Source organism: Leopardus geoffroyi, chromosome C3, assembly GCF_018350155.1.
Source record: "Leopardus geoffroyi isolate Oge1 chromosome C3, O.geoffroyi_Oge1_pat1.0, whole genome shotgun sequence".
In the NCBI taxonomy this organism is placed as follows: domain Eukaryota; kingdom Metazoa; phylum Chordata; class Mammalia; order Carnivora; family Felidae; genus Leopardus; species Leopardus geoffroyi.
Window position 1 is genome coordinate 104,784,920 of NC_059338.1, and position 119,683 is coordinate 104,904,602.

The window sequence follows — 119,683 nt, forward strand, 5'->3', positions numbered from 1 at the left end:
AAACCATCAACAAAGTAGGGATAGAGGCAACATGTATCTCAACATCATAAAGGCCATATATGAAAGACCCACAGCTAATATAATCCTCACTGTGGAAAAACTGAGAGTTTTCCTTTACAGGCAGAAACAAGACAGCCGTGTCCACTCTTACCACTGTTATTTAACACAGTACTGGAAGTCCTAGCCTCAACATTCACACAACAAAGAGAAATAAAAGGCATCCAAATCAGCAAGGAAGAAGTCAAACTTTCACTATTTGCATGATACTCTATGTAGAAAACTTGAAAGACCCTACTAAAAAATTGCTAGTACTTACACACAAATTCAGTAAAGTCACAGGATACAAAAATCAATGTACAGTAATCTGTTGCATTTCTACACATCAATAATGAAGCAGCATAAAGAGAAATCAAGGAGTTAATCCCATTTACAACTGTACCAACAACCATAAGATAATTGGAATAAACCTAACCAAAGAGGCAAAAGATCTGTACTCTGAAAGCTATAAAACCCTGATGAAAGAAATTGAAGATGACACACAAAAATGGAAAAACATCCCATTCTCATGGATTGGAAGAAAATGTCTATATTACCCAAAGCAATCTACACATTTAATGTAATCCCTGTCAAAATACCAACAGCATTTTTCACAGAACTAGACCAAACAATCCAAAAATTTGTTTGGAACCATAAAAGACCCCAAATAGCCAAAGCAATCTGGTATCACAATTCCAGACTTCAAGTTATATTACAAAACTGTAGTGATCAAGACAGTATGGTACTGGCATAAAAACAGACACAGAAATCAATGGAACAAAATAGAAAACCCAGCAATGAAACCACAACTATATGGTCAACTAATCTTCAACAAAGCAGGAAAGACTATCTAATGGAGAAAAGACAGTCTCTTCAACAAATGGTGTTGGGCAAATGGGACAGCAACATGCAAAAGAATGAAACTGGACGACTTTCTTACACTACACACAAAAACAAATTCAAAATGGATGAAAAGACCTAATGTGAGATAGGAAACCATCAAAATCCTAGAGGAGAAAACAGGCAGCAACCTCTCCGATATCAGCCACAGCAACTTCTTACTAGATATGTCTCCAGAGGCAAGGGAAACAAAAGCAAGATAAAAAGCTTCTGCAGGGGCACCTGGGTGGCTCAGTGGATTAAGCATCCGACTTCGACTCAGGTCATGATCTCATGGTTCATGAGTTCTAGCCCCACGTTGGGCTTTGTGCTGACAGCTTGGAGCCTGGAGTCTGCTTTGGATTCTGTGTCTCCCTCTCTCTCTGACCCTCCCACATTCATGTTTTCTCTCTCTCTCTCTCTCTCTCTCTCTCAAAAAATAAATAAATAAATAAACATTTAAGAAAAATTTAAGGGCCGCCTGGGTGGCTCAATCGGTTAAGCATCCGACTTCGGCTCAGGTCATGATCTCACAGTTCGTGGTTCAAGCCCTGCATCGGGCTCTGTGCTGACTGCTCTGGGCCTGGAGCCTGCTTCAGGTTCTGTGTCTCCTTCTCTCTCTGCCCCTCCCCTGTTCATGCTCTGTCTCTCTCTGTCTCAAAAATAAATAAAAACATTAAAAAAGATTTTTTAATAAAAAAAATTTAAAAAGAAAAATTTTAAAGAAAAATTTCTGCACAGCAAAGGAAACAATCAACAAAATGAAAGGACAGCCTTCAAAATGGGAGAAGATATTTGCAAATGACATATCTGATAAAGGGTTAGTATCCAAAATCTATGAAGAACTTATCACACCAATACCCAAAAAAACAAATAATCCAGTTAAGAAATGCACAGAAGACATGAATAGACATTTTTCCAAAGAAGACATACAGATGGCTAACAGACACATGAAAAGATGCACAACATCACTCATCATCAGGGGAATACAAATCAAAACTACAATGAGATACCACCTCACACCAGTCAGAATGGCTAAAATTAACATAGGAAATGACAGGTATTGATGAGGATATGGATAAAGGGGAACCCTCTTACACTGTAAACTGGTGCAGCTACTGTGGAAAATAGTATGGAGTTTCCTCAAAAAGTTAAGAATAGAGCTACCTGGGGCGCCTGGGGCTCAGTCAGTTAAGCATCCGACTCGAGAGCCCACATCAGTCTGTGCTGACAGTGCAGAGCCTGCTTGTGATCCTCTCTCTCTCTCTCTGCCCCTCCCCTGCTCCCTCTCTCTCAAGAAATAAACACTAAAAAAATAAAAAATAAAAAAAAAATAGAACTAACCTACAATCTAGCAATTGCATTACTAGGTATTTACCCAAAGGATACAAAAATACTGATTCAAAGAGACATATGCACCAAAATGTTTTTAACAGCATTATCTATAATAGCTAAATTACATAAAGAGCCCAAATGTTTATCAACTGATGAATGGATAAGGAATTGGTATATATACACTGTGGGTTGTTCTAGTTCTGTGAAAAATGCTGTTGCTATTTTGACAGGGATTGCCTTAAATGTGTAGATTGCTTTGGGTAATACAGACATTTTAACAGTGGAATATTACTCAGCCATAAGAAAGAATGAAATCTTGCCATTTGCAGTGGCATGGCTGGAACTAGAGTATATTATCCTAAGCAAAATAAGTCAGTCAGAGAAAGACAAATACCAAATGATTTCAGTCATATGTGGAATTTAAGAAACAAAACAGATGAACATGAGGGAAAAAAGAGACAGGAGCAAACCATAAAACAGACTCTTAACTACAGAGAACAGACTGAAGGTTGCTGGAGAGGAGGCGGTCGGGAGATGAATTAAATAGGTGCTAGGTATTGAGGAGGGCACTAGTTGTGATGAGCACTGAGTTAAAATTTACAAATCACTGAACTCTGCTCCTGAAACTATTATTACTCTGTATGTTAATTAACTGGAATTTAAACAAAAACTTGAAAGAAAAAAAAAAAAAAGAAGGCCATTTGGAGGCCATTGCTGTGATCTGAGTGAGGTTTGATGGGGCTAGATTAGGGTGATGACAGTGGGGATGAAGAGGACAGGGTAGATTCCAAGATAATTAGGAGGTATATAGGACTTGATGACTGATGGAAAGACAGAAAGGAACCAAGGACATCCAGAGGTAGATGTCTAGTCTCTGGGTAATTATCATATTAATCAATAGAGCAATGCTAGCATCTTGTAGGGCAGGTAGAAGGCGCTGAGGAGTGGGATATAGGATGATGGTATGGCAGCTGGAAAACAGGCATTGATGCCTAGGATGACAGTAGGAGGAAAAATGTTGGTGGGTATGGTCAGTCTTCAAGCTGGGGAGGGTGGTTCCTGAAGCCTCTTTGGCACTTTCAAAAATAATTTCTTTTTTTACTAATTTGCTTTAGCTGTCTGGTGCTTAGTTACGGCTGAAGAGAGAATTTGAGAAAACATTTTAAAATGGAGAACAGTTACTAGTCAATTCACATATTAACATCCCAGTGATATTTTATCAACTCAAATCAATCTTAAGTCATCACTGCTAACATTAGCTCTCGTCCACTAGAAAGGCAGTCCCTAACCTGCCTGAAATTGTCTTATGAAAGCTTAATTGTAAGGACTCTTGTCTTATGAAAGCTTAATTGTATAGGACTCTTGCAATATAATTTCTAGTATAACAAGTTACAAATTGTGAATAAGTTCCCAAACTAGCTCATAAGAATTTATTTGAAGCCTTAATAGAGCTAGAATAAGACTCTCTATAAATCATGTTGAAGAGATTCATCACATTTATCCAACAAACTCAACTGAGTACCTATGATCTGATAGACTCTGTTTATGTGTTGAGAAATCAAGCAATAAACAACAGCAAGTCCCTTGCAGTCCAGTTGGAAATAAGAGGCTGAGAGTCAGAAGTAGTGACAAGAAGAGGCAGCAATTCATATGCAAGATACTCAGATCAATAGATTGTACAGGGTTTACTATTCTTTGTAGGGCTTCCACTCACCTTTTTTTTTTTTTTTAAGGAAAAATAATTCTCAGAAAATCAAGGTTTACTTACAAAAAGCTAATCATTTAGACTCTTTTCTCATACAACTACCGAAAGGTAATTTCCTAATGAATTAGTTGGCCAAGAGCTATATACTTGTTCTTGAAAACAGACAGAAACTGACTATTGCTAGCTTCAGCAGAAATATAATTTGTTGGAAAGGTATAGGATAGATCACAGATTGTATATGAAGGCTGGAGTCCAAGGCCAGAAATTCGATAGTAGCCAGGAAGGTTAGGGAACTGGAAACAGGCCAACGTCCCACTGCAGGAATGGTCTGTTTGGGATGTATTGATGGATACAACTGCCACTGCTGCTTTCCATTGCTGCTGGATGCACCTCCATGTGTCAGTTCGGAACTGTGCCTACATAATGGTTTCACTTACCCCAGATTCAAAGCACTGGGCAGAAGCATCTAATTGGCTTTGCCCGTAAGGGAATAGGGAGAGGGAGCGTCTGGCTCCATCACTTCCAAGAATCACACAGTGCAGATTCCATCAAAGTAGATACTGGGCAACCACAAAAAGGACAAATGTCCATTGCATACTGCTTATGATAATTTACTAAAGTGTTACTTTAATGAAGGGGTAGAATTTCAGCCAAGAATTTCAGACATGTTTGTAAGGGCAGCAAAGAAACTCTGCTCAAGGGTAACCTCCAATGGCTGATTCAAATTACAGACTCCATCTACGTCCATCCTTGACTTTGATTTTTAGATCTTTAAGCAAGCATCTTGCTCTTTGGCTCGGGTGTGTCCTTGTCTCATTAGAAACCCTCAGCCCTGTGGAGGTGTGCATATGACAACTTTAATAGACCCATTTTCCATATGAAATGACTGAGTCTAAACAGGTAAGTGTTTGGCATATAGTCACACAGTATAGGCATGATTGGTTATTATATAATATAGATTTGGAGTAAATAATTTCTTCCACCTTATTTACTCCAATTTAAGCAAAACATGATTAGTAAAAATTATTTTAAAATATGTATTTCCTCTAGGAAATAGTTCACATTTTTTCCTCATAAAATGAATGATAGTGATTTGAAAATCCCCGATGGATGAATAGGAAATTTTGTTACAATAAAGATTGAGTTCATTAATTATAAATCAGAAAGGATAATGCTATTCAAAGGTTCCCATTTCACCTGGAAAGAATCTAATTAACAAGATTGCTTTTTATAATTTAATTTTCTGACCTATTTCCTTATTGCATTGCACCTGGACCCAAATACATTTGTTCTAGTTACTTGTTATATTTGAGCTTGAAGTTTTTATATTTGGGATTCTATGTACTGTGATAACACATGTAAGTCCAAATGAATTTTTAAATTAAATTACAAATATTGAGAACAATAGCTTTGTGGAGCATGTATTACCATCATACCAAAGTCAATATTTGGGTTTATATTCCCTACCAATTCTAATTGGTTAAGGGAATTTTCTCACAAATCTAATGTTGTGATGTTTTGATTAAGGAAGCTTTGGGGAAATAAGTTTCTTCATGAGGAAGTTCAAGGTGTTAAAGCCAATAAAAAGCTTCATAAAGCATGCGAAGCAAGGCTTCCTGAACGTGTTAGCAGGACAACAACACCTCTGTACATAGCCTCTATTTTATCCCTGCTAAGGTGATAAAATTCCCTTTGAGGTAATTACAAAGTCTGCAAAGTTTGTGTTCTTCTCGGGTGCAAGGCATGCTGGGATCTCAGCAGCAAGACAGAAGCTCAGGCTCTGCAAAATGGGGGCCGCAGTTGCTGGTCATGGCTGTGGTTTCGTGAGCCTGGCAGAATTCCGGGGCTCATCACTGGCTAGTCAGGGCATGGAGGGAAGGTTTCTGAGTGTGGAAGTTTAAAAGCCAAAGAACTTACCAAATTCCATTATCTCAGTAAGCAGGGCATGGGCTAGCAGGATCCAGCATGGGGAAGCCAATTTGGTAGGAGATAGTTAGGGTTCCATGGCACTACTCACCACAGAGGACTCAGGGTGGAGACACATGGAGAAAGGATGACAATTAAGATCTACATCCAGATCCAAGGAAACACTGAGGGTCTAGGGATCCTAATGAAGTTCCAAGCCCCCTTTATACTTCCCACTTCAGGAGAACAGAGGCAAGACTGAGCCTGGGAGGGTATTTGGGGTGATCATCAGGAGACCTGCTGTTGAGCAGCTAGGAAAACAGAGGAGTCAAAGTGAGTTAAGGTTGAAATCAGCCTCCTCTTTCTGTGCGTTTTATCAACTCAGAGCGACCTATCCCCTACTTCAGATTCCCAAGTCCCTGTTTTCTTCACTTCCTTGCCCATATCAAAATGCTGAGAGAATACTGCTATTTATTTTGATGATTAATTGAAATGTACTGAACAATTAGTGGCTTAGTACCCACAGCTCATTTTGAAAACTCCCACCTCTAGCTCACGCTATACAAGTAGTCAAGAGCAGACCTGTTAACCTGGGCCTCCAAGTGCCTCTGACACAAAGGACTCCGCCCTCAAACAGCTGATCCCAAATAAGGGGTTTTTCTCTCTGGGAAATGGAAATTGAAAGACACAGAGGTAAGTAGCCAAATGAGAAAGCACTGGAACTGAAAAGTCATGTCCAGTCAGGCTGGGGCAGTTGTTTGGGGACAGAAAAAGCTGACGTTATAGAAGAAGAAAAATTATGAGCAAGGAAAAGAAGCCAGTGGGTAGAGAACCCACAGAGCAGATACAGAAGGAGTCTCATTTCCTTGTGATCTTCCAATGCCCAGCTCCAGAGCCCTGAACATCTGGCTCAGAGGTACTGGGGTTCTTGTCCCTGGGTTTCTGAGACTCTTCCCCATATATTTCTTTAACCGCCCTGAGGAAAATGTTCCTTGCAACAAAATGATCCCCAATCTACAACAAAGCTATACTGTGTTTAAATCAATGTATTAACCCAACCAATCATTACATATTAATCTTTGTGTTTAGTTGCAGTAAAGAGAGATTTTATTTAGTGGGGGCAGGAGAGAGGGAATCACAAAATCATTCAGGACTATCTTTAAAGCTGGCCCTAAAATATATATATAATTTCCTCCTTTGGTTGGGTGAACTTGGGAGTAAAGATGAGAGGAGATGTCTTCCCTTTTTGCTGGTGTCATCTTTTCTTCTGCTCCTTCGCGCTTACATAGGCACATGCGTGTGCACTTGCTGGCAGCTTATTTTGTTGCTGGTGGCTGATCTTGTCATGGGCCTGTCCACCCAGATCTCTAGCACACCCTGCTCTGCCTCAGTGCCTCCAATTCTCACACCAACCTTCATCTTTTTTCTTTTGTTTTTGTTTTTGTTTTGAGAGAAAGAGAGCACACAAGTGGGGAAGAGGGGCAGAGGGAGAGAGAGAATCTTTTCTTTTAATAACTTTTTTTAACATTTACTTTTGACAGAGACAGAGAGAGATAGAGCACAAGTGAGGGAGGAAAGAAAGAGGAAATCAGCCATCGACTCCAAAGCAGGCTCCAGGCTCCGAGCTATCAGCACAGAGCCCAATGCAGGGCTCGAACCCACGAACTGTGAGATCATGACCTGAGCCGAAATCAAGAGTCAGATGCTCAACCGACTGAGCCACTCAGGCACCCCATCAACTTTCATCTTTCCTAACAGTCACTCTTTCTGTCATGTGCCCTAGACTCCTAAAAATGTTTTTTGTTCTTTCTGAACCATTCATCCTTAGTACCTAATAAAACTTCTATAATTCTTTTATCTCTCTGGAGAATAGAAGCCCAAACTTTATGTATTATTTGTCCTAGGGTAATCAAGTTCTGATAATATAGCATTCCTGCAACAGTTTCTTTCATTAATAGTGACATATCTGAATGAGGGATCACAGATTTATTTTGAAAACAGCCCTGCTATATTTCTGCTCACCCATGCAATATACCAGAACTAGCTGGCATTTGATAAACATCATTCACCTCCGGAGGGCTTCTTCCTTTCCCAACAGGAAGATAGGGTTTTCCGCATGGCTGCTGCTATGGTGTCCTGCTAAGGCATCACAATGGATTGCGATTACTTGTTTTCATGTCTAACTCCTCGGAGACTGAGATCCTTGCAGAAGCTTTTACAGATTGAGTGCAGAGTACAGAGACTAAATATGGAAAATAATAGGGCCTATAAAGGTTCTATTATAATAGAACCTTTGGGGTTCTTAAGAGAATGAAATCAGCTTAAATTAAGCACATGTAAAGCATTTGCAGTATTATGAGTGTTCAATAAACATGAGCAGCCATTGTTATTATTACTATTATTAATAATAAAATTTGCTTCCTTATACCCAGGTTTCTGTCTGGGTATCTTTGTGGGTGATGTACCATTCAGAAATAGGTAATGTACAGGAGATGAAATCTGGGAGTTGGAGCAAAATAATGAGTTCATTTTTGGACATTACCTTCACTGCCTGTGAAGAAACCAGGCATACAGCTGACTTAAGACACACACCCATAGCTGGGACTCAAACGTCAACTAAATGAAAAAAAGTTCATTCAATAAATCATTCATTCATTCACTCATCCATTCAATCAGTGAAAGGGTTCTTGTACCTGACTTAACCCTAGCTATTTAATAACTTTGAAGAAAGGGATCTAAACAAACTTAATGTTTACTTTAAAATGTATGCCCCATTGGGGCACCTGAGTGGCTCAGTCAACTAAACATTGACTTCAGCTCAGGTCATGATCTTGCGGTTTATGAATTTGAGTTCCGTGTCGGGCTCTGTGCTGACAGCTCAGAGCCTGGAGCCTGCTTCCGATTCTGTGTCTCCCTCTCTCTCTGCCCCTCCCCTGTTCACACTCTGTTTCTCTCTCTCTCAAAAATAAGTAAACATTAAAATAAATAAATAAATAAATAAATAATAAAATGTATGCACCATTGGCACTATTATGTGTCATAATACTAAACACCTGGAAAACACTGATCCATTATGTTTTAAAACTTCCTTCACTATGGGGCACCTGGGTGGTTCAGTTGGTTGTGTTTGACTTTGGCTCAGGTCATGATCTCACTGTTTGAGGGTTCAAGCCCCACATCGGGCTCTGTGTTGGCAGCTCAGAGCCTAGAGCCTGCTTCAGATTCTATGTCTCCCTCTCTCTCTGCCTCTCCCCCATTCGCACTCTGTCTCTGTCAAAATTAAATAAATATTAAAAAAAAAATTTTTTTTAACTTCTTTCACCAAATAATCAAATGCTTATTTAGTTCCTTCTATTCTGGGGCCTTAAGGCCCTGTATAAATCACCAATGTTCACTGGATTGCAACTAATTTTGGATTCACTGCTCAAACATCCAAGCTAACCATGAATGTCCTCTAAAGACTTAAGGTGCCTGATTTCCTTTTTTCCTATGACACAGTCCTTAAGTCTCTCTAGTATTGAGATGTCATACCAACTTCTAAAAAATCTCCCTAATCTATTCGGGAATCGTAAAAATATAAAAGATAATGAAGGTGGAGGAGATGGAGGAAGAAGGAATGAAAGACGAAAACAAAGGGCGGAGGGACAAAGGAAGGAAGGGAGGTAGGAAGGAAAGAAGGAAGACAGGACAGAAAGACTGTTCTACATCCACATCACTAAATGGGTAGCAAGTAGGGGGAAATCACTTGCTCTTTCCCTTCCTTTTTTCTTTAAAAAAATTATTTTCATTTTAATTCTACTATAGTTAACATACAGTGTTATATTAGTTTCAGGTGTATTCTCCTTTTTTTTTTTTTTTTTAAGATTTTTATTTTAAAGTAATCTCTAGGGGCGCCTGGGTGGCTCAGTCGGTTGAATGGCGGACTTTGGCTCAGGTCATGACCTGGCGGTCCATGAGTTCGAGCCCTGCGTCGGGCTCTGTGCTGATAGCTGGGAGCCTGGAGCCTGCTTCTGTTTCTGTGTCTCCCTCTCTCTCTGCCTCTCCCCCTTCGTGCTCTGTCTCTCTCTGCCTTTCAAAAATGAATAAATGTTAAAAAAAAATTTTAAAAAATAAAGTAATCTCTACACCCAACATGGGGCTCGAACTCACAACCCTGAGATTAAGAGTCTCATGCTATACCAACTGACCCAGCCGGGCACCCCCTTCCTCTTTTTTTAAAATAAGATGATGAATGGGGATTATAAAAAAAAAAAAAAAAAAATAGGTTGAATAACAATCTGCTTTCTCTGGTTCCATCAAAGATAAGGGCTGTAGCAGTGACCAAATGGCAAGACTTAATTACAAGGTATTTGATGCAACTTTTCTTTCCTGAAGGTTACTATCAATCTTTTGTATTCACTAGCATTTCTCTAACTCCTTAACCAACTCATTCACATCACCTCCATCCATGTTTCATTCCTCAGGGTTTACCCTAACAACTCATTTCTTAAAACATATCTTTGCGTTTTATTTGAAAAAATTTTGACTGAAAAAGTTACATTTCAAAGTGATCAAAATCATGTTCCCATGTCCAGATTAATAAAAAGCTTGAATTACAAGTTAATCGCTCATGTCTTTATCCAGTCAGGTTCTGTTGACTGCAATTCACTGAGACATCACTATGGAAACCACAGTAGTACCAGTGACTCAGCAGGTGTTACTTCCTCTCAAGTCAGTAGTACCCAATGCCCTGACAAGATGCCAGGCAAACACCATAATCTGGCTGTTTCATTTTTTACATGGTATATACATTGACGTTCCCTGGGCTAAGGTGCAAATCAGACTTCAGATCAGCCAAAACATGAGCAGGAAAAACAGCGAGAGAAAGATCAGTCAAATGATGGAAGAGAAAGAAAAACAGAAGTAAACTTGCATTCTACTCAACTTTGTAAATCAGCGAATGCTGGCCTAAGTGACTGGAACTGATTACTCAGAGGAGGCTGCAAGGGACGGATGTCCTTTCCTGTTAGCCTCGTTCTTATTGCCTATAAGTGTAAGACGTTGCTAGATAATGAAACAGTTTTCCTAACCTGTTTTCTTTCTTTTCTTAATGAAGTATAAACTGCTTAAAATTTACAGTTTTGCATTTTGTTTTTAAAAAAAGGAGGATTTCTGTTATTATTTCTGTATCAGCTTGGCTAAATTTGACCAAAGCAAGATTTCCCAACAATGGCACTATTAACATTTTGTACCAGATCATTCTTCATGGTGGGGTGCTGCCCTCTGCACTGTAGGACATTTAGCAGCAGCCCTCCCTGGCTTCTACCCACTAGATGCCAGTAACAACCTTTTCCCCACTGGGTATAATAATTTTTTAAAAAAGCCTCCAGACATTGTCAAATGCCCCCAAAGGGACAAAACTGGCCCCAGTTGAGACCACAGGGCTAAAAGTAAAAAAGCCCTGCTCTGAGGTAATTGGGAGCTCAGAATCCAGACTCTTCTTAAACATTTTTAAGGAAAAAAAAAAAAAAGTGTTTTTAATTAAACTCTTAAACTTCAATTCTAGAGCATTAAGATTCATTTGAGAAGTGGTTCCCGTGCCTGAATATTTGCAACCTGTGCCAAGTGTTTGGGTTTTTTTTAAATACTATTTTTTTAAAAAGCCTAGATGACATGATATTACTAGAAACTCCACCAAAAAACTATTAAAATAAATTCAGTAAAGCTGCAGGATACAAAATCAACATTAAAAAATCTGTTATGTTTCCATATACTAATAATGAACTTTCAGAAAGAGAAATTAAGAAAACAATCTCATTTACAATTAAATCAAAAAGAATAAAGTACCTAGGAATAAATTTAACCATGGAAGTGAAAGACCTGTACATTGAAAGCTATAAAACATTGATGAAAGAAACTGAAGATGACACAAATGAATGGAAAGATACGCTATGCCCATGGATTGGAAGTACAAATATTGTTAAAATGTCCATACTGCTCAGAGCAATCTATAGATTCATTGCAATCTCCATCAACCTCCAAAGGCATTTTTCACAAAACTAGAACAAATAATTCTCAAATTTGTATGGAATCAGAAAAAACTCTAAATAGCCAAAGTAATCTTTAGAAAGAAGGACAAAGCCAGAGGCATCATGGTTCCTGATTTTCAACTATATTACAGAGCTATAGTAATTAAAACAGTGTGGCATTGGCATAAAAGCAGACACATAGATGAATGAAACAGAAGAGAGAACTCAGAAATAACCCACACTTATGGAGTCAAGTAGTGATGACAAAAGAACCCAGAAAATACAACAGAGAAAGAACCGTCTCTTCAATAAATGGTGTTGGGAAAACTGGACACACACATGCAAAAAACTGAAAATAAACCACTATCTTAAATCATACCCAATGATTAACTAAAAATGGGTTAAAGACTTGAATGTAAGACCTGAAACCATAAAACTCCTGGAAGAAAAACAGGCAGTAAACTCATTGACATTGGTCTTGGTAATGACTTTTTGGATCTGACACCAAAAGTAAAAACAAACAAGTGGGACTACACCAAAGGACTACACTGCAAAGGCAACCATCAACAAAACAAAAAAGCAACCTACCAAATGGGAGAAAATATTAGCAAATCATATATCTGATAAGGGGTTAATATCCAAAATATATAAAGAACCCATGCAACTCAATAGCAAAAAAAAACAAATATTCCAATTAAAAAATGGGCAGAGGATCTGAATACACATTTTTCCAAAGAAGACAAAGATGGCCAACAGGTGTGTGAACAGGCACTCAAATCACTAATCATTAGAGAAATGCAAATAAAAACCACAATGAGGGGCACCTGGGTGGCTCAGTTGGTTGAGCATCCGACTTTGGCTCAGGTCATGGTCTTGCAGTTTGTGAGTTCAGGCTCCACGTCGGGCTCTGTGCTGACGGCTCAGAGCCCGGAGCCTGCTTCACATTCTGTCTCCCCTTCTCTCTGTCCCTCCCATGCTCATGCTCTGTCTCTCTCTGTTTCTCAATAATAAATAAACGTTAAAAAAAAAATTAAAAAAAAACCACAATGAGATATCACTACACACCTTTTAGCATGGCTATTTTTATTACTATTTTTTAATGTTTATTTATTTATTTTGAGAGAGAAAGTCAGAGAGTATAAGTGGGGGAAGGGCAGAAAGAAGGAGAAAGAGAATCCCAAGCAGGCTCTACACTGTCAGTGCAGAGCCTGACGTGAGGCTCAATCTCAAGAACCATGAGATATGACCTAAGCCGAAATCAAGAGTTGAACACTTAACCAACTGAGCCACCAAGGCACCCCAAGAAAGGTTATTACTTAAAAAAACAAACAAACAAACAACAACAACAACAACAAAACCAGAAAGAAAACAAGTGCTGGCAAGCATGTGGAGTAAAGGGAACCCTTGTACACCTTTGGTGGGTATTTAAATTGGCAAGGCCATTATGGAAAACTGTATGGAGGTTCCTTAAAAGATTAAAAATAGAACTACCGTATGATCCGGCAATCCCACTTCTGGATATATGTTTAAAAGCATTAAAATCAGGATCTCAAAGAGATATCTGCACTCTCTTGCTCACTGCAGCATTATTCACAATAGCCAAGACATGAAGGCAACTTTACTGTCTATCGACAGATAAAAGGATTAAAAAAAAAACCCACATACACACACAATGAAGGAAATCTTGCCATCTGTGACAAAATGGATGCGCTTTGAGGGCATGTGTGCCAATCTCAGCTTATCAATAACCAATGTTGTAGCTAAGCCAGCCCGTGTGGTTCTTATTATGATTGCAAGATGCCCTCAGCAATAACCATAAGGAAACTTTGAAAGAAACAAGGTTAATTACTTATAGGACCATGTGTGGCTACACAGAGAAATTTTACAGAGAAAAAGAGAGAAGGCATATATGGGCCTAGGGTTCTGCTTTTTAATAGGGTCAAGGATGAAGGCCTAGGGTTCAGGCTCACTCTTTATTGGTGAATTTAAAGCAGAAGAGAGGAAATTTAAAGTGTGGAAAGAGAAAAAAACAAGTGGCCCAAGTAGTCAATTCTCAAAATCAACCAAGATCTCTAAAATAAAGACGACTGATAGGGGAGGGGTGTTATGGCCTCTTTATCAAGTCCTATGGTGGGCAAGGGCTTTATTCACGATAACCACCTTTGAAGTAGATGCCCCAGAAATCAAAGCTGGCACTTGCATTACAAAAAGTAAAGCCAAAGGTCAGGGCTTTGGAGCGCCTGGGTGGCTCAGTCAGTTAAACATCTGACTCTTGACTTCAGCTGAGGTCATAATCTCAGGGTTCCTGGGCTCCAGCCTAGCATTGGGCTATGCAGCCCGAAGACTGCTTGGGATTCTCTCTCTCTCTCTGCTCTTCCTCCACTCATGTGCATGCTCTCTTTCTCTCTCTCAAAATAAATAAATAAACATTAAAAAAACAAAACCCAAAGATCAGGGCTTATACTACAGGGAATTATACTAAGTGAAATAAGTCAGACAGAAAAAGACAAATATCATATGATCTCACTTATATGTAGAATCTAAAATAAAACAAAAACAGGGGTGCCTGGGTACCTCAGTCAGTTAAGCACCCGACTTCGGTTCGGGTCATGATCTCACAGCTTGTGGGTTCGAGCCCCATGTCGGGCTCTGTGCTGACAGATGGAGCCTGCTTTGGATTCTGTCTCTGCCCCTTCCCTGCTCACACTCTGTCTCTCGCTCTCTCAAAAATAAATAAACATTTAAAAAAATAATAAAAAAAATAAAACAAAAACAAGCAAAAAACTAAACTCATAGACACAGACAACAGATTGTTGGTTGCCAGAGGCAGGGTTGGGGGAGTGGCAGGTAAGCGATATGGGTGAAGGAGGTCAAAAGGTAGAAATTTCCAGTTATAAAGTAATAAGTCCTGTGGATGTAATGTACAACATGGTTACTATAGTTAATAATATTGTGCTGTGTGTTTTAAAGCTGCTAAAAGACTAGATCTTAAAACTTCTCATTACAAGAAAAAAGATTGTAATTATGTATGACGATCATTTCACAGTATACACAAATATTGAACCATATGTTGTACATCTGAAACTGTTACATGTCAATTATATGTCAAAAAAAGTTTTAACCTATACATTCATTTCATCAACATCTTTATCTGAGTTGATAACTCAGTGGCCATAAGTGATAATGAGCTCTGTGATCTTTCACCTTCCATCACTCCCCTCTGTATTCCCTCCAAGTAAAAATGGAAAAAGATAGGGGCGCCTGGGTGGCGCAGTCGGTTAAGCGTCCGACTTCAGCCAGGTCACGATCTTGCGGTCCGTGAGTTCGAGCCCCGCGTCAGGCTTTGGGCTGATGGCTCGGAGCCTGGAGCCTGTTTCTGATTCTGTGTCTCCCTCTCTCTCTGCCCCTCCCCCGTTCATGCTCTGTCTCTCTCTGTCCCAAAAATAAATAAACGTTGAAAAAAAAAAATTAAAAAAAAAAAAAATGGAAAAAGATAAGGGTGAATATCTAAACTTTCTTTTTTTTTTTTAATTTTTTTTTTTAACATTTATTTATTTTTGAGACAGAGAGAGACAGAGCATGAACAGGGGAGGGGCAGAGAGAGAGGGAGACACAGAATCTGAAACGGGCTCCAGGCTCTGAGCTGTCAGCACAGATCCTGACACAGGGCTCGAACTCACGGACTGTGAGATCATGACCTGAGCCGAAGTCAGACGCTTAACCGACTGAGCCACCCAGGCACCCCTGAATATCTAAACTTTCAAAAGTGGTCAGATGGTTTGTGGATAGGCCAGAACCATGAAATGGTATCTTTTTCACCATTGAAAACTCTTGTTCCCCTTCAATAAGTAGAAAAATCTGTGTTCTTTTTGTGTTTTATAAAATTGAAGAAGAAACATATCACAGTTAAAAAGAAATCAAGCAACAGGAAAAACTGAGGCTTTGTTTCTTAATAGCATGATTTGATATATGTGCACTCACCCCCATTCCTTTTTTTGAAACTTTTTTTTTAGTTTATTTATTTATTTTGAGAGAGAGAGTGAGCGGGTGTGAGCAGGGGAGAGGCAGAGAGAGGGGGAGAGAGAGAATCCCAAGATCCAGGGCTCAAACTCACAAACTGCAAGATCATGAACTGAGCAGAAACCAAGAGTTGAACCCTTAACTGATTGGGCCACCCACGGTCCCCTTTCCCCATGCCTTAAGAATCATGGTTGGGACCTGCTTGGTTATACTAATTACTTTTCAATGAAACAATAAAATCAGAAAGGGATTTTATATTATCTATTTGCCCTAACTTTAAATATTTGACTGTATTTTTGTGTATGCACATAAATTCATTATTTGAATCAATTATTTCAATTAACTGATTCAAACTGAGGTGTGGTATGAATGACAAAAATAGCTTGCATATTTTCGTAAAGGTGAACTTAAGCAGTTATGTCATAAAGTTCCATGGCATGAATTTAATCATTTTTTTATTTTATCAAATAAATTTTTTGATGTCAAACCATCAAAAATTGAGTTACATGTTTTTATTCATGCACATGAACAATACGCTTTTTAATATTTCAGGACAAAATATGTTTTAAAGAGGCACTTGTAAATACAGACATTCTGCATTCTCAGGCATATGGAGGACAAAGGAATTAGGAGAAAAGTGTTAAGTCATGAAAATATGTAACTAAAATCATCAGCAAACATTCTACCAAGAACCCAAGTCTGGGTCTTATTTCATGTCAACAAACATTTAATGAGCACCCACTATGCGTCAAGTGCTAAATGTTGAGCTTGGCTTCTTTCTCTGCCATGGTCACTTCCAATTCTGTGACAGTTCATATCACTTAAGACCAATATTTAAATAGCACTTTGCAACGAATTGCACTTTCACTCACATTAAGTTCAAGGTAAGTAAAAAATTACTGTGTACTTATTAAATGGTCTGAGACTTCCTCTGCAGAAATATCAACAGATACTAAATAAGAATGACAATGGGTATGAGAGCCGGTAGCTGGGGCTGCCACGGAACTGGGCCACTCAGGTCTCCTTCAAGAGGACTAGCAGTGGGGAACGTGGTTGACCAAGAAGCCAGCTGCAGCCCCAGATCCACCTCAAGGCTAGGCTTTCCTCAGCTGTTCCCAGCCAAGACTGAGCACATAGAGGGTCTTAGTCCTGGCCCATTCCCGAGGGATTAAGGAATGCTTTAATAGGCAACTTTGGCTCAAGGACTCCCCAGGGGCTCCGCTAAAGCTTTCTTAGAACTGCACTGCCCCCGCCGGGGGCTCTCCTGTCACAGGTGTCAAGCGTAGAGTCCAAGACAGAAGGTTCTCCCTGTGTACTTCTGCTCCTGCCTTCTAACCTTCACAGATACTTCCTTCCAATAAATCTTTGGCTTGTCTAACCCTGTCTTGGCATCTGTTTGTCAGAGAACCTGAACGGAACCTGGTAGTAGGAGGGGTGCTAGAAAATAAGAGGTCAGATGGAGTTTGGAGACAGGCTCACTCACTGCCTGGCTGATAAAATGGCCCAACTGAGTGGCTCAACTGCTGAAGATCTCAGTGTGAAGACCTAGGAAAATGTCCAGATGGGAAGAACTACCCTTGCAGGTATGACAATACCAGCATTTTTGTTTAAGTTTATTTATTTATTTGGGGGGCGGGGGGAGAGACAGAGAGAGAGAGAGAATGAACAGGGGAGGGGCAGACAGAGAGAGAGAGAATCCCAAGTAGGCTCTGAGCTGACAGCTGACAGAACAGAGCCCAACTTGGGGCTCGATCCCTCGAACCGTGACATCATGACCTGAGCCAAAATTAAGAGCCGGACACTCAACCGACTGAGCCACCCAGGCACCCCGATAATTCAAGCATTTGAAAGTGACGAGGGCACAACATCTCCAAGGACAACAGAGTTGTTACTTATTAAAGTGGTACTGGTGCCCGGCCAAAGAATAATGAGAAACTGAGAGCCATTAGTTAAAGGCTAAATGTGAGAACCAGAGTCTGGACTCTGCTAGTTTACAAAGCAGCCCTTACCTCCTGCAGTGAAGGTGTGGACAAAGCTGGGGAGCAGACATAGGACTTGACAGTGGGAGTCGCAGAGCTCCTGAGACATTTAAATCCTCAGCCAATGCAGGTCTGTTTTGCTAAAGAAAGGGCTCTGGTAGGGAAAACACAGAACACTGAAACATGAGGTGGGAGAACTCCAAGGATATTCCGATGATTTGGGCAATGCAAACCTCCCTGAACCCCTAGAGCTTGGAGAGGTGGTCCAGCCCTTCCCTGTAAGAGCTAGCACTTCTCCTGTATGGGATGATACCACAGAGGCATCTTCCCCGCAAGGCAACGGTACGGAGCACTCCCTGTCTACACTCTGGACTGCTAGGCCAATAACTGGAGTTAAATTCCAGCACTTCTTGGTTAGGGCTATGTTGAGCCTGACAAGAAAAGAAATAGATTACACACCAAAGGAGCCGCAAGAACTAGCATCTACTGGCGGGAGCCAAGGGAGTATTGCTGGGATTGAATTTCAAGGGGGCGGGAGTTTAATACTGAAAGAGGATGAATCATTCCTTTTGCCATGGGATTTAGCACCTTGGCCAGGACCCTAGGGAAAGGGGGACACTCACTGTTAGGATGGCTCCTAGAAGCCTGGAGAAAGTGCTGGCCAATGTTGAGCCAAGTGGAAACACTGTGCTGCCCTGGTAGCCTGTGGAGGAAGAAATAAAGAGCTGAGGGAAGTTGGCATGATGGATGGATATATTATGTAAGGCCAGAGACAACCGGATTATGTTCATGGGAAAGCCTAAAAGACATACCAGGTGTGGACACACAAAGTCCCCAGGAATGTGCTGGTGAGAGGAACACTAACATCACCAAATAGTTCAGTGCTGGTTCTCCTCTGCTGCCCAGAGCTGATGGTAGGAAGAGTCATCAGGGCAGTGAGCTCATTAAAATCCATCACGATCATGTCGTTGCCCCCCAAACACACCAGTAAGAGAGGTCAAGTGGTGGTGCTTAACCATTAAAAACTAGGAGGCAGTAATGACAAGCAAGGGTAGAGGGGCAGCCAAATAGCCTTAATCTGTAGGGAGGTTGGGAAATCATTAAAGTATGGTGTCCTTGAGGCAAACAGATGGATATTCATTAATGGTACTCTTTGACATCTACAGCCAGAAGAAGGCAAGAATGGAGGAGACTGAGTGTCATCACACACAAAAAGGTCCAATCTCTTGCTCAGTTACCAGACTTGAGCTGGAACCGCTGATCCGAAGAGGTAGCTGGGTCCCTAAGGGGAGGGACCTTGCAAAACCACAAGTATATGCTATAATGGTTTCTCAAAAGGACCTACAGTCATTTAGTTATTGTAACTGTGCACTGGAGAAAGGGGAATACCACGATATTGCAAGGATTATTGGACCCAGGGTCTAACATTTTATTCTCAAAGACCTGAGGGTCATCATGACCCTGTTAGAATGACAAGTTCTGGGGAATCTTATAAATGGAAAAGTCTAACTTATAGTAGGTCTACTGAGTCCATGGACTTATCCAGTTGTCATTTCCTCAGTTCACCAGTGTATAATTAGAAATGATATAGTTGGCGGGGGGGGGGGGGGGAGTGGGCAACTGTGTGGCTCAGTCAGTTAAGTATCTGACTTTGGCTCAGGTCATGGTCTTGCAGTTCGTGAGTTTGAGCCCTGTGTCTGGCTCTGCACTGACAGCATGGAGCCTGCTTGGGATTCTCTCTCTCCTTCTCTTCCTGCCCCTCCCCAACTTGCACTATCTCTGCCTATCTCAAAAAAACGTTAAAAAAATGATATACCTGTAGTTGGAATAACTACCCTATTGGGTCCTTGACCATAGGATAAGAGCTGTGAAAAGAAAAACAAGTAAAAAGAGCCTTAAATGCCACCTCATCCCCCCAACCAAGACAGTATATCGAAAGCAGTATTTATTACACTGGGGGTGGGTGGACAGGCAAGGAGCAGGTATGGTCTCTTCATATCTCCATTTAATTTGCCAGTCTGACCTCTGCACAAACCAGATGGGTTGTGGGGAACACTGTAATGTGCACCACTGCAATCAGTCAAAAATTGTAGTGCTGATCCCAGTTGTTGTGCTGGTCATAATACTGTGGCTAGAGTAGATTTGTTGGTAGGCCACAGTTACACGGTATGCAGCTGTCGATTTGGCAAATGTGTTTTCTATTCCAGTTAGAAAAAAACGATCAAAGTTCACACTCACATGGAATGAGCAATATTCACTTAATTTTGTCCTAGGGTTTTTAACTGTCCTGTGCTCTCTCATGGTCCAACAAGATCGAGGCTGACTGGACATCCCACAGAGCATTTATACATTGCATTGATGACTTCCTGCTGACCGGACAGGACAAGCAGGAGATGGCTGACATGCTAGAAGTGTTGGTAAGATACATGTGGTCAGAAGGACGAGAAATTAATCCTATCAAGGTTCAGCACCTGCCGCGTTAGTGACCTTTTAGGGGTCCAGTGATCAGGGGCGTGCCACCGTTTCTCTTCCAAAATGTAACTGCTGCATTGAAAGGAAGTACCGTGCCTAGTAGATACATCTGAGTTCTGCAGGCAACACATTTCACACCTAGGAATACTTACTGCTTTGGCTCATCTGCTGGGTAACACAGAAGGCTACAGGTCTAGGCTATGGTACAGGCAGCCCTGAAGTACAGGATCGGAAGCATCACTGGTGTAAAAAGATGTAGTGTGAAGTGTATGGTAAGCCCCAGTGGGAGAATCAGAAGACCTTAGGATTCCAGAGCAAGGCCATGCTATTCGCAGTGCAAAATTATGCATTTTGGGAAGTAGCTCCTGGCACGTTTATTGAGCTCTGACACAGGATGCTTGACGATGAACACCAAATACACCATTTGTTCACAACTGCCCATTTTTGAGCTGAATTTAGTCAGAACCACCAAAACATAAAATTATATGAAGTCAGAGGCAGTCCATCAAAAGACTAGAACGCTACATCTGAGAGGACCAAGCAGGACCACAGGGCACAAGGAAGCCATATGAGCAGGTAGCATAGACCTCCATCCGTATCACCCGCCACAGTTGCATCAGGGTCATGCCCCCCATTTGTACCGACAGCCATGGGGGTTAAACCAGCTGAAGGAGGTGGATAATGAGGTTGGCTTGGCTCAGTATGTGGGCACAAGGCACAAATGGACCATGGCTACGCTAAAGGCACATGAAGGGATGGCCTTGAAAAACAGATGGGTAGATCTACAATGGGTAGATCTATAAGCAATGTACCTGGTTATCATTTTATGCAGAAGTGGCCTTAGGTGAGATTCCTGGGCAGTGGTCAATGACTGGTCAGGGTGTGGAAGGAAGAGGGCCAGGAGATCTGATAAGGAGGTCTGGAGTAAAGGTATGTATGGATGAACAAGAGGGAGTCAAGAGTAGATATTTTGTATAACCCATTAATGCCCATCAAAAAAATCCACAATGGAAGAGGCTCTGAACCACCAAGTAGACAAAATAACTCTGTTAGTTGGTATTAGCCAGCCTGGAAGAGGCACAAGGGGCATATGGATGGAATGACTTGTGGCAGAGATAGAGGCTCTGAATGAGCTCAACAGATGAATTCCCACTCACCAAAGCTGATCTAGCTATTGTGTCTCCAACTGTCCAAACTGTGCCAGAGACCAGTATTGTGCTGATATGGCACTATTTATTCCTTGAGAATAACAACCAACCATTGGGTGTCAACAAGACTACAGTGGATCCCTTTGATCCTAGAAGGGCCACCAAGTCATCTTCACAGAGACACCTATGCCGGCATCCCCAGATATCAGTCATAAAGCGTCAGTCAGCACCACAATCTGAGCATTAACAGAATGCCTAATTCACAGGCATGAGTCCCACTCACACGGTATTCATCCAGGAAATCTACTTCAAAGCAAAGCAGGTAAAAGACTGGGCCCAACCAAAGGACCCCACTGGTCAAGTAACACACACAGTAGAGAAATATGCAGTCTCGGGGCGCCTGGGTGGCTCAGTCAGTTGAGTGTCTGACTTCGGCTAAGGTCATGATCTCAGTTTGTGAGATCAAGCCCCGCATCGGGCTCTGTGCTGACAGCTCAGCCTGGAGCCTGCTTCGGATTCTGTCTCCCTCTCTCTCTGACCCTCCCTGTCCCGTGCTCTCTCTCAATAATAAATAAACATTAAAAAAAATTTTTTTTAATGCAATCTCATAGATCAGTGGAATGGCCTACTAATGACATAATGTAAGCACCAGCTCAGATACAATATAGTTGGAGTACCACCTTCTGAATGCAGTAAACCCATCAAATCACAAATCTTTACATGTATCTGAGGACCAAGGGAGAAAAGGAACAGCTCCATCATTCCTAGTGACCTAGTGCTTACCATTCCTAAAACTCTGGCTCTGCAGGGTTAGAAGAACTGCTTATCAAAGGGGTACACACTCTTGCTACAGAACACAGCAAAACTCCCACTGAACTCTTAAGTTATGACTATCATCAAAGTATTCTGGACTTCCATCCAGCAGGCTAGAAGAGTGGTCAGCCTGCTGGAAGAAATAATTGGCTTTGACCAGAGGCAGCTGGGGGGAGATAGAAGAAATATATGCAGAACGCAGGCAACCCCTTTGGTGCCTGCTGGTATTCCCTTGATTCACAGCAGCTGTTAATGGATATGTGCAGCAACCCCAGTCTGAGAAGGATACGATTACCAAAGGTTCAGGCTCCTCAGGAATAAAGGTTTACGTCACACTATTAGATTAGCCACCAAAACTTGCTAAGGTGATATTGCTGTGAATGAGGACATTTTAAAACAGATGACAGAAGACGGAGAAGATGAATACTAGTCATGGCTCTTCAGAGGCAGGGGTTACTCACCATTCAACAAGACTCCTTCTTCTAAAAGAGGTGCATGGAAATCACAGAGGAGTTCCTCCCCAAACCTGTAAGAACTGGGTCTGTGTGGCACAAGTGGTGCAACAATAGAAATGCTCTGCTCACAGCTCCTTCAAGAGCCGGCTGCAGGAAGTATGGCTGCCACCACTGCATTTGCTGTTAAGGTCATGCTTCCCCACGGCCACTCCCTGCCACTGACTGAGCACAGTGAGGGTACTAGTGCTGGCCCATTCTTGAATACAGGACTCCTCTGACAAGCAACTTTGGTTCCAGGACCACCCATTCAGCCTGGCGTGACCTTTCTTAGAGCCACACGGCAGCCTGAGGCTCCTCCCACCCAGGCCTCCTTTCTTCCTCCTCCTGTCACAGGTGTCAAGCCTACAGTCCAGACACAAGGCTCTCCCTGTGTACTGCTCCCTCCTTTTTATCCTTTACAGACAGTCCCTGCCCATAAATCTCTTGCACATCTCATTCCATTTAGGCATCTGCTTCTTGAACTACTTCAAACTAACCACGGCTCGTGTTTTTGCATCAGTATTTGCATATTTCTTTGAAACTAACACCTGAACTAATAGCAGTGTAGGTGCACAAGATAACTTGGTTCATCTGAAAATCAAGTCATTAAGGCCTACAACAGATCATACGGATTAAAAGGTAGATAGTTGATCTCTTCTCAGCTTTAAGAAAAATACAGTAAAATATTCAAGATACCCAAGAAAGCATAAAAAATAGAATGAGCACACAACTTAAGAGATGACGTCAGTAAAAGGGCTGAAGTCCCCTGTGTATCTCACCCTGACTGTGTCCTCCTCCCACGCTCAGATATTGATCTTTATCATCCCCGTGCATTTACATTTTCACTACAAATGTATGCATTTTTTTTTTTTTTTTTAAGCTTATTTTGAGAGGCAGAGAGAGCAGGAGCGGGAGAAGGGCAGAGAGAGAGGGAGAGAGAAAGAATCCCCAGCAGGCTCTGTGCTGTCAGCACAGAGCCCAATGTGGGGTTCAAAGTCACCAACTGTGAGATCAGGACCTGAGCCAAAACCAACAGTCGTACACTTAACCGACTAAGCCACCCAGGCCCCCCCATATATATGCATTCCTGAACGTGTATTTTTGTGTTTTTATTTTTTAAATTTTTTTCTCATTTTAGAGAGCAAGAAAGAGCGAGCATGAGGAGGGGGAGGCAGAGGGACAGAGAAAGAATCCCAAGCAGGCTCCATGCTCAGCATGGAGCCAGACATGGGGCTTGCTCTCACGACTGTGAGATCATGACCTGGACCAAAATCAAGAGCCAGACACTCAACCAAATGAGCCACCCAAGTGTCCCTATTTTTGTGTATTTAAAATAAATCTCTACTTAAAATTTCCTAAAATTGAGGTGATATATATTCATAATAGAGTTTATTAAACTACAATTTTTAAAAAAACAACATATGGCACAAAGAACTATTTATGATTTAGTAAGACTGAAGAGAAATCATTTAGCAGAAGTGGATCAAAGTTATAATGCTGAGATAAAGGATGTTTTATTATCTTGACCATAAACTGTAATTATTATTTAAAAAGTTATATAAATTCAAGCTGATCATCTTTAAGGTCTCAAAAAGCCAAATACAAATAAAACACAGAAAATTAATTGAACTGAAAAAAGTTCTGACATAATTCTTCCCCATGTTATGTGTAATCATAGGAAGAATCATTGCACTAATTATCCAAAGTAATACTAAAGGTAACCAAAGAGATGTCTGGTTTTGAATGTAAATTCAAACATAGAGTATATCTATAATAATAGGTCAAAGTGAAAGTATACCCGCATTTTCTAAAAGGAATAAGTTAGTTTGCAAATAATGTATTCTTCAATGACATAAGAAAGAAGATCAAGAATAAAATGTTGGACAGTCTTATCAACCAGGCCACCTTTCAGGACAGTTTTTACTTCCTCTACACATGTAACTGAACTGTTATTATTCTAGAGCCAGTATTTTTATTTACATTTGCAAATCAAAGTGTAACAAATCATCATGTATCAGGATCGGTAGGAATACCAAGTGTTATTTCACAACTGCCACTATGTGTTTCTTCTTCTCCGACACAATCGATACAGATCCAGGCTTGCTATGTTTGAGACGATTCACTTCCCTAGAAATAAACAAAATATACATATATAAGCAAGCTTATGAGAAATCACCTTAACCAAAAAAAACTGTCTCAGAAAAATCAGCCTTTCCTTTCACTAAAAAAATCCCTGTTGAAAAAAAATGTTTTCACAATCAGACTGGGTAAAAAGTACCTAGATATCAACTTCTGTTAACTTATTTAATTGCTTCTCTTATTATATAACAGTGTCCTTTATATAATTCTACGACGAAACTGGCAGTGGGAGCTCTGCTTTAGATCCACAATTCTATGATGAAGCATATCAGAAAATTTTTATTTAAGAAATGGGTGCTATGAGTTCTCTGCATTCTTTAACTTGGAAAATATATAATACCTCTTAATTACAGCTTCATTAGAAATCATTTTTAAAACATGATTTACAAGTGTCTCTAGTATGAGCAGAAATGCTTTCTTATTTTGATGGGATTCAGTTTTACTGGTTGCCCTTTCAACATAATTTCAAAACTAGGTAATGAAAATTCTCTGATAATCATTGCTTCTTCCTTCTACCAGGAAAAAGAAAAAAAAAATAAAAGCTCAGGGAAGTGTTCAAAAACATCTCTAATGCATAACATCAACTATTCCCTCGAAAGGCAGGGTTTGGTTTATTTTCGGTGAGACGAGAGGGGGAAGTTAGAAAAGGGTACTGAAATAGAATCAAATGCCCCAAATCATACTTTCGTCGACGAGCTTCTTTCATGATGCGCTGTTCCTGAATCTGACTGTAGATGGATTTTGGTAGATGTCGGTGACGAGCAATGCGTTTTATATGAGGATGATGTTGAAATTTCTCTTTCAATTTCTGGTTATAATCTTTGGCTGCTTTTTCTCGTGACGTAAGCTGCAAAAATGTATTTTGATAATTTAATGAATGCCGTGTTGTTTTTCTTCAAATAACAAAGCTAGGAAGCACCCTTTCCTACAAAAATTAAACTTCTAGGACATGCAACCGAAATTGCCAATGTAATTCTACCCTTTACGAGGTTAGGTTAGAAATATCATCTCTGCTAACACTGAATTTCCTTTTAGGCAGTATGTACAATGTAGACAGATGCCACCAAGTGACAACATCAGTGCTGAGGAAGTAGGGCTGTGTGGACCACTGAATTGGACCTTCTCTAGACATAAATAACATAGAAAAAGCACCTAAGTTAATACCTCAACATTTTGGGGGGGTGAAAATAACTTCTGAACACAGGAAAAAAAAGCATTCAATTCTATAATAATAAGGCTTCATTTAACAATGTTAAGGATGATATGATTTAAAGGAACTTACAATGAATTGAAAACTAGGCATAGTATAATACTTGCCAATCATTAAACCTAAAATAAAATTGTCTTTAAGAGCCGTTTATCATATCGTGATTTTCCTATTGGAGCTAAGGAGAAAATAACTCACGCTTAACCTTTCCTTTTTAAACTCAGTATTTGTTGCTGATATAAACACTCTGAATGTTTCTAATATTAAACATGAAACATTTAGAAAAACATCAAAAACAAAACAAAAGCCAACCATAACCCCATAACCCAGAGACAGCTAGCCAATGATAATATTTGTTATTGCTTCTTTCAATCTTTTTTTTTTATAGTCTGAAGCTTTCTGTATTTTTTTGAAGTTAGCATTTCACTGTCTTTGATATTAAAAGACCTCACAGGGACTTGAAGCATTTGATGCGCCTGATTACTATTCCTTTAACAGAATAGGCATTCTCAGTTCTAACCTTCTAGTCTCTACACCTTCTCTCCTTATCTCAAGGAAAAAACAAAGAATCAAGAAGGCTCAAATATTACCAAACATTTGAATTAACAAAGGTCTCTGAGGTGCCTGTAACATGAAAAAAGTAAATCTCAATGCAGCCTTGTCTGTTTTGTTGCTAACATTTCTTTTTATCACAACGATGCCAGTTTGATCAAAATAAAGTACTTCAAATAAATTCTCTTTACAATATAATCATACCCACTAAATTAGAAACTAGCTTTACGACAATGAAAGAAAATGGGATCTCTTACCACACCCAACTTTTCAGAAGCATTAGCTTTCCACAGACGAATGTTCATTTCATCAGATCCACACATAATATATTTGCTGTCAGAAGTCCATTTTACACAGATAACATGTTGCATTCTCTTTGTGTGATAGACTTCCCTACAGAAGAGGAATTAAGGTAAAGTTAGGATTTTGATACAGAGTTTCTTTAACCACTGCCCATCAAGTATCTGGGTAGCATTTTTGAGTCTGAAGAGAAGATAAAAGGGAAATTCAAATTAATTTTTATGTACCTTTATTGAACTAATATAACAAGGTTCTATGCTAAGTGCTAAGGAGTTAGAAAAAAAATTCTTGTCCTCAGAGAAATTACAATCCAGTAAGAAAAATAAATATAAACTAAGCAAAACTAGATGCCCAGAAAAGTTCACAAAATTACTGAAGACTGATAACACAAGTAAAATATGTTGAGCTACAGTTTTTTAAAAATAAGAAATCAGGGGCGCCTGCATGGCTCAGTTGGTTAAGCGTCCGACTTCACCTCAGGTCATGATCTCGCGGTTGGGGAGTTCAAGCCCCGCATCAGGCTCTGTGCTGACAGCTCAGAGCCTGGAGCCTGCTTCAGATTCTGTGTCTCCCTCTCTCTCTGGCCCTCCCCCTCCCGAGCTCTGTCTGTCTGTCTCTGTCTCTGTCTCTGTCTCTCTCTCTCTCTCTCTCTCTCTCTCAAAAACAAACATTAAAAAAAAAATTTTTTTTTAATAAGAAATCAATGATCTCCCTCCTTCCAAATCAATGCGGGTAAACAATCACTTTTTCCCCTCATTTTACTGGAAAATAAAATAAACGCAATGGCATTCCTTATAAGAGCACATCCTTATATGCTGAGCCTAATGTCTGATTTCTGTTTTGGTTAAATTGTTTAAAAAGCTCACTTAAATGAAGTAAGAGTGGATGATTTCCATGTGTGAACAGAAAGGGAGGGTTACAGAAGTGTCTGATGAGTTAAGAATCATTTAGTAAATGGAGATGTAAAATATCATACCTATCTGGAAAGGCTGTGAAACACGCTAAGTGAATTCACAGAAGACACTATATTGGGAAGTGTTGAGAGAGCATTAAAAAACAAGTAAAAGACAAGGTCAGGAAATAGAGGCTTTTGGAGAAATGAATTTTCCACATCTGGGTTAGATGATTCAAAACGCAGACGAGTTAGAAAGGAAACAAACTCAGCATACTCTGCACAGAAAAAGAATACTCATACATGATGACCAGACTAAACAGAATCCAGATTTATAAAAAATATCTGAAATACATTCAACAAAACTAGTTTTTTACACTGTTTCTAACGGAAATGTTTTAAGCACTTGAGTGAACATATACAGAAACCCTAAGAAATCTATTTCTGAAAGGGGAAGGACGGTTAGAAAGAATATCCTATGAAAATGAAAACTAGAGGAGATAGACTTTTTCTTCTCCTTCCAATGCTCTGCTTTTATAAGATTCAGTTCTCATAATCTCACCTATTTAAGAGGCTCCTTTTTTCATTAGCAATATAATGAATTCAAACGATAGAAAATTCAATCAGGCTTCAGTAACCATTAAAAATAATCTCTTCCTGTATTAGACCAGTCAAATCTAGTGATTAATTACTTAACCAAAATAGATCCTCTTTAATGGTAAACTATGTAGAGTTTTTCTAGATTTGTTTATGCATGTTTACGAAGCTCACTAAATGTGATACTGTTAGGAGATAAATACATTTTAAAAACTTATATTCTTTAGTATACAGTCAAATTATGCCATGTGAGGGGTGCCTGGGTGGCTCAGTCAGTTAAGCATCCAACTTCAGCTCAGGTCATTATCTCACAGTTTGTGAGTTTAAGCACCGCATGCTGATAAATGCAGAGCCTGGAGCCTGCTTCAAGTTCTGCGTCTCCCTCTCTCTCTCTCTCTCTCTCTCAAAAAAAAAAAAAAAAAAAAAAAAAAAAAAAATTAATCCATGTGAATGCCAGTCATTTACTTGTTTGCTTAGTAAATATTGAATGAAATCCCAACAGAAGCCTAATTTTAGGTCAGCTGGGTGGCTCAGTCAGTTAAGCATCCGACTCTCGGTTTGGGCCCAGGTTATGATCTCACAGTTCATGAGATCAAGCCCCAAGTCCCGTGTTGGGCTCTGTGCCAAGGGCACGGAGCCTGTTTGGGATTCTCTCTCTCCCTCTCTCTCTGCCCCTCCCCTACTTGCTCTCTCTCTCAAAATAAGTAAAATAAACTTTGGGGGGGGGGGGGAGCCTGATTTCAAATACTGACTTACCTGTAGCTTTTAATAATCTATTAAAAGTTTACTTTAAAAATACACTTTAACCATCTTAAGGTCTTTCAAAGAAAAACATTTTAAAAATAAAGATTCTTCAAAGCACTAGCTATGTTATTTGAGGGTTTGTAATGAACCAGATAGAGCAGACCGCAGAATTAACTCAAACTAGCGTTTAAGGAGATGAAGGCAAAGGTCAGAGGAAAATACCACTTACATCTAAATCCAACAAGTAGCATATACCACCACTGTGATTACAAAAATCTCCAAACAACATCAGTAGACAGACAATTCCCTGGAAATGGGGCATAACTCCTTACTCCATACAAGTCTGGAATTACTTGAGCTTTTTAGATAGACCTACATTTGGCTGGCCACAGTGGCTTTGCAATAATTCAGCTTGAACTCAGCTGCAAGGACCTTGAGATCATAGGTGTCTAAACATCCTCAATGCTCTTTGTCTTTCTTGTTTGTTCTTTTCCCATTCTTTGTGCCTGTTTATTCATCATGTTAGAAAAGTATTGTCCTACCACCTTTGGAGGTTCTGATGCAAAGAAAATAATGGAAGGCCACATTCCCTTGCTTCTTGGTATCTTCTAGGGATGTAAGAATAGAAACTATCGGACCTGTCTTGGGCCTGACTGAATAATCCCAACAAACCATTCATGACAGTCTGCAGAATATCAAGTTGTAAACGAGGCAACAGCCATACGGAAACCAACACCAGGAGTTCTACAGTGGAGAGGATGGAGTGAAGATCAAAATCATCACAACACTCTAGTCGATATGCTTTTGATTCAGACATCTTTTTTTAATTTTTTTTTTTTATTTTAAAAGAGAGAGAGAGAGAGAGAGAGAGAGAGAGAGAGCAGGCAAACAGGGGAGAGGGGCAGAGGTGGGGAGAGAGAATCCTAAGCAGGCTCCACACCTCAGTGCTGAGCCCGGCGCCGGGCTCCACGATCCTGGGGGATCATGACCTAAGCCAAAATCGAGAATCTGACACTCAACCGACTGAGCCACCCAGGCACCCCCAAGCACCTTTTTAATCAGATACACAATGATGATGACAATGATATGCTGGTAATCAATGATACCAAAAGGGTCAGGAATCAGTATGGACCCCACAAATTACAGGGTAGAAAGATGCAACTATCGCAAGTAAAAACACCAAAGAGTTAAACAAAGCAGGCTGGCTATCACCGAAAAAGGTGTGGATGAGTTGCTGGACTGTCAGGAGGCGCCATCTGAAAGATCTTTTGTTTCTGAAACAAGGCTGGGACTAAAGTGAAGCAGCTGCAGTACAGATGCAGGGCTGGCACCTGCACACCCCTAACAACCAGTACCTCCGTGAATTCTGCACCGAGGCACCTCACTCAGATGCGTCCTAGTGCTGACCCTGCTGGAACAGAACAACGGTGAATCAGGAGAAGGACACAACATGCCTCTGAAAATGAACGTCATTCTTTCAAAAGACTCCAAAAGCTTCAGCACTGTAGAAGCTAGGCTAGTTATCAGCGGAAGTAGTGATCAAAATTCTCATCACTGCACTAAAATGGTGAGACTTCTCCAGACTGTGTCATTACAACACCAAAGTGAATAATCTCTAGATTTTTTTTTAAGTGAAGGAAGGATCCCCGAACAACTCTGCTACCATCAATCCTTATGAAGCTGGGGAAACTGCTCTACCAGCTCCACGCTGCTGTCCTCTGGCACAAATCATCAGCTCCCACCCTCATTACACACGTTCTGTCTTCTTTCCTCTCCCAGATTCCATCACTCCTCTCCTTTCCTTTCCTACCTCCAATCACTCTGTCATCTTTCAGCAAGTCCATCTCCTCCCTACTGAGCTTGAATTCCACTAAGCAAGAGTAGGACACTCAATCAAGTATACGTATAGATGTCTATGTATGCATGTGCTGTATATATATATATTTATATGCTATTTTAGAGAGAACGTTCACTTGGATTAATTTTAAATCTCAGTATCAATATTATTATCGTATCAAAATGCAGTCATATCTTCACATGTGAGCAACACCACTATACTACTTTATCATTTTTTTACAACTTTATTTTAGAGAGCATGCATGTGTGTGTGAGTGGGGGAGGGGGGTGAGAGAGAAAGAGAGAGAGACGGAGGGAGGGAGGGAGAGGGATAGAATCCCAAGCAGGCTCCGTGCAGTCATTGTGCAGCCTGACGCGGGGCTCGATTCCATGAACCATGGGAACATGACCTAAGCCAAGATCAAGAGCAGGACACTGACTCAGCTACCTAGGTGCATCTTAATTATCATTGAAAACAAAAAAATCTTTAAGTAATCTCTATGCCCAACATGAGGCTCAAACTCATGACCCTGAGATCATGAGTTGCATGGAGCCAGCTAGGCTCCCTAATTACCATTTTTTATGGGGAAATTTCCTCCAGCTTAATTGGGTTTTGCTTTGCATACGCTTCCCCAACACATATAAAGCATTACCAAAGAACAAGAATATGCATGAAAGTGCTTTGTAAACCACAGCACACTACACAAGAGGCTATTATCTTACACAGGAAATTAAGTTTTCTATTCCATGAAAGAAATTGCCCAGTAGGCTTTTTGCCCATAGATGACACAGTGCAAGCTGGTATCCCAAGTCACAATACCTGGGTTGAATTCTACCCTATACACATAACCAAATAACCTTTCAAAAAAGATAAAGGACTGATGATGAAGACAAGAAAAAAATCAAACAAATGGTTTATTGGTAGTCACATACCTGCTTCTACTTTTGTCCACAGGGAAGATTCGAATAGATTTATCAAAACTAGCAGACACAAACTCTTTCCCAGTCGGAGAATAATCCACATCAAGCACCGCAGATACATGATCCATATGTACCATTACAGGAGTGTCCAGTGCACGCATATCGAAAGTATATAAGCTATAAAAGAATTTTTAAATTATTTCATACAAGTGTCTATAAAGAAGCATATGTGGTACTAAGGAAACTAAGACCATTAGCCAAATTATGCACATCTAAATATGCAGCCTCTTTACAAGGAAGCTAAGGGATTGGGAAAAATACTACCAGTTTTTCTTATTCCTTAAGATTACACTTAAACACCTTTATCTTCATAAACATAAATCTCATTGTAGAAAATGTGAAACTTTCAAAAAAGTACAGAGTACAAAACCTACCTTTAATTCTACCGCCCAGAGAATATCAGTGCCATGTAATTACGTCTAAGCTTTTCACCATGCTAATATTTAAACACATACTTTTAACAAAATTGATAATATTGTATAAAGCTCTGTAGTCTCATATTTCATGTAGCATATTATAAGCACTTATGGTCACATATTATTTAAATAAGTTAAAAGAACATAATTATTTAAAAATTTATTTAAATACATTTGCTTATAATTTGTTAATAAAAAATTTCCAACTTTCAATTTTAAATAATATTTCAATGAAATACCAGTATTTGAATTTTTGAAATTCAATCTTTGAGTGGAACAGACTTAGTTAAATCTGGACAAATTCCTTTAAGTAAATTACTAAATCCAAAAGCAAGAGCACTTTTAAGATTTTTAAGTTGACAAAACATTTCCAATAAAGTTCCACTTTTATTAGTGATATGTAAGAGTGACCATGGCTTTTCCAAAGGGCATACTAAAATTAGAAAACTATATGCACGGTTGGTTAAAAAAAAAAAAAAAATCATGATTTTCAAGATTTAAACACCATTAATCAATAGCTAAAAGAATAATGCTTCAAATGAGCCAACATGCACAACGGACAATAATAACAGAGCATTACTGTAGTCAAGTTCAAATATCAAAACACTTCAAGATGCTAACATTACTGAGCAAAAGTATGAGGAGAAACAGGATATCTACATAATTTCAAAGTATCTCCCCAAAGATAAATGTGAATTACAAAAGGAAAAACATAGTAACTTTACAATGCAGAAACTTGGCAGATACCACCCTAAGTGATCAAGATCAACACCACCGGTAATTAGAGTGACATCATGTACCCCAAAGCGATGAACCAAGAAGGACACATCAGTTTTGTGGTATTCTTGCAAAACATGCAAAATCTCAATCTAAATAATGAGAAAACATCAGTAAGCCCAAATTAAGGACAGTCTACAAGATAATTGACAAGTAAATCCTTTTCAAAAGTACTAAGGTCATAAAAGATTGGGGGGATTGAGAACAGTCACAAACTGAGCAAAGGAGACATGACAATCAAATGCAGTGTGGGATCCTGAACTGGATCCTAGAATGGACAAAGAATATTAATGGAATGACTAGTGATGGAATAAAGTCTGTAGTTTATAGTATTGTACCAGTATTAATTTCTTGGTTTTCCTAATTCCGTTATGGTTACATAAGATGTTAACATTAAGGGAAGCTGGCTACCACATACCATTTTTGCAACTTTTAAATAAGCCCAATATTACATCAAAATGTTTAAAAAATTGATGTAACACTTCAAAAAGAATATTTTTTTAACACAATTGTTGCGAGAAGTCACTCATGCTACTGACAAAATATCCCCAATAACATAAAATTCTCAAGAGACAAGTCATTGTTCTTTTTTAAATCTCTCAACCATAGTGCCAGGTGGCTCAGTCGGTTTAATGTCCTACTCTTTGAGTTCAGCTCAGGTCATGATCTCACAGGTCTAGCTGTGCATTGGGCTCCACGCTGTCAGCCTCGAAGCCTACTTGGGATATTCTCTCTCTCCCTCTCTCTCTCTCCCCCTCTCTCTCAAAATAAATAAACTTTAAATACCCCAACATACCACAGGATTGTCAGCCAATGTCATACTGATCTCTGAGGTTACATTTCTGAGTTGACAACTGCTTTGTTTATTTTCCTTCTCTAGAGCAGTGGTTGTCAACCAGCTTTGCTTTGTTTCAGCATATTCTGTTTTTTTAGTAAATTCTGTTTTAATCTCTACCCAAGAAAAATGTTAAGAACTTATTCAAAATCTAAGCAAATGAATCCAGTTGGATAGACAATGTTTACATACACAAAGTTTGGTGTTATAGGATTCTTTAGGGATCATCTATTTCAACTCTATTATCTTATAGATGATGAGACTATGGCACAAGTTAGTTTACGTGCCTACTCCAAATTTCTACAGCAGTTACTGGTTGGGTCTAGACTTCAACTTGCATTTCGAATTCAGAATTATTAGACTATTTAGCAGGCAATAAAAGAAAGAAAATATAAAAAATATATACTATGGCAAGATCACTTTCAAGTAAGAGCAATTATAGTAGTCAAACAGTCACCCCTTATAAGCGATGCGCTCTTTGTTTCAGGTGCCATATGAAATTCTTTCCAAGGCAAGAATGGAGAAAGTCCAGGGGTCTGTAAAAAAGGTATCTTGCCAAAATAGCTAATTAGAACAAACTTCAGAAACCTTAATAAGGCTGGTCAGCAAAATATTATATTATTTCTTTTAACTGGAATAAGGCCATTTAATTTCAAAACGTTGATAAAGGCTAAAAGAGCTTCAATTAATTTGGTTTGATATTCCTTGCTAATGAGAATTCAAATGAGTTTGAGTACAGAAAACCATAATAGATGTTTTTAGTTGGTACCACTAAAACATCGTGTAATAAATCCTATTTCTGAGCTAATTTATGTTTTCACAAATAATAATAGTGGAAAGAACAAAGAACTTAAATACAGAAGATCTAAAGTTCAATCCAATGAGAAACTTCCAACTTCTCAAAAAAACATGTGTTAAGAATCTACCACAAGCATTACACTACAACACACGCTTTGGATTTAAAGAAAGAAAGAAAGAAAGAAAGAAAGAAAGAAAGAAAGAAAGAAAGAAAGAAAGAAAGAAAGAAAGAAAGAAAGAAAGAAAGAAAGAAAGAAAGAAAGAAAGAAAGAAAGAAAGAAAGAAAGAAAGAAAGAAAGAAAGAAAGAAAGAAAAGACAAGACAAGACACTTTTTCCTCCCTAAGATTAAACTCCCAGCTTTAACATCCTCATCTCTAAAAAGGGGATAACATACACGTCCTACCTCCCTTACAGGGATACTGAAAAGAAAACATAAGACAGCCAATGTGAAATGCCTTGACGAGTTTTAAGGCGATACATAGGGATCATAAAATTCCATCTAGGTCAAAAATGTAAGGCTAAGTCACCTTTACGTGGAGTCATAGAATAACATATCTGTAAATGTTAGGGTAAAAATTGAAACTGTATTTTTCCTTTTGTCTTGCTGAAGTAATAGTGACGCTGATAACATGACTATATGAGCATCAGCTTTGTGAAGAGCTACAGACTTTGTAGGTAAATGTTTTTTTTAATGTTTATTTTGAGAGAAAGAGAGAAACAGAAAGAGGGAGGAAGAGCAGGGGAGGGACAGAGAGAGAGAGACAGACAGACAGACACACAGACAAAGAGAGAATCCGAAGTAGGCTCTATGCTGTCATCTCAGAGCTTGATGTGGGGCTGGATCCCACAAACCATGACCTGAGCTGAAACCAAGAGTCAAACGCTTATTAACCAACGGAGTCACCCAAGTACCCCTGTAGGCAAATATTTTTAGTTTCTATTAAAACATGTATGGTTCAGTCATTATTTGCATGGTGTAAAGCAGAAAGCAGCCAATTTTTTCTAGAAAGGATCAGATTATACATATTTTCAACTTTGTGAGCCACGTGGCTGCTTCTGCAACCACTCACCTAAGGCACTATGGTACAAAAGGACCCATATTCAATACACAAATGAACACAGCTATATTCCAATAAAAGTATTTACGATAACAGGCAGCAGACAGGATTTGGTCTTCAGATCAGCTTTCTGTTCCTGGTCTGTATCATTTTGAAAACTGAATTTTTTTTTCTAACAAGTTCTTCTCCAATTTGGGAAATATATATACTTTTGAGCGAAACAAATGACCATTTTCTACCTTGTATATCAAGAACTACTACCTACGAAAACATATTTCATTAGTATGATTTATCCAATTGAGCCATTTCTGATAGAAATAATAAAGTTATAAAAAGAAGAAAACTTACTTGTAATCTTCATTTGCTGCAGTAAAAATGAAAGCTTCCATAGGGTTCCAACAAATTGTGTTTGTTCTCATATCTAAGATGACCTGGAAGGGAAGAATACAGTAACCCATTACCATGAAATCAATTCCCTCTCAAATGGATAAATCTCCCACTTCATTTCTTTTCCTTCTTTTTCACTGATTTAAGCACATATTTAGCAAACACCCATCATGTGCACAGTACTGAGCTCCATGCAATAGGAAAGGAAATCAATCAATAATTGTTTCCTGAGTACACAGAGTAGTAGATACTGAAAAATATAAAACTACTTAATGGTCCCTCAACCTCAAATAACTTATTATTGAGTTTAGTCAGGAAAAGGAGATATACATAAGAAATACTAAAATATTAACAAAGAAACCGTAAATGATCAAGTATCAAATTGGGGGCAAAATTAATGACTTTAGGGTTTAAGAGAAGAAGAAAGGTTTCAAAAGAGAAGCACGATTTGAGCTGACCTGTGAAGGAACAGTATATTAGTGTTTCTCAACAAGAACACTGCTAGCATTCTGAGCAGGATGATTGTGTGTTGTGTGTAACTGTCCACTGTAAACGTTTAGCCTCTCAGGCACCTGTCCACTAAATGCCAGTCTCTATAATGCCTCTCCCACATTTTTAAAAAGACACCCCTGGTTGAGATCTAGTACATCTAGGAGAGGAAAAAATAGAAGAAACAATGATAGTCTAGTATACAGAACAAAGAATAAAAAATAGCATCTCTGCATCCATCAAGGTGACCTGCCTATGACAACCCCTATTTAAATGTTCTCTTACTGACTGAAACAAACAAATAAATAGAATGCAAATAGGGACCAGATTTGGAAGGCCTTGAAAACCAGGCTATAGTTCTTTTCTTCAACCTAAAGTTATGGAACGCCATTAAAAAACAGAGAATGAAGGGCAGAGGAGGCAGAAACTACTACTTATCACACTAGATTTCATCTTAGCATTCTGCTAAATGTTTAAAATACCATGTCTTATTTTCACCAATGTGCTGGAAAGTAATTATTAATATCATCATTTTATAGGAGAAACAAAGATTAAGTTACCTGCTCAAGGTCTAAAGGTCTCAAAGTTCACGAGATGTGCCCACTAGATCATCATGAAGGAGTGAAATGATTAAAGTGGTAATTTGGAAAGATGATCATATTTATGCAGCTGAAACTTTAAGGAATGTACTCTACTTCTAATATTTTGGAATTTATTACATGTTGTGAAAATGGCTTAGGAACAACAAAAATATTAAAAGCATTTCTTTTCCATGTAGATTATCACAATGGCCTCATGGCACATGAATGGTGTCTAGGCCCTTCTGTACCCTCAGATTTGGAGCACCTGAAATCAACTTTATACTTACTTACAATGGCACTCTTCTCTTTACTGACAATACATTTCTCTGTCGATAGTCAGCTTAAGGTTGTATTAGCTTTGATATCTGAGTCCTAGAATGACTGCTGGGAAATCTGCCACCTTGGACAAGATATTATTTATCTAAATAAAACAGCATGTAATTAAACAAATAAAGCTGGTTATGTGAGTCAGTTGCAAAATGTTCTGGAACAGAATACTATACGTATCATATGATAATCATGCTGTGTGAAGTAATGGGATGCAACACTTAAAAAGTTTGAACTCAGTGGGGCACCTGAGTGGCTGAATCGGTTAAGCATCCAACTCAGGTCATGATCTCGCAGTTTGTGAGTTTGAGACCAGCATCAGGCTCTGTGCTGACAGATCAGAGCCTGGAGCCTGCTTCGGATTCTGTGCCTCCCTCTCTCTGCCTCTCCCCCACTCACGCTCTGTCTCTGTCTCTCAAAAATGAATGAACACTAAAAAAAATTTTTTTTAAAAAGAACTTTGAACTCCGTTAAGTCTGAATTAGATACCTAAAACTTCCTGGCATTAAGGAAGATACAAAGATAACTAGGATACAATACCTAGTGAAAATGTAAGGGTCTCTAAAAAGGAACAGGTGCCTGAGAGAATGCCATTATGATCACTATGGCTTCTAAAAACATATGAAAAAAAATTTAATTAAGAAAAAAACATTCGTTCCATATTTTTTGTTACTCACTCCATAGAAGAACACATTAACAACTGTAAAAGCAGAAAAGAAACTGAAACCCACCTTTTTCAGGGGAGTAGCTTGCCTCATGTCATATAGTACTATATTCCTGTCAGAAGCACAACTTCCCAAGAGAAATGTCTGAAAAATAAGTACAACCATCTCCAGTTAAAAGCCAAGCTTGGCAGCAAACCATGTCCATTCAATGAACAAATGATTCAATTACCCTTAATGTTTAAGATACAAATTTATAACATTAAAGTCCATTTTAAGAGAGTACAATGAATCACTCAATCTCAGCAACCTTAGTTAAGTATCTTCTTTTTATTTATTTTATTTTTGAGAAAGAGAGAGTGTGAGTTGGGGGAGAGGGGAAGACAGAGAGGGAGACATGGAATCCGAAGCAGGCTCCAGGCTCTGAGCTATCAGTACAGAGCCCAAAGCGGGACTCAAACTCATGAATCATGTGATCATGACCTTAGCCGAAGTTGGTTGCTTAACCGACTTGAGCCACCCAGGCACCCCAAGTCAAGTATTTTCACTGCTAAATGCCCGTGTGTATATTTTACAAGGTAGTGATGGAGTGTACAGATAAATCTGTGTTCTTTTTACAACTGAACAGATTTTATTCATCCATTCTTCAACTTAGACCTATTTCCTATTTTTCAGTATTATCAATAACACTTCAGATAACATTTTCACAAACGCAATTCTTTTTATAAGGTTAAAATTTCAGTAGTGGATTACTGAATCAAAAAGTATTGGGGTGCCTGGGTGGCTCAGTCGGTTGAGTGTCCGACTGGCTCAGGTCATGATCTCACAGTTCGTGAGTTTGAGCCCTACGTCGGGCTCTGTGCTGACTGCTCAGAGCTTGGAGCCTGCTTCTGATTCCGTCTCCGTCTTTCTCTGCTCCTCCCCCACTCACACTCCCTCTCTCAAAAATAAATAAACCTTAAAAAAAAAAAAATTAAAAAAAAAAAAGTATGAACAGGGGTGCCTGGGTGGCTCAGTTGGTTAAGCATCCGACTCTTGATCTTGGGTCAGTTCATGATATCAAGGTTTCTGAGTCTGAGCCTTGCATCAGGCTCTGTACTGACAGTGTGGAGAATTCCTGGGTTTCTCTCTCTCTTCCTCTCTCACTGCCCCTCCCCCACTTGCTTACCTGTTCTGTCTCTCTCAAAAAATAAATAAATATAGGGCACCTGGGTGGTTCAGTGGGTTAAATGTCCTACTTCAACTCAGGTCATGATCTTCCGGTTTGGAGTTTGATCCCCACACTGGGCTCTCTGCTGTCAGTGCAGAGCCTGCTTTGGATTCTCTACCCACCCCTCTCTCTCTGCCCCTCCCCTGCTCATTTTCTCTCTCTCTCAAAAATAAAATAAAATATAAATAAATAAATACACCTAAAAATTTTTTTAAACAAAAGCATGAAGAATTTTATGGCTTTTGATGTTTAGGACTAATTGTTTTCCAAAGAGCTGTATCAATATACACTGCAGTGTGGAAATATGTCCATTTCACTGCAACTGGAAGCATTAAGTAGTGGCATTCAGAAGTTCATTTCTGTATGGCAATATTTCCTAATTATATAAATTAGTGCTTTTCAGTAAACATTTCCTCGTGTTCATTAACTTTGTATAAACTAGGCCTATTCTTTGTCCAATTGTTTCAAGATGTTTCAAACATTTATTTATAAGTCAGTCATAGTAGTATTGAAGGTGCTGATATAACTGACCCTTGGCATTATATGAAATCAAGCCCCCCACCTACCAGCAGGGCCTGAGTCCCACCAGGCCTCCTTACTCATGGTTCCTGACATAACTCTTGGCTTCTGCCTATCACTTCCTACTATAAGTGTAGGAGGAACAAGAAGAGTTATTTACTGCACAGTTGCATGACCAGCTAACTCCTACTCTGTGTGTGTACACAGCTCAAATAAAACATCATAAAGCTAATGCTACAACCATGAACTCAGTCCTTTCCAAAACCTTCCTTTTTAAATCACTTCCTCAGAGATTTTCCCCTAGTTAGTGACTCCTTTCAACTTTTCTTGGTTTCTCAAGAAACCAAGGTCTGACTAGGTTCCATTTCTAAAAGTTTATGAGACCTTAATCTGAGCAAAGCAAAAAATTCTACCTAGACTGAAAGTCAACTTTTACACTATAAAATGTGGTAATACTCAGCATAAAATTTTTGGCTTTATCAAAATGCTAGGCTTCAATATTTTAACAGGAAATTAATTATTAATGATTAGAGGAGACAAATATACTCCATTTGTTTACAGCCACATCCCCTTCCCATTAAGTTTAGTATAGGATGAGAGACAAGCATACCATTTGTTTCTACCACTAAGTCAGTTCATAAGGGTAATTTAAAGAAAAAATAAATAAAACCACATGGCTGAACAAATATAGTTGTTATACAGGCAAGTTTGAAAAACATGGTCACTATGTCATCACTAATAACTAATTATGATTTTGGAATTAATCATCAGCTCTTCTGACACAGGTGTTCACCAAAATAGACAAGCAAGATACTGTTTATCCCTCGCAGAAGTAGATATCAATATCTCTGTTCTGTTTATTTTTTAATAGTAGTAACATCATCTTAAATTTGGGTAGCATCTTTAAAAAATATTCACACTTTTATCACGTTTTACCGTCATGACAAACCTATAATGTATGCTGAAAGACCTAACTAATCTCATTTTAAAAATAAAGAAACAAATAGAGAGAAGGAGTGTGACTTGTATAAGGTCAACGCCAAGGTACACCAGCACCAAATACATTTCCAGTTTAGCTCCACACCAAGTAGGACACAAAATGTTCCTACAAATGGCTTGTGTTTGTTGCCACCTTCTTCTGTCTATTGTCACCTTGGTCTGGCTCTGCAAAGCTGACTTGCACTTCAGGCCATATCACACTTCTACAACCAAAAGACGATGGAGTGAAAAACATATAGTACTGATAAATACTCTGGACTAACGATCAGCAAACGTTTTCTGTGAAGGACCAGACAGCAAATACTTTAGACCTCACGGGTCATTCTGCTGTCATAGCAGAAAGGCAGCTACAAGCAATATGTAAACAAAAGGGTATGGCTGTGTTCTACTAAAACTTGACTTATAAAAACAGACAGTGGGCTCACGAACCATAGTTTGCCAACCCCTGCTCTAGACCTGTAGACTCTCTCAGAAGTGTGCAGAAAGGTATATGCTCAGGGCAGGAAGGGTGTCCTCTGACTGTATGACTTCTCAGCAGCACCACAAGGCCAAACTCTCATCAAACTACAGCATCTCACGTTCCAATACTTCATACAAACAATTTTATACCCTGCTACTTTGACTTAACCTTTCTTCCACTTTACCAGCTCGGGTGTCTGAGAGTATAATACTTACATATCAGGTTATTTATTCTTTAATACCATCTAACATACCATCTAACCTGATAATTTCCTACTAACTTCTAAGATTAGCTATACACGAAGCAATTTCCTTTTTTTTCTGCGGGGGAAAAGGCATCTTTACTGAGTCTTCTGGACAATGAGTTTACCTATTGTTACGTATTCAGAAATAGCTCATGGAAAGGTCTGAAGTCCAAAGGCTAGATTAATCTAGGCTTTAGGGCAGCCTCCTTTCCTAAATTCAGACCTGAATAACCAATAAGTAGTGGTTAATCTCCAACTCTTTCCTTAGACCTGGAAGGACTTAGGAATCATCATATTAGACTTCTGAGCAAAGAAAAATGAACTATCATCATGCAGGATAGTAATCATTACTATAAATCATTAGTGCCCTCGTCACTTACAAGAGAAGACAATGCTAAATGCCTCTTCTGACCTTGAAGAGAATTAAGAAATGAACATTTTCCCAAAGGTACAATGATGTAATCTGTGGAACATGAGTTCTGAAGGCATGAGTAAAACTGAAGTTTCACCAGAACTTGCTTATGAGCACATGCACACACCCTCCTGTAACGGAGTATAACACTGGTGTAACAGTGTATAAAGTGGGCAAACACGTCAAGATCTGACCAAGGGTATCAGAAGTCAGGTACAATCTGGAGAACTAACCAAATGCCAGAAGCCCATTAAGATTTAAAAAAAAAAAAATTCTTATAACACACACTCAAAAGTTTCCTAAATAGAGCTGAAATTATTAAATAAGGAAAGAGTAAGCAGAACATATTTCAAAAAGAAGCATTACCTCAATTGGGTTAAATTTAACACTACTTATACTGTCGAATCCCCAGGTCATTGAACATATAGGACTTGTTCTTTGTTCATCCCAAATGTCTACTTGCTGTCCACATGTGGCAAAAACAGCTTCCTTCCAGTGATGATCAATCCCTGTATATACTGTCTTTAAAAGCAAAGATGTTGTTATAAATGGATCTATCATTAACATTTCAAATCTACATAATATTTTAAATAATACTCTCATTTTTTTTTTTTTTAAGAAAAAGTCCCTATTTACAAAGAAACTTCTTTGAAGCCTTTCCTTAAAGGAGGAAACAGTACCATAAAAGGTGAGGATTCTTATCACACCTTCTGGAAAAAACATTAACGGGGATGTATTTAAATTTAAATACTTATCACTGAAGTAATCCTTACATCATCATTGGGTATTTGAAGAACCTTGGAACCAATTAATGAAATGCAAAGGTAAGGTCTAAAACACTTAGTTCCACATTTAACACATGAAGTACTGATTCCCAGGCAGAAAAACAGAAACCAACAACTGGATTAAAATTTAGGAGGAGGAATAAAGCTGGCAAGGGTGGATGCTAATATTGTTAAAATCAATAAAATGTCATAAATTTTGATATCCACTTAAAAGATCTATTCAGGGCCAGATTAAAATTTGTCTTTGTACTATGTGGTAAAAAAAATGTTTGCAAAGCAAATAAGAGGGAAATATTTAGCCAATACTTTAAGCTTTTAAGAACTCTTAGCAGTATCTGCAGGCTTCCAATTGTTATTCATGAAGGCAAGTCTGACAAACTTTTCCATAGTAAGATTTAATCCCCACTACCACAAATATAGAGGTTAAGATGAAATATTTCAAAAATATTTGGAACTCCTGGAGAAAAGACATTTTACAAGAGGGAAACCAATTTTGTTTTAGGAATTACTGATTTGCCAATTATTTCCATCGTATACTCATGTCCCACCTCTATGTGCCTTTAAAAACACTTAATCTGAAAAGCAGAACTTAAATATATACCAACATGATACTCAAATGGCAAACTGATTTTTAAAATGCATATATTTCAAGATTAAATCGAACTTTAGAAGTTTGCTTAGTATCAAAATGTAAACATTATAAAACACAGGTAGGCCATATGATCTGAATTACACTTAAGCTATAACTAAACCATATCGCCTGATTTGCAGAATAACGTAAGAAATATCAATGAGATTTATACGAAAAGCATCATAATACCTCTTCACTGCCTAAGGGGTTCTTTCCAGTAAGACACTCTGAGTTTTGTGTAAGATCTATAATATAAATCAGAGAGAATCTGAAGCATTATTTTTCGTATAGATTTTCTCCCATGGACTTGCCACAGAAAATGTTTCACTGCATCCTTTAGCTAAACACAGAAACTGAACCCAATACAATGAATACCAAAGAACCATTCAAATTCTTCAGCTGCAAAGGACCTTAAACTGCATTAAATATTGCTTAAAAAAGGTCAATTATTGCAGGCTCAAGTCTCATTTACATCTTTTTTTTTACATTAAAATTCTGAAATAATTTTAGTAAAAGAGAAGGATTTTAATAAGCAAATATAAGTCAATTTTTTTTTTTTTGTACCTTTCCTAATATTGTATGCAACGGTTCCTCCTCTTCTCCATAGCCTGGTCCATCCATTTTCCACTGCTTCACAGTTTTGTCATCACCAACCTAGAAACATTTATTATTAAGATGATAATGGACAACTGTTATAAACTGTAAACATGCTAACATATACATCAAATGATAAACATCTCTATTTTAAAAATACACATCCCATATACTTCCAGTATTGTATTTACTGATACGTTAATATCCCAAAATGTTACAGTAAAGATTTGTGACAAATACATACAGTACATAAAATTAAAATAAGACAGTGTGAGTAGAGCAAAAGGAAAGCATGAACAAGGGTCATAAGTTTGGCAAAAAAAAAAAAAAAGCATACTGTAAAAAAGATGACATTTCAAATTAGGAAGAAAAATGAATTATAATAAAATGGTATTTTGATATCATGTTACTCATTAAAAAGTTACGTGACATAAACAAAAGGTACGTGACATAAACATAAAATTCCAGGGGTGCCTGGGTAGCTCAGTTCATTAAGTTTCTGATTCATGGTTTCCGTTCAGGTCATGATCTCACGGTTCATGAGTTCGACCCTGCATCAGGTTCTGTGCTGACAGCGCTTGGGATTCTCTCTCTCCCTCTCTCTCTGCCCCTCCCCTGCTTGTTCACACTCACGAGCGTGCGTGTGCGCTCTCTCTCTCTAAAACCATTTTTAAAAAAGTTTTAAAAAGCCTTGAAGAAATAAAAATAAAATTCCACATAATTTTAAATGTAAAAAATTAAATACAAAATATAAAGATACTAAACAGAAGTCATTTTTTTTAACCTTGGCATGGGTAAAGCACTTCTTTGCATGACATAAGATTCCACAAACCATCAACTCACTGGTTTTCAAGCCATGAAATGCAGACCTCTGAAGGAGCTTGAGAATTTTTCAGGGGTCCACAAGGTCAAAACTATTTTCATGATATTGTAAAGACATCATTTGCCTTTTCACTGAACTGACAGTTACGCAGATGGTGAAAAAGCCATGAGGAGTAGGACATTGGTGTCTTAGCCCAATCACAGCAAGGTAACAATGGTAACTTAGACTTGGGTATGTGGTAGATATATTCAAGATATTAAGTAAAAACTAAGCTGCAAAACAGAATGCACAATATAACTTAATTTGGGATTAAAAACATAAAATAATCATACGTAGGGTATAAACAATTGTATATATACACCAAACCACTAGTTTTCCCGAAAAGCAGAAATACAGGATATGTTAACTTTCTCATTTTTTACGTTTATGTTATATGCGATCTACATCTACTTCTTAAATAAAAATATTAACAAAAATACGTATTTATGTACGAGAGAGTATAAATTTAGCTCTTTCCTTACAGCAAATTCAAAAGGGAAACCCTTCCTGCAAAACAATTCATAGTGCCCATGATATCAGAATAGAAGGGTAATTAGGAGAGAAGTTTGGGTACTAAGGTCAAATAGGAATTTCTTTTGTTGAGGATGCTAACAGAATCCTTAACATCCTTATAATAGAAAAAAGTATTTAATAAGGCAGTATCTTATTTAGCAACCTGAATCTGAGCTACTGGCATCAGACCAAAACCTTAATTCTGGAAAGCCAATTCTACCGCGAGCTAGTAAGATGTAATTTAGGCACCGAGGTCTTGGCTAATCTGGCTTGACCCAATGGAATATTAGTATTTATGGAAGACAAGATAAACTGTTATTGAGAATTCCCACTCTAAAAACTGTTTCTTTCAACCAAGCTTCTCACAGCGTCCACAAGCTCAAGACCGAACTTCCTTGTAATTGACTAAGCTACTCTATACAATCTATTGAGTACAAGTCTTAGCAAATCAATCCTGAGAAAGGTTTAATAACATTTTGTAGAAATGAGGAGCCAAACAATATGTGCCTGGCCAGAATATCTTATCTCAAGGCTGAGTAAGCTAAAGAAAGACCTATTGGTGCTACAAATTGGGGTATAGTAGATATTATGAAATTTAGGTAGTAAAGATTTACCTTTTGCAACATTGTAGATTAAACATTTTTTGAAACACTAAGTGCTAAAATTCTGCCAGCAAGCAGTTTTCACAGGTCTTATCCCTAAGCAAGCGTTACTTTAAGATATCTGAAGAAAGGGAGTAAATAATGAATATGAAACGTCTTTCACTCTTTACTCATTTTAGGCACTCAAAAAAAAAAACACAAAAAAAAACCCAGCCAGTAAATCCTCTGGGATATTAAACTAATCGATATATTCAGAAGAATAACTAACTGGATACTAGCTGTGGTCAGTTTGCTCCAACTTCCCATGCAATTCCTTCTACAACATATGGTATACAGGGTCATAAAGCTTGTGTAAAGCCCTTTAGTGAAAAGCACCTGAACTTCCTGCGAAGTAGCTTATTTTGGTTTTTGACAGCAAGTAAGTTTCTCCCTACACCAAAACCAAAACTTTTAACGTTAACACCTATTCTTAATGCTGCTACATAGAACACCACAAAGTCCACTTCTTCTTTCACACAACACTTTCAAATATTTAAAGCTTTCCCAGAAGTCATCCCTTCCCTTCACTACTCCTTTCCATCTGGCCCTGGCACCCAGCATGCTACTCAAGATTTACAGGGCTGGTTAGTGTGTATGTATACATCAAGTGCCATACATATACATATACACATGTCAGAACTTCTGAAAGCATAGACACCAAATTGCCGACAGTGTGAAAACTGAAAGATTAGAATTACAGGACCTTTAACTTTCTATTTTTTATAGGTTCATGTTTCTAAAATATTTCTTTGTCTTCGTCCTCATCATTCTTTGTAGTAGTTCACACAACCAACGACCCTTTCCTCCTGGGACATTAAGCTCATTTCCAGGCTCTTCTAGCTTTCTGGCTACTCCCAGAGTTCTCCCACTTTCTAGAGGCAGGCTTTCCCCAAGGTTATTTCTCTGACATTTCTGTATGTCTGTATTTTCCCTGCCACTTTTCCCTAATAATACCATTCCATGGCCTCAATCATTATTCCTTTTTGATGAGACCAAGTTTAGTTCTGACTTCCCTCCTGAACTCCAGACCTTTATCTAGAAGGGTCTGACAGACCTCTTCACTCAAATAGGCCATTGCAGTCCAGTTCATCCATCATACCATATCCTTCCCATTCCCACTCTCCTCCTCTAAAGTTTCTGACACTCCTGACTTCTCCATTTCTGGGAGGAAGAGCAATCTTCCTAAGCACCCCTCAGTTGTCAAGTCTGTCAAACCTCCAAAATGTTTCTAAACCTAACAACTACTTTCTATGATTTTCCCTCCCCAGCACGGATTCCTTATTGCTTACTCAAATTATTAAGACAGCCTGTAAACTGATCACTTACTGCTGTCAAATTAATTATCTCAAAGCACAGCTTAGATTCTGTCATTCCTATTATAAAACTTTCAGTGAAATTGAGCAGATATTTGTAGGCCAATGTTTATAGTATCATTATTCATAAAAGCCAAAAGGTGGAGACAACCTAAATGTCCACTGATAGATGGATAAACAAAATGTGGTATATATGTATAATAGAATGTTATTCCATCTTAAAAAAGAAAGAAATTCTGATACCTGCTACAACATGGATGAAGACATTATGGTAAGTGAAATAAGCCAGACACAAAAGGGCAGCTATTATTTAATTCCACTTATGTGAGGTACTTAGAATAGTCATAGAGACAGAAAGTATGATAGTGGTTACCAAAGGCTGGAGGCAGAGGGGAATAAGGAGTTATTGCTTCATAAGTACAGAGTTTCAGTTTCGGGAAGATGAAAAAGTGGTGACGGTTGCTTAATAATGTGAATGTACTTAATGCCACTGAAATGTACACTTAAAAATGGTTAGAATATAAACTGTACCTCATGTGTATCTTAACCACACGCACAAATCCTTCAATAATTTACTATCTGACAAAATAGAAATTACTGATTCCCAACCCTAAAAATCTTCCAGAGAAAACCAAACTATATTTTTAGCCTCACCTTACATTAATCCCACTTCTCAATGTTCTGTGGAATGTTAGTTAAATAACATGTTGAATAATCATTTATTAAAAAAATAAAAAACTTTGGAGAAGACTGGAGTATACATAAAGAAAAGAGGACTTTTCAAAGTTTTAAAATTTATTTTGGGTTGTGAAACTTGAAATGCGTCATGGAATAAAGGAACTCAGGAAACATTAAATCAGTCTTACACGTGTTGAAAAGAGTTAATGACTTAATTGCATCATACTTACAGTAAAGAAAGAAGTCCCACAAAAGCGAGTACATATTCCTCGTACAAAACCCTCATGGGCTTGTATCGTACGGATACATTTTCGTTTAGTCAAGTTCCAAATTCTAACCTATGATAGAGCATACCAGGAAATTTCCGTGAACTATAAACATAAAATGTTCAGGCAGAGGCATACTACATTCCAAGAAAAATAAATTCAACACTGAAAAAGCTATGACTCACTCCACCAGACTGCTAAAAACAAAATCCTCCAGTTTAAAATACTGCAGTGCATATGGATAAGTATATCAACAAGCAGAAAATTCAATCTGTTAAGTAGTCTTGTTGATTCTAATTTAAAGTGTTTCAAAGCTTTCTCTTCTTGCCAAAGTGGAAATAAGTGTTGAATCATTAATAACATCCTCTGTGAGGGGAAAAAAAAAAAAAAAAAAACCCTCACAAAACATTTACTACTGTAAACATGCTTTATTGTTTACTGTCAAACTGAGCATTCAGCTGCTACATTTCTAATTTCTGAGGTTTAGATGAGAAACCACTGTAGTAATTCAAACACAATTCATTCTTGAGAATTAACAGAAAATAGGACAAAAAAATGAAATCGAACCAATTAAAATCCACCATAACACGAAACTGAAGAACATCTGTAACATAGCTATTTTTAATTTAAAATACCAGTGTTTGAAATGACACTTGCCTCTCCATCACATGCCCCAGAAAGGACAGTAGCCAGGCTCTTTGGGTGCTTTGCCAAGCAATTGACTCCATCTCGGTGACCATCCAGGGAAGCAAGGAATGGTTTTGCAAATACCCGTTCCAATTTGGTAGCATTTAAAGCTCTTACATACTCTCGCGGGACTTCAAAAGGATGTAAGGTAGGATCATAGTTTCTTGGAACTGAAATAAAAATGACTCCTCTTAATAAAACCGTTCACTTTTAATATTTCCTATGGCCTTCCTCAGGTAATCATTCAATTTGCTATCCAATAAGCCTTTGTTAGGAACACTGTTCTATACCTAGCACTGTGAAAAATACAAAAATAGATGACCTTTCACTCAGAAACCTTTCAGTAAAAAACTACGGGAAAAACATGGAAGGCATACATCTTGCAGAATAATTAGACCCTATAGATACCCTCAGCTTTTCCTTTTACGAGTCTTACTACATTCTTTAACTGCGTTGTAAACCTTTCATGGACAGGGATTCCACCACATTCCTCACTTTACTCCTTAGGTGTTGCACAGTGCCTGGCACAAAACAAACGCATGATAAATGTTTGCCCAACTGAGCTCTACGTTCCTTTTGAGGCAGGAAACACAACTCATCTCCAGTGCTAATCACTCTGATAGGCACACAGTGTTATGATTATGATTGTAGTTACTATTTACTGAACACTTCCCACATGTGTTTACTTACTTAAAAAACAGTTTACAATGTACAAGGCATCGTTCCAAATACTGTATATTAACTCACTTAATATCCAGACCCTATGGGTTAAGTCCTATTACTATTTCTTATTTTACTGATGGGGAAATTGAGGCATAGAGAAGTAACTTGCCTATGAAATGATGAAGCCAGGATTCAAACCAAAGCAGGCTGATTTCAGAATTGGTGTTCTTAACTATTATGCTATGCTGCCAAACAGGTTGTCTCAGTTAATAACTGTGCTTAGGAAATAATTCTAAGCCCGCATGTCTAAAAAACGCTTAATGTTTAAAAGTAAGTGCATCTTTGGGACACCTGGGTGGCTCAGTGGGTTAAGCGTCCGGCTTTGGCTCAGGTCATGATCTCGCAGTTTGTGAGTTCGAGTCCCGCGTCGGGCTCTGCGCTGACAGCTCAGAGCCTGGAGCCTGCTTCAGATTCTGTGCCTCCCTCTCTCTCTGCCCCTCCCATGCTCATGCTCTGTCTCTCAATAATAAACATTAAAAAAATAATAAAAAATAAAAAAAGTAAATGCATCTTCTTACCCCACAACTTCACCTTGTCATTTTTTTCTGACTCCCTGTTAATGGTACTATATTTAACATTCAGTCAAAATTTACAAGGAAATAACACCTAAATAAGAATGAAAGAATAAAAAAAGGTAACAAACGTCTTCCTTGATTTATGTTTCACAAAGCTCCAATACTTCTATTTTTCCATTTTGCTATTAAAACTTCCATCAGAAACTATAAAGAAATAGGAAGATACTATAGAAAGTAAGACCCTTAATAACATCAGATGACTAAAAATCTCCTCATGTGGAGAGTCTATGACCAGCCAATCACTTACTCATTCCTCCATTTATAAACTTACAAAGCAACCACTATGTGCCAGGTGCTGTCTAGGCACAGTGGGTATAGAAACAAATCGGATTCTTCCCTTCTATGCAAACTCAGTGTGATGAAAAAGATAACCAAAATAATCATCATGAGACAATGTGATACGTACACACTCTGATGTCAGCACGAAAATATGTGATAAAAAGGACAGAAGAAGGGTGCTTTAAATGGAAGGGGCGACCACGGGAGATAAATACGGAAAGACTGTTGTTCAGAGAAAGGAGCTAGTGTAGACTGAGAAAGCGTGTGTGCCACAGGAAGCCTGAAAGAGAAATGTCGGAAATGCACTCAGATCTGCAAGAGTAAATGTAAGCTACTCGCAAGAAAAGTAGTGACTAGTGAAAGGAAGATGGAACCAGACGTTCAAGGAATAGGGATGATGTCTTGTCCAGGTGACATAACCTAATTTGCATGTTAGAAATATTACTACCTTGATACTTAACCCATAAACATCTTGTGAGAAGAGACCACATATTCCCCTCTCAGCATTATTCATGTATATGTTGGATAATCTCTACTATTCAATCAAAATAACAAAGTATCGTCCCAGCCTCATCTTCTATGGTTTATCCCCCTTACTCAAACTGATGACACGGCCCTTCTCATATGCTTTATCTTTATTCCCGCCTGAAGGCCTTTGCACCTGGTATTCTCTTTACACATGGTTGGTCCCTTGTCATTTAGATACGATCCGCTATAATTCAGAATGTTAATGGGGGAACAGACCAGTAAATAAGATCAATAAAGAAGCCTTATTAATTTCATTTTAGCCATTCACGCATCAAACTTCTTCACAAGCATTAAGAAAACTTGATGGCTTTAAGTTTCACCTTTGTCTCTTCCACATTTAGAAGGATGTAATTTTGACGAAAGAGATTTAAAGAAGCCTATCAAACCCTTGAATCTACAAGTTTGGCTTTCAAGTTCCACTTCTCAACAACTGGAGCCAGAAACATCGGAGCAGCCGCTGGAAGGGGGAAGGCGGAAGTATTCCAGACATAACCAACTTTCCCACGTACCACGAGAAAAAGTTCTTCAAAAAGAGCCTTGAGGAGAAATTATCTGCTACCCAGTCCCGCAACGGCCTTATCTGCACTAAGTTTGCCTTGGCAAAAGGGAACAGGAAAAGGAAGAGACTGGAGCGTCAGTCTTCACCCAGCTTTACTCGGTGGAAGCCGAGTCCAGACTGAAGGCTGGTGACTCCCTAACTTGTCTCACCTCTTTGTAAGTCCAGCTTGGTTTCGCGGACATAGTTGTCCGGGTTCCGGCTCAGCATCTTCACCTTCATTTTGGCTGCTAGGTGTGCCCGACTCCGAGCCTTTCCTCCAAGTTTGGGTTACCCCCGCCTCCTCCGGCACATGCTACTTCCGCTTCTTCTAGACTACTTCCTGTCATGTGACTTCCACGGAGGGGAAGCCAGCCCCCTCCGCAGCACCCTGCGGCGCGCCGTAGTTTTGCTGACAAAGGTTGGTCCGAGGCGGTTTCTCTGCCGTACTCTCGCGTCCGCGTCCCTCGGCCAGAAACGGCAGCGGATGGGGGCGGGGCGGGGACTTGGCGGAGGACGGCGCCCCGCCTCCTTCGCTCTCTCCGCTGGCGTGACGTGCTGCCCTGCCCCTCTCACGCTAACTCTGCGTTGGGGTCTCTCCGTTTAGTTACCACGTACTTGCGCCCGTCCCGGAAGTGGGCTGGCCTCCCCCTGAGGTTTCTGCTCTTAAGGGGCGACCGTCGCCAAGGTGGCGGTCACTGCATCCCGGCCCACCTCCGCGGCCCTGGGCGTGGTGTCAGCGAGCCCTGGGACTATGACGGGTCAGGGCCAGTCGGGATCAGGGTCGTCGGTGTGGAGCACGATATTCCGCCACGTCCGGTACGAGAATCTGGTGGCGGGCGTGAGCGGCGGGGTTCTGTCCAACCTCGCGCTGCACCCGCTCGACCTCGTGAAGATCCGCTTCGCCGGTAAGAGGCCACTCAGACCCCGGGCTCCTTATCCTTGCTGGTATCCCGAACTGGGTGATAAAAGCGCAAAAGGAAGCCTTGCTCCCCCCTGCCTCCTTCATACTACCAAGCGAGCGTTAAAGAAAATGCTGTTCTGGCTCACCTGGAACTAGGTTTGAGGAAGGGGAGCGTGGGAAAGGGATCGGGCCGCCGTCGTCCCGCTCCCGGAATCTAAGGGATGGAGAGCAGGGGTAGAAAAGCCTGAGACAAGTTCATATTGGGTACGATACGGGACTCAACGCCTGACTTGTAAAATAAGAAAAAGATTGTCACGTTTTACGGCTTAGACCTCACACGTGCAAATCATTCACCCTTGGAGGTACTTTGAAATCTCAAGGTAGCCACGTGTTTGGCAGTTGCGGAACCGTTGCTTAGAGTAGGGCGTAATCTTCAGCAGGTGCTTAGGAATAGGTTTGGGATAGGATTCTCTTGAAGGTTTTTGGTGTTTTATAGTGTGGTACAAGATCCTATGAAGGAATAGCTAGCTCGAATCCAAATACTGTGTTTTAAATTTACGTTTCTTGAATTAAGTGCATTGAGTTAAGTGAATCTGAGTTTTTGCAAAGTACTTTAGAAGTTAAACTCAACAGTAAATTCTGGAGGAGATAGTTTCAGAGAAGGTCTTGATAACTACTGGGAAACTGTTTTCTGACGTTTGGTTTTCTTACTGCTGCAAGTTCTGCCTTGAGAATTAGGTCTGCAGAAGTGGTTCATCTTCAAGAGTCAGAACAATAATACGTATTGTTCTCTTAATATTTGTCAACCGCTGTATGGAATACAAAGTACTTAAAGTTCTTGTCCTCAGGGAACTTACAGTGTAAATTATAGGCTTGAGTCTTAGTCACATAAAAGATAATTCTAGACAACATGAAATCAAGAGCAAAATGGAATAAATCCAAATATGAGTAGACTGTCAAGAAAATTATAGATTGCTGATGGCCATCTGTATGGGTCTCATTAGATCTTGAGGTTCCACGTAGAAAGACTGATAATTTGATAGCTGGAAAGAAGACAAGCCATTCTATAAAGGAGAGTCAGTGAAAATTATGGAGTATACTCCCTAGAAGAAAACCCAGAAAGGCATGTAACTTCCATGGAGTTTGTGAAGTGTGCACAAATAAAAATTATAACAAGTAACATTCATTGAGCATTTACTAAGAGCAAGGCAATGAACTTAAAGTTTTTAGTAAATTCTCTGATTTACTATTCTGAACAACCCTGTGAATTTATTATCCTTGTTATACAAATGAAAATAATAGAAGTTGACTAACTTGCTGAAGTCACAAGTTTATAATGGTAGCTGTGGGATTTGAGCCCAGGCAGTCTAATTCTAGAACCCTTTGACTCTTAACCATTCATCATTCTACCTCTAAGAATTCCAAGTATACAGTGGCTTGAACATGAAGAGAAGAATTTTGGACATGGCTGTAGGCTTGTATGACTCGGTGTCTCTAGGGTTTTGTCTAGGAGAAGAGGTGACAGTTGAAATGATCATGGAGGAATAGTGTTGGCTTGGTGAGTTTAAGATTGTGCTGTGAAGAAGATTGTGCATGAAGAAAGGGGATTCATGGTGTCTGAAAAGATCGGTAACCTTCCCATTTCAAGGAAAGTCTTAGGAGACCAGTGTGGCCAAGATTGACAGGTAAGATAATTGAGATTAGATGGGAAGACAAAATTAAAGATCTAGGAGTCAAAGGACTTTGTCATACATAAAGTGTGAAGTGGTGATAGAAAAGGAAAATTTAGGAAGATGAATCAAAATAGTTGATTTGCCTATGTATATATAGTATTGCAAGACCCAGTGGCTTAAACTAATACTTACTGAATGTTTGCTAGGCATGATTTTTTTTTTTTTTCAACGTTTATTTATTTTTGGGACAGAGAGAGACAGAGCATGAACGGGGGAGGGGCAGAGAGAGAGGGAGACACAGAATCGGAAACAGGCTCCAGGCTCTGAGCCATCAGCCCAGAGCCTGACGTGGGGCTCGAACTCCCGGACCGCGAGATCGTGACCTGGCTGAAGTCGGACGCTTAACCGACTGCGCCACCCAGGCGCCCCATGCTAGGCATGATTTTAATGGCTTTATATTTATTAACCCATTGTAATTTTTAGAGTTAGGTTCTGTTATTTTTCCCATTTTGTGGATGAGCTAACTCAGCCACAGAGGAATCAAGTAACTGACTCAGGGTCACAATGTTAAGTGTTGCAGTGGAAGGGGGCTGCAAAGGAAATTTGGTGGCCCAAGAAAAAAGAGAAGAAAATCAGGAGAGTGTGGTGTAAGAGTAGCCGACAAAAGTATGTTTAGGAGGTAGACCGTCGTAGGTGCTACTAAATGGTTGGTGAGAAAGAGAGGACTCCCAAAGTGCTCTTTGGGGTCTTTGGGGCACTTGCAGTAGTGGGGTGGAGACCCAAATCAGATTTCAGTGGATTGGGAGGGACACAGTTCAGACTGTAACAGGTTCTTGCCCTACTTTCCAGATAAATTTCCTACCATCCCTTCTCTCCACCAGCTGTATACTGTAGCTATACCAAGTCCCTAATGTTCTCCCAAACGGTGCCAGGCACTGTGGTGCTTCCTTGGATTTACACCAGCTCTTGAGCTTGTCTAGAGATAAACCTTTCTCTCCTTTCCCCAAAGACAAGTTTCTCATCAATCTTCAAGGCTCTATGCTAACGTCTTCTCTCTCATTTTCCCTGTCACTCGACTGCATGTCCCCAGTTCCTTCTGTACAGAACATTTATCAGTGTTTCTTCTGTAATCCTGTAGCACTTCATTTACCATAGTGCTCATAACTTTGCCGTGTTGTTGCTGCTCTGTTTTGTCTTGAAGACTGTATCTGACCTCAGGGTCAGGATTTGTGTCCTACTTAAGTTTATATTGCCCCTTTGCCTGGCAATATAAGAAGTCAATAAATAGTTTTTTTTTTTTTTTAATAAAATAATATGCGTACAAATGAATGTTTTTCATGTTTAAAGATTTGTCCCTAACTAGGGTAGATGAGATTATAGTATCGGGGTAAGTATAAGGTACAGAATAGTGTTGCCTATTACTGAGACTAAAAAGTCTTACAAATTAAGTGACTTGTCAAAATAATGAAGAAATCAGTGGTTCATACCTATGAAAAGGCAAAGATGGTTTTTTTATGGTTTTGTTTTTTACCTCAAGAGAGAAATTATGTTGTGACTTTATTATTTACAGGAAATGGAAAGGTACTTAGGAAAAAAATTACCAGAAGACTAAAAGAAGTGAAATTCAAGGGAAGCATCAGAAAGATTATGAAATACACAGCCAAACATTTCCTGAGAGCTAGTCCCTCTGTTACTTGCTTTTAAATTTGTATAAACTTCCCAACAACCTGTGAGTTAGGGGATATTTATCCCCATTTATTTATTTTTATTTATTTTTTTTTTTTTTTAATGAGGATGCTATAACTCAGAAAGATTAAAATCGTGTAGCTAATTAGGGAAGTTAGATCTCAAACCCAGGTCTCCTGACAAAGCCTCATGTACTTTAATCTCATTTCATGGTGTAACATTATCAGGTTAATGATGAAAGAAATTGGCTTTTCTCCCTTTCCCTGGTAATGGCAAACAGTGATTCTCAGCCAGACTCCATTATGCACAATGAAGTAGCAGCAAAGGGGACAGTGAACTGGACATACTTTTACATGGCTAGAGGACTGTTATTTGTATAAGCTTTCTAGAGGGCGGTTTCAGTATGTATGTATAACCTTTGACCCATATTAATGCCCATTCTAATAGTTAATTCTAAGGATATAGCAGTTTGTATGAAATGTTATACAGCATATTCACTAGAGACCTCTTAATAGTAAAAAAGTGAGAACAACTTTCAGGTCAACTAGGGGAATGATTAACCAAATGATAGGGTATCTATGAGAGGGAAAACCATCATATCATTTTTAAAAATCTTTTGGAGGTCTATTTAATAACAGGAACTCTCACAATATACTCTTGAGTGAAGAAAAAAGCAGTATGCAAAACTATATATAGTAAAATACCAGTTTTATAAAAATATTATATTATCTAGATTATAAATTTGACTTTCTCTTTCATTTCCATTTCCATGTAGGAAACAGAAGACACATTCAAAATAAGATAATTCTGGGGCATGGGGGTGCTTGAAATGACTATTTACAAAGATATGAGATTATAGCAGAACCACTGGGAATACTGCAATATTCTGGAGCTAGAAAGAGCTTGGGCTGTTGCCACCTGAAGGGCCAAAGGTCAAAGGGAGAAAGTCATTGAGAGAGGGCCACCTTGAGAGGAGCCGTGACTGTCAGTAGAGAAGTTCAGTCCAGGGGTGCCTGGGTGGCTCAGTTGGTTATGCGTCTTGAATTTGACTCTTGATTTTGTCTTAGGTCATGATCTCACAGTTCGGGAGGTCGAGCCCCTCATGGGGCTCTGCGCTGAGAATGCAGAGCCTGCTTGGGATTCTCTCCCTCCCCCTCTCTCTAAATAAATAAATAAACGTTAAAAAGAGTTTTCTTCTGAATTTACCTCCTTAATATGACTGTGTGATGTCTATGTTTATATGTGATTCGGGGCTAGAACTTTCCTCTCACCTAATTTTGTGCCTTTACTGCAGTGAGTGATGGATTGGAACTGAGACCAAAATATAAAGGAATTGTGCATTGCTTGACTACCATTTGGAAACTTGATGGACTACGGGGACTTTACCAAGGAGTAACCCCAAATGTGTGGGGTGCAGGTTTATCCTGGGGACTCTACTTTTTCTTGTGAGTAGATCTGGGAGATTTTACAGTATTAAAAAGAAACTTTGTTTTTAGTGATTTTACATTTCAGTTGATGAAGCAAGATGAGTCCTTTAATCAGTTCCTTTGAATGGGAAGGGTCAGAAAGAGCACAATGTTTATTTCATTCTCTGTCAGCTATTATCAGAGGCATTTGGTCTGGAAGGAAGTTCTTAATAGGAAGAAGGTGAAAGGGTGAGATGGAGAAATGCTCTTACCTACAGAAGCCACTTCTGTGAGTTGAGTTCAGGAAGATGCCTTACCAAAATACTTCGGATTCCTGATGAAGTAAGAAAGCCGAGGAGGACAGGCCTTGGGGTCCCCATAAGAACACATACCAAGGGAGCTCCCTCTTGGGAACAGAAAGTAAAAACCCAGTGCCTGGCTAAAAGAGTTTGAGGCACGTCCCATCTTGCCTCTTAACTTGACCTGCACCATCATCTTCCCTCCTCCATCATTTCCTTCCTCCCTCACCTGTCAGGTCTCCTCACCATCCTCATGTCCATTGCAGAAGCCACTGAAAGCACCTGTGACAGGTACATTGAGCTTAGTGTGCCCGAGTGTGGGCATTCCACAGATGCCTCTAATAATTTGAAACTGAATCCAGGAATGGAGAGGCTTTTCTTCGTTTTAATACATGGCATTTTTTTTTTTATTTATTTATTTTTTTCAATGTTTATTTATTTTTGGGACAGAGAGAGACAGAGCATGAACGGGGTAGGGGCAGAGAGAGAGGGAGACACAGATAATACATGGCATTTTTAAGAGAACATCAATACCTGGTCTATCGGCCTTTTTCTCTTTTGTGTTACATATTCTACTTTCCCTCCAATAATTATATGGCAGTATGCAAACCACAACCTGAAGATATTTTTAAGTGAATGCAAAGTAAAATTTAACCTTCGTATGGTTAAAAAATGTATTTTTCTTCAGTTCTAAGACAAACCTAGATGTGAAACTATACCTATAAAATTTCTTCTTTTATGAATTTGGAGTTGTGTAGGCTCTCTAAAGAGAGTTTCTAAGGACAAGCCCTATGAACGTAAGGTGTGTGTAATGAGAATTTCTTATAAAAGTATGCTTGTTTCATGTTAGAATGGTATTGGTAGAGTTTGGAAGGCTTTTTGTAGCTGAAGTCTTCTTCCCAGAGGAAAATGGAAATTGGAGCTAGGGAGAATAGGCTGATTCGACTTCTCTGCTGAGAAACATTGGGTGGCCTCTCGATTTTCTGCCAAGTAAAGCCCAAATGCCAGTGTGCCACTCAAGTGTGATTCAATTTTCCATCTTCTCCCTCCACCCTTATTATAACCTTTGCTCATGTTCATCTGTTTCCCTGTTGAAACTACCCGTCTCCATGCCCAGCCAGTGCCACCTCCTACACAAGCCTTCTGTGATCTCAACCGTAGTTTCTCCATCTCTTATGACACCGTCTGTGTTGTCTTTATTATGATTACTTGTGTGCTGCTTATGGTCCTTGTAGTCTGCTCCATAGTCCCTGAACATATCGTTTTGCCTTCTGTGCCCAATTGCCTCACCACTGCTACAGCCTTCCCCCTCCCAGTTTTCCTATTGTTTTTCTTAATTGATGAGTACGTGATGAAAATATTTTGCACGTGTAGTGCTACCCATATACATTTGCAGGAAGGGGTGGCAAACTCTTATGGTAAACCATTTCCAGCAAATCCACTCTTGAAACTGTGCTTGCCTTGGGCATGGACGTTTACTTTTGGGGTACTGCTGTTAAATTACACACATTTTCAAACAGACTTTACTGCTTTGTGATACCTATTCAAATATTTATCAAACTGCTCATGTTTAATTCTTTTAGTTACAATGCCATCAAATCATACAAGACAGAAGGAAGAGCTGATCGTTTAGAGGCAACAGAATACCTCGTCTCGGCTGCTGAAGCTGGTAAGGCAGTGTGTGAAATATAAAACATCAACTTTTTTATTTTTGAGAGAGAGAGTGCATGCAGAGGACAGGCAGAGAGAGAGGGAGACACAGAATCTGAAGCAGGCTCCACTCCGAGCTGTCAGTACAGAGCCCGATGTGGGGCTCACCCCCACAAACTGCAAGATCATGACCTGAGCCAAAGTCAGACTCTTAACCAACTGAGCCACCCAGGTGCCCCTAAAACATTAACTTCTAACTTGATTTTCACTTTTGGTTTTTGTTTTATTTGCCTTTTCCCCCCTTTGAACAGTAGAGTTTAATTATGCTTATCTATCTAATCAGTTATCACATGGAACATCTTAGAAAGCAACTGTTCTTATTGGTTACTCTGGACAGATTGCAAGAATTTTAGTTATCACAAAGGAAGTAAAATTTAGAAAAGTTACGACTTCCTGATAGTTTAAGATAATTTGGTATATTTTCTTCAGTTAAAGTATAATTTCAGTTTTTAAATTAGACAGTTTAGTACCCTTGTTTAACTGCCTCATGGATGTGTAATATTTTAAAGAGAGAAGCAAAGTAGGACTCATGTCTTTATAACTCATACTTTGACACCTTATTTACTGATAGCTCTCGTCCGAAAAAAATCTCATTTTGAATACCTAGCTGCTAGCACAGACCTGAATTACCATGGGACTTAATAAATGTTTGATGAATAACGGAGTATTGAGGAAACTCAGCAAATGGAAAACTTAACATATACAAAATTGTCACTTTCTGTAAAGAATGTAAAATTTATTTTATAGTTCTTTAATTTTTGAGATGCGTAGCTACTTTGAATGGATTTGAGGAGGGCTGTGGGAAAGTTGGGGTGGATATGCGTGCACATGCAGAGATTATTGAGGTGTTGGATTCCTGGTCCTTTTCCCCTGATCATCAGCCCATCTGGGTCATACCATATCCTTCTCCTAAATGTTTATATCTGCTGTCAGAGTCTGCTTCCCAGGACTTTCATTGTTTCTCTACTCCAGGCTGTATTGGTTAAGAGCCAGGATGTCTCTGCTGTCCTCAACACCTCAAAAGGAAAGCATTTCACATTTCCAGCTCCCTTTTAATCTACTTCCCATTAACTGAGGAACTTTTTCTGACCACCAAAACTATGGCTACGCTTTAACCCTAAGACTGTGCCTCAGAGATTTGATCTCATTGTTGTAGGTACAGCCCCTGGGCAACCCCATTGTTTATATTACTGGACTGTCATTAATCTGGATTGTCACAAGTGGCAAGGTACCTGTATGCTGAGTAATCTTATTTAAATTTGGTTTTAGGAGCCATGACCCTCTGCATTACAAACCCATTATGGGTAACAAAAACTCGCCTTATGTTACAGTACAATGGTGTTGTTAACTCCTCACAACGACAATATAAAGGAATGTTTGATACACTTCTGAAAATATATAAGTATGAAGGTGTGCGAGGATTGTATAAGGTAATGACTTATCAATATATTTTGGATAACCGAACACTGTAACTTCCCTTGGTTCTATTGTCTGAGTTCTGAAAAACCTGTAGTCAGTCCCGAAAAGGGACCAGACTCAGGCAAGAAGCAGTTGAATGAAAACTGAAATTCTGGTTTATATAATATGGAAATTGTACTTTCATCTGTTTATTCTCCTTACCGTAAGGTATGTCATCATGACCCTGGTGGGTGCGAGAAGGCCTGTCTAAAATTTGGACAGTAACCATTCACTAAGTCACACATCACAGTCACTCATTCCTTACTACCCTCCCTAGAAACTGTGGTCCCTTGGGAACTTGCTTGGTGCTTAGTTGTTGTGTGTGTGTGTGTGTGTGTGTGTGTGTGTTTATTGTTCCCTGATGAAGTCTTGGGGTGATGGGGTGGGGGGGGAGCATGGGGTCTGGAGCTGATGGCCAAGAAAGAATTCTTCAAGAAGTCTTTGATGCAAAAAGGTGATTTTATTAAAGTGTGGGGACAGGACCCATGGGCAGGAAGAGCTGCATTGGGGTTGTGGGGGGTGACCATTTTATGGAGTTCAGCGAGATAAAGTCAAGAGGGAGTTTCCAAAGAGACTTTCACATGTTGAAGACTTGTCTAGCTAAGGTTATATTTCCCTCCAGCAAGGCATTAACTTTAAGACAGTAGGGATTCTTGGACTTTAGGCCTTTGATGGGATTGCCTTTTTCTGGTAAACTGGTGGAGATTCTTACCAGTTTAACTATTTGTTGTTTGTCCTTTCTTGTTTTTGGGAAGCCTGGAGTGTCCAAGGAATATCACACATGTCCCACCTGGAACGGGGGATGGGGGGATGGGTACTAACTTGTACTTTGCCCTCAGCTTGCCTCATACTCCTTCATCATTCCCTTTAGGGATTTATTCCTGGGCTGTTTGGAACATCACATGGTGCCCTTCAATTTATGGCATATGAATTGTTGAAGTTGAAATACAACCAGCATATCAATAGATTACCAGAAGCCCAGTTGGTAAGATGGTTCTTTAAAAAAAAGGATATCATTGGGGCGTCTGGGTGGCTCAGTTGGTTAATCATCTGACTTCAGTTCAGATCGTGATCTCATGGTTTGTGAGTTTGAGCCCCACGTCAGGCTCTGTGCTGACAGCTCAGAGCCCGGAACCTGCTTTGGATTCTGTGTCTCCGTCTCTCTCTGCCCTTCCCCCACTAATGCTCTCTCTCTCAAAAATGAAAAACGTTAAAAAAAAAAATTAAAAAAAAAAAAGATACCATTTACTTTTGTGGGCATTTAATAGATGCAATTTTATCACGTTTACTTTGGTAATGTTGCTATGATGATGACTACCACTAATTTATAGTTAAATATTTTATGGGCAAATGACACACAAATATTAATAGTAAAACCCCTTATTTGCACAGAGCTTGTGTTAAGGGGGGAAACCATATTTTTCACTTAAAGATCCATTTACATGTTTTTCTATATAATTTTTATTTCTGTATTTTTAAGGAAATCCTGTTTTAAGGAAAAACAAATGTTTTGTGTTTTCATTTTAGAGCACAGTAGAATATATATCTGTTGCAGCACTATCAAAAATATTTGCTGTAGCGGCAACATACCCATATCAAGTTGTGAGAGCTCGTCTTCAGGATCAACACATGTTTTACAAGGGCGTGTTGGATGTAATCACAAAGACATGGAGGTGAGGGCATGCGGTATATCAGAATGGCTCTTAGGAAGTACCTTGCATATCTCAGAATGTCTTGTTGCCGTTAGTTTTATAGTAAAGGCCAGCGTGCTGTGGTGAAAACACGGCTGGTGGCCCCTGCTTTTCCATTTCCCATTTACTACGTATAGAAAGACAGACTTAATCTCTCTGAGGCTTGATTTCTTCGTTTGTAAATTTAGAATATCTAGGCTGACAGGGTTGCTATAAAAATCAAATGAGATCTGTGCGACAAATTAATAAAATTTAGTGGTTATAAAATACTTGAATGGCATTGAATATAGGAAGTCATAAAAAAACGTAGTTTAATGCAATTAAGCTGCTACTTGCACAATAACTTGCAAATACTTGTCTCTGTGTATTAAGGAGGTTCTTGTTCTTCAGCATGTAGATAAACGTTTATAGGTAGATATCCCCATGTTTCTCTTTAAAAGGCCAGAGCAGAATATTTAGAATGTTTAAATTTAGTTCACTGAATATTTATTGAGAACCCAAGTGACAAGTGCCTACTCTAGGCATTAAGGAAATAAAGTTTTATTTTGTGGGTGCTATATTTAGTGTTGTCTGCCATTTATATAAGCTGTAAGATTGTTAATGCCTGTATTAGATCAGTTAATACTCTTGCATGTTTATACATTTAGAGACATTTGAAAGATTATCATTAAAGCACTTCTCAGTTTTGAAGTGTCCCTACCCTCTCTTCCCGAGTCAGTCCACGGAAGGAATGTAAAATGGCTCATAAACTGCCTTGCTTCAGGATGTTGAAAACATGGACTACAGTCACAGGGAGGTTTGACTGCTGGTTCCATGCCATATGTCAATTAAGCGTTTGTGTCTTCAGGCCAGCTATGTAGGAAATTAAGCATTTATCTATGTTTCCTTTTAAAGGAAAGAAGGCATCGGCGGATTTTACAAAGGAATCGCCCCCAATTTGATTAGAGTGACCCCAGCCTGCTGTATTACTTTTGTGGTATATGAAAATGTCTCACATTTTCTGCTTGACCTCAGAGAGGAAAAAAAAGTAAGCTAGAAGAAGATCATCTCAATTCGTCTGCTTAACGCAGCAGTTGCTCCTTTGTGTTTGAGGTATAAACCTCAGAAGAATGCTGCACAGCAACATGGTTCATAATGGAAATTGGTGTATAATCATTAGAAGTCAAAGAACTGCTAAGACTTTGCAATGTTGTTTTGCTCTTTGCCTTCCCCATATGTTTGGGACTTGGCTACCTCTGCCAGAAATGGCTCCCATCAACATGACAGTAAAACTGACGGCAAGTGGAGAATTTCACAAATTTCTCTATTTTAGTGTTCAAGTAGAAGCTGATCACAGCATTTGCTAAATGGATTAGATGAATGTGCTTCTTTTTGTGAACTCATTTGCCTGGATCGGCTTTAAAATCAGTCTGTGTGCAATAGCAAGAAAATGGCTTCTGAAAAGAATTGTCGTTGTTTCAAGAGTAAATTAAACTTTAAGGATTTGCTGGAAAAATTGTTGCTTAAATCCAGACCATTTTTGAATTGGGAAATTTTGGTGAGGGGAAAAAAAAACAACAACACCGTAAATGTGCGTTAGTTTAAATTCAATTGGAATGTGCTAACTAGGGAAATTTGAGACGTATATACTTCTCTTCATTTGAGAAATATATTTGTTGTCATTCTGTCATTAATTTTTTCCCTGGGGTCTCTTCTATAATTTAAAATGTAATTGTGGATCTAGTTATTATATTTTTTGACACTGGTACTTGGTGTTTCTTAAACTTAACAAAATCTGAACTCAGATGCAGCTGTGTCTGCCTTTATTTAGAATATTTGGCTATGTCACTAATTGGCTATAAATCACTAACAGATCACCTCACACACATACTGGAATGATTGGGATCTGTATGTTGAGAAACTGTGTGGAAATGGGAAACTTTAACTTCTTATTTCAACTATGAGATGTATGGGTCCAGATCCCAAATAAACGATTAGTCTAGATTAGTTGCTCATATTCAGGTTTAAATACAGATTACACTAATGGCCATTATTGATTTAACTTTTATGAGTCATTATAAATATCTATGAAAGCCTGTCCCCAAAGGATGCCAGAATAATATTTTTATTTATCATAAACTTCTACGAATGCTGTTGCACTTCCATCTAGTTGTAAATAAAACATTGTGGTTTTCAAAGCCATATTTAAATGGTTCTTTGAAAATAGGTCTATTTTTTATATTTTGAAAATGGCATTGTTCTAAAAATGTGGAACAGTAAGTAATTGTATTTACTATAATCTCTTGTAACATGCACAGAAATACTTTATAAATTAAATGTGATGTATTTTTCATCCTTCTGGGTTTACTACTATAATTCATCTGAATTCCTGACGTTAGTCCCTATACAAAATACTGGCTGCAGTTGCTATTTGGAATTTTAGAGGTAGTGCCATTATTCGAATGCTTCTTGTGTACCCCCAAATTAATAAAACATAATTTCTGTCTTCTAAGAGCATATAAGTTTGCAGAATAAATAAATAAATAAGTGTTAAATAACTCCAACCCTAGATGAACGGGCAAGATTTCTACAAGGCCCTCTAAGGGTTCTGAGAAAAGAGAACTCATTCAACAACAAATCGTAACTGAGTTCTTGCTCTGTGCCAGGTATGTTACCAAGCACTGAAGACACAGCAGGGAATAACCCAGACAACATTCCTGCCCTCAGGGAATTTTCATTTTAGTGTGAGTGACAGAAAACAAATATATGCATAGTACAGTTTCAGATATTAAATGCTATAAATAGAACTAAAACAGTTGGGAATAGTGTTGCTATCTTAGGATGGTTAGAGTAAGGAAAGATCTCTTTTGAAGGGTAGTGTTTGAAACATTTTGAAAGAAGTGAGGAAAGCAAACCACTATGAGATAGAGGAAACACAGTCTTCTAGGCAGAGAAAATAGGAAATACAAAGGCCCTGAGGCAGGAATTAATTTGGCTAGAGGGAAGGAGTGAGGTTAGGGTGGCCCATACTGTGTGGTGGAAAAGAAATGCAGGATTGGCTTCAAATTTCAGCTTTCCCCTTTGCAGTTTGGCCTGAGGCCAATAGTTCACCTCTCTGTCTCAAGTTTTCTCATATGTAAAATGGTGATTTGATTTGTTCCTTTGTGGATAAGGAGGATATAGGATGCTTGGGCTAGTGATTTATTGAGAGAGTGCTCTTAAGAGACTCTAGAAGATGAGGAAGAAGTTTATCATCACCCTGACCCTATGGGACAATGCACTATGTGTTGGACCACAGAGGTTGTCCTGCCCTGAGGTGAGAGCCTGGGCTATTATGTTCTTACATCAGGCAGAAGAGGGGAGGCTAGGTCCCTTTCCTCAGTCGAGAGCAATCCTCCAAAATAAGGTGAAGGGGAGGGGACAGCTGTTAACAGCTGGGATATGGGTGCACCAACCCTGTAAAAGGAATTTGGTGGGTCAACAGCATCTACAAATGAGGCTATTAAAAGTATGTAGCTCATAGGATTATTGATCAGATTAAAGGGATTAATCCATGTAAAGTGTTTAGCAGTGTCCCTGGGTCAAAAAACATTAGCATGGGCCAGATCTAGCCCATGGTCAGGGGTTTAGATTGTGGGGAGATCATTCTAGTGATTGTATGAAGAAACAATTAGGAAGGGCGCCTGGGTGGCGCAATCGATTGAGCGTCCGACTTCAGCTCAGGTCATGATCTCACAGCTCATGGGTTCGAGCCCCGCGTCAGGCTCTGTGCTGACAGCTCAGATCCTGCTTCAGATTCTGTGTCTCCCTCTCCCTCTCTCTCTCTCTCTCTCTCTCTCTCTCTCTCTCTCTCTCTCTCTTCCCCTCCCCCGCTGGCTCTCGCGCTCTCTCTCTCAAAAATAAACATTAAAAAAAATTTTTTTAAAGAAACGATTAGGAGACAGACAAGAAACAGGGTTACTAACTAGGAAGCTTTCACAAATACCTAGTCAAGACCTGGTGGGTAGCGTGGACCTGGTTGATGGGAGTTGGAGGTAGTTTATAGCTTGGTGGGGGGGAGGGGGACTAGAGCAGGCTTCATGGAAGGGAAAACTTGAAGCTTGGCCTTGAAGGTAGAGATTTCAAAGGGAACCACAGGGGAAAAAAGAAAGCATAGGTGACCTATCTTGAACAGTGTGTTGTCAATGTGGTAATAAAAGGAAGAAATGGAAGAGACAGCTGAAAGATTGGGACCAGAACATGAGAACTTTCAGAGTCTCGCTAAATGTGTTTGGGTTTTATGTGATGGATAAAAGAGAAGTGAGTCTCAGAACAGGGAGACCCGGCTACATCTTAGGGGTGACCGAAGAAGACCAATCAGATAAGAGGAGCAAACTCTGAGGGAAGGGGTTATCAACGGCGTAAATATTCTAGTAGGTTGAAGATGAGTGTCACTGATAACTTTCAGCAGATTCAAATTGTAGAGGCTGAAGACAGATTGCAAGCAGCTAATCAGGGTGGGGCAAATTGCAAGTATCCATTTCACTCTAGGCTCGCTCTTGGATTTCAGCAGATAAAGGAAAGGTAGAGAACTTTAGCTTGAAAGAAAGTGCTGGGAGTCTAGGAAGGGGTGCAGGTGGGGGGAGGTTGGCCAAGGGAAAGCCAGAACATGATTGTAAGAATGCTTGAAGATTAAGATACGGGCCAAAACAAAACTTGTCGGAGCTCTGCATCAGAGAACGAACATATGGTAGAATGTGAACCCAAGATTGTGTTGGGTGCCATGCCTTGTGAAAAGGTTATATTATGTTTCCTTATGTGCTTTTGTAATATGGCAATTTTAGAAAGTCATGTTTTTTAAACACCATACTAGAAAAAGGGTACCGACTAAAAAATATGTTCGAGTTCATGAGGCACCAGAGCAAGGTTTGTCTTTTGAATGTGGACACGTTACCGAATGTAAAATCCTCCAGGTAGAGTATGATTACCCCTTCAGTAGCAAGGCCTCTTTGGTGATTATAAAATTGCTTACAGAAATAAAATACCGTGAAATGATTTATTTAACCTTTGTCTTTTGTAAAAATGTGTTATTTAACATGCAGAAAATATGTGAGGTTTTGGGTTACTTTGGGTTGAGTCTTGCATTTCTTTTCAAGTGAGTGAATAAGAAACAGACTGTGAAAGTACCTGTCATGAATACCTCTTATTGGCTGCTTGGCATCGGTTTTTCTTCCTTCTGAGACTAGTAGCTGGAATTTCTTGTCAGAACCTCCCCACTCCCTCCATTCTCACCTTTGAGATTTAGACGGAATTGGCCTCACCTGCCCCAGAAGATGGCCCTGATTAGCAGAGCCAATCTGAATGTGCAATCTCTGTTCATAATGAATGTTTGGAATTGACACAATTACCTAAACTGGTCCAGTCAGAGTCACTCTTAAAAGCTATTTTTTTTTTCTGTGTATAGTGACAAAGATTCTCTCTCTGCTGTTTCACAAATTAGGATTTGTGTAATTCACAGCCCTCCTCAAAGCCAATTTAAGTTCATGAGTTGGGGAAAGGAAGTTTGTCCAAAATGGAGCCGACACCAAAGAGAGGACAATAAAAACTGAAAGAAAAGAAACTAGGTCTTAAGTCATGTTATAGGAGATTCTAGATCAGTTCCGACCCCTAGCTACATGTACCTCTATAGTTTCCCATTGGGTGAACCAATAAATTTCCTTTATTTTTTAAGCCACTCTCAGGTCTGTTACTCACTGCAACTGAAAACTTCCCCGATGACACAGAATCTATGATCCAGTCCCTGAAGTCTATAGGTCATTTGCCCATCAGCTATCATGATGTTGAAATCTTGTTTCTATGGAAATTGATGTCACCTTTAGGAAAAAGCACTTTGTGATCCTTCCATATGTTGTATAGGTTCTTGAAAATGTTTATACCTTTAATAGAAAACATTGTTACTTAATATTTATAAAAAAAGTATTCAACTCGCTGTGAAAAGCATAAAAGAGGAAGACTGACCAGGAGACTTAGATAAAATCTGCTTACGGTAGAAGGCCCAACAGTACAGAAGATGGATGATTTGAAAGTTGTCCCTAGTATATTTTCTGACATCAGATATTACAAGATTTTGTGTTTATATTGAGTTTCACTATATGTTAATTGTGATGTTAGGCTTGTTCTATTCAAGGCTAGAAAATAATAAAACTAATTGACACCCGGCATGTCAAAAAAGCAACAAGATGCTTTTGTTAAAGTGATTCACATTAACCTCTTTCCCACCCAGGTTTTAAACTAATTCATAAATATACAAGGTAAGCGGAGCATGAAATATTATCCTTAGTAGTAGTAAGGCTGAAATTAGAGAATGAGACTTCTGTGTCTGTGGGAAAGAGGCCTTCCTTAAACCAAGCCTCAGAGGCATACAGATATACCTATCCAGCCACAGACAGCACTGAACCGAGACTCTCTTACAGCCTGTCCTTGTACAACACAGCAAGGAGAAATGGGGCTGAAGTCATGCTCTCTGTGAGCAGCTTGTCCCCCAAGAGGGGAGAGAGAAAGCACCACTCATGCTCCCTTCCTTGTCCCCAACTCCAACCAGGTAAGTCACACCTGCCAAGTCTAAGTCCAACCCGGAGACAGAACAGACAGCAAATTTCACCAGGAGAAGATTAAGTAAATGCATTATGGGAATTCTAAACAGTACCCGAAGGCTGAGAGAGAGTAGCCAAGGAAGGACAAGCTTGGAAGAGGGTCCCCTCTGACATTCAGACTTCTTGAAGAAGGTGCGCTTGCAAAGCACTGGATGGTGAGAAACTCTGCTGGGTTTCCTGGGCCTGAGCTGGTTTAGAATTACCTGACAAACAGGAAATGATCCCCGAGGACACAAGCAAGCCAAGGCTAGTGAGCAGGTTGTCAAGGGAGTTGGGACATTTTTGCAGGTGCAAAACCAGGGCAGACTTTGTTCACATTGGAAAGGCTACCGGAACAACTCTGTAGGGGCAAGCAAGCCAAGACTTACGGATGGGCGCACTGGGGAGTCAGGGGCGCTGCCACAGCAGAAGCCAGGACTATGTGGTGACCCTCTCAACTGCAGCAAGATAATTAGGCCTCTTGGGCTGGGGCTGCAAGGTAAAGGACTGCATTCTGGATATGCAACTGGAGCAAGGCACCACCAGATAGACACACACCCTACTGACACGAGCAAGAAAATGCAAATGGCAGCACTCTGATACCAGAAAGACCAGCTTCTTTCTTCCGTGATGTTCCTCCAGTATGCTCTACTTAACGGGGTCATTCTTTTTTTTTTTTTTTTTCTTTCTTTTTCTTTTTTGAGAGTGCAAGCAGGGGAGAGGGAGAGAGAGAGAGAGATAGAGAGAGAGGGAGAGAGATTCCCAACCTGGCTCCACACTCTGCGCAGAGCCCAACATAGGACTCGATCCCACAACCCTGGGATCACAACCTGAGCTGAAATCAAGGGTTGGATGGTCAACTGACTGAGCACCCAGGTGCCCCATTGATAGGCTCATTCTAAAGGAGAAAGAGAGTCCAGTCCATTGTCACAGAGTAGGTACTGAAGAATGAATTTAGAGCTCCGAAGCAATAAATGGATAAGTAGCTTAATTGACCCTTTTGAGTATTTGGCTTCCATTTGCACCCTTTTACACACAGTCTAATTCCTGCCCAACAACAAAGCAACTAACTTAGCCTAGCATGATAGAGCTATCCTGATAGGTGAAGTGCTTGCTCTTCCCCCAAATGAGAAAACACAAAGCACAACAGTCAGTGAATCCATTGCTGGATATATTAATTCCTCCTCAAATTCAGTCATGGTCCCACTGAATATTTTCTTAACTGAAGATTACGTTGTAAAGTTGACCTCCACCAACTTTTATATAAAATAAAAATGGTAAGGAGAGAAAGGGAGAAAAGGATTAGCCCATATAAATAAACACGCATAGAACAAAGAGAAAATATCCAAAGCTACCACAGTCTTGGTTTCTGTCATTGTTCACAAGGTCATAGTTGAGATCTATAGCTTCTGCCTTTAACTACCCATTCCACATTTTCCTTGACCGCAGCCAGAGCTCACAGCTCTGGGTTCTTTACCTGGTGAAGTAGATCCAAATCCTCCTTCCCAAAAGGTCTGGGTCCTCGATCACTGTGACTTTTTTGGTTCCTGTAGCTTTCCATTAATCTTGGGCATGGAGGAGAACCTGGAAAAGTCTCCTGCGTTCCAAACATCGCCCTTGCTTCCGCCAAAGCAGCAAACAATTTCCCTTGGTACTTGGGAGCCGTCAGTAAAGTCAATAGATTAACCTGTTTTTCACCTGTTGGTTCAGTGGTCTAAAGAGTGCAAAATGGTCAGGTGGCAGTCTGTGTATACGTAGGCTTCTAACACGGACTCCATGATCCCTGCCCCCTGAGGTAAACAACCTATTTCTGCTTATGTATCTTTGGGACCTGTAAATATATCTGGATATAATCTCCCATGACTATGTTATATGGCAAAAGGAATTTTAGAAGTGTAATCAGGGTCTGTAATCAGTTGGCTGTAATCCAAAAGGAGATTATTCTGGGTGGGTCCAACCTACCTAATAGGCAACCCTTAAAAGCAGAAGCACTCTCTTGCTGGTCTGGAAGAAAAACAGCCATGTTGTAAGAGGAGGGGCAACATATCCAGCACCTGGGAGGGACCTTTAGGAGATGAAAGGAGTCCTCAGCTGACAGCAAGAAAACAACGTTTTCTTAACAACACAACTGCAGGGAATCAGATTCTGCTAACAATCACATAGCTGAGAAGAGGATCCTGAGCCTCAGATGAGAAGACTGAGCCAACACTTTCATTTCAGCCTCGTGACACTGTGAGCAGAGGACTCAACTAATCTGTACCTCGACCCTTGACCCACAGAAACCATGAGACAGATAAATTTGTGTTGTTTCAATCTACTACATTAGTTGTGCAGCCAACAGAAAACTAGTACAGTCTCATCTTCCAATTCAGTGGAACTATTGTTGTGTCCCCGGCTGGAATTCCCCGCAGGGAGAATAAGATCTCCAAACTGGCAGAGTTCAACATTGTCAGCAAGGGAAGCAAAAAATCTGCAAATGAGTTATTAGGTATAATAGTGAGAGAAGCCATTCTCATTTCGACTGCTTGCATTCTGGCTACAGGAGAGAGAACAGCACGTAATGATTTCTCGTCCAAGCATGTACTCCAACTTGTAAGACAGAACCCCATCCTTTTAGGATATTGTCTGCCAACTGGTACCATGATGAGTCCTCAGTCAGCCATTTCACCTTTCATTTAGACTAGCCTGATAGTCTAATGTATGAGCTGTGGTAATGCCAGTCAATTCCATGGGGTGAGCCCGATTGTTGGACTTCTCTGTTGTAAAATGCGGTTTCTGGATCTGAAGCAGTGCTGGGTAGAATGTCATGAAGTGGTTAGGGCATTCTGTGAGTCCATGAATGGCATCATGGGCACAGAGAGCAATCTATATCCTGAATATATGTCTATTTCCATGAGAATGAATCTCTCCCCTCCAGGGTAGAAGAGGTCCACTAAGTGGCTTACTTGTCCCCTCAGGGAATGGTGCCAGTGTTGCATACTCAATGCTAGTCTCTACTCAGCAGTAACACTAGCCAGTCCAGCATTTTTTTTTTTTTTTTTTTTTTTTTTAGAAAGAGAGAGGGAGAGAGAGTGCTCAAGTGCGTGAGAGTGTGGGGAAGGGGCAGAGAGAGAGGGAAAGAGAATCCTTAACAGGCTCCTCGAGAAACATGGAGCCCAACATGGAGGCTGGCGAGGGGTCCGATCCCACAACCTTGAGATCACGACCTGAGCTGAAATCAGGAGTCAGACGCTCAACCGACTAAACCACCCAGGTACTCCATCAGGCTAGCCTTTAAGATTCTGTGTTGTTGAACATAGCCTCCATCTTTGCCACCATGGCTTCTTTGTTCGTGGGTCCATTGAACCAGCACTGGAGTGGCTGGGGAAAGAAGCTGACATTGACAGTGTGTTATTTCGTCCGTCTCAGTATTAAGAGCCTCCTCTGCAATGGACATCCTTTGATACGCATTCACATGGGACATAAATATCTTCACAATCTTTGCCAATTCAAAGACGTCTGAACTAATGTTCTTGTCCCTACCCAAAATGTCCTTAATCCCAGTCCCATTTCTCAAAATTTTTACCCATCTTGGTTAACTTCTGTCTTCAACATTATTTTATCGAGATTCCTTCTCACCCTCTTGTCCTTTTCGGATTATTCTGAAGCAAATTCCAGACATCATATCACTTTACCTTAAATATTCCAGTATTATTATCTTTAAAAGATAAGCACTATTTAAAAATAACCACAATATGGGGCACCTGGTGGGCTCAGTCAGTGGAGCATGGGACTCTTGATCTCAGCGTTGTGAGTTCGAGCCCCACCTTGGGCATAGAAATTACTTAAAAATAAAAGAAAGAAAGAATTTAAAGGGGTGCCTGGGTGGCTTAATCGGTTGGGTGTCCTATCTCAGCTCAGGTTCGTGAGTTCAAGACCCACATTAGGTTCTTTGCTGTCAGTGCAGAGCCTGCTTCAGATCTTCTGTTCTGCCCCCCTCTCTGCCCCTCCACCACTCATGCTCTTTCTCTCAAAACTGAATAAACATTTTAAAAAAGAAGTTAAAAAATAGCCACAATACCTTTATCACACCTAAAAAACATGTAATTATTTGATATCAAATATCCAGTTAGTGTTCAAATGTCTTCATCTCAAGCATCCAAATAAAGTAAAAACATCGAAATGGATTGAGATCATAGTAAATCTCTTTTAATACATGTTTTTTCTTTCTCTTTTCTTGCAGCTTATTTGTTGAAGAAACCAAGTTGTCTTTCAAGTTTCCCATAGTCTAGATTTGCTATGATTCTGTCATGTCAATTAGCATGTTCTTCTATCCCTTGTATTTCCTAAAATCTAACGGCTATATCTGGAGACTAAATCAATCCAAGTTTGATTGTTTCTTGGCAAAACTACTTCTTGAGTGGTGTTATGTATTTTCATTAAGAGATACATAGTCTGGGGGCGCCTGGGTGGCGCAGTCGGTTAAGCGTCCGACTTCAGCCAGGTCACGATCTTGCGGTCCGTGAGTTCGAGCCCCGCGTCGGGCTCTGGGCTGATGGCTCAGAGCCTGGAGCCTGTTTCCGATTCTGTGTCTCCCTCTCTCTCTGCCCCTCCCCCGTTCATGCTCTGTCTCTCTCTGTCCCAAAAATAAATAAACGTTGAAAAAAAAATTAAAAAAAAAAAAAAGAGATACATAGTCTGGTGCCTCACTTTTTGGAATGTTATCAGTCATTGATGATCGTTGCCAGATCTCTTAATACATGAGGGGTTGAAAATTTGATATTCTAATTCTATCACTCTTCATTTGTTACCTATGCCAATACACCCTATAAAATACTATAAAACACACACACACTTCTATAAGGGGAAAGGTCCCTTCATCAACAGTTTGGTTACCCAGAAATACAGTTCATATAGAGAAAGCAGAATAAATGCTTGGTTTTTTTTCCTATTTACCAATTTTCACAGTGACAAGTTGGTTTCCTGGCATCCTCCAAGTTGACCAATGAATTTTATGTTCATCTCATTATGAACTCCTGCATTAAAACACATTTGATGTGTTGCAAACCATTGCCATTATTTTTTTTTATTAAAAAAAAAAACCCTTTTTTTAATGTTTATTTATTTTTGAGAGAGGGAGAGACAGAGTGCAAGCTGGGGAGGGGCAGAGACAGAGAGGGAGACACAGAATCCGAAGTGGGCTCCAGGCTCCAAGTTGTCCGCACAGACCCCAACGCGGGGCTCGAGCTCACGAACCGTGAGATCATGACCTGAGCCGAAGTCGGACGTTCAATCGACTGAGCCACCCAGGCGCCCCAAACCATTGCCATTATTATCTTTACTGATCCTTAAATTGTATTATCTTTGCCAGTGGGAAACAATTCAAGTTGGCTCTTGGCTCCTTTTCAGTTATCTTTCATAGTTGCCTTGTTTTCCACTATGCCAGGATGTTCCAGACTCATACTGCACATTTCCTGCCCCAGAGCTGAAATCACCCATTTCTTCAAGTAGCCTTAGTTCCTTTTAGTAGGAAATGGAATGTGTTACTAGACTGGTCATCATTTCTAGGTCATTGTTTGCAGGCCAAAAACTAGGAGACTTTGTTACTGTTTTTTGTTTGTTTTGTTTTTTTGGTTTTTGTTTTTAAGAGAGAGAGAGAGAGCACGTGTGTGCGCACATAGGCGAGGGAGGGGCAGAAAATCTTAAGCAGGCTCCATGCTCAGTGTGGAGCCCAACTCAGGGCTCGATCTCACAACCATGAGATCATGACCTGAGCCCAAATCAAAACTCGAGTGGTTAACCAACTGAGCCGCCCAGGTGCCCCTGTTGTTATTGTTTTATAGCCTTATTTAAGATAAAGTACTTTAGTGAACCAGGATTCACTTAATTTTATCAGTCTGATACCTGTACTTCCGTCATCACGAATTCTTTCTGATGACCTCAGCCACAGCTAATACAATATCCTTTGAATTATGCCAACCCCTTCAACAACTTTTATGACAATCAACATATTGATCTTTGATTTAATGTTAATTGTGTATATATTTTATCCTCCCTATCAATTGGAAGTAAGCAGTTGGGAGGGCAGAATTCACATCTTTTTATTCTTTGTTAGAGATAAAATTCCTAAAGTGCTTGTTAATGTATTTCCTGACACACAAATACCCCCCCTTTCCTTTATATGCCTCAAAATATGAAGCAGTACATGTACTAAAATTTAATATATATATATGATTATTAATTGAACCCAACTTTTCAGATATAAAGTACTAAGGACTCTAACTTTAGTAGCAATTAGGTTAAAGATATTAAAATAGTCTGAAACAAGTTTTATTTCACAGATATAAAACAGTTCTGAACATTTACAACTTATACAAAAACTGGTAGCCTTACGTTTTAAAAGGTGCTATCCTAAGACAATAGGAAAAGTTCAAGACTGCGATGACGTCCCAAATTATGGGTTCAGGGAATGGAGAATACGAAGAAAGTATTCTAGTCAACTACAAAATCCTGAAACCAGTTTTGATTGAAGGAAAATGAATAATACTGGATTTTCAAACAGTGTGAAATCACACTTTGGTCTGTAAACACATTTAGCTTTGTTTTTTATTCAGATGTATACATTAAACATTATATAAAACGCCACTAAAATGAACCCTTCAAAGGTTTAATAAAAAAGAGGTAGGGAATGAAAATTAAAGAATCTATTTTGGGAGTTCTTCAATAATAATGCGAGACACTGAATTCCATCCAGTAGAGGCATCTCCTTTCGGGTAATCCGAACAAGTCCCAACCCAGATAGCAACATCCACTAGTCCGGCACCAATTCCTTCACAAAGTCCTTCCACTGCAGAACAGAGATGAAAGGTACATCTTTCTTTAGAACGAAAAGCAAGAATATTCATCTAAATTTTAGTGCTATAGCAAGCTGGATAACGTATCTATTTAATGTACGATGAATTAAAAATTCTAACACTTAATCAGGACTTCATAAAGATAAGTGCTCTTTTTCTTACCAAGTAAATATTTTTAAGAGATGTATTCCTATCCATTCGATGATATAAGCTTAACAGATAGTTTTCTTACAGGTTTTGACCATAAAAGCAGAGTCTGTTTAGTTCCTGAAAGTTACTGTTTAGGTGACTGAAAACAAAAAAAAGCAATTTATTTGACTAAACAAAGGAAGCCTACACTTTTGAAAGCCAACAGTTTTATTTGATATGCAGGTCTTTTTTAAAGGCAGTCTTTTCCAACACTTACCTATACACTTGATGGCATTCACGGAGAAGAAAGGACTTTTAAAACATTAAAAGAAATTCTAGCATAATCATTATACCAGTCCTCCAATCTGGGAATCCCATTTTTTTCATAGAATTTCCTCATGGTGAAAAAACAAGCAGCCTTGTTTTTCCTCTGTGTTCTTCTGCTTTATAAATATACAAATTTTCTCAGGGTCTCTGGACTTTCACATGCTAATATACAACTTGCATTCCATCTTACCATGGTTCTTCTATATTAAAAAAAAAAAAAAAAAATCCCCAAGGTCATTTTAACAGACAAATAGATATGTGTCTGTGTAAGGAGGAAAAGGCACCAAAGGTTGCCAGATTCTTTAAGAAAATGGGTCCCGATATATGAGTAGTGGAGGGATGCCATCATGCGACTGGTCAGATTTCCCATTTGGTAGGTTAGTACAATCCAGCTGAGCCTCAGTAATGTAGATCTGAAGCTATGTCCTTCTTTTAGCGGACACATCAGTGAATCTAAGGTAAGTCCCTCAGGATCCAGTGATATGACTGTGGTTCAGGCCCCTTTCAAAGCGGGGAGAACTAAGCAGTGTGGCCACAATTCCATTTAACCTAGGGCTACACTTGGTGAAAATGCCCAGAAATAATACTTGTGTTCTCCCAAGTTCTGCAGATCCACGGCCTAGAAGCTTGCTCACCCTACGCTGCATGATGTAATAAGACAAGTTGGGGTCTAGCATCAGTCTTGCATGAGGAGTCAAAGGGTCACTTCATGGTCTTTAACATATAACATAATGTTTTTTGAATGAATGAACATTTTTGCAACGATAATATACTATTGCAATTTATTAAGCATCTAAAATATGTTGGAATTGGGGGTTCTAGACCTATTTTCCTCCTAGACCCAGGTAACAAAGTAGCATTCAAATGTTTTCAAACTCCCATGGATATATCCAAGACTTTCAGTCAACCTCAATGTGCTAAGTATGTCTCCTTTCTCTCAAGAAAGAGTAACAGTGTGAGAGGGAAAGTGACTTTATTATAGGGGTAACCTTCCATAACCTTAACACAGAAACTGTTATGAGTAACAAATTACTTCTGACATTCCACCCAATGGATCACACCAAATGAGTTTCCACAACATGGTTGGGAAATGCTATATTAAATAATTTATAAGGCATATGCACGTATAGGTCACAGTTCATGGGCCTGAGGGCCCATATCATAGCAAGATATTAGCTCAAACACCTTAAAGGTAATACAATAGAAAGTAAGTTACTCATTCCAACGACTATTTAACACATATCACTTCCTAATCAAATTTTAATTTTATATCCAGATTTTTCTTATTTTAGAGACTGCTTCTCAAGATGCAAAACATATCATCCTTTCCAGCACATGTATCTAAGGACTTAGTGATGAAGCTTTTTAACCGGACCAAAGAGCGGGTTGGGGAGACAAGAGGGCAGGCAAGGAGCTGGTTTCTGCTTTCCTGGACACTGACTCTACTGTCCTGGGTAACACACTTTATTTCCCTGGACCTTCTCTATGTGCAAAAAGAGGGGATTAAAATATCTTCTTTATATCTGAAAGATATGGCGGGGATTTGAGGAAGAATGTGGAAGGGACGCCCTTAATTTCTTAGGAATAAGAAATGTGAGATACTGGTTTCTGGGTTCAGTATCTGACTTGAATCCCCAAAGCATGCTGAAATATAATTTCCTCTGGTTTACAGTGGAGGGATCTCTTCTCTTCCCTCTGCCATTTTTAAGTGCAAGATCAGTGAGAAATCCTTGCAAGAAATCAAGGAAATGAAGCTGGTGATATATACATCCTGTGATTCTCCCAGCATGGGCGGTCATGCTGTGCGATCTCACTGCAACTCAAGAAACCAAATATTGATAGTGGTACGTCTGGGTGATGGCTTTAATCGGCAGCCCCCCAGTTCTATTTCTTGGTATCATCCAAATTTTCGTGAATGAGCCTTAAGACAGAACAAACCAACCAAGTTTTTTCCCTCACAGTTTAAGCAAACACTGGTTGAAATGAATGTCATTCTTTCACAGAAACAGAGAATGCAATATGGCCATGTTCTCTTTTGCAAGTTCAGCAGACCGTATCCATCCTTTTAAAGGACAAGGCAGAGAAGTAATCTCCTTATCAGTCTATGCTAGTGGATCTCATGAGCATTAAAATAACTGGAAGAGATTCTGCAATCCATTCCCTCAGGAGCCTCCATACCTGTTAAGTCAGACCCCCTGGAGGGGTGGTACTCAGGTACAGGGATTTTTTTAAAGTGCCCCAGTTGAGCCGAATACGTAGCCATGGGTGAAAACCACTGCTCTATGGCATTAGAGACTGTTTTGCCATTTCAGCTAACTCAGTAATTTTCAACGTTGGGGGTCTTTTAAAAAATACAGTCTGATCCACAGAGATTCTGACTCAGTTGGTGAGAGGTGGGACCCAGGCATCTGCATGTTTTTTTTTTTTAAAGATCCATTTCAGGAAATTCTGAAATGCAACCAGGATGAAGAATCATGTGCTGAAAACCTGCGATAGGTCTCCTTCTCAGAGGCTAGTGAGCCAACATGCCAGTGGATTCAAAACCAGTTTTGGTCTCTAAAGACGTAAGGCACATCACGCAGTCACTATTCTACATACCAGAAGAAGTGCGATGAATATTAATTGTTGAATTGAGTTCAGGGCTTCCTTGGTCCAAATAAATTATGGCTTCAATGGGAAGAGGTCCTGAACATTCAGCTCCGTTGAACGTGAAATACCAACGCTGACAGCACGCACTTCGGCATTTTAACCGAAGTGAGCCGCTGAACAAAACTCGTAAAGCACTGTTGGAGCGCATCTTTGTAAATGTACACTCCTGTCACAAACACAGAAACAAGGTTTTATTAGCGTTTTCAACTTTCCTTAAAATTATGCTTTCAGGGGTGCCTGGGTGGCTCAGTCGGTTAAGCGTCTCCCTTCGGCTCAGGTCATGATCTCACAGTTCATGAGTTCGAGTCCCGTGTCGGGTTCTGTGCTGACGGCTCAGAGCCTGGAGCCTGTTTTGGATTCTGTGTCTCCCTCTCTCTCTGCCCCTCCCCTGCTCACACTCTGTCTCTCTCCTTCAAAGATAAATAAACATTTTTAAAAAATTTTTAAATTATGCTTTCAAATTGCACTGTGAATTTTATTTAACTTTCCTCTTCTTCAAACTACATTATTGTTTTTATTTTTTATTCAATTTTTAATTTATTTTTAAAGTTTATTTATTTTATTTTTGAGAGAGAGAGAGAGACAGTACGAGTCGGGAGGGGCAGAGAGGGGGAGAGAGAGGATCCCAAGCAGGCTCTGCACTGCCAGCACAGAGCCCCATGTGGGGCTCAAACCCACAAAACCGTGACATCATGACCTGAGCCGAAACCAAGAGTTGGACGCCTAACTGACTGAGCCACCCAGGTGCCCCTCAAATTACATTTTAAAAAGCTTAACTTTGGGGCGCCTGGGTGGTGCAGTCGGTTAAGCGTCTGACTTCAGCCAGGTCACGATCTCGCGGCCCGTGAGTTCGAGCCCCGCGTCAGGCTCTGGGCTGATGGCTCGGAGCCTGGAGCCTGTTTCCGATTCTGTGTCTCCCTCTCTCTCTGCCCCTTCCCCGTTCATGCTCTGTCTCTCTCTGTCCCAGAAATAAATAAACGTTGAAAAAAAAAAAATTTTTTTAAATAAATAAATAAATAAATAAAAAGCTTAACTTTTACAGAAGGAGAGAGGTTCTCTGCAAGGTAGATAAAAGTCTGATATGAGGTACTCTCAGAAAATCAAATTACAGCATTCTTAAAATTATTCACGCCATTGAAGGTATCTTTTGGTTTTACTCAAAACAGCTATAGTCTTCCGTATTTTAAACCAAACCAATCTATATATTGACTTTTTTTTTCCATTCCAAAAAATATCTCCTGAGCCCTTTATGCTGGATGTTACAGTCACAGCAGTAAATGAAACAGAATCTCTGCCCGCGTGGAATTTATATTCTAGACCAGCCCTGTCCATATTCTAGACTAGCCCTGTCTCTATATACTTATTCTTGACCAGTTTCTTTTTTTGAGCAACAGCAAACAGTACCAGATGTGAAGCACAGGTGGGGGTTTTAGTCTTTACCTATCTGACACAATTAGAAAGCCCGGGTCTTTTTCTCTCATTGCTCTTTGCAAAATTTGTCTCCCCACTGGCTCACGGTCTACTATCTTTCACTTGCAGAAAACTCCCAAACCCATTCTGACCGCTCCTAAGAAACTTAAAAACGTATTAAATATGTAGAGTCCACACGGAGAGTTGTAGAACTCAGCAACTTTTGATGAACTGTAAGTAACCAGTCCGTCCCCGTCAGATGTGTATAGAAGCAGGCGGCATTTTAACCAAATGCTTTCTAAGAAGTCACATACGAAAGTGCAAGTGGTCACAGTCACCAAAACTATGGAAGCTCTCTGCAACTTCGAGTACGCACAAATCAAATCAAGACAGTCTCGAACGGTTTGCAATCGAGCAGACGTGAAAAAGCTGCGGCGAGGAGCATCTCAGAGTGTTCTGAAAGTAAAATCTCTTCTATTTGCATTGGCTGATGGTAGGAGTGGTTACTATCAAGGAATAATATATTGTACATACAGAACCAGGTACGGCACTGGGCAACAAAAGAAGAAAGAGGCTTAGAAATAGCACCAAGCTTCTTCAGCTCTGTGCCATCCCGATCGTCTTGCCAGTTGCTTTTGAAGCAAACACTAATTAAAGTGACTAGAATCGTGAATCAAAATGCTTTGCCACTCAGGCTCTTTTGAGTACTTTTCCCCCACCTCACCGTTACAGACAATTTTTTTTTTTTTAATTTAAGTTCATTTGTTTGTTTGTTTATATATGTATGTATTTATTTGTTTATTGAGAGAGCGAGCAGAGGAGAGGCAGAAAGACAGGGAGAGAGAAGCCCAAACAGGCTCCACGCTGTCAGTGCAGAGCCCAAGCTCACAAACTGTGAGATCATGACCTGAGCTGAAATCAAGAGTCAGATGCTTAGCTGACTGAGCCACCCCAGGAGCCTCACAAATTTTTTTAAAAAATTTTGTTAATGTTTATTTATTTTTGAGAGAGGGAGACAGAGTGCAAGCTGGGGAGGAGCAGAGAGAAAGGGAGACACAGAATCTGAAGCAGGCTGTCAACACAGAGCCCGACGCGGGACTCGAACTCATGAACTGTGAGTTCATGGCCTGAACCAGTCTGACGCTTAACCGACTGAGCCACCCAGGTGCCCTCACAGACAAACTTTAAATGCTCACTGTAGGGGCGCCTGGGTGGCGCAGTCGGTTAAGCGTCCGACTTCAGCCAGGTCACGATCTTGCAGTCCGTGAGTTCGAGCCCCGCGTCGGGCTCTGGGCTGATGGCTCAGAGCCTGGAGCCTGTTTCTGATTCTGTGTCTCCCTCTCTCTCTGCCCCTCCTCTGTTCATGCTCTGTCTCTCTCTGTCTCAAAAATAAATAAATGTTAAAAAAAAAAAAAAATTTTTTTTAAATAAAAAAAAAATGCTCACTGTAGTATATCTCTGGTCCATTCCACCTCCCGTAAGCTTAACAATTTTAAGCCACACCTGCTACCCAGAATAAGGACAAATACCAATAGACTTCCCACTTCGAGACAGTTCCTATCACAGGGTAGTTTCTTGGAAATTTTTTCCCACTCTTTCGTGGCCTGGAGCCACAGCAGAATTTCTTACACTAATTTAAATTTAAATTCACTTTAGGACAAGACTGGAAGGTTGCTTACCATCCAACACAGACACTCACACTCTCCCTTTTTAGTTTGCATTTAAAAAGGGGAGAGTAGGGGCGCCTGGGTGGCGCAGTCGGTTAAGCATCCGACTTCAGCCAGGTCACGATCTCGCGGTCCGTGAGTTCGAGCCCCGCGTCAGGCTCTGGGCTGATGGCTCAGAGCCTGGGGCCTGCTTTGGATTCTGTGTCTCCCTCTCTCTCTGCCCCTCCCCCGTTCATGCTCTGTCTCTCTCTGTCCCAAAAATAAATAAACGTTGAAAAAAAAAAATAAAATAAAAATAAAAAGGGGAGAGTAGATGGGGGGTGGGAAGGAGTGGAGGGTGGGTGATGGGTATTGAGGAGGGCACCTTTTGGGATGAGCACTGGGTGTTGTATGGAAACCAATTTGACAATAAATTTCATATATTGAAAAAATAAATAAATAAAAAATAAAAATAAAAAGGGGAGAGTAAGTTATGTTAGATATTATCCGGGCTAAAATAACATGGTGATTTATTTGTCTTAGAAATACCTTTATAAAATCAACTTTGAAATGTTAGCGCTTTTTTTTTTTTCATTAATCCTAACTTAAAAGCTACAGGGTCCCTACTCCTTAATTTTGTAAAAAGTCTTTTAGTAAAAATAAAATAAAATCTCATCCAAAATTCACACTCAACTATGAAAACTCTTAAGTTTTGCTTCAACTTTAAAATAATTCAGACTTCACTTACCGCAATTTTGCCAAGATCAATGCCGTAATTCAGTGCACTCCACGAGCACTGCTTGTAGTTAGGTGTCCAGGACTCCTCAAAGCTTTCCCTCAGGCATTCTCCCTTTTCTCCTTTGAATCCATCCCGACCGGGGATCCCAGGGGTCCCAGGAATGCCATTGGCCCCAGGGCTTCCGTCTCGCCCAGGCACCCCTGCAGGTCCTTGTAAGCACATTCCATTATACTAGAGCAGAAAAAGGAAATAGGGACAGACTCTCACCACTCACGATTCCAAGACTCATTCTGATTAGAATTGCATTTATTTTTGAGCACCAGGAGCGCAGAATCTCTTCATACTACTGGTTCATGTTCTAAATGAGTTATTATAGAGAACTGATTTTAAAGTGATTTCTAAAATGTTAAGATTTCTTTCCTGTTCTTTTCATTGCACAGACTGTAGGCACGCACGCGCACACACACAAGTCAAAGATGACACAATGTTTTTTCATTTGCCTGCTTTTTTCTACTGCTTATTAAAAGTATACATGATTTTTAAATAGCTGTATTTCAGCGTGAACATAATTGAATACACTGCCATTTTCTTCTGACCCTATATGCTGTAAAGGGACTTGGATTTCAGAATGATACTTTAACATTTTTATGCAACCATTGCATCATTTGGGGATACTTAGGTTGTTCCTATTTTGTCTGTCATTAATATTATTGTAATGAAAATCTTCATACATAGAGCTTTCTTCATCTTTTGAATTATCTCCCTAAGATATATTCCTAGTGATAAAATCATTTAAAGAGCTTAGTTAATAATTATCTTAAACGGGCGAAACCTTTGAAATGGATCGCACATCTCCTGCTTCTATTTTTATGTGAAGGGAGTGTCACTAGGGTAACACGTCTGGCCTCCAACTTCACTCCTTCTTAGGAGTGAATGACATGGTTACAGGTGACCGCTGGTTTTCATTAGGGTGGCAGGAATCTATCCAACCTCTTAAGTGCTATGATTATTTCACAGTGTCAGGTAGAAGTTAAGAGCATGAGTTCTTGCACCAGATTCTCTGGATTTTAATCCTGGCTCAACCACATATTAGCTCTGTGAGATAAGGCAACTGACTCAACATTTCAGTGCCCGTTTCCTTACCTGTAAAATGAAGAAAATAGTAAAGATTCTTACCTGGTAGGTTTCGTATGAGATTTAAGTGAGATAATATATAAAATGTGCTTAGAGCAGTGCGGGTCACAGTAAGCAGTGTATGTCAGCCGTAAGGATTCTTATTATTCCCCCAACACCATGTGAGGCAGTGATACTGGGCAAGTATGTCTACTCCCTCGGGTGGACCTTGCCAGGGTCTAGAGCTGGGAAAGGGAACATTAGCAAACCTGCCAGCCAGCACACATAAGCCACTCATACCAATGTAGCTGGATAAGTGGTAAGGGTGATATTTTATCTCCGTCTAATTCCCATGTCTATTCCTGAGTTGGTCCACTTATTAGGGCCCTCCAAACCCCAAATGCGATCCACTTAAATTTTTACTTTAACATTCCCCTATTTGTGTAAATTATACTGTCATTCTATATAAAGATCCTGTCCAGTGAGAACAACAACAACAACAAAAAAAAAAACCCAAGATTCCTTACAGATTAAAATAACTTCAAAGCTTATCTTTCAATTTCACCATCTGGGATTAGATTTCATATTATAAATTATTTCATATTATAAAATCCAGTAATGACATTACCTAGGAAGGATCCTCATGTATATAATGTTTCCCAATCAATTTCTTTTCCCATCACCAGCTTTATATTTGTTTTTTTACAATTTATTTTAGAGAGAGAGAGAGTGCATGAGAGCAGGGGAGAAGGGCAGAGGGGTAGAGAGAGAGGAGAGAGAGAATCTTAAGCAGGCTCCATGCTGATGGGGGGGAGGGGAGGCTGGATTCCATGACCTTGGGATTATGACCTGAGGCAAAATCAAAAGTCAGATCCTCAAATGACAGAGCCACTCAGGGGCCCCTCATCTTTGTTTTATTTATTTATTTATTTATTTATTTATTAGCGTTTATTTCTGAGACAGAGAGAGACAGAGCATGAGTGGGAGAGGAACAGAGAGAGAGGGAGACACAGAATCCAAAGCAGGCTCCAGGCTCTGAGCTGTCAGCACAGAGTCCAAAGCACAGCTCGAACCCACGGACCGCAAGATCATGACCTGAGCCAAAGTCGGATGCCCAACCGACTGAGCCACCCAGGTGCCCTATGTTTTGATAAATGATTTATGTCATGACTTTGGCCACTGCCATTTTCCTGATGTAAGAAAAAAAAAGCACTATTTATTTATTGCCAAGGAAATAGTAAGAAAAGTATTTAATAAAATTTCAAAAGTATTTGAAGACACGCTAAAATACAAAATATTCTAAAACAGGGGTCCCTGGATGGCTCAGTTGATTAAGCATCCAACTCTTGATTTTGGCTCAGGTCATGATCTTACTGTGGTAAGATCAAACCCCAAGTTGGACACCATGCTGAGTGAGCCTGCTTAAGATTCTCTCTCTCTGCCCATCTTCCACTCGTGTGCTCTCTCTCTCTCAAAAAAATAAAAAATAAAGAAATAATCTGCATTTCAGTGACCATATAATCATATTGAATTTGGTTCCACAGGTATTACATCTGTCTTCTCACTTTAAAATGCTAACCCTTGGGGCGCCTGGGTGGCTCTGTTGGTTAAGTGACCAACTTCAGCTCAGGTCAGGATCTCTCAATTGGTGGGTTCAAGCCCAGGACAGGGCTCTGTCCTTACAGCTCAGAGCCTGGAGCCTGCAGCCTACTTCTGATTCTGTGTCTCCCTCTCTCCTGCCCCTCCCCCACTCACACTCTGTCTCTCTCTCACTTTCTCTCAAAAATAAATTTTTAAAAGTTAAAAAAATAAAATAAAATAAAATGCTATCACATGCTTAGTACTAGGCAGGGGTTCTATAAATGTCGGTAGAATGAGCCCCTATTTCTCTCCATGGCCACCAGGGGGCAGAGCTTGCTGGAAGCTTGAAAGGAACGCTTTGACAGATTCTGTACAAAGAAGCTGCTTTATAGAATCTGTTGAAACCTTCTTAATGACCACATGAACATTTTTTTCTCCAGCAAAACCAAATCCAATCTACAGGATGCACCTGAGCTTGGCTGCACAATAAGCTTTTCCAAGCAGGGCGAGATTTGTGGGAAACCGCAGGTACTGAAAATCCATGGAGGAAAAGAAAAAATTGCTAGCTTTATGGAGAAAAGGGGTATTTTGTGTATCATAATTGCAAATTCATAAATGCAAACTGCAGATGAACCACAACCATTTGGTACAGTTTTAAACAACTTAGACACTTAAAATAGAATTGTAGCCCTGAACACATTGTCTGCTTTGTGGAACAAAATTACATAGCACATCACCAAAAAGTGCAGTGTGCGATGGCAGGAATTTTTTTCCAGAGCCTTTGAATCTGGCATAGAACTAGCTGCCAGGGAGTTTGGTTTATTAGCTCAGTTTATAATGGCAACTTAACAAATTCAAAACGGTTTTTATCAAAACAATGCCCCCACTTTATGCCCTGCAATGCCTGTAAACCGTATTTGTCTGCAAATAAGATTGGCTTAAGGACTTAAGTTTATTATGTGCCAAGGAATATGGTAGCTTGGGAAAGGACGGCTCTAGACACAGGGCTAGGTTTGTTGATTTTCGGAGGGAAAGAGCTTTAAGCAAACAGACCTTCCCATAGATTAGCCCTTCAGAAAGCACTTGAGCTACTTGCTGCCCTGGAAACTGTCTTCTCCCTTAGCTCCACTGTGATGCTCCAGCTTGGTGGCCACAGGCTGAGGACTGAGGGTATCTGGAAGAACTGACTACCTGTCTGTCTAAACAGAACAATGAAATGGGTCCTTGGAGGGTTAGTGCGGGGTCCCTTCATTTTCCCCTTCTGGCCTTAATCGCTCTGAACCATTCCGGTCCTGAGCTGTGGTCGTCCAGCAAAGTAAATTGCAGCCCATACTTCCTAGGAAGATGACCCACATGACTCATAGTATTCAAGTTACAAAGAGTTGGACGGATGCTTTGTAAGGGTTGTTATTCTCTCCTGCAGGCAGACGTGGCCACCAGCCCCAACACAGGACACGTCACAGGGCTCTGGGCCAGGCCCACCCAAGGGATCAGCGAGTCTAGGGTCTCCCAGGCAGCTCCCAGGCCCACCTTCCAACCTACCTAAGCTCCTCCTTCTACTCTCACTGCCGCCCTAACCCTCTCCATCTTCCTGGGGTGTGGAGGGCCCTCAGAGGCCAGAAATTATTGGGCGTCTCCCTGTATTTTGGGGCGTCCCACCCGACCCACGTCGCATCTCCGCTCCACGATGGCCCTGCCATTTGGGTCTCCCGTGCGAGTTCCACGACCTCACCGCACGCCTAGCGCAGGTCCTACCTTACACGTGGACGCAGACAAAGCGGGACACCCAGTCGCACGCACGACCCACCTACACAGCTGTACAGACCACCCCGCCCCCAACAGCTGGACGCACGTCCTCCCGGTGCGGCCCGCGGCTCTGTCCCCGCCGCCGCACTCACCAGGTCCACCACCTCCCTCTGCCGGAGCAGCGCCTTTTGCTTCCCCTTGGGGGTCTCGGAGGCGCTCGACGGCGCCCGCAGCTGCAGCAGCAACAGCAGCAGGAGGCCGAGGAGCCGCTGCGGGGAGGCCGCGGCGGGGCTGTGGGGGCGCATGGCGCGCGGCGGCCCGGGGAGGCGCGGAGCAGGAGGAGGAGGAGGAGGAGAAGGAGGAGGAGACGCGGAGCCGGGACCTGATCAGAGTCTGGCCCCGCCGTGCTCCCAGGCCGCCGCAGGCTGCATCAATGCCCCTTTCACCCGCGCGCCTCCCTCCGACTCCCTCTCCCTCCCGCCCCTCTGGACACCCGCGTTTCCATCCTGTAATAGGCCAGAGCCCCTACCCCGAGCCCGACACGGGGCGGGCCGAGAGCCGAGCCCGCCCCCTCCGGCGCCGCCGCTCGGCCCGCCCGGACCCTCGCGGAGAAGCCGCCTGCCGAGTCCGGGCCGGTGGCGGCGTTCTGGCGGCCACAGGTGGAAGCTTGGAGGGCGGGAGTGGAGACAGCACCGCCTAAGTGACCCCTGAGAGGCAAGTGCCCTAACCTGGGTCCACAAACCACCTTCAGGGGGTGTCAAACTGGCACTGCGGGCAAGCTCTTTTTAGGAGGTGACATTGGGAAGCGCAGAACCATAGGTATCATCAGGTTCGCCCAGGGGCCCATGACCCAAATGACTAAGATTCAGTGTTTCAGAGCCGCCTGGTTGGGCTCAGTGGGTTAAGCCAGCCAACTCTTGATCTCCCCTCAGGCCATGATCTCACAGTTGGGATCCAGGGGGCCTGGGGCTCAGCGCTGAGAGCTGGGAGCCTGCTGGGGGTTCTCTCTCCACCTCTTTCTCTGCCCCTCCCGCCTCTCAAAATAAATAAACATTAAAAAAACCCAAGATGTTTCAGAAACAAAAAAAACCACTCTTAAATGCAGAGAACTCGTGGTTGCCAAAGGGGAGGTGGGTGGGGGGATCTGTGAAGTAGGTAAAGGGGATTAAGAGATACCAACCTCCAGTTATAAAATAAGTCACAGAGGTGAAAAGGAACAGCATAGGGAATATAGTCAACAATGTAATAGCATTGTATGGGGACAGGTGGTGATTACACTTATTGCGGTGGGCACTGAGTAATGTATAGAATTTTTGAATCAATATGCTGTACACCTGAAACTAATATAACCTTGTTTGTCATTATACTTCAGCAGACATTTTTTTAAATATAAAAAATTTAAAAAGAACTGATGTTTCATAAGTGCTAACACTCACTAAGCCCCAGGAACCACACGAAGTCTTTTACACATACTCTGTGTCCTCTGGACAATCCTAGGGGGGTTGATACCTCCTCTATTTGCACCATTCACAGATGAGGAAACTGAGGTTCAGGGAGGGTGAGTTACATTCAGTGGTAGAAATTCACTACTGAGTGATCATTCTGGACTTCTGACTGATACTGTCTTTTTCTAACCCCATCTGTCCTCCTCTGTCCATTCTAGAAGAAAGCATCCCCAGGGGACCCAGGCCACCCACCAGGTAGGGTCCTTTATACACCACTGGCTGGAATCCGGCAGGACAGTTTTGCCACACCTGTAACAAGGTGGAGATTATTCATAGAATGGCAATGCTGCGGAGGCGAAATTCAACTCAGCAAGGTCTCTTTAGAGACCCAGGCGGTTTCCTGGAAGTTATAGTGGACTCAGCTGATGGATATTAGAGAGAAGGAACCGTGTGGAAAGGGAGCAAGTCAGGGCATTTGGAGGAATGCTCACTAGTGGGCCAGTGTCTAACTACAAGTAAGTTTCATTCCTGTTTGTCAGAAAGAGGCAAAAATCCAAATGGGTTCTGAAGCTAGGACTTGCTACATAAGTTGCAGGGTCAGTGCAAAAGGAAAATGCAGGGTCCTTTGATGAAAAAAAAAATTAAGAATTTCAAGACAGTGTTCACAGAACTGGAAACCAAGCGTGGGATTCTTTTAAGCATAGCTACACAGATCGCTCACCCATGAAACAGCCCTGTGTGAAGCTGAACAAGGTCCCAGCTGGTGCCTTTCTGTGGCCAAACCACCGTGGTGGTAGCAGTCTACAGTCTGGAGAGGAGGGGAGGGCGCTGCCAGAGTCTGGCTTCTAGCCAATGGCAACTCCTGCTGCTGCTACCACCCAGGGACTTCAAATGGCCCCTCTCTGTGTAAATTTTGGGTCCAGATTCAGGTTTCAGCAAACAGCTGTCTCTTTTTCAGAGAGACAAAGCATGCGTGGGGGAGGGGCAAGGAGAGGGAGACACAGAATCGGAAGCAGGCCCCAGGCTCTGAGCTGTCAGCCCAGAATCCCATGCGGGGCTTAAACTCACAAACTGTGAGATCATGACCTGAGCCCATATCCGTGCATTTGTAAGCTACGTATTCGCATAACTAATCAAACTACACTGTAAGATGAGTAAACCAGATATCATCATATTTCAAAGGTAATCTATAATAATGTATAAGTGCCTTTATACCATACAGAGAGATTTCACATATCCTGTGTCCTAAAATTATCACAAATCTATTCCCACTATGGGTTTGGTTAACTTCACTCTCTCTGTGCTTAGTTGGTTTGCAAAGTCATTTATCCTCCCACCTCTGGAATTTACTATCTCAGTCCAGTCGAGTTTTCTTGGTCTAAAACTTAGGTCTGTTCTACCGTTAGTTCCAATTAAAGAGTATGGATTAGTGCCTTGGGTGTTATTTCCAGAGTGACCTTTCTCACAGATTTCCAAATGTTCTGCGCATTTTCTGTTTAAATATTTTCCTTTTTTTCCCCTAAAATATTTGGACTATTAATGCCTTTCTTGTCTGTTATAAAAACTACTTTGAGACTGGCATCTTTAAAACATTTAATCTTCCCATTAGGCACATACTATATCTTCCCAGTTTTCCAAATCCTCTTTTATGCATCAGTAAAATTTTATAATTTTCTTAATATATTTCTTATTATGGCTATTATGGATTTGGCTGCTATCCCAATAGACTATACTAGTTTTCTATTACTATGTAACAAATTACCACAAGCTCAGTGAAGTAACACAACACAAATTTATTACCTTCCACTTTTGTGGGTCAGGAATCCAGCTCAGATTAGTGTCGTACAAAACTGAAGTTAAGGGATCAGCCAGGTGAGTCCTCATCAGGAAGCTTCACTAGGGAGAGATGCACTTCCAACCTTCCTTAGGTTGTTGGCAGAACTCATTTCCTTGTGGTTGTAGGCCTAAGACCCTGCTTTTTTTTTGCTGTTTGTTATCTGGGGGCAGTTCTCAGTTATCAGAGGCCCCTCTCGTGTCTTTACCATGCGGTTCCTTCCAGAGGTCCTCCCTGGAACAGTTTGAATCTGTGGCAGGAAGGAGGCAGTGCCTTTTAAGGTCTGATATGATTAAGGCAGGCCCATCCAGGGTAAGTCAAAGTCAACTGATTAGGGGACTTAATTACACCTGCAAAATCCCTTCTGCTGTATAATATAACATGATCGTGGGGGTGACATCCATCATCTTCAGCTTTGCTCATACTCAAGGGGAGGGGATTATATACCACAGGCAGAAATTCTCCGGGGTTGTCTTAGAAAGCTGTCTACACATGTGTCAATGGGCTGTGACTGGAAGCGTTTGATTTTCATCACTTGTTTCCTTATAGCATGAAAAGTTATGTTTTATAACATAAGAAGATATGGCAGGTGGCAAGAAGATCAAAATGGTCAATAAAAGTATTCTAATCACACTAGTGGTAGGAGCCAGCCAACGGAATTCTGTATTTCCCTGGTAGGAAAGCAAATACACAAGTCCTCAAGTTTTAAACTGTTAAGTGTTCACACATCTCTCAATCACCCTTTTTTGCCAAGTGCATTTTCCATGCATCACTTGATGATGAACACTTCAAAGCGTCACGTAATCACGGCCTGCTGGTCAAAAATTCCTTTTCAGCAGCATCTCTTAACTCCATAAACGGTATTCGTGCAATTGGATGGTTTGTATCTGTTTTTATTATTTTCTAAAAAAGAGCCAAAGGGAAAAGAAAGGCAGTGATGTAAATAAGAACTGATAAATTTAGTATGGCTGAAATAAATACAGACATAAGTGGGCTGAAAGTACCATTTAAAAAAAAAGAATCGAGGGGACACTTACTGGAATTAGTTTAGAAGAGTCTATGTGCCAGTCAAGGTCTAGTCAGAATAACATAAATCATGCTACATATTTCAAGCAGAGGAGATTTAATAGCTGCTATCAAAAGAAGCTGGAGGCTAAAGCTGTAGCTATCCTCTGTTTAGTGACTTACTAAGTACTTTCACCGGGTACTTATGGAGTGCTCTCTCTATATTGGCTATTATCATTTTTATTATAAAAGTTGGATATCCCATATAAAATTAAAGGAAGCCATGATTCAACAGATGACACTTAGCCTATATGTCAGTTGTATCATTCAGCATCCAGTTAGGAAACAGAAACCATGCTGAGTATTTAAAATAAAAGGAATTTAGTGAAGGAAATTGACTACAAAGGCTAGAAGCTCAACAGGGGACAGTGAAGCAACCCAAAATTGGCCCTAGCCATAAACTACTGCCACCCTTAAGCTGGAGAGACACAAGGTGACCAGTCAAAGCCGGAATCATGTTGCGTTTTTTTGTTTTTTAATGTTTTTTTTTTTTTTTTTTTTGAGAGAGAGAGAGAGAGAGAATATGAGCGGGCAGAGAGAGAGGGAGACAGAGGATCTGAAGCAGGCTCTGCCCTGTCATAGTAGAGCCCCATATGGGGCTCAAACCCAAGAACCATGAGATCATGACCTGAGTCGCAGTTGGACGCTCAACCGACTGAGCCACCCCTGTGTCCCTGGAATCATGTTGGGTTTCTCCATTGGAAACTGGAACCGTGAGAGATGAAGTCACTGCCAGAGAAGGAAAATGAGCGTATCCTGGCTTTTCCCTTCTTGCCTCCTCCAATCTCTGATTGCTCAAACCCAGCCAGAGGCCCCCTGAACCGGGAGCCTGGGCAACAGCCTGCAGAGGTCAGCCTCATATAATAGAGAGTGGAGCCGGAGAAGCTTGAAGAATGATTTGAGGGCAAACAGCACCCATCAGTCCTGAAGGGAGTGCTGAATTCCCCCCTCCACTGGCTTATACTCACATGTGTACACACAGGCAGCTCTAAAATCCAACATCGCAGTGGCTTCTTCTGCAATCCGAAATGCCTAGATTACCAGACTGTTTGGATTGGTCTTAAACGGCTAATCTTTCCACATCCGGTGCTGATAAACATTAAGCATACAGCATGTTTAGCAGTTTATGAGTGGAATTTCTATAGTTCTAAGAGAAGAAAAGTTGATGGAAAATTATAGAACCTAAACTATTGATGAGAGAGAAGCATTAAGTCTCTTGCCTGTGATTACGGTAAGTGCATTCTTCATGCATTCTTTTTTATTTGTGTAAATTTATACAACTGGAAGCTGGGATGCTCTGCAGGGCTTGAGGGCGAGCGCTGGTGGTCTGTGTTCAACCTGGAAGAGTTACAGTTCGTTTATTCTGAATCATAGCATGCGACATGCTTTCAACTTGGGTAGTCGTTCATTTCCTGCCGAATTTTCTTCCTTTTCTTAAGTTACCCGAAACTGCACTTTCTTCCCCTCTTCATTATGCCCTGTGTACAGAGGTTTTGAAATCAGCATCCTCTGAACAGACGCTGCATTGTAAGAATTCCTTAGAAAATGTTTCACGATGGAGATTTGTGTTTGAAAATGGTCAAGATTAAAGACATCACTGGGCAGTTCAGATGACTCTTTGCAGCCTGTGTGTCTCTTTCAAGGCACAAAGAGCCGCCTGTTTTATGATAAAAGAAAGCCAAAGTAAGCAGGATATTTGGAATTACATCTTAAAACATTTAGGTTTACAAAATGCATCCAGGTCTCCTGTTTCCCTCCACAGATCTCCACCCCCATCAGCTAAACCAAGGTTTCTGGTTATTTTTTTCCCCAGTTCCTCCTGACAGTTATGGATGAGATTGCTTTGTTGACATAAAGTCGGGTCATTGGAATGAAAATTGAAATGAGCCCATAATATTAATTCCTTCCCTCTCCTATCAGAGTTCTTAGTAAATGACCAAGCAAGCTGAATGCAGTTTCACCTGTCCCCAAACGGTCCAATAGAGAATGCTAAACAGTGATAACATGGGAATTGACTGGTGGCAGGAGGGAGAAGATCGAGAGGTTTGGATATAAATCAAGAAACGAATAACTGTCCAAAGAAAAAACAGAGTTAATGGAATAATTCACTATTTATTTTTTTAAATATTTTTAAATGTTTCTTTATTTTTGATAGAGAGACAGAGCGTGAGTGGGGGAGGGGCAGAGAGAGAGGGAGACACAGAATTTGAAGCATGTTCCAGGCTCTGAGCTGTCAGCACAGAGCCAAACATGGGGCTGGAACTCACGAACCATGAGATCATGACCTGATTCGAAGTCAGACACTTAAACGACTGAGCCACCCAAGCGCCCCAAAATTCACTATTTACTATGGCATAGAAGTTACCAGTTATATGATTTGCTAACCACCATGTAGAAAAGTATCATGGCAAGTTCTCTTCCCATGTTCCTTACCATGATGTGAAAATAACCCTTTGATGACATTATCAGATACTTTAGTGGTGTTATCAGTATTACAAAATTATCAGCATTATCAGAAACACCCCTTTTCCTTCTAACTCTTGGCTAAATTAGTGATTCCTATTTTTATGGGCTGTTGAGCTCCTCGTAAATTTACGGATTCTATAGAAGACATGATTTGCTATTTATAGATGACCTAAAGGCAGAAGAGGTAGTCAAGCTGCTTGCACTAAAGCCAGATGGAAAAGATCTGTTTGGCATCAGTTTCTGAGGAAAAGATCTGACTGGATAGGTCTCAGGGGTGGGGGACAAGAGGGAAAACTGAATTAGCCACTTGCTAAATGAAAATGAGATAATTATTATTCAGAAGAAAGTCACCTGAAATTGAATGAGAGACAATAAAATTCTCACATCCAGGGGCGCCTGGGTGGCGCAGTCGGTTAAGCATCTGACTTCAGCCAGGTCACGATCTCGCAGTCCGTGAGTTCGAGCCCCATGTCAGGCTCTGGGCTGATGGCTCAGAGCCTAGAGCCTGTTTCGGATTCTGTGTCTCCCTCTCTCTCTGCCCCTCCCCCATTCATGCTCTGTCTCTCTCTGTCCCAAAAATAAATAAAAATGTTGAAAAAAAAATTCTCACATCCATTAAACAGATATAAACATCCACCGACCCCAACCATATAGAAATTTTCTCTTGGATCTTAAGTTCACCAGGTAATTGTCGCAGCATGTAGTTGTATATGACTCCCACACCAGGGGTGATAAGAGATATCTTAGAGCTTGATCCCCTCATGGTTTTATGGCAAAATCTCATCAGCTAACTGGAGTCCTTGCCATGGGCCCTGATTTTTTGTTATTGAGGTTATATTGACATAATAGAACATGAAATCACGGTCAGGTGTGCAACATAATGATCGGATACTTGCCTATATTGCAAAAGCGTCACCACAATAAGCCTAGTTAATATCCACCACCACCCATAGTTACAACTTTTTTTCTCGTGATCACCACTTTTAAGGTCTACTCTCTCCAGAGCTTTCAAATATGCAGCACAGTATTATTAACTATAGTCATCGTGTGGTACATTACATCCCCAGGACTTATTTTATAACTGGGAATGTGTACCTTTTGAGCCCCTTCACCCAATTTTTAAGATGATTTCTCCTCTGGGCATGAGAAGAAATTTGCACCCACGTCCCCTTTCATTTAGGTAGAATTCCTCTAAGAGCCAGGTCACGTACTCCGCATCTGCTTGACAGGTCCCCAGGAGCTTCTGCTTCTTGGTCATCCGTTAGTGTCTGATGCATGTCAAGGTAGGGTTGGACTATTACAGCCTGGGGCTGTGTCCCAATCCCCATGCCTTGCCAGCCCATACTCATGCTCACCGACAAAGGCAAAGTCCTGCTTTCTGCTTTGAGGGTAATCATATTTCTCTATACTTCATTACTGAACACCCAGGCAATCTTAGTGATACCGTAACCACAATAAGAAACAAAGGCATTGACAGACATCAACGATCCTGCATGGTCAAGAACCCTGCTGGAGTGTGGTGTTCAGTCCCAGACAACACATTTTAAGAGGAACCTCGGCAAATACAGCACGGGGTGCTTCTCAGCAGAGTGAGCTTGATCGGGAGGGAGCTCAGAAATCATCCCAGAGAGGCACAGTTGGAAAATCGGAGCAGGGTGGCAAGGAGGAGACAAGGGCTGTCTTGAAAGGGAGCCTTGATGTACTGTGCTCAGGAGGATGGTATAAACTTCTCTGAGATTTTCTGCAGCGTTCCAGGAAGTGCTGAATGGAAGTGATCGTTGAGGGTGCTGTTTGCATCGTAATGATAGTCCAGTTGTCCCCCGGGGGGTGAGCGGGCAGGAGCAGAGGCAGAGGCGGAATGTGCAGTGGTAGCTTTGTAAGGCCTCTACTTGAGGGGAGTTTGCATAGGCAGTTGGTTGATTCTAGAAGACAATGATTACTACATCCCAGAAATAGGATATAAATTGGCAACGTCTAAATCCCCAAAACTGAGCCTAATAGGTAGTGAGTGTCTCGGGACTGAAATTGGATACCAGCTCTCGAAACCGTCTTGGGGTGGGGCGCCTGGGTGGCTCAGTAGGTTGAGCGTCCGACCTCGGCTCAGGTCATGATCTCACAGTGTGAGTTCAAGCCCCGCATCGGGCTCTGTGCTGACAGGTCAGAGTCTGGAGCCTGCTTCGGATTCTGTGTCTCCCTCTCTCTCTGCCCCTCCCCCGCTCATGCTCTGCTCTCTCTCTGTTAAAAATAAACATTAAAAAAAAAAAAGAAAGAAACCGTCTTGGGGTGCGGCCAGTTTAAGAGTCACAAGGGTGTGGGGGGCAGGCCCCAAGCTTTATATAAAGCGGGGCTCAGAGACACCGTTTTCCTCTCAACTGTATCTCAGGACTTTTAATTTTGAAGATACGCGCGCCCCCCAGCCCCGCCTTGCCCGACAACTTGCCAACTCCCTCCTTCACTTTGGATTGACTCTGCCCCCTGAGTTAGCTCCATTATTCCTGGAAGTCATTCAGTCACTCATTTAATGTTTATGGAGCACCTACTATGAATTAGGACCCTGTGCTAGACCCTTGGAATGAAAAATAAGAAAAAGGCACAGTTTCTGTCCTCAAAGAGGTCTGAGTCTGCTGAGAAGGACAGCTTCTAAACATAAGAATGCAGAACAGGGTGATGAATGCCATGGGAGAGGTGAGGGCAGGTTGCCTGAAATGGGGAGGGGGAAGGGAAGAGGCGCTGCCATGGAAGGCTTCCTGGAGGAGACGACGTCTGGCTGTTTGAGAGAGTATGGCACGGACAGTACTGAAAGGAAGAGCATTTGGTCAAGGTGACGGCCTGGGGACTGGCACAGAGGTAAGGAATAGCCCCCGACTCAGGGAACTACAGCCACGGGGTTGCCACAGCTTGTGGTGTCAGGCGGGGAGTGACCCACCATGAGCTGGAGAGGCCGGGTGTAGAGCGAGCTCTGTATTCCTGGCAGAGGAGATCGGGCTTTGTTCTGTAGCTGGTGAGAAGCCTCAGATGCTTTGTAACCAGGACTGGCCTGGTTTTAGATTGTTTAGGCAGAACCTTGTGGCTGCACGTGGGGGCTGGACTTGAGGGAGCCGGACGGTAGGTGAAAGATCATTCAGGCCAGCAGCTCTCCGCGATGGTACCGCGTCCTGATTCGATGTGAGAACGAGCTCCGCGAGGGTCCACGAGACTGCCCAGGACCTGAGGCCTATTTTGTGTGTACCCCATGCAGGGATCCAGATTTGCACACACCGATAGCTGGGCTGGTGAGGAGGGGATGATGAAGATGAGAAAAATCTAGAAGATGCAATCAGAGGATCTAGTGATTAAGTGGTCCTAGCAGGTGATGCGAGAGAGTGAGGAGGGATCTCCTCGCCTGCCAGGATTTCTAGTGACAGCTCATGGATTGGGATGCCCCCAGGTGAGTCATAAGCGCAGCCAAAGAAACAGTTTTCAGGGCGCACAGAGGAAAGGCCGTGTGAGCACACAGCGAGAAGGAGGCCATCTGCAAGCCAAGGAGAGATGCCTCAGAAGAACCCAGAGCTGCTGACGCCTCCGTCTCAGACTTTTATCCTTCCAGGCTGTGGGAGAAGAAATTTCTGTTGTTTAAGCCACCCCGCCTCTGGTATCTTGTTACAGTAGCCAAAGCAGACTAAGGCCCATAACCCAGCACCGGGGCCACGACCTCTCGACACTTGGCTTCAGGAGACTCAGCACGTGCTTCTCCTCACTTTGGAGAAATGGTGGCGGACCGATGTCCTAGAGCAGAGGCTCTCAAGCTTCAGTGAACGTGAGCATCACCTGAAACTCGTCAAAGCCCATTGCCGACCCCGCCTCCACACCTTCTGAGTCAAGAAGTCTGGGGAGGGGCCCGAGAAGCTGCATTTCTAACAAGCTCTTAGGCTGCTTGGTCCGATTTTAATTTTTATCAATTCATTTTCAAACAGCAATAATTAGCCCCACTATATGGTAGAATAAATAACATTTTACTGAAAAATAGCTGTATTTTCTAAAGCAAAAAGTTAACAAGGAGAGTGGCACCACGGTGCATCTTTGCAAATCTTTTTGCAGCTAGATTCCCATATTTGCTTCTGTACTCAATCTGTTGCCGTATCACGCATCATGTGGCCTCTGGAAAACTCTGCTGTGCACACGTGACAGAATGAGAGTGAAAAAGACAAATAACATCTTATTATTATGAAAATCATTTCAATGTCACACTTTCCCTGAAAGTGTCTCAAGCACACCCAAGGGTCTCTGGACCACGCTTTGAGAACAGATGATTTATGGGATGGGCAGAAGAAAAAAAGCCCCAAAGAAGAGGCCAGAGAAATAGGAGGAAATCCAAGGGAGGCCTTGTAACAGGAGAAGAACCTTGGTCTGTGCTCTGATCAGAATCCAGCCAGCTGGGTTGAGTTCAGTCTCTCTGACCACACGCACACGGGTGAGCACCCACGTGCCTTGGCAGTGGAGAAGTTAAAATCACGGCAGAGAGCAAACATCTTTAGTAGAAGTTTCGAAGTTTCATCCTGTTCAAGCATACGCTGGGCTTCCAGATTCTTGGACTGTAAGGTCCTGCTCCTCAATCCAGGACTTTGGCACAACATCCTCCTATGACTCTTTGGGGATCTCCTCGGCTATGGAGTTTGTTTAGTTTCTTGGAGCCCTAGTGCTGTACTTTTCTTTCCTATGTGCTTGCCTTTAACCTTTGTCCACAGCATGCATTTCCTTCTCCCCAACCTCTATACCAATCTCGGCCTTCAGAACTGCTTAGCCAGCCCTTAGTTCTTCTGGTCTGCTATTTCCCTTACATTTATACTCTAAAGTATAGGACTTCATGGGAATATGCCTTTGAAACTCACCTATAATTTTAAAGCCATCCGTTTCCAGTCCAAGAATAGGTGGATTTTGGATTTCAGGACACACACTGGGCAATAAACAGTTCTTGAATGAATGAATGAATGAATGAGTGAATAAGTAAATAAGTAAGTAAATAAATAAATATTAGCATTCTTCCAGAGGCAGAGACATGAAATGACCCTGTGCTGTGTCCCCTTTTCAAGAATGAGAAAATTTTTTCCAGAGTCCTTCTGGCACATTTCCCTGCTGTCTCATTGGCCAGGATTGTTGCACATGCCTGTTGCCTAAAACAAATCACTTGGCAAGAGACATTGGGCTCACGAGGCTAGAAAAAGACTATGTCTTCCCTGAAGGACGTGGCTGCTTGGAGGACAGTGAACAACATTTGGGTTCTATTAGCAAAGAAGAAGGGCCAGTGGCCCTGCTGACTATTCAGCAGACCGCTGAGAGTGTCGGCCAGAATACAGTCTCCCTCAGGGTGATAATCTTACCGTTTTCCCAATCTTGTCACCCACAGGAAAGCCCTTGGTTTGTTTATACAATCTACTGTCCTTGATTTCAGCTCTGGGTACCTTTTGGAAATGGGAGACCTCCAGAAAACAGGCTTAGGATACAACACCGGGAAAGTAAGCCTCTAAGTTCAAAGGATGTGTTGCAAATTTCCATTTACAGATATCAACCTAGGATTCTATTCTCATCTTGCACCGGTAGTTTTCCTAGTACGGAAAGGCTAATCAGAGAACCCAGCTCTGTTTTTCAGGGAAGTAGCCCCATCTCAGTGTGGTTTCAGTAGAATGCTCCTGAGAGGATCCATTTTCATGAGTGTTTTATGCAAAGACCCAGGAGCTTACACAAATTTCTGGCTCACTCAGTGTCTTGCCTGTCATGTTTGCTTCCTGCCTCCCCAGGGATCTAATCTCCATGGAATGTGCTTTTTTTCCCTCCTGGGGTGATCATTCACGGGGCCCTACTTACTGAGGAGCCTTGTGTAAATCTGGAAACTACCACAGAGAAGCCAGGTTTTCAGGTTAGTCGTTTTGCCACCGGCATTTTGTTATCTCTTGATAATTTCTCAAATGAAATTTAGGCTCTCTCACGATGCTTGTATTCTCTGCTAGACTTGTTATCATTTTAGGGTTCCTGAAGGATTGGTCTATCGGCAGAAGCCGAATTATTATTATTTTTTTTAATTTTTTTTTCAATGTTTATTTATTTTTGGGACAGAGAGAGACAGAGCATGAACGGGGGAGGGGCAGAGAGAGAGGGAGACACAGAATCGGAAACAGGCTCCAGGCTCTGAGCCATCAGCCCAGAGCCCGACGCGGGGCTCGAAATCACGGACCTCGAGATCGTGACCTGGCTGAAGTCAGACGCTTAACCGACTGCGCCACCCAGGCGCCCCAGAAGCCGAATTATTAAGCATTTGTTTCCAAGCTGCTATCAATGACTGCTACCATACCTCTGTTATGATGATTGTTATTACACTTTAGCTCACTGGTTGGTTGTTTCCACACTGGTTTTTATTTCCACTGGTGTGGTATTTATTTCCACACTAAAGAAAAAAGTATGACTCCTTGTGGTAAATTTCTTCATTTACAGAGTTCTCCACCAGTTTATTTATTTAAAGAAGCGTAAGATGATTATTCCATTCCCTCTTCTATTCTGCCTGCTGTACTTGGTGCACCAGTAAAAATAGGATGTGTACGCAGTTTATAACTTTACAGATTAATGGGTCTCAGGAAAATACCTCCCCAATTGGTTGTCACCTTTCATAAAACAACATTTAAATATATGTATTTGGGGGCGCCTGGGTGGCGCAGTCGGTTAAGCGTCCGACTTCGGCCAGGTCACGATCTCGCAGTCCGGGAGTTCGAGCCCCGCGTCGGGCTCTGGGCTGATGGCTCAGAGCCTGGAGCCTGTTTCCGATTCTGTTTCTCCTTCTCTCTCTCTGCCCCTCCCCCGTTCATGCTCTGTCTCTCTCTGTCCCAAAAATAAATAAACGTTGAAATATATGTATTTGGAAAATTTGACTTAAAAATTTTTTTTTAATATTTATTTTTGAGAGAGAGACCAAACACGAGCAGGGGAGGGGCAGAGAGAGAGGGAGACCCAGAACCTGAAGCAGGCTCCAGGCTCTGAGCTGTCAGCACAGAGCCCAACAGGGGGCTCGAACTCACGAACCTTGAGATCATGACCTAAGCTGAAGTCAGACGCTTGAAGTCGGATGCTTAACTGACTGAGCCACCCAGGCTCCCCTAAAAATGTTGAGTTCTAATTAGGTTAAAGATTTTCATTGGAAGTACCTAGAGAGCATACACACATTTAGTAATTAATTTGTTTTCACTGCCATATTTTTAGTTTCCCCAAAGATTGCCAGGATGCCAGGGACTGTATCTGACATTTCTTTGTAACTTCCACAATACTTAAAACAATGTGTTGGGCACATAACATAGTGATGTTAAATAACGCATATTGCATTGAACTGAAATTCTCAGCTTGCCTTCATATGAGTTTCAGAGAATAAATGGATAGAATCAGGTTGGGAAAAGGATCAATGTCTTTCAAATAGGTCACCAAAATGAAGTTAAAAATTTGGCTCTACAATTTTTGGCTCAGAAAACAAACAACCTGATTAAAAAATGGGCCACAGACCTGAAGATACATAGATAGCAAATAAGCATATGAAAAGGTGCTCCACCACATGTCATTAGGGAATAACAAATTAAAACAACAATGAAATACCACGGCACATGTATGAGAATGACCGAAATCCAGAACACTGACATCACCAAATGCTGACAAGGATGTGGAGCAACAGGAACTCTCATTCACTGCTGATGGGGATGCAATGGTACAGCCACTCTGGAAGATAGTTGGCCACTTCTTACAAAACCAAACATACTTCTTCCATGTGATCCAGCTATTACACTCTTCAACATGAGTTGAAATAAGTTGAAAATGTCCACATAAAAACCTGTTTATAGCAGCTTTATACACAATTGGCAAAACTTGGAAGCAACCAAGATGTCCTTTAGTAGGAGGATGAATAAATAAACTGTGGTACATTGAGAGAAGGGATATTATTCAGATCTAAAAAGAAATGAGTTATCAAGCCATGAAAAGACACAGATGAAAATTAAATGGATATTACTAAATGACAGAAGTCAATCAAAAAGCCTGCATATTATAGTATGATTCCAACTATATGACATTCTGGGAAGGGCAAAACTGTGGAGATAGTAAAAAGACCACTGGTTGCCAGGGGTGATAGGGGAGGGATGAATAGGCAAAACCCAGAGAATTTTTGGGTCAGTGAAACTGTTCTGTACAAAACTATAATGGCAGATACATGTCATTACACATTTGTCAACCCATAGAATGTACAACACCAAGAATAAACTATAATATACAGTATAGACTTGCGGTGCTAATGATGTGTCAATGTAGTTCATCAACTGTAACAAGTATACCACTCTGCTGAGTGATGGTGATAATGGAAGAGGTTGTGCATGTGTGGGGTAGGAGGTATGTGGAAAAGCTCTGTACTTTCCATTCAGTTTTGCTGTGAACTTAAAGCTGCTCTAAAAATTGAGTCTGTTAAAAAAAAAAAAAAGATGAGTATGATTGGATGGACTAGTACAGTGTTGACCAAGACCCCATAAAGTCATGGTTCTGGGTCATTGTTTGAACAATGGCTTCCCAGAATTGCTGTTTTCCCCATTGTAAAAATCACTTTGGCTGTGGCAATGTGCAAAGCAAATCCAACTGGAAGTGACATTTCTTTAAATACGAAAGAGTATAGGAACTCAGGGCATAACCAAAAACTTTAAACCTTTTGTTCTAGAGGCTCAGTATCTGTTTCATTGTCTTTACCAGACCCCAGAATGGGAAAATCTTTCAGCTTATCACTTATTATCCTGTGCTGCCATCGTTCTCCCATGTTTATAGCAGAATTTTCAAGGATTTTGTACTGAAGGTTGAGGTCCCTATAGGCATAAATCACATTTCCCCAGCCAGATGGTTACCGTTGCCTTCCCTGCTGACTCTTGACCATCAGCGATTCCCAGATGTACACAACTCCACATGTATCCTACAATATCTTCTTACTTTGCTATTCATTTTACAGTATAAAGAAGCTCGTATTTAGGCTGGTTTGGATGGAATAATGCAACTCTAGTTAAGGTCTTCAAAAAGCCTGAGATACACATTCTTATAGTATTTCAACAAACGTTTATTGAGTGTCTTGTATGTGACAGACACTCTGTACTGGGGCTATGTACCACCCCCAAGGAGTTGATTGTTATATCAGTTAAGATGCTTTCCTCAGTAAGTAACAGAAAATTCAACTTAATGTAGCTTAAGTAAGGAGATTTATTTTCTCACTTAACGTGATGTTCAGAGGGAGGGCTTCTCCAGGGTTGGTTAATTCAGGGACCCAACCACATCATCAAGAATTCAAGTGTTTTTAATATTTATGTTCTGCAACTCTTAGGCTTTTGGCTTTAATCCCCATGTCATCATTCCCCCCTGGGGAGACAGCTGGTCCATGTGCCCCTGCTGGAGGCAGTAATATCTAGAGAAGAAGAGGACCAACTTTTGTGGTATCTCCTTGTGAAGAGGAAGAGAATATTTCCCAGGAGCCCCCTGCCCTTTCACATCCCATTGGCCAGAAGGGGGTCACAGATCCAACCCTAAAATATTTCTTAACCAGGAGGAGATGACCATAATAACCAATTAAGAAGAAACACCATGTAGAAGAGAATTGCTACTTGAGTAGACAGGGGTTCTGTAATGAAAAAGGAAGGGAGGAATGAATGCTGAATTGGTAACCAACAGCTTCTGGTTGAGGATACAGATATGTGTAACCAGATGTTCAAGATGACTGTTCCTTCTTCCTTAGAACTCTGAATAAAGCTGAGCAGCTAACACCCACACATGCTATGGCAAGATGCTGGACGTGCCTATACAGCCTTTTGACCCCTCGGCAGGCCTAGCCTTATCATTCAGCCACTTCTAGACTATTTACTTGTTGTGTACTTATCTGTGTCTGGCTTCGTTTGGTGGGCATGTTTTTAGATGGATTCATTACTGCAAGTATCTTTTTATCACTGAGCAAAATTCCAAAGTCTGTTTACCCAGTCATCTGGGAAGATTATACCCCTTCAGCATTTACAGCTGAGAGTGAGCAAGTATATCAGCTCCTTTCTAGACAGCAGGGTTCAGCTGCTGGAGCTCCGGAGCCGGGGGCTCTGAGGTGCTCCTACTGCAGAGGGATGACCCCCGAGCCAAGAATGTGCTGAGAGAAGATGACAGTGTGCCAGTGAGCACCCCCTGCTGCTTCCACTGGTGGAGGGGGCCCCAACTCAAGTAGGATTATCCTGGGGGCTCTAGGGGATTCCCTAATAAGGCAGGTTTCCCTCCCCTTATAACTTGTCCCCAGGGCTCCTGTTGTTCTTGAACTTTGCATCAGAAGCAAGAATTCAAGTTATACCGCGGGCAGCTGCTAAGATATTTTTCTCCTCCTACTTGACAGAGTTTTGGAAAACAGAACGCAGAGGGAGACAGGGAGGTTCCCCCTCTGTCTGAGCCCAACAGGGTGCATTATTAGCAAACTCTTGGCCTTGAAGTTAGGAGTCAAGCCCAGTATATCTAAGTCAATTCCAATTTTCTGTTGGAATTATGGTAATCCTAGACCTCAGCTCATCCAGGACTATGAGCTAAACATTTAATTCCTCAGTATATTTAACTCATGTGGTTATGAGTCACTGTTAATACGTTCAACAGATATGCTGGTTTCCAAGCTGCATATCCAAAGTAAGGGTTTTAATTGTTTTCCTTAGTGATTTGCTCATGTCTGCATACCAGCAGTCAGGCTTGACTGACCAAAGCCATCTTGAAATATTTAACTTAGAATTCAGTATAGGACTAAAACTTGCTAAACATTTCTAAGATTTCCACCCAGAGATACAGATCCTTCATCAAAGTTAAGCTCCAAACCAAGTTACAGTAGGAGGTAAAACCAGCTATGTATTTTATACATTAATATCATCTATGGAATGAATGATATTTTACATGTCATGTAGACATTTTTATGCATGTAAAAAACAAGCGTACTGTGTCTTTTACAAAACTGAAAAAAAAAAGGAAATATTTATCTGGTGAGCAATAATTTTGAAAATTGTAGAGTAATATTGATAACGACAAAATGCACGAAGCCGCTTATCTTCATATTGATGTATATCTTGAACTGCAATATACCTTCATTTATCTGAAGTGTGAAATAAAACAAGTAATGGAAGTTTGCACAAAAGGCTGCTCTTTCTTACCACTTTGAGCATGCCCCATGGCCCCCAATTTTGGAGGTGGATGGTAGCATATGTTCATTTTGAAGTCAAACAATATTGAAATGTATAAATCTGAAAGTACAGGGTTTCTTTGTTATTAACCTTCACCATGATCTCACTCCTTAAAAGAACTATTGTCTATAGCTTAGTGCATGTCTCTGGTCATCAGATATATACAAGAGATAGTGTTTGCATACAAGTTAAATAGGATTATTGTATACATGTGTGATATTGTGACTTATAATAAAAAATCTCTATTTGGTCTTGGTCCCCATTTTGGCACAGAGTTTCTAAAACTTTTGGAATTTCTGCAGTGATAAGAATTAAGAGAGGGGGACAGAGGATCCCAGGCAGGTTCTGTGATGACAGCAGACAGCCAGATGCATGGCTCAGCCTCAAGAACTGCGAGATCACGACCTGGGCTGAAGTCAGACTCTCAACTAACTGAGCCACCCAGGTGCCCCATAATAAGAGTTTTAAATGTGTCTTGATATTCATAACAAATCCCTTTCAACCACACCCAAGTTTACGTTAATGAGATGACTTTTGTTTTTGTTGTTGTTGTTGTTGTTTGTTTTTTTTTCAATATATGAAATTTATTGTCAAATTGGTTTCCATACAACACCCAGTGCTCATCCCAAAAGGTGCCCTCCTCAATACCAATCCCCCACCCTCCTCTCTGTCCCACCCCCCATCAACCCTCAGTTTGGTCTCAGTTTTTAAGAGTCTCTTATGCTTTGGCTCTCTCCCACTCTAACCTCTTTTTTTTTTTTTTTCCTTCCCCTCCCCCATGGGTTTCTGTTAAGTTTCTCAGGATCCACATAAGAGTGAAAACATATGGTATCTGTCTTTCTCTGTATGGCTTATTTCACTTAGCATCACACTCTCCAGTTCCATCCACGTTGCTACAAAGGGCCATATTTCATTCTTTCTCATTGCCACGTAGTACTCCATTGTGTATATAAACTACAATTTCTTTATCCATTCATCAGTTGATGGACATTTAGGCTCTTTCCATAATTTGGCTATTGTTGAGAGTGCTGCTATACATTGGGGTACAAGTGCCCCTATGCATCAGTACTCCTGTATCCCTTGGGTAAATTCCTAGCAGTGCTATTGCTGGGTCATAGGGTAGGTCTATTTTTAATTTTCTGAGGAACCTCCACACTGTTTTCCAGAGCAGCTGCACCAGTTTGCATTCCCACCAACAGTGCAAGAGGGTTCCCGTTTCTCCACATCCTCTCCAGCATCTATAGTCTCCTGATTTGTTCATTTTGGCCACTCTGACTGGCGTGAAGTGATATCTGAGTGTGGTTTTGATTTGTATTTACCTGATGAGGAGCGACATTGAGCATCTTTTCATGTGCCTGTTGGCCATCCGGATGTCTTCTTTAGAGAAGTGTCTATTCATGTTTTCTGCCCATTTCTTCACTGGATTATTTGTTTTTTGGGAGTGGAGTTTGGTGAGCTCTTTATAGATTTTGGATACTAGCCCTTTGTCTGATATGTCATTTGCAAATATCTTTTCCCATTCCGTTGGTTGCCTTTTAGTTTTGTTGATTGTTTCCTTTGCTGTGCAGAAGCTTTTTATCTTCATAAGGTCCCAGTAGTTCATTTTTGCTTTTAATTCCCTTGCCTTTGGGGATGTCTCAAGTAAGAAATTGCTGTGGCTGAGGTCAGAGAGGTCTTTTCCTGCTTTCTCCTCTAGGGTTTTGATGGTTTCCTGTCTCACATTCAAGTCCTTTATCCATTTTGAGTTAATATTTGTGCAAGGTGTAAGAAAGTGGTCTAGTTTCAATCTTCTGCATGTTGCTGTCCAGTTCTCCCAGCACCATTTGTTAAAGGGACTGTCTTTTTTCCATTGGATATTCTTTCCTGCTTTGTCAAAGATGAGTTGGCCATACGTTTGTGGGTCTAGTTCTGGGGTTTCTATTCTATTCCGTTGGTCTCTGTGTCTGTTTTTGTGCCAATACCATGCTGTCTTGATGATGACAGCTTTGTAGTAGAGGCTAAAGTCTGCGATTGTGATGCCTCCTGCTTTGGTCTTCTTCTTCAAAATTACTTTGGCCATTCGGGGCCTTTTGTGGTTCCATATGAATTTTAGGATTGCTTGTTGTAGCTTTGAGAAGAATGCTGGTGCCATTTTGATTGGGATTGCATCGAATGTGTAGATAGCTTTGGGTAGTATTGACATTTTGACAATATTTATTCTTCCAACCCATGAGCACGGAAGGTTTTTCCATTTCTTTATATCTTCTTCAATTTCCTTCATAAGCTTTCTATAGTTTTCAGCGTACAGATCTTTTACATCTTTGGTTAGATTTATTCCTAGGTATTTTATGCTTCTTGGTGCAATTGTGAATGGGATCAGTTTCTTTATTTGTCTTTCTGTTGCTTCATTATTAGTGTATAAGAATGCAACTGATTTCTGTACATTGATTTTGTATCCTGCGACTTTGCTAAATTCATGTATCAGTTCTAGCAGACTTTTGGTGGAGTCTGTCGGATTTTCCATGTATAATATCATGTCATCTGCAAAAAATGAAAGCTTGACTTCATCTTTGCCCATTTTGATGCCTTTGATTTCCTTTTGTTGTCTGATTGCTGATGCTAGAACTTCCAACACTATGTTAAACAACAGTGGTGAGAGTGGACATCCCTGTCCTGTTCCTGATCTCAGGGAAAAAGCTCTCAGTTTTTCCCCATTGAGGATGATGTTAGCAGTGGGCTTTTCATAAATGGCTTTTATGATGTTTACGTATGTTCCTTCTACCCCAACTTTCTCGAGGGTTTTTATTAAGAAAGGATGCCGAATTTTGTCAAATGCCTTTTCTGCATCGATTGACAGGATCATATGGTTCTTTTCTTTTATTAATGTGATGTATCACGTTGATTGATTTGCGAATATTGAACCAGCCCTGCATCCCAGGAATGAATCCCACTTGATCATGGTGAATAATTCTTTTTATAAGCTGTTGAATTCGATTTGCTAGTATCTTATTGATAATTTTTGCATCCAAATTCATCAGGGATATTGGCCTGTAGTTCTCTTTTTTTACTGGGTCTCTGTCTGGTTTAGGCATCAAAGTAATACTGGCTTCATAGAATGAGTCTGGAAGTTTTCCTTCCCTTTCTATTGTTTGGAATAGCTTGAGAAGGATAGGTATTATCTCTGCTTTAAACGTCTGGTAGAACTCCCCTGGGAAGCCATCTGGTCCTGGGCTCTTATTTGTTGGGAGATTTTTGATGACTGATTCAGTTTCTTCACTGGTTATGGGTCTGTTCAAGCTTTCTATTTCCTCCTGATTGAGTTTTGGAAGCGTGTGGGTGTTTAGGAATGTCCAGTTTGTTGACATATAATTTTTCATAGTATTCCCTGATAATTGCTTGTATCTCTGAGGGATTGGTTGTAATAATTCCATTTTCATTCATGATTTTATCTATTTGGGTCCTCTCCCTTTTCTTTTTGAGAAGCCTGGCTAGAGGTTTATCAATTTTGTTTATTTTTTCAAAAAACCAACTCTTGGTTTTGTTGATCTGCTCTACATTTTTTTAGATTCTATATTGTTTATTTCTGCTCTGATCTTTATTATTTCTCTTCTTCTGCTGGATTTACACTGTCTTTGCTGTTCTGCTTCTATTTCCTTTAGGTGTGCTGTTAGATTTTGTATTTAGGATTTTTCTTGTTTCTTTTTCTTTTTTTTTTTTTTTTTCAACGTTTATTTTTTATTTTTGGGACAGAGAGAGACAGAGCATGAATGGGGGAGGGGCAGAGAGAGAGGGAGACACAGAATCAGAAACAGGCTCCAGGCTCTGAGCCATCAGCCCAGAGCCTGACGCGGGGCTCGAACTCACGGACCGCAAGATCGTGACCTGGCTGAAGTCGGACGCTTAACCGACTGCGCCACCCAGGCGCCCCTCTTGTTTCTTGAGATTGGCCTGGATTGCAATGTATCTTCCTCTCAGGACTGCCTTCGCTGCATCCCAAAGCGTTTGGATTGTTGTATTTTCATTTTCGTTTGTTTCCATATATTTTTTCATTTCTTCTCTAATTGCCTGGTTGACCCACTCATTCTTTAGTAGGGTGTTCTTTAACCTTCATGCTTTTGGAGGTTTTCCAGACTTTTTCCTGTGGTTGATTTCAAGATTCATAGCATTGTGGTCTGAAATTATGCATGGTATGATTTCAATTCTTGTACACTTATGAAGGGCTGTTTTGTGACCCAGTATGTGATCTATCTTGGAGAATGTTCCATGTGCACTCGAGAAGAAAGTATATTCTGTTGCTTTGGGATGCAGAGTCCTAAATATATCTGTCAATCCATCTGATCCAATGTATCATTCAGAGCCCTTGTGTCTTTATTGACCGTGTGTCTAGATGATCTATCCATTGCTGTGAATGGGGTGTTAAAGTCCCCTGCAATTACCACATTCTTGTCGATAAGGTTGCTTATGTTTGTGAGTAATTGTTTTATATATTTGGGGGCTCCCGTTTTCGCGCATAGACATTTATAATTGTTAGCTCTTCCTGATGGATAGACCCTGTGATTATTATATAATGCCCTTCTTCATCTCTTGTTACAGCCTTTAATTTAAAGTCTAGTTTGTCTGATATAAGCATGGCTACTCCAGCTTTCTTTTGACTTCCAGTGGCATGATAAATAGTTCTCCATCCCCTCACTTTCAATCTGAAGGTGTCCTCAGGTCTAAAATAAGTCTCTTGTAGACAACAAATAGATGGGTCTTGTTTTTTTATCCATTCTGATACCCTATGTCATTTGGTTGGCGCATTTAGTCCATTTACATTCAGTGTTATTATAAAAAGATATGGGTTTAGAGTCATTGTGAAGTCCGTAGGTTTCATGCTTGTAGCAATGTCTCTGGTACTTTGTCTCACAGGATCCCCCTTAGGATCTCTTGTAGGGCTGGTTTAGTGGTGACGAATTCCTTCAGTTTTTGTTTGTTTGGGAAGACCTTTATCTCTCCTATTCTAAATGACAGACTTTCTGGATAAAGGATTCTCGGCTGCATATTTTTTCTGTTCATCACATTGAAGATCTCCTGCCATTCCTTTCTGGCCTGCCAAGTTTCAGTAGAGAGATCGGTCACGAGTCTTATAGGTCTCCCTTTATATGTTAGAGCACGTTTATCCCTAGCTGCTTTCAGAATTTTCTCTTTATCCTTGTATTTTGCCAGTTTGACTATGATATGTCGTGCAGAAGATCGATTCAAGTTACGTCTGAAGGGAGTTCTCTGTGCCTCTTGGATTTCAGTGCCTTTTTCCTTCCCCAGATCAGGGAAGTTCTCAGCTATTATTTCTTCAAGTACACCTTCAGCACCTTTCCCTCTCTCTTCCTTCTCTGGAATACCAATTATGCGTAGATTATTTCTCTTTAGTGCATCACTTCTCTAATTTTCCCCTCATACTTCTGGATTTTTTTATCTCTCTTTTTCTCAGCTTCTTCTTTTTCCATAATTTTATCCTCTAGTTCACCTATTCTCTCCTCTGCCTCTTCAATCTGAGCCGTGGTTGTCTCCATTTTATTTTGCAGCTCATTAATAGCATTTTTTTTAGCTCCTCCTGGCTGTTCCTTAGTCCCTTGATCTCTGTAGCAATAGATTCTCTGCTGTCCTTTATACTGTTTTCAAGCCCAGCGATTAATTTTATGACTATTATTCTAAATTCACTTTCTGTTATATTATTTAAATCGTTTTTGATCAGTTCATTAGCTGTTGTTATTTCCTGGAGATTCTTTTGAGGGGAATTCTTCCATTTCATCATTTTGGATAGAACTGCACGGCACTTCCCCTGTGCTGTCTTGAATAGCTTGCGTTGGTGGGCGGGGCCACAGTCAGACCTGATGTCTGCCCCCAGCCCATGGCTGGGGCCATAGTCAGACTGGTGTGTGCCTTGTCTTCCCCTCTCCTAGGGGCGGGATTCACTGTGGGGTGGCGTGGCCCATCTGGGCTACTTGCACACTGCCAGGCTTGTGGTGCTGGGGATCTGGCGTATTAGCTGGGGTGGATCGGCAAGGTGCACAGGAGCAGGAGGGGCAGGCTCAGCCGGCTTTTCCTTTGGAGGTCCGCTTCAGGAGGAGCCCTGTGGCACCTGGAGGGAGTCAGACCCGCCGGAGGGATGGATCCGCAGAAGCACAGTGTTGGGTGTTTTCGAGGTGCAAGCAAGTTCCCTGGCAGGAACTGGTTCCCTTTGGGATTTTGGCTGGGGGATGGGCGAGGGAGATGGCACTGGTGAGCGCCTTTGTTCCCCGCCAAGCTGCGCTCTGTCCTCTGGGGCTCAACAACTCTCCCTCCCGTTGGAGATGACTTTTGGAAAGCACCTAAAGATGGATACTGGTTGCCAGGGAAGCGACCACGTGATTAGAGGGTTGGGCCTTTCAGTCCTACCCCCTGCCCTCCAAGGAGAGAAGAGGGTTGGAAGTTGAATTGGTCACCAACGGCCAGTGATTTAATCAAGCATGCCTATGTAATTAAGCCTCCATAAAAACCCCAAAAGATGGGGTCTGGAGAGCTTCCCAGTTGGTGAACTCATGGAGGTGCCGAGTGTCCCTCAGAGAACGTGGAAGCTTTATGCCCATTTCCCCCAAGCCTTGCCCTATGTACCTCTTCATCTGGCAGTTCATCTGTATCCTTTATACTACTCTTGGTCATGGACTGGTAAACACAGGGAAGTGTTTCTCTGAGTTCTGTAAGTGGTTCTAGCAAATTAATTGAAACTATGGAGGTAGTTGTGGAAACCTCCAATTGTAGCAGTGGGTCGGAAGCCCAGGTGACAAGCATCTGAGGTGGGGGCAGTCTTCTAGGACTGAACCCTTACAGTGGGATCTCTAGGCAGGTGGTGTCAGAACTGTGTGAAATGCCGGATGGTTTGAAAAAGCACACAAACAGTGGAACACATCATATTACAACCTGCGTTTTTCACTAATGATATTTCCTGGACATCTTTCCCTCTGAACATTTATAGTCCCTCATCATGCTTTATAATATTTTCATAGCATTCTAATGAATGGAATAAATTTTATAACTAGTTGCATATTTATAGAGACTTAAGTTTCAGTTTGAAATGATGCTTCAATTAATATCATTTGAATAGGCTCAATGCTAATTCCTATCTGAATTTATCTTATTTGAATATTGAGTTCCTTGCTCGTTGTCTGACCACCCCAGGAATACAAGCTCTGTGAATGCCTTGTCCCTTGTTCCCAATTATATCCTTAGCACCTGGGACAGTACCTGACAGATAATATCAGTTGTTGTTATCACTGGGAGCATATTGATATTTCTAGATCCTTTCCATGATCCGAGGACAACCCAGAAATAAGGTGGCCACTTCGACTGTCTCCCTACCTAGTCACCTGGCTTAGCCAGTAACAACTCCTTCCTGCCTACACAGTGCCCTTGTGGAGATTCTGTTTCTCTAAAATCTTGAAATATTCACAGTTTGAAAATTAGGAACCCATTCAGATCTCAGAAATTCCACTGCCAAGAGGCTCCTTTCCTCTTGGCAACTTATCTGACTGTATGAGGTCGGTGGGGAGCGAGGACACATTCGATCACTCATAACCCTTGACCCCTTTGCTCTTGGTAGGATCCCATAGCCAATTTACCACCCATCTGTATATCTTCTTTGGTGAGGTGTCTGTTAAGGCTTTTTGCCCATTTTTTAGCTTGGGTTGTCTGTCTTTTTGTTGTTGAGTTTTAAGAGCTCTTTGTAGATTTTGGATAACAATCCTGTATCAGAAGTATTTTTGCAAATATTGTTTCCCAGACTGTGGCTTGTTTTTTAATACTCTTGATAGTGTTTTTCACAGAACAAAAGTTTTTAATTTTAATGAAGTCCAGCTCATCAATTGTTTCTTTCATGGATCGTGCCTTTGGTGTTGTATCTAGAAAGTCATCACCAGGGGCGCCTGGGTGGCGCAGTCGGTTAAGCGTCCGACTTCAGCCAGGTCACGATCTCGCGGTCCGGGAGTTCGAGCCCCGCGTCGGGCTCTGGGCTGATGGCTCAGAGCCTGGAGCCTGTTTCCGATTCTGTGTCTCCCTCTCTCTCTGCCCCTCCCCCGTTCATGCTCTGTCTCTCTCTGTCCCAAAAATAAATAAACGTTGAAAAAAAAAATTTTTAAAAAATAAAAAATAAAAAGTCATCACCAAACCCACGGTCATCCAGGTTTTCTCCAATGTTAAAACTCCTAGGAGTTTTGTAGTTTTGTGTTTTATATTTAGGTCTAGGATCCATTTTGAGTTACTTTTTGTGAAGGGTCTAAGGTCTTGTGTAGTCTCTTTTTTTTTTTTTTTTTTTTTTTTTTTGCACGTAAATGTCCAGTTCCAGCATTTGTTGGAGTGAGTTTTTTCAATCTTTATTTCTTTCCCAACCATGATTAGAAACACAACACTGAGAAGAAAGCATAACCTACCCTTTTCCATTTGATTTATCAATAGATTTACCAAAAATCTCTATGGCTTCTCTGGGTTGTTCCTCATTGAGTTTTACCTCCCCTGTTTTGAGACTGTATGTCAATTGTTGTGTTTGAGGGTCCTGAATAAATGATACCTTGTTTAAAAGCAATTAAGAAGTTGACAAGAGTCAGGCAGGTGAAACAACAACCCTACTTTTGTTCATGTTAAGCTTGCACCTAGTGCCTTATTATGAGTCAAATGGGCTTGCCTGGGCTCCTGGCCTTCTAACCCTACCGAGTTTAGACCTTAAAACAGACCACCTAAGGGAAAACAGCTTACACCTACTACCCTCCCAAACACGCACATTTGATATTGATTTTAAAACCTAGAATGCTGGGGCACCCAGGTTACTTAGTCGGTTGAGCAACCAACTCTTGGTTTCAGCTCAGGTCATGATCTCATGGTTCGTGAGTTCAGGCCCCACATCAGGCTTTGTGCTGACAGTGGGGAGCCTGCTTGGGATTCTCTCTCTCCTTCACTCTCTGCCCCTCCCCCATTCACTCTGTCAAATTAAATAAATAAACTAAAAAAAAATAAAATAAATAAAATAAAACCTAGAATGTTAAGCACACCCTTTAGTTTGCCTTAGAAGGTCCTTAGAACCAGAAAATGTCCCTGTTTCCAAATCCAGAGCAATATGGAATAGGCATCTCAGTAAAATGTGAAAAGAAGTTTAAGGTTGTATTGTTGTCATGGGCCCTTGTTCTTTATACGAGACACATGATTTTAACTTGTTGTTATATCTCGAGTTCCACCCCATGAGGACCTTGCCTGCAGCCTGAAGTACAAACAGCTGACTTTATCAGCCTGCATCCCACAGGAAATGATGGCAGGGAGGGGGAGGGGGAGGGGGATGGCAACACATACTTCAACTCATTGGAGGAACACAATTCAATATGGACACCAGCTTCTTGTTCTGCAGAAACCGTAAAACTACCCAAAATACAGAAATAAAATAGCTCTCGGGAGTCACTGAGTTCAGGATCTATAGTGTGTATGTAATCTTGTCAAAATACAGCTCACATGTTCTTCTTGGCTGTATTCTAGAAGTGAGTGGTAGATTCAGTAGCGAGAAAGGAATCGCTCCGAAAGTTCCCGTCGTCTCCCAGGAGACAGCTGGGCCTTATCTTTGGCTGATGCCCTCTTGATTAAAAATAACAAATCTCTGGCTTAAGTGTCACATGGGTAGCAACATTAGTTTTGCTCTGGGCAAACACATGAAGAGGAAAAGTTGACTCGTGCTCTGGAGAGAAAGGACTAGGGCACTTCCCAAACTCAAGACCTAATCTTTTAGTAGTTTAGGCAGCGGCAGGTACAGACAAGAGACATATTCCCTTCACAGATCAGCCTAAGTTTGGAACTACCCAGCCAGGAAGGAGCTGCTGATCCAAACTGGGTTGTTCCACAGACTACCTCATCGTGGCTGCTAGAACGGAGCCAATTACAAACAGCCAACATCCCTGTCCCATCCCTCAGTCCAGAACTCAGGAGGAGCCTGGGCCAACTGCCGTGCTCTCAGGGGCGTGGGTGAACACACCGGGGGCGTCTCTAGAGAAGGAAAAGGTCTACTTTCTGCTGAAAGCCGCCAAAGCCCCGGACTATCCCTGACCGTCAGACCTCAGACTCTTGCAATCACTTTTGAAGTTGGTGAGTACAGAAGCAAACTGTAGTGATGAATTATCCACCGCCGGGGGCACTTAAAATGGTAGCGGTCTATTTGGGCTGAGGGAGGCGGAGGAGCGGTGGGTGGCAAGAATTTGCTGTGGTGGTTATTCTGCTGACTTCGGCCTTCCCTTGTGCCCCCCAATATCACATCTGGGAGGTGGGAAGTCCTCTGGCCTCTTCCATCTCCCCGTGCTGGGATCAAGTAAGCAGGCCGAGGCTTTATTCGTGGGGGTAGAGTAGAGCCTGGGGAAGGGACTCAGGCCAAAAAGTAGGCACACAGATTCTCAAAACACACGGGGGACTGCCCGCTGAGGAGAAAGTGGTTTGGGGGATACAGAGAAGCCCAGCAGGGAGGAACCAAAGGAAGTTTGAAGTAGACGAACTGGTGGCCTTCGTGGGTCTCACCGGAGCGGGCTGCCCCTCCCTGGACTGTGGGAGCGCAGCTCACGTTAGTGAGGCCCTGACTGCCTTCGGGCTCCGATCCCCTCAGGCAGGTTGGCTGGACCTACTGCATCACCATTGGCTAGATTTGTGCTCAGTAAATGTTTTTTTAATTAAAAAAAGTTTATTTTTAGAAAGAGAGACTGGGGGCACCTGGGGTGCTCAGTTGAGCGTCCGACTCTTGATTTTGGCTGAGTCTTGGTCTCACGGTTTCATGGGTTCGAGCCCTGTGTCGGGTTCTACGCTGACAGTGCAAAGCCTGCTGGGGATTCTCTCTCTCTCTACTCCTCCATTGCTCGCTATCCTCTGTCTCTCTCTCTCTCAAAAATTAATAAAAATAAAAACTTAAAGAGCTGGGGGAGGGGCAGAGAGAGAGACCATCCCAAGCAGGCTCAGTGCTCAACCTCACAAACCAGGGGATCATGACCCCAGCTGAAATCAAGAATCGGGCGCTTAACCAACGGAGCCACCCAGGTGCCTCAGTAAATTTTCCTGAAAAAAAAAAAAAAAATTAGTTTGTAATTATACGACATGATGTATTAATAGATTCTCTTTATAGAAATGTAAACATTACAGACCAGGCTCAAGTCTGCTCTGATCATCACCTGCAATGCTGATCCCTTTCCTAGAGCTGACTCATTTACAGCATTTTCTGGAGTCTTCTCTGATGTATTTACATATATGTGTATATGTAGCATATATAGGGTTTTTCTGTGTGGTGGGGTTGTTTACACGCATGGTATCGTTATGCATTTAGATACATGTATATGTAACAATAGAAAACATAGGACTGTCCTGTGGGGTCTGGGTTGTTTATATATATGGTATTATTCTGTAAGTATAGTTCTGAGACATCCTTTTTGGGCATAACAATGCCTTTAAAGGCTTCCATGTCCAGGCGTTTGGATTTCATTCCTTTTAACTGCTAATTCTTAACGTGTTCTTGCCTCTTACACACGCGGATTCATTCTCTTCCACATAGATTCATTCTCCTCCATCACTCTTTTTTTTTTTAATTTTTTTTTTACCGTTTATTTTTTAAAAAAAAATTTTTTTTTTCAACGTTTATTTATTTTTGGGACAGAGAGAGACAGAGCATGAACGGGGGAGGGGCAGAGAGAGAGGGAGACACAGAATCAGAAACAGGCTCCGGGCTCTGAGCCATCAGCCCAGAGCCTGACGCAGGGCTCGAACTCACGGACCGCGAGATCGTGACCTGGCTGAAGTCGGACGCTTAACCGACTGCGCCACCCAGGCGCCCCTAACGTTTATTTATTTTTGAGACAGGGAGAGACAGCATGAATGGGGGAGGTCAGAGAGAGAGGGAGACACAGAATCCGAAACAGGCTCCAGGCTCTGAGCTGTCAGCACAGAGCCGGACGTGGGGCTCGAACTCACGGACCGCGAGATCATGACCTGAGCCGAAGTCGGACGCTTCACCGACTGAGCCATCCAGGCGCCCCTCCTCCATCACTCTTTACACTTGCTCAGTAGCGAGAACAGGTTTTGTTTCGTTTTGAGAGAGAGGGCACACACACAAGCAGGGGAGGGGCAGAGAGAGGAAGAGCCGGAATCCCGAGGAGACGCCATGCTCAGCAGGAAGCCCAGTGCCGGGCTCAACGTCACTACTGTGAGATCACGACCTGAGCTGAAATCAAGAGCTGGATGCTTAACTGACCGAACCACCCAGGTGCCCTTAAGAACAGGTTTTTATGTTTTCCAGCTGTCTTCAAGGCGTCCTTCCAGGGTAGCCAGACTCTGCCCTGCCACCCAAGTCCCCAAGGCTCCCTCCTCCCAGTTTTGGATGTGTCCCGCACCCCTTTCCTGGTCTTTGCTTCATCAAGAAGGCAGTTGGACCTCTCAGGGTCTGCACGGCGGGCCTGGAGAGCCTTGCCCAGAGTCTGAGGACTAGTGACAAAGAGGCAGTGATGACTGTCAGTCGAGGAAACACAGTCCTCCTGTTTTGTTTTACTGTAGTTTTTATTTGCCCGCAGCCTGCCAGCAAGGTCAGCTCCAGAAACACAGCGGTCCATTCTCCTCCACTTGGAGCCTGTGCTAAAAGAGGTGTCTGAACGGGGCTGCATGTGCCAGCAAGGGTTTTTGCCAGTGGTCAACTTTGTTTACCGCCTCTGGAGGTTTCTGTTTTATGAAAGTCTTCACGGGGACCACTGAACTGGCCATTTGGAAGGAATGAAACCGCTAGGGGAGCTTGTACTTTACTGCTGAAGTTCTCCAGATAACGTCTAAAATCTATGTATTCAAATTTCCATATTTCCTGGCAGTGAAACGAATTAGATCTTAGAATAGGCCCCCAAGAAAATAAACCCACAAACTAGCCAGTTTTACCTTAGTTAGCACCTTGGAAAATAAGATGAAGAAAATATTAAGATCTATTATTTTCTTTTGGGTTTAGGAACTTTTCTGAATCTGTTGATTTTTGTGCCTCTTCTCTCAACATATTCTAAATGTAATTCATATGTAAATTTATACACATAGGTATTAACTGTCCAGTTTAATGGACTCTTTGCACTTAATGTCAAAACCTAGTATAAGTGAACCAAATAAGTAGGGAATATTTGTAATAATGATAACGTAAGTGAAGATGAACCACGGCACGAGTTTGGAGTGAATGATGTATCTGAAAAACTTCCTTTGAGATGTTTCTGTCAAAAACTTAAGTAGATTCTCTCTCCCTCACCCCTCCTTCTCTGGTGGACAATTAGAAAAACCCGTTCTTAGAAGTGTTTTCTGGTTGTCTCTTTTCTCCTTTTAGGGATGGGAAATAAAAGTCTCAGATTTGGCTGCTAAAATGTATGCATTTTAGCATCATATTTTCATTTCTAACTAGTATTTACCACTCGTGGTCCTTTCTCCTTTTCCTCTCATCCTACTTCCTTTCCTACGGCGCCTTCTTGCTCCCCTGCCCCTTGCGGTGTCCACAAGACTCCTAGGCCACTTTCCCCTACTACTGAGTCGCGGGTGCCAATGTCTTTGGAGAAGTTTGGATCAACCTTTTAATCTTTTCTCGTCTGCTCTCTTCATTGACGCGAGGCTACTAGGAGTTAATGAAAGGCTGATTCTTCTGCACATACCGATCACAGTGGCCACTGTTAAAAACCTTGAGCATCTGGAACTTTAAGTCTTTGACTCCTGCTGGGGGCAGTGAGGTTTTAAAGATTATGCTTTCCATAAGTAACAGCAAGGCATCTGGGGGTTAAAAATTCTATCTTTCCTTTCTTGAGAGTACCAGTCAGTGCCTGCCTTGGCAACATTAGAACTTTCCAGCAGTACCTGGAAGAGCCCACTAGTGGCATATTTCTGAGAAGTAAGGAAGCACTAAAACTGGGATTTTGATGATAGGTGGCAATTACAAGCTGTTTTTGGTCTAGTTTTTCGAGGAAAGTCTAGGAAAGATTCCTCCACTGCCATAAATAGCCTAGCAGACGGATCCCAATAGATGCACTGTCTTTCTGAAAGACAGCATTCCATAAAATCCTATTGAGGATTTGTGGCTGATAGTCAAGGCGAAATGCTGCTTTCTTGTGTCTTTTCTGCTGTTGAGGTTAGCTGCACATTGCCCGTGCCAATATTGTAACTGTAAGTACGAGTAAACTATGGAATTTAGGTCAATTTTCTCGGTCAAAAGACACCATGTAATTCGTGTT

The 119,683-nt window shown here is 40.9% G+C and overlaps 3 protein-coding genes across 5 annotated transcripts; 1 reads left to right on the forward strand and 2 right to left on the reverse strand.

Annotated features, from left to right (window-relative positions):
• Positions 1 to 24,166: 24,166 nt before the first annotated feature.
• On the reverse strand, positions 24,167 to 52,309 carry DCAF13 (DDB1 and CUL4 associated factor 13). The gene is made up of 11 exons (XM_045453988.1): positions 52,001 to 52,309; positions 49,158 to 49,357; positions 48,465 to 48,572; positions 44,198 to 44,287; positions 42,584 to 42,739; positions 38,443 to 38,520; positions 36,276 to 36,358; positions 31,995 to 32,159; positions 26,950 to 27,085; positions 25,617 to 25,780; positions 24,167 to 24,921 (listed from the first exon to the last, which is right to left on the reverse strand). The coding sequence occupies exons 1-11, from the start codon at positions 52,068 to 52,070 to the stop codon at positions 24,834 to 24,836; spliced, it is 1,338 nt and encodes a 445-aa protein (XP_045309944.1). The 5' UTR covers positions 52,071 to 52,309; the 3' UTR covers positions 24,167 to 24,833.
• On the forward strand, positions 52,185 to 73,635 carry SLC25A32 (solute carrier family 25 member 32). 3 transcript variants are annotated; one of them, XM_045453989.1, is made up of 7 exons: positions 52,185 to 52,735; positions 57,385 to 57,535; positions 59,379 to 59,464; positions 60,775 to 60,935; positions 61,835 to 61,948; positions 62,491 to 62,636; positions 63,549 to 67,667. In XM_045453989.1, exons 1-7 carry the CDS (start codon positions 52,582 to 52,584, stop codon positions 63,688 to 63,690), a joined length of 954 nt encoding a protein of 317 aa, XP_045309945.1. In that variant the 5' UTR covers positions 52,185 to 52,581; the 3' UTR covers positions 63,691 to 67,667. The 3 variants fall into 3 exon arrangements, with proteins under 3 accessions (XP_045309945.1, XP_045309946.1, XP_045309947.1); XM_045453990.1 differs by lacking the exon at positions 63,549 to 67,667 and adding an exon at positions 73,467 to 73,635 and having other exon boundaries at positions 52,469 to 52,735; XM_045453991.1 differs by lacking the exon at positions 63,549 to 67,667 and adding an exon at positions 63,302 to 63,533 and having other exon boundaries at positions 52,469 to 52,735.
• A 1,902-nt stretch (positions 73,636 to 75,537) lies between these two features.
• On the reverse strand, positions 75,538 to 87,987 carry CTHRC1 (collagen triple helix repeat containing 1). Its single transcript, XM_045453992.1, has 4 exons — positions 87,570 to 87,987; positions 82,987 to 83,208; positions 79,132 to 79,348; positions 75,538 to 76,070 (listed from the first exon to the last, which is right to left on the reverse strand). Exons 1-4 carry the CDS (start codon positions 87,720 to 87,722, stop codon positions 75,928 to 75,930), a joined length of 735 nt encoding a protein of 244 aa, XP_045309948.1. The 5' UTR covers positions 87,723 to 87,987; the 3' UTR covers positions 75,538 to 75,927.
• Between the last annotated feature and the right edge of the window lie 31,696 nt (positions 87,988 to 119,683).

Coding starts and splice junctions, on each gene's coding strand:
- CTHRC1 (XM_045453992.1), bottom strand. CDS start 87,722: ATGCGCCCCCACAGCCCCGCCGCGGCCTCCCCGCAGCGGCTCCTCGGC. Junction 83,209..87,569: donor AGAGGGAGGTGGTGGACCTG/GTGAGTGCGGCG, acceptor TTTCTGCTCTAG/TATAATGGAATGTGCTTACA. Junction 76,071..79,131: donor TATTCATCGCACTTCTTCTG/GTATGTAGAATA, acceptor TCTGTTCTGCAG/TGGAAGGACTTTGTGAAGGA.
- SLC25A32 (XM_045453989.1), top strand. CDS start 52,582: ATGACGGGTCAGGGCCAGTCGGGATCAGGGTCGTCGGTGTGGAGCACG. Junction 57,536..59,378: donor TGGGGACTCTACTTTTTCTT/GTGAGTAGATCT, acceptor TAATTCTTTTAG/TTACAATGCCATCAAATCAT. Junction 60,936..61,834: donor GTGTGCGAGGATTGTATAAG/GTAATGACTTAT, acceptor CATTCCCTTTAG/GGATTTATTCCTGGGCTGTT.
- DCAF13 (XM_045453988.1), bottom strand. CDS start 52,070: ATGAAGGTGAAGATGCTGAGCCGGAACCCGGACAACTATGTCCGCGAA. Junction 44,288..48,464: donor GTGGGACTTCTTTCTTTACT/GTAAGTATGATG, acceptor AAATGTTTCTAG/GTTGGTGATGACAAAACTGT. Junction 24,922..25,616: donor AAAGAAGCTCGTCGACGAAA/GTATGATTTGGG, acceptor GTTTATTTCTAG/GGAAGTGAATCGTCTCAAAC.